The 123,701-nt window shown below is 38.4% G+C and overlaps 3 protein-coding genes across 3 annotated transcripts; 1 reads left to right on the forward strand and 2 right to left on the reverse strand.

Annotated features, from left to right (window-relative positions):
• Positions 1–3,218: 3,218 nt before the first annotated feature.
• NPNT (nephronectin) lies at positions 3,219–42,308 on the reverse strand. The gene is made up of 13 exons (XM_088524035.1): positions 42,232–42,308; positions 41,123–41,223; positions 33,393–33,443; positions 25,724–25,816; positions 19,473–19,592; positions 18,740–18,859; positions 14,687–14,821; positions 13,730–13,852; positions 11,929–12,360; positions 7,919–8,014; positions 7,453–7,551; positions 5,565–5,821; positions 3,219–3,582 (listed from the first exon to the last, which is right to left on the reverse strand). Exons 1-13 carry the CDS (start codon positions 42,306–42,308, stop codon positions 3,487–3,489), a joined length of 1,800 nt encoding a protein of 599 aa, XP_088380161.1. The 3' UTR covers positions 3,219–3,486.
• Positions 42,309–51,658: 9,350 nt separating this feature from the next.
• GSTCD (glutathione S-transferase C-terminal domain containing) lies at positions 51,659–101,653 on the reverse strand. The gene is made up of 12 exons (XM_010223554.2): positions 101,615–101,653; positions 93,469–93,900; positions 91,789–92,250; positions 87,675–87,929; positions 86,966–87,059; positions 61,895–62,010; positions 61,654–61,698; positions 60,752–60,880; positions 58,811–58,944; positions 57,036–57,066; positions 53,369–53,438; positions 51,659–52,106 (listed from the first exon to the last, which is right to left on the reverse strand). The coding sequence occupies exons 2-12, from the start codon at positions 93,877–93,879 to the stop codon at positions 51,970–51,972; spliced, it is 1,884 nt and encodes a 627-aa protein (XP_010221856.2). The 5' UTR covers positions 93,880–93,900; positions 101,615–101,653; the 3' UTR covers positions 51,659–51,969.
• A 6,632-nt stretch (positions 101,654–108,285) lies between these two features.
• Positions 108,286–116,950, forward strand: INTS12 (integrator complex subunit 12). Its single transcript, XM_088524018.1, has 6 exons — positions 108,286–108,462; positions 109,948–110,100; positions 110,556–110,743; positions 113,703–113,862; positions 114,760–114,912; positions 116,360–116,950. Exons 1-6 carry the CDS (start codon positions 108,307–108,309, stop codon positions 116,933–116,935), a joined length of 1,386 nt encoding a protein of 461 aa, XP_088380144.1. The 5' UTR covers positions 108,286–108,306; the 3' UTR covers positions 116,936–116,950.
• The last annotated feature ends 6,751 nt before the right edge of the window (positions 116,951–123,701 follow it).

Below are 123,701 nucleotides of genomic sequence, written 5' to 3' on the forward strand. Positions count from 1 at the left end.
TGGGTATGAGAGCCCCTCACACATTCTCTAGGTCTCTGTTAACCGAGAAGAGAGTAAGGAAGTTAGTAAGAGCAAATCTAGGCTGAGATTGAATTCATTTTTGAACATGATAGCCTGAAAACCCCCATAGCACTGGTGCTTGGACACTGCAGGGGCCTCAGGTTTCACTACTAAAGTTGCCTTTATGTCTGTACCAGTGTCCCCTCATACAAGTGCTGTATAGGAACTGGCAAAATTTATTTTCTCACGTGGTGGTAGGTCTGTTTGCTAAAGCTGGCAGCACTAGGAATGCACTAATTTTCAAAACATGTTGGGATTTTTTTTTGTTTGATTTAATATTCTTTCAGACCACACCTAAAACTTATCACTAAAATGTCTCTTTTTTTTTCCCTCCTCCTCCTTTTTAAGTTGCAGGTTTACACTGAGGCTTAGTGCAGCTAGACTGTGTAGTGCTGTGGAAAAGCTGAACTGATAAAACCTTGTGGGCCTACAGCAACCACAAAAAAACTTTAACTTGGTAGGGTGTTTTTATATATATATGAATCGATAACACAACATACACATCCTTTGGTATTTAGTATATAAAAATAGACAATGTTACCTATTTTTGATACAAATACCCATATAGCTAAATATTTATATATATATATACACACACACTTGTATAATGAGAAATGAAACTTGGATAGCATTATCCTACCAAAAAAAAATCATAATTGAAGATTTAAAGACAGGTAAAATTTAGCTTGTTGAATTATATTTTTAATGTAGCATGACCAGCTTTCAGGGAGCCTCTGCGGTGGGAGGAACAAGCTGTACAGGGTGCTACGCTTGGATGCCAGAACTGTGACCACTGTCAGTGAGATAGCAGGAGCTGTAGTCTACAGAACTTTATTTTCAATCTGGAGAAAATAGTTTAAGATGTTACAAAACAGCAGAGAGGGCCATTAGGTGCTGTGTTAGCCAGAGCTGAGGCTGTATCCTAATCTGTGCCCCTTAGGCTCACCGGGAAGCGGGAGTTCCAGTGGACAGCCTCATGGCAGCAGCCAGTGAGGGTGACAACAGGGTGCCACAGCGTGAGCAGCTGGGAGGTGAGTCACTTCTTAGCACCATAACAGCCCTCTTGGGGAGCTGGACTTCAGTTATTTATAATGCTTTGTGGGTACCTGTTTGGCTGTACAGCCATTCAGCTCCATCCCATGTAGAGGGGGAAGGTAATTAGGGTAGCCTACATAGGCAGGTGACACCAGGAGTCTCTGCCTGAGTACTTAGTTACAGTATTTACCCACCTGTATTAATTAAATTTTTAGCCATTTACAAATTTGAAGTTTTGCCAAGACAGACTTCTATCTTGGACTCCCTCAAAGAACTGTAGCAGTATTTGGTAAAAGAGCTATTTCATGGGATGTTAGATGCCATAGAACACAATTTGTACAGGTTAAGTAGCAGATGGGACACTAGAAGCTACTGCCCCTTGCAAGATGGACACTTTAAATCTCTGAAACTATTAAATTACCAGCAGAACTGTTCTAGAAAAAAATAGGCTGAAAACTGTCACTTTTCTTTTTGAGTAGTCTTACATAATAGTGAAATCTATTTCTATTTTTAAAGTTGTTGTAAGTGCTTAGTTATTGGTTGAAATATGCTATTTAGTTCATTTTATTACAATACAAACAAGACTTTTGATCCAGAAAAGCAAACACAGGATTCCAATTAGTAGGAAGTACAGCTGCCTTTACTGATTATTTTAAAATAACAACAAGGCATTTCAAATATTCACAAATATTTCTGACATATTGCAAAATAACACAAAAACACCACACTATCACATGGGAAGCAAAGTAGTTTTAAAAAGAATTTACAAATGAATTATTTCTTCTATTTCAAAAAGTTTGTCAATGCACTTTGAGGATTATCTGTTTGGTCAGATGAAGTTGCTGTACACACTGTGCTTATGGTGTCCTGGAGGACAAAAATGCTTAAAACAACACTTAGAAACAGTTTTTTGGATTAGGAAATCCAGTGGTCTGGCAGTTTTATTGCTGGAGATTTTTTATAAGGCCCAATGTGTGTGTGTGTGGTTTTTTTTTGTTTTTTATATAGTTTTATAACATGGAACTGACAAATATTTTGCATGCGAGTATTGCAGAAGATCAGAGAACTATTTTTGCTTACATATGCATTTTTGATGCTTTAATGTCATGCTACTAACAACATTTTATCAATTTCTGTCCTTTTCTTCAGCATACAATTACTTTTTCAAATTTAGAACCCTAGACAGCAATGATGAAGTTTTCTCATCTAAAAATCCCCAGCCAAATCCAGAAATATTCTGCAGAACTGCACATCACATGCAAGATACATAGCTAAAGTTACAGTAGTCCAAAATTTGGCTAAATACTTAATTCCAGCCAGAGCTAATATTTCTTTTAGTTCTGAAAAATATTTACTGTATACAGAACAGCAGGCTCAGTTGCACAAGACACGGTGGGGTGCAGAGCTTCTCCAACTGCTCGGCCTCAACGCACTAGGAAGCTGCTCACAGGGTTGAGGCCTGGCACGCTCATGGCACAGCCCCATGCAGACTTGTGCCAGGGAGGATTTGTTTCTCATGCCCTCTGTGCACTGTAATGGGAAAAACTGAACCTGCATTTTGTGCAAAAGGGAATGATCGGGAAATGTTTTTCCATGAGCACCATTCAGTCACTTTGGTAACATATCTGCTGGCACAACCAGTGGGATTGGAGAGGAGAAGCAGCTCCCCATGTACAGTAAGAACACAGAGCTGCCGTCCGCCTTGCAACTACTCTAATTACTAAAAACATAAATATGTTAATAACCATACACATATACACAAAACACAGCAGGAATGCTATTACAGGATGCAGTTCCTACTCTACATAACTGCTCTTGTTAATACAGATACAATGCCAACATTAACTGCTCTCTGATATGCACCAAACCCTTCTTTACAGCCTTTGACCTTTAAGATGGCCAAAGCCATCTGGGCTCAGGCCTAGACCACAGCTCATCTGAGCTAGCCATGAAGATAGGTCAAACCCACTGTCTATCAATCTGATCAGTAGAACTACTCTTTTATTGCAGTACAGAAAATAATGTTCTTAAAACCTTATGAGTTGGATATTTCTTTTGTCAACATTTGGCATTAATTACTAATTCCCCCTCTTTCACAAGTGCTTCTTGGTATGAACAATCATCAGGCTTTGCAGGGAATAATGTTACTGATTACAAAACTTGACTAGGGCAAAGACTATTAGAAACACTGGACACAGGTTGGAGTTCCCCAGTCCCAGCTGGTGCTCTTCATTAATTTTCAGGGCAGATTTGCTGGGGTTGCACTTATCTGATCATCCAGAAATTGTCACTCTCCACACGGTTCTTTTTTATGCAGTTTCATTCTGAAGCTTGACGGGAAGAGGATGAGAAGGGCTGGAGGAGATGACTTGTGCTCAGCCCCTGTCTTTGCTAGTGTTCGTCAGAGCAGCGTCCTCTCCTCAGGACAATATCATCTAGCCCAATATCCCCAGTTCTTCCTTTCTCTTTCTCCCCCTTGAAAACAATCTGAGAAAAGAGAGAGAGAAAAATTGGAGTGCAAAAATAAAACAAAAGAAACTTTGGCTGGGAAGGCCTTGCAGAAAGAAAGCAAGAACATATAATCTTAACTGACTTACAAAAGGCCACTTGCTCTGCTCAGAATTAATACTGCTGCTTTTTTTTTTTTTCTGATTGTCTCCCTTTTTCACTTTGGCAGGATTTAGTGAAGAGACAGCAGATCACCGCTGAGCTACAGCAGATCAAGGTGCTGATTGCAGTGCTGCTTGGCTGGCAGAGCTGCCCTGAAATGAACTTCCACACAGTGCAGCCTGTGCTGCTGGAGGAACTTTCTGCATCTCTGCACTGTTCTCACTGATCCTCACAGCAAACACCCCAAACTCCCTGTATTCTGCAAAGTGTTTTCTTAAAGTTTTACAGTTGGCTGATGGCCAGACACAGCTGCAGGAACTAGAAAGACACATCCTTTATTTAATAAATTCTGGCTTCTTACAAAACAGATTTAAGCACATAGCTTGAGCAAGAGAAAAATGAACAAATTGGGAACTTGACTAGGAGTGTGCCATAAATCATGCAGAGGAGACACACAGTAGTGAGCAGACTTCTTTAAGAAAACATTCTCATAAACTAATACTGTTCCCTGTCCTATTGCTGCAGATGCACAAGCCTGAGCTGCTTTCATAGGCAGTCACTGTTTTTGTCCATGTTTTGAAAGAGTTAACACAGAGTCATAGATCAAATACAGCTGTGTAATTAAAATAATTTGGATTGCTGAGAGCAGGTTCCTGATTTAAATACCCACTAGATGCAGGGGATGTAAGAGAAATGCTGTGCTGAATATACTGAAACAGTTTTAGAAATAAGTGATTTTTAGATATGCTCTATGACTAGTTGATGCAGAGCTAATTCTTTAGAAAGTGTGATATAGGATTCTGACCTCCATTCAAACACCCTCTGAGGTTTCCATTACGTCCCCAAAATCACTAGTGTTGAATTAATTTTAGTTTTTGTCAATCTAGAAAATTAAGTTTCCTTTGTCAAACTGTCTGTGATAGGGGCTATCACAATTTGTTTAGGTCAGCACACCGGGATTCCCAAAGCAGATGGAAAAATGCCAAACTCAAGTGCTAAGTTCAGAGCAAAAGGCCTTGCTCACTAGGTATTAGCCTTCCTGACTCTGTGACATTCCCTTACATGATAGCACAATGTCTCTGCTTTATCAATCTCCTTTTTAACTTTCTGAAAACTATCTGCAATAATTCCAGCATTCTCACACAATCGATATTAATCATTTAATGCCACAATCACATGGGGCTGGCTCTCTCCATGGACATGATAACCTTTTACCAGTGTGAGACCAGCTGATAAGAGTCAGAACAAAACAGGTTTTCAGTATTACTTTGTCATCCAGTGTTTTTTTGTTGTTGTTTGTTTTGTTTTTTAAAAACTACCAGGTGTCAAAACATTTTCCATGATAATGCAGACAGCTGAACAGTTCTGTGCTACAGGCATCAGTCACCTTCCTGGCCAGATCATCTGTGGCTGCACAGCACAAACCCTGACAGACTGTGCTGGGACCCAGCTTGGGTTATCAAAAATGAACAGTTTTCAGCACCCTTGCTGTTTTAACTAGCTATTAATTCACACACACACACACACAAAAAAAAAAAAAAAAAAAAACACACACTTTTTTCCTGAGGGATGATGCTACCAGCTTTTCTGAAATGCAGGCTCAGTGTACCTTTGTCTACCAGACTGCTCTTTTCTATGTGGTAGTAAGTGGTTCTTTCAACTTGTATGATGTAGCTCAGTAGGAGCTATCTTGCACTTTCCCATGCGTGTGTTGCTGGTGGGGGTGGTGGTTATTTTCACTCTTATTAGCGTGATTCCGCTGGCAGAGATAAAGTTGGAAGTAAAACACAGACTGAAATTGGACCTAGAGAGCAAATAACCCAGGGCATGCTCAGACAGACAGTTCATGGCATACTCACACTCTTGACACCCAAGCCCTGCAGCGTGAGCTGCGTGTCTCTCCAGCCGCGGCCGCCCTTCCTTCCCCAGAGCGCGGGTCCGTGGGCGCCGCTCCTCCTCAGGAAGACGTGCAGCGCCCCGGAGTGCCGCCCTGGCAGCTTGTGTCTGAACGACAGGCACAAGTTCCCAGCCTGGGCCATGGGGCCCAGCGGCAGGACCAGGTGGGCTGCGCCTCTGTCTTGGCCTTTTGGCTCTGACAGCGTAAGGTACCGTCCCCCTGCAACAGAGAAAGATATTAATACTAGTACTGCATTTCAGGTCCAAATGCACAACAGTGGTTTAGAAAAAACAGGAGGAACAAAAGGGTCTCCAAGGCAGGATTTATAGCATTGCTCTTCTGTTCTTTGTGCTAGTACCAGGTTAGCTGTTTCCCAATTTCTTTTTTACAAATAGTCTTTTGAAAATGAAAAATTTAAATATTCCTTCACTTGTGTCAAGTGTACTGCAACCGCATGATTTGAAACCCACAGTGACACTGAAGCTGCTGTGTACGTTCATACACTGTTTGTGTGCAGCTCCCTAAGGCTTCAAATGTGCATGTGGGCCTAAAGTGGCAGCCCTTTGTCCAGGTTCCAGTTACAGCTTTTTAATGCATGATTTTTGCATTGAGATGACTTAAGTGGTAAAGAACAGCACCTGTTTGGTGTAGATACAGTTATATCAGCATAAAATTAAAGGCATTGACTGCATCTGTTTCAGGTAGTTGGAGTGGCTGAATTCAATCACCAAGAAGCAGGTTTGGTGGAGCACAAAGCTGCAGCTGGAGTGGAGCCCCTGCAGGAGGAGGTCTCTGATGAGCAGCACTCCCTGCATGCAAGATAAGCTTGCAGGGCTCCAGCAGGGCACTTTTCAAAATGCAGCTTCTGATAAACCAGTAAATACTGAACTTGTGAAAGGTGAGAGCAAACACTCAGGGCCAAGCTGGGAAGATAAATCTCTGAAGCAAGGGATTCCAGACAGGAGGGAACAGGGCAGGAGATCTCAAGGGACTAGTTTTAACAGGTTATGTCAACAGCAACAGTGTACAGGAAACAGAAGCTGAGATTGTCCCTGACAGGAAAGCAACAAAGGGAAAGAAAAGGCTGCAGTTTAAAAGGCTAATCTGAAATTTAATACATATTACCAACAAGCTGGAGTACAGATAATTAATATGCTTTGAATAACTTTCTTACAAAGTAAGTCTTTGCTTAGGCAAATTTTCCAGTGATGTAAAAGCAGGAAGAAAATTACCTGGTCCTTAAAAAATAAATAATTAATTAAAAAGGTAGTGCCACCTTTAATTCATTGCTCCAAAAAGCATGTGCAAGGTATTGCAGCAGTATTTTTAAAGCACTTGTCCGCAAGCACAACAGTTACCTTAAGTATTTTCCTAAATATAGACATAGACCAGAACAAGGACGTTGTATTTGGCAACAGACCAAAACTCTTTCCAGCTCTGCCTGTAATTTTACTAGTAATATGGAATATAGTTGTTTGCATGGTAGTTGAAAAGTAAGCTTTGCTTCTCCATAAGTAAGATAAAAGTTGTTCTCTAGTACGTATTTTTGTTTGATTCTTTTAAGACAAATAGTCTTTTACTCAGTGCATTTCCTGCTCCTTCAGAGATGCTCCTAATACAAAGATACTCGCTGTGATAAAAGTCCAGATTCTCAGCTGATACTCAGTGCTGGGAATGCTCAGTTTTGATTTTTCTACACGGAAGCAGCATGAGCATCAAATATATCCCCAACTTAAAGGGAAAACAACCTGTGTATATTTATCACAATGTAAGAACTGTCAGCAATGTCCATAGGACCAACCTTAGGTGGTTCTTCGACCACATGATGCAACTGTCTGTGTGCACCTTACCTGATGGATCTCCAACTGGCTCCCAGTGCAACTCATCATCCTCGTCCGTGATCCAGCCACAGAGTCCACTGTCAAAATCACAGCTGTGCACCAGCAGCCCTAGGCAGAGCAGGGCGAAAATGAAAACAAAACAAAGGGATCCTGACCCTTGGCTTGGGGAACAACAGCAGCTTCCCCTGTGGCTGGCTGACAAATGTGCATGTAAACATAAAATGGAGCAGGCGAAACAGTAGAAAAAAAATCTACAGAACTACTGAAGCAATCAAGGGGATGATATAATTATTATTTACAGTTCAGCCCACTAATATTGTGATATATTTGAAAAGCAACTATACAGGCTTAGGTTTGCAAAGTACAGTTTAAACAAACAGGCTCAAGATGCAAGAGCCCTGTAAAAATCTATAAATAAGATCTCTCCAGAAATCGTGACCAGCCACTGGAGCTGGGGAAAGGACATGTTCTTTACCTGGGTCATCGTTTGCTTCAAACTCATCAGCAGTAATCCCTCTTTCAATTTCAAGTATTTCAAACAGATTATTGCTCACTCCTGGCTGGCGTGGAACTGGGAAAGAAGAAAAGAATGAGGGAGAAGCAAGTAGTTAGTGACCCAGTTTCTTATCTTTAATAAAAAAATAGCTGCCTCTGAGCATTGCGCTTATCTTGGATAATTCAATATATTTAATTTGTATTTCATATGAAGATTAATAAACTTATACCTAGATGATTTAGTTTGTAACATTTATCTATGAAAGGGGATTCCAAATTCGCTAAAGACTTTTCAAATCAACATTGCCTTTTTTTATACCAAGAATAAAAACACCTTGAAGTACAGTATTACCTTCCACGGCTGTTTATAGGAGCATTTCAGACAGCTGCTTAGAGGAGATCCCACACAAATGACTGACATGCCCTGTGCTTGAAAACACAGCTAAAGCTACATCCATCTATCTGCCGAGGACTAGAATTCCCTAAACCAAAACCAGGGCTGTAATGGGAGATGAGAGGGAGTCCTGCAGCAGAAGCTGGAATTCAGCTGGAATTACACTTCTAGCTCTCCCACACAATCTGTCCTTCGGCTGCTTTTCTCAGCTGCAGAGGGAAGGGGATGCTTAAGGAAGGCTAATGGGCATCAGGGAGACATCCTGAAATTCCAGGGGTCACTGTGGGAAGCCTGGCTGCAAACAGCCCCTGGCTGCAGCAACTCCCTGTTCCTCCTGAGGGACCGAGCTTGTCTTGCTGTCCATCCTTAGAGGCAGAGCCAGGCCTGTGCCATAACAAACAGCTGTAACATGTTTCTGACAGGCCCTTAGATGTTATAGACAGCGCTCTCACCTGTGGGTATTTGTGAGGGCCTTATCAAAAACACAGTTGCCATTCAGCACTAAAATAAATATTTAAATATAGGCTTTTTAGGCAAGTGATAATGCCATTCTAACCTAAATTAAAGGACTTGTTACCTTTAAAAAAATAATAATAAACACACCTTTGGGTCAGTCTTTTTGCACTAGGATCAATATGCAAATTGTACAGTTAAAAGAACTCTTCTAAATCCACAGGATCACAGAATGCTTAAGGTTGGAAGGGACCTCTAGAGATCATCTAGTCCAACCCCCCTGCACACGCAGGGTCACCTAGAGCACGTGGCACAGGACTGCGTCCAAGCGGGTTTGGAAGATCTCCAGAGAAGGAGACTCCACAACCTCTCTGGGCAACCTGTTCCAGGGCTCTGTCAAAATACTTTAAATTATCAAGTAGCTTCCTACCCATCACAGCCTCTCTATAGGACAAAGTGCAGGAAATACTTGTAATTTATTTACCACCCTGTTTCAATTTGCTTATTAAAATACCGTTTCTACCGCACTGCTGTAAGAATTATCTGTATAGGCATACAGACTAGCTGCCTTGAATTACAGACCCATAACATCACCTTTAATTTGAAGTTCTACAAAAATGTTTCTTCAAAACTTTTTCTCCAAAGTCCTCTCCAATCTTAATATCACCTGCTAAAAGAACACACTGTAGCACTTTCAAATAGCCTGCTTAGCACTCAGACCTCATGGCAGGCAAGGACACACACATCCAGATACAAGAGATGTGGGATTCCAAATGTGATCCCCGTGTCACTGCTTTTAATAAGATGAGTAATATGTTGAGTAGAGATCATGGGAGAGAGTACTTGGCACAATTGTCAGACAGCTTTCCAAGACCTTTCTGTGCACTTTATATAGTAAGCATATCAGTGTGCTTTTCACTTAAATAGTTTGATAAAGCTTGTTAAATATAAACTTGGCTTTTCTTGGAGAATTTCATAAGCTACAGATGAGCCAATGCATGAACGCTACAACAGTCTTAAAGTTCCTCAGCCAAGTTCATGAGCATGGGGTGGCAGGGGGGAACCACATTAATAGCTGTGCAAGACAAATGGCCTTGTGGCCTTCTAAGCCTTGGGAAAGCAGGAGGCCATTCTTCATTTACTTGTTAATGACCCGGTTTGGGAGTAAAAGAGAATATTTCTATACAGCTGAGTTTAACTGCAGCATAATCACTGCCTTGCTGTTAGGAAACCTAAACATGACATTGGAGGGCAGCGTCATGTGATTATTATTACTATTAATAATTCAGTGTATGTTCTGCCTTACAACAAACATTCCTGTCTTAAGCAACTCCAGGCCCCAAAACACTCCCACATGAGCTTCTAAATTTCTGCTAAAAACAAACAACAACAAAAAAAAAACACAAGAGGAAACAGGTTTTTTGACAGAGTTGATTGAAAAGTCGCTAGAAGTATAGTAGTTATGATAAAAATTATATTCCACTTCCAAACCCTTAGGGGAGATCTCTGCAGGAGAATGAACAGCCTGGGATCTCCTGCAGAACTAGTAGTCCTGAGGTCAGTCTTAATTCCCCGTCCTGGGTGAAGGGAGGCAGCAGTGAGGTGCATCTGCATGACAGGGGAAGTTACCCTGCTGGCCTAGCACTGCTCTACAGCCCAGTGTTGCATTTTCCAGGCAGCTATAAGGCTCACTGACTTTAATCTAAATCTAACCCTTTATTACATATATTTCCAGAACATTTTTTGAAGTAACATGCCCACCTTTCTGGGAACAGCTCCTCAGGGGAGGAAAGCAACATTTCAGTTTCACTGAAACAGATGCAGTAAGTAGTTTGCAGCAGTCTAAGATCAGATTTTGGAATAAAGCTAGCTGGAAGCTAGATGGGAGGATTTGATTTATAAAAGTCTTAGATCCTATGAATTAGCTTAGGAAAAATGGATCAAGATGCCTGTCTCAAATACTTAAATATTAAAAGAAATTCATCTTAATAGATATGAGAGCAAAGACAACAAACTAAATACTATTGAAAACACTTTTCCCATAGCATGAAAAAGGAGCAACTACATTCTTTAGTTTTAGTACTTCAGTTCTTTCAAGGCTCAAATTTCTACTTCTCGGTCATTGCAAAGGGAGCAAAAGGGATCACAGTTTAATCCTATCTTTAAATTTTATTAACAGCTGATAGGAGGACTCTCTCCCAAATGCAACCTTTGTGGCCGCACTAAGAAGGACAATAGCTGAACTATGTTTTAATATAAACCAGGGGGCTTGTTTTTGCTTTGCTGATACCCAGTACTGCCCTATGCACTTAACCCTGGCTACCCAGGTAGGTGCTGATGGTGACAGAAGCGGAGTCTCACAGGGCAGTTCAGTGCATCTGTTGGAGACCTCACCCATCCTCTGAAACAAAAGAGCTTCCTCCGTACTTCGCTGCAGTTTGCATCAGTCCCCAAATAGTTAAATATTAAGCCATTGCTGCATTCCTCCTCTGCCATTCCCCCTGCATCCATATCAGGAGAAGATTATCCTTGGTGCCAGATTCCACTGTCTGCAACTGACTGCATAGTTCAAAGGGCAAGGGGAGGAATGCCATTTTTTAAAGTATTCTTTTTTTGTTGTCCGAAAAAGCAGCTTCTCAAAGTTATTACAGTAACTTTAAGAGAAGGAGGTAAAGCACCTAGGGCAAGCTCAACCACCTAATACCTTTCACAGATTCCATGGTTACTTAAACAACATCATCAGCAGAGCACTTGGCGGAGCTGCCTAACCCTGCAGTGCCTGCTGAAGCCAACAGCAGCTGCTGCACAGGACAGTCTTTAGCACCCACCTCTGCTCAAGGAAGTCTTGGAAGCCAGACAGAGATATCCCAACTTCCGCACGCAGCGGAGGACCCCATCAAGTGTTTATAAACACTCCGTAGCGATACATTTCTCTCTCAGTGTGCATGCATCAGGGTAAGCTCACCACCAGAAAACAAAAAACACTTTTACTTTCTTGTTTTCCCAACCTTTATGCATACGGCTTTACCATATGACCATTTTCAATTTCACAACTTTGTCCTTATTTATAGAATGTTCAAAAAAACTTTCACCTCACTGAACGTACAATTCTGATAAATACAAGAATATGTACATTTACTTACTGAACACGTCGCCTCGAGATTTCTGTGGATCTACCTGGATCCTGTTGTCAACTGTAGTTACTTGGGAAGATGTAGTTTCAATTGGAACATGCGAAGACTCTCCAGTTGTCATCACAGGAGTCCTCTGTGGAGGCAGCGTAGGCCTTAATGTTGGAGGCGGAGGCCTCGTCACTGGCCTTGTCGTCACGGGCATGGACCTGGTGGTTGGCCTGGGTGGAGGTCGAGTTGTTGGCCGGGCTGTAGGACGAGTCGATGGCCTGGCCACTGGCCTTCCTGTAACAACAGCAGGTACATATGGTGGTCTGGGGGGTTGACTTGTGCCTCCACTATCAGGAATCCTATTGGTTAGGCTACTGCCTCCCTTGGGAAGTGTGCTGTTGCCCTTCAACATATGATACAGACCAGGTGGTTCAATCATAACATTGGGAATAACTGCAAAGAGAATCAAAACGGTAGCAAAACAGACATCTGACTCTCTTGCTCCAGAAATGTAACAGTATCTTTCATTAGTACATGGAGAGAACCTGATGAAGTGGTTTCTCTTGTTCTGCTTGGTTCCACTGTTGAGAAACACTTCAGCACCAACCCTACTGACTTATCGCATGCTAGAATGACTGAAGGCACCCAGCACCGTCCAGCGCTGCCTCCTGCCAGGCAGCGATTCACATTCATGGGTGACAAAACTTTCCCAGAAGAGTGTTAGTAAAAAACACAGTCAGAAAGGGATGGCTTAACATGAGCTCAGAAGCTGGACAGGTTCATACTCAGGAGTAATGCTAAATGCAGTAAGAGTCTAGTGTTCTGTTTTGTTCATGGGCAGGCAGATGCCTTTGGCTAAGCAAATATTTCAGACTCTCCCCTTCTTTTAAACACTTCTCCTTATCAATAAGCATTAACCTTTTTACAGAGATTGAACCTAAGCCAACTAGCTCTCATTTAGATGCCTATCTTTGCTAAACACCAGGAAAATAAAGTAGTATTTTTAGTCTTCCCGAAAAGGACAAGGTGAACCAAGCACTGCCTAAATCTCCGACACGTATTCCAAACTGCCTACAGCACCACTTCCCCAGCATTTCATCAAGAAAAGATGACATATTTTAACTTGCATTCACAAAGGGAGTTTCTGCAGATAATAAATGCAAGAGCATGTATTTTGTTATTTACAATGTACTGTTTATTAATAAACCTTTGTATCTCATTGGAAATCTTAAACTCCAACAGGAGCTCTAGTCACAGTTTCTCTACAAGTATTTCAGGCAGAAGAGTTAAAATGAAGAACTACTGTTTGGTAAACAATGAATTGACTGGTGGTAGCAGAGAAAAAGCTTTTCCACCTGGCCATCCGCTTATTACTATTCTTTTGAATAACAGGCAGTTTTTACATTGAGATATGTTCAAATATAAGATGCTACAATTGCTTCACTCAAGAACAAGATGAGAACTCTGATCGCAGAAGGCTGGGGTTGGAAGGGACCTCTGGAGATCACCTGTATGCAGGGAGCACATAGCGAGCAGGGCACGAGTCCTGTGAACACTTTGAGGAGCCCCGGCCCTGCTTACTCAGTTGCTCTCATTCTGAAGCATCTCTAGAATGAATAGGGTTTGGTAGGTGTCTAATTATAAGAATCTCTGGGAAATATATTTTTACCAAGGCATGCTAAGACTCCCAAAACTCTGAAGACATTAAGCACAACCACCTTAATAATAGTTAAGGGAAACTGATCCTGACATCGCTATAGCTCAATATTTACAGTGTGGGATTCATGACCACATTTAGTATCAGAAAAGGAGCATTACGTACGTATACAGTTTGTTCCACTGTCTATGTAGCCTTCTTTACATTTGCATTGGTAGGATCCATGTGTGTTGTAACATCGTGAAAAAGTACCACACTGATGCTGGCCAAGAGAACATTCATCTATATCTGCAACAAAAAGGTATATAAAAATCAGTAATATCTAGGAAAAAAACTGTCCTCACCCTATGCCCACAAAAACAGTACATATTATTGTTAGGAAAAAAAAAATCCTAACTCAAAAAAAAAATCAATAAAATGGAATTGCCAGCAGAAAAAGACAGACAGGTAGTCATAAATTAATGTGGCAATACAGGTGTCAGGGTAAAAGGGATTGGTGGGTAATTCTTGTGTTGCTTGTCTTATAGCTTAGCATCAGCCTGGTGATTTGCTGTGGTAGATCACAGCTAAAATGATCAAGATTATAACTTGAGGCACTGAGAAACTTAGCAGTACCTGTAAACACCCTTTTCTCTGCTGAAAGGCATTCCAGCCTCACGTCTGGACGAAGACTGGAGGTATTTCCCAGCCCTCATCTTTTCAGGGGAGGAAAAGTTGCACGATGCAGGCAGGAAGGAGCTGGGATGTGCTTGGGCCACCCTTCATCAGCTCAGGACAAGCTGTGAAGCACTCCTGTGTGACAGCGCAGACAGAACTACACTTGTACACAGTGCCAAGCCTGCAACTACTAATCCCAAGTTAAATCTGCAGGGACAAAGGCTTTGGAATGGACTTCCTGAGGTCACCAGCTCCTAGGAGGAGCCAGTTACCAGAAAGGGGCCCAATCCATGCTTCCAGTTATTTCTATCATCCGCCCCTTCCTAAAATATTGATGCAGAGCAACCTAAAACAACCTGCTTGACTGTGCCAGCTGTAGTAAGTGAACGTTCTTTAAACCATTAATTCCCATTCAGAGTATGCAGCTGTATGCCACAAGCACGGGAAACGTGCCGTTGTCCTTACCATGGCATTGCTGTTTGCCTCCGATGTACATTAGATTAAAGCCTTTATGGCATCTGCAAATGTAGCTTCCAAAAGTATTGCTGCAGTGCCCAAAGCGGGGGCAGATAGCTCTCCCAGTAGCACATTCATTGATATCTGCAAAAAGAAAGGAATAGTATCATTCTTCCTAACAGATAAAGTGCTGTCCGTTTTAAAGGGGTTTCACAGAAGAAAAAGATTATAGAATGACCAAAGTATTTTGGAAAAGCTTTTTTTGGTGCCAGTTGCTTGGCCAGCAATAACACCCATGCTGTGGCTCCTCAGTTCAGCTCTTGATCACATACACATACGTCTGTCTCCTGTGCCAAAAATAAACACCCTGAGCGACAAGAGATGCATGGATATAACATGTATCACTACTGGCTTCTGAGTGCTTGCCATACAGTCTTGCAGCCTTGGGACCCTTCTCCTGGATTCAAGGGTATTCCTCAAAGCACTCATCCTTAAAATGTTAACTTCTTTTTGCCTGAAGAAAAGCTGTTTCATATCATTTGAATAACTTCCTTTTCCACTATTGAGCCCAAGCTTACAAAGATAGCATCTCAACTTACAGCCAAGGAATTGCCAAAAATACCCCAGTAATCCCTTTTAAAATACTCTCAAAATGTCTGAGCAAAGACCAGGCTAAAGCTGGGGTTTCAGGGGCATTATTTCTAGGGCTCCTAACTGTTTGCTACCACAGGCCAAATGGTTTTTGAGGGGTAACTGCCCCATTGCAAGCTCTTCCTTGCAGTATGCGTGTGCTGCAGCTGCCCCCTTGCAAGAGGGCTTGGTACCTACGTGACCTAGGAGGCACGTGGCTCCCGCGCGCTCACAGCGGGACCCTGCAGCCCTGTTTGCCAGGCAGGGCTGGGGCAGACCCAGGTGCCTCTCCTGCAGCTGCTGCTGCACAAGCCCTGGCAGGAGAGCAGGCAGATACAGCAAAGCCACTTGCACTCGCTTTGCAGCCCTTGGGGCTGAGCTGAAGCCCGCTGAGCACTCGAGCCCTAACTCACTGAGGTGAGGCAGGGACGTGCCACACAGCCACTCTGAGACACGGTGCTTCTCACGAGTGCTGCTTATCTCCAGGGCACGGTTCAAGCCTTCCCTCTCCACCTCTAGCAAGCTCTCGACCTCCAGGAAAGCAAGATTTTGCTCTCCAAGCTAAAAGGAGCACTTCAGCTGCAGGTGGCAGGAGGGCAAAGCCCAGACTGCTGCTTGGGAGAGGTCCCACAGAGCACAGAGAGGAGCAGAGCCCGAGTCTTGCAAGCTTGGAGGAAACGCTACTGCCGGCCACCACAGCTGCTCTCAGACACAAATATTCTTGACCACTGAACAAAGTCCAAATAGGGAACTAAAGGAAACAAAACTGCTGACTAAGGCAGCTCCCCAAGAAGGGGGATGTAGCTCTAACCTCTCCCAGCTGTGTTTCCCACAGCCACAAGGAATAACCTGGAATGAGGAGCTCCTGGCTGCCCGGGCTCTCCCAGTAGCTCCTGCTGGCACCGGCCCAGAGTGCGACCGGCCGACCTCAAACCCGGCCTCCCTCGCGCTCTGCCCGTCACGCTCCTCCAACACGAGCGGCCTCCCTCGCGCTGACACCAGAGCACTCCCGAGAATGAGAGTCAATGACAACAACCTCAACCAGAACAAACAAGAGACCCAAACTGGGCACGGGGCCATGTCCCTGCACGCCCACTTCTTCCTATAAATCAGCCTCTTGCTTTGAATACATGTGCCTTTAAAAAAAAAAATCTGCTGCTATAGCCTGTAACATCATTCAATTTATAAGCCATAATTTTCTACCTTTTCTTAAAATAGCATTTTGACACTGCCTACTTCAGGCTGTTGATCACTGAGGTTTTGTTTTTGTTTTTAATCTTAACTTCATAAGCAATTCAGCAAGAATACATCAGCCACAGAATGTCTTTCATCATGGCATGAAATACATTCTTTAAAACCTAGAGTAGCTTGCTCTGTCTTTCCTGCTGTGCTCATGCTATTGCACACGCACCTAGGGGAAGAGGGGAGCTCAGGAACCAGAGGATTATAGTGATATCATTTATCTATCTGTGCAGTTACACATGCTAAACATATAGGGATGATCAACACCCCTGTTAAAACTGACATAAAAGTTAAGCAAAAAATGATGTAAAGTCTATTGCCTACCTTTAGCGTGGCATGTGGATGCTCCCTGCTAGTGGAAAACTGCTTTTTGATCATTGGCTAGGACATGGCAAGCAAGGGCTTCTGCTTAGCTTGCTAGGGTGCCAGACATATAATGAGAGTGGATTCTTTCAAGCCCGTGAGCCTGTGCCAATTTCAGACTTTTTAAAGCCAAAGAGATGTGCAAATTACCAATTTCACAGAATGACAAATCCAATTGAAAAAACTGGTAACACTGCTTCATCAGTTATTTTTTGTCTCTGGAGACATTTATAATCCTGATCTTTACTGAATACTTTGCTGAATTCCGTTTTAATTCCTTGTTATTTAGTTTATACAATTTACCTTTGTAGCTGAATTATTTGGTTGTTCTTTGCTGATTGGATGAAGCATTTTTAAAAAGAGAATGATCAACACAGAATAACAAACTAAAAATAGAGTAATTTCTAAGGGAATTTCCACCTGGTAAAAACAATCATTGCGTTCCCAGCTGTCTTTGGAACCCTCCTCAAACTAGCATTTCACAAGCTAGAGGCAACACCCATTTCAATTTTCTCACCATCATCAACTAAATTGAACAGGATTCATATAACAGGTCTAAGTGCTAGTCTTCTGAATATTTAAAAACACCACCAAATGTCCACTTCAGTTATTTCAAAACACATATGAAGTTTGCTTGAACTTTTTATAAAAAAGTGCAGTAGGAGGATCTTGTATTTTTCTAGAAATTTTCTACTTTAGGAAGTAGAAATTCCACTTCCTGGAATTTGTACCAAAACTCACTCGGCTCACAATGTCATTAATCTCCTCCAAAAACCTCTCTGTCAGGTCTACAGCTAAATTAATCATAATTCAACCCCTTCAGCTTCCAACAATCGTAATTTTTGCCGCAGTTGAACCCACTCCTCTGCGTGCACACGTGTGCCAATGACACACTGGAGAAGCCTCCACCAAGGGCCTGCTCCTTATATCAGGGCTAGTTTCTGCCCCTTGCTCCACCACAGAGTTCCTGGTCTGCATGGGTAAGTCACTTCAAGAAGCCATTGTCCCCACTGCGCAGATGTGATACCCATGTGTGCATGATTAGGGTCATCCACATCACCTTGACATCTTTCAGTGCAAGTATGCACAATTCTTAGAGGTTGTAAAACTGCAGATCTGCATATGGTCTCAATCATAAATGTATAGTTAATGACTAATGAAATCACATGTCACACTGTTCTTCAGACCATTGAGGTATGTGGCACGATACAGTCTGATTAAGCAGGAGCTCCTAACCACAATCAAGAAGGAGAGAAGAAAACATTTTACTTTTATGCTGCCTGAATTTCTGAGTTTATTTTAACTAGGAGTTTTCAATGCTATCCAAGAAAAATGGGAGCCTAAATCCCATTAATATTGGAATTGTGCACAAACCTTCAGCCTACCCCGAAGAAATTTGGCAATTTGTATAAATTAGCTCTGCATTCCCAGAACCAAGGCAGCACCTTACTCTATAAGTGTATGACAGAGACCTGCCCTCCCCATGCCTTTCTGATATAGGCAAGTACTTGGGAGTCCCTACCAGCAGCATGTAAAATTAGCCAGTAAGAGGAGAGATTGATATGGACCAAAAGCTTTTGGGCCAAGCAGCCCTTGCAGGCTTTAAGCAGAGAGTCAACAAAACTTGCAGGAGTGGAAGAAAACATTAGGGATCTCTGACATATGCCACTTTGAACACCATTCCAGCAGCACTTTCACATTGCATGTATGATGCATTCTAAATACAGCTGATACACTTAACAGCTTGAGAGGGTTTAAGGATGAAAATGTGGGGTTTTTTTTAGGGAAAAGGGAACAGGGAAAGGGATCATGCATCTTATCACATACCTATGCAGGTCCTCCCATCAGGCCCCAGCTGCAGGCCTGGAGAAGGACAGCGGCAGCGCGCTTGCCCTTTCACCACATCACAGCCATACTGACAGTTGGCCATGGAACACGTCTGGGCATCTACAAAAAAATAAAAATCAATTGTAGCAAGTTGTGTTATGAAATGCAATCCCCCTGGAGAAAATAAATCCCAGTATGTGCTACAAGTCCTCCAGGGCAGTACTGCCATTTTAAAAATAACACCTTTAATAAGGGTCATTTCTCTCCCCTCTGTCCAGACACTGAAAATAGACGCTTTTACACAAGAGAGAAGGAACCTGATCTCCACAAAGATCACAATACAGTTTTATACCAGTTAAGCAACCAACATCTGCAGCTTTAATGACTTTACATTTACACAGACATACTGCTGCAGAACTGCAGGTGTCTTGCTGCAATGCAACTGCAAGCCCCACTCCCTGAAGGCAAATTACCAGTGATTTACAGCACTGGAGAATGTGTCTGAAGAGACTAGTAATGAAACTAATAAATCAAAATATTTGTTTATTGTGTTTAGCCTAATTTCATTAGAACAAAGCACCTCATTTTGTGCAATTGCATGATTTCCAGTGGGATTCACTTTTCCTTTAGGAAAAATCTTAATTTCAGACAAGTTTCCCAGTGAATCCTGAGCCCTGTCACAGGGATATTGAAGAGGAGGTTTGAGAAAAGCAAGCAACAAGCCTTGCCCTACTAGAGCACGTTCCGTCTGGCATGGGCATGTAGCCATTCAGGCAGAAGCACTTGTAGCTGCCGTAGGTATTCATGCATCGGTGTTTGCATGGCCGGGGCTTCAGTCCACACTCATTTAGATCTGAAAAGAAAGATAGAAAAGAAAGGGGGTGGGAGGAGAAAATACACAAAGTATTGCTAGCAGTTAGAGTTCCTGAAGAAAGGAGGAAAAATTGGCAATCAGATTTTATACGCAGTCCAGCTCATCAGCAAGTGTCCAGAACATCCCGCATAAAGTCCTCCTGCAAGTTGAGTATTTTCTTCTATCACAGACATCCTTTCAGAAACAACACCACTAGCATTAGCTCACATAATGGTAGAAGTTTTGTTAGGGACTACAGGAGATCAGACTGCTCACCTCTTGCCACTGTCACAGCACCCTGTGACCAGCATCAACCTGAACAGTAGAGAGGAGATGGAAAGCTCACATTGCTACAAATGCTATCAATGGATTTTGCTGCACATTACGTTCAGTAACAGATTATTCTGGTTTATCCTGATAAAATCAGTCATTTCCCGCCATTATGCAGCAAAGATGACAATAATAAAGTTAAAAATAAATAAATCTATTCACAAATCCTGTCAGTAGGTAGTTTTACAAGTAAATTACTAACACGTACTTCTAATATTGCACAATGCGCTGTGGAGTTTTGTTAAAGAGTGACTTATTTCCAGGAACTTTTCAAAGAACCATCACTCCCTAAGCAACACCCCAGTAAGGTCAGCCTTGGCACCAGGCATTTAGCAGGCACACAAACACAGCACCTGCTCCGTATCTGCAGTATATCTGTAACTCCCCGTTCCTAGTATTTGAAATTTAAATGCATCTTGAAACAGTTAGAGAGCAACATTCTTCATCCTTCCTTTTTTTTCAGGACAAAGCTTTTAACTGCTGTTCTAGAAGTTGCAAGTATTTCCCCTTTCGTTATGACTGACACAACGTAGGGCAATTGGGAGCAAAATAAATTGTGTGCTATCTTTGCCAAAATACTAGTGACAAGACATTCAAGTTTTTGTTAAATAAGTCATTGTTAAATTCAACAATTTTGTTAAATTTTACTTACAAGTCATGAAAGTATCTTCACTGAGCCTGAGCTAATGACTAATTTCAGATTTAGAGGCAATAATAATTTTGAATTTAAAGAGAAAGAAAGTTTCTTAGTTTAAGTCTATGTAAATAATTTCCAGCTTCGCGCAAAACCCATTACTTCACAAAATAAACACAAAACAATTACATATCTAATATTTAACTAGAAGCAGGGCCAGAATAAGGTGCAATAAAAGTGAATTTAAGCTGATAGAGTAGGATTTTCATAGAATCACAGAATGCTTAAGGTTGGAAGGGACCTCTAGAGGTCACCTAGTCCAACCCCTCTGCATACGCAGGGTCACCTAGAGCACGTGGCACAGGACTGCGTCCAAGCGGGTTTGAAGATCTCCAGAGAAGGAGACTCCACAACCTCTCTGGGCAGCCTGTTCCAGTTAGTAGTGCCTGTGTGATCCTCCACTGCTTTAATTTATTTATGTTTAGATATTCCTAAAAACACGACCCTTAAGAACTCATTTCCGGAACTGCCACCACAGATGCAGAGAACAGATTTATGACTGTTCTCAGTTTAAAACTTCCCATCCTGTATAAAGCATAGATTACATTATGACCCTTAAATAATTGGCTTCTTCTGTAGAAAACTGAATACTACGCCACCAATTGGTACAAAATACTTTTAGTACAGAAATGAAACTTTAGTGCGTCACACCACACACTGGTGAAATGTGACTACATTTACCTGCTTCTGTTTTACTCACTTTATTCTGTTTCTGCCTGTGAATAAACACTGCTACAGCAGTTTTTGTTTTTTTGCAATTTGATTCGGGGAAGTCTAACAAAAAACCCACCACCACCACCACACACAACACTCCACACACTGCAACTGAAGTGCCCTTTTCTTTCAACAGTCATTCTTTCCTCTGAGCTGCCACAGCAGAAAGCTAAGGTCACGAGCCATCAGAAACAGGCTATTAGCACAGCTCCATTTAAATCTAGCTCATGTCACACACTTTCACTTTTGCCTTTGACATTAGCTGTTCTTAACCACACGGGGTCACAACGAATGCTACTGTTGAAGAGAACAGCAGTAACCCCGGCAGCTTAACAGCAAAGCCAGCTTCCAAAAAGGCTGGTAGCTCTTATCTACCTCCACGCTCCCGTAACGCGTAATGGTGTGCTACCATCCGGAGTGTCCGCATGTGCTGCGCATGGACTAGGAAGCGCAGGAACAGTCTTGCTATAAATATTCAGGATTTGCTTCAGTTGTGTGGGTTTTGTTCTTCAAGTAACATCTGGTTTTCCAGAACAGTTTCAAGCTAATGTTAGCAGCTACAAGTCAGCTACAGCAGCACATGCCTTGAACATACTTTTGTTTAAAAAAAGGTCAGGATACTTACCCAAAGATACCAGTTGTGCATTTCAAACCATATCTATAGAGAGATCTCAGTATAAATGCCCATGCATTTATAAAACAACACTTTACACCCTTTTTCTTTGTAACAGAGTATCAGCACTCCTTCTATTGACTTAACAGCTTACATTGGAACTACAACTATGAAGCAAAGCACTGTCAGGAATTTAACAAATGTCTATCCACTATCCTGAAACAGATAATTTCACTGCTCAATCACTTAAACTCAAATGCTGCCCATAATTATACAGTCAATGCAAAATTAGCATTCTTGCCTTCAGAAGAAGGTCAGTAGTGTATGTAAAAGCAGGCTGAAAGCTTTAGGCACCAAGTAAAGCAGGTCTGCCACATAAGCTCAGGCTGCTGAGCACAAGGGCTTTATTTTGAAAGAAAAGCAATGAAAACATGAACTAGGCTGGCAAGCCTGGATGCGGCTTCCGTGACTCCTGCGTGGCCTACCAGGATCCTGGGGAAGGCCCAATGTCTGTGGGCACCGACCGGGGACAGCCCTTCCAGGGCTGGTGCACTGCACCCTGCTGCTTTCTTTAACCAACTTCCACAAGACTCCAGCCTACTTTCCTGCCTACTAATTTGGATGAAGCAACACAGAAGTCAAACATTCAATACCAAATCGACTCAGACAGAGGTAGCAGAAAGCCACTAACCAGAAATCAAGTTAAAAATTAAACTGTTACCACTCATGCTGTACTAAGTAGATCAGCTTTCATTCTCTGAAACTATCATCACATAAGCACATCAAACTTGTTTATGGAGGAGATTTGTATCACACTATGAATTTTCTTTACAGTACTTAGGTCTGATAACTTTTGAATATGGCAGCTGTTGATTTATCGATCCTCATTTTCCTCAGCTTTCAGCTTTGCGTGAATTCTGCTTTTGTCTTCATCTGCCCTGCTAAGCAATTCCTATTGCTCCCAGTTTAGGAAGGAACCTAGAAATGCCCCTGGTCCCGCGGGCTCAGCGCGGCCCCCTGCGCTGGCGTCCCAGCCCTCGCGAGGCAGCGGTGCGGCCACCCGGGAGGACAGAGCAGCTCACCCCGTGCAGGGGCACCCGCGGCGCGGCCACGCGGGGCTGCGGGAAGAGCCCTTCACCCTCCTGACCAGGCCGACTCGAATACGAGTGAGCAGATTTAGAGGACGGGAAAAAGGCACCATAAAAAGACAAAATGACCACATCTTTCTAATATACATTGATTTATCTTAAAAAAAAAAAAAAAAAAGAGAGAGAGAAAAAAAAATCAGGTGCTCACAAGGCTGCTTTGCAAAACAACAAAGGCAAACTTCCACAAGATGCTCCTGCAGCAAGCAGGGAACAAGACAGCAAGTTACAGAAGAGAGGCTATGTATTATTTTAGGTAAAGTCAAACTTTCCCTGCCACGAAAGCAACCTGATACAGTTTAGACATTTAAAAAACACAGGTTTTACTGAAGAGCAAGTATTCATTTTCTGATAAACATATTTTGAAAGTTCCATTACAAGCAATGTAAGTTCCATTACAAGCAATACAAATTAGAGTGCTGGCAAAGAGTTTTTACTTCAGAATGCTCAGCACTTCTTTTTTTAAATCCTAGTTACAGCTGTAAACTAGGGCTCAAAAAGCTAGAAAAGAAACACTAAATCACTAGTGAGATTTGAATGCATTTGGGAAAACACACAGTCACCTCCTGTGCAAAGCCACTGCAATTTAGTTGTTGATGCTACTAATACAGTAAGAAAGATAGTGTCAGTTAATGCTGCTTACTGAGCGTAACCCGCAGCAAGATCGAGATTGTCACTGCCACTACAGTGCCCCTAGAAAAGGATTGGAAATAATTGGACATCATCACACAGTTCAAGTTTGACAGTTCAGCTGTGAGGCTGGATTGCTGCCTTGGCTTGATCCACAGAACAGGGTTTGATCCACAAAGGTAGAAAAGACCAGGGTTTGTCCATGAGCAGTGAGATGCAGAGCCTATTAACCAGAACTCATACTCAAAGAACACCTTTCACCAGGCATCCGAGCATCTTTTAGAGTCCAGGACCATTCACATAACCCAGAAACACTTCATCTGTGCAACACCATTACTTTTTGTTAATGATTATTTTAGAACAAAAGCAAGAAAGGTCAACAAGCATGTACAGAACAGGACAGCTGCTACATCAAGATACAATATAGGCTGTGTTTATCCTATCTAGTAAGCGTGCTTCACAGGTCTCCCGCTGATCTAACACGCCCCAACTCCATGGCTGGACCGTGCTGGGGCTCTCTTCCCAAACATATATTGGAATTTCCCTCCATCAAAAGCAGGGCTCCGCATGAGCTGTGAGGGCTCAGCGCTCATCTTCACATGGCATTAGGATGTGCAAGGGTGCCTGTCCTCACCCCAGGAACAGCTCGAGGGCCCCAGCATGGAAAGCAGCATAGCTGTGCTGTAGTCACTTAAACTGATACACCTTATAGTCACTGCAGTCAGCAAGTCTCTTATGCACATCTGCCATGGCAATTCTGTCACTGACACTACCCATGCAAGAACATTTGCCTACAAGGCTGCCTTTAGTCATTTTCCACCATGTTCATTTTCCTTCTTTAGTCCCTCTTGGACAGCAAATTGTTTAGTTTCAAGACACTGCAATCTCCAGCAATTTGAAAAGCATATATAAATTTTAGTAAATAATAAGAAATATAAGTTTTATATGTAATACCATGAGTTCACTGTACTATTTTCTAGAAATTTCCAGACTGATCAAAACAAGTGTAGAATAATTCATAACATCCTATCCAAGTCAGCCCAGAGGAAAGGGAGGATAAGATAATGTGAGAGATGACAGAGTGAGACAAACTAATCTGAAAAACAAAACATTTTTTCCACATAAATTTGGGATGGATTAGTCAACCTCAATAAATATTTATATTTTTTCAAAGAAATTATTTCACTTCAAAAAACAATGTGTCAAAAGAAGTTTAGGAGACATCAGAGAATACATTTCAAGACAGCATCTTAGCTCTAATTTTAGCAGATTTTTCTACCATACTTCCTCAGCATTCTCAGAAAACATTTTAAAACAGTTTTTACATTCTGGAACAACTTTATACATGAGCATGTCTTATGCATCAAAAGCTATGAAGCTTTGTATTATAATCCCATTCCAAACTGTATGTTCTTCCACTACATATTTTGGACATCAACTTTGGGGCAGGGGGAAGAAGTGCTAATTAAGAGAACACCTCATCTTTCCATCTTTTAATTACACAATCCAAGTTTTTACTAACTCATTCAGCATTAGAAACCCAGAAAGAAGAATGCAGGAATTAAATCATTTCTAAATACAAAATATACTACCTCACTATCCAGACCTGCAAATTGTTACCTTGCTGAGAAATAGTAGTCCTAACCAGAAGATCTAAATTATTTAATCCAGTTTCAGGAAAGCATGTAAATCCATACTTCACATTAACCCCACTGACTACTGAATGAAAGCAAATGTTTTCCCTGCGTCCTTCCCCTGGAGATGTCATTCTCCCTGCAAATGTACGTCTCAGGATCAGAATAGGTGAAGTAAGAAAAGACCTGGTATTGGAGCTCATTACCTAAGATTGCAGGCAACAAACATAGGCTTGTAATGAATATTACACACTCATGAAGAATTAGCAATGTAGGAAGAAAATTAACATTGCTAGGCAGGACAATTAGCACTTCTTTTTGAGTTCCAAAGTACTTCTGCAATTTCATGAAGAAGTTCTCTTTGAATTTACCTTGGCTGCAGGTTTTTCCAGTGTATCCTGGGTGGCACTTGCACTTGTTTGGTCCAATGCATTGCCCATGTTTGCATCTTGGCTGGCATATAGCTGCAAAGAGGGAAAAAAATTATTGCTGAGGGCACATTACTTTTAAAAAGTGACAGCCTAACACACAGTACTGTTCATGTTCCTCCCTTAGGCATCATTACTTGCTTCCAAAGCCTCTGTTCAAGCTACAGGTACTCTCTCATAGACAGCCAGTGCCCCAACACGCATGGGAAAAAGGAGCCATCGGTCAGTATATCCTGTTTGTGTAGCAGTGCACCGCGCTGTCGCTGGGATATTAAAGGCTTTTAGTACCTGAGCAGCACTCAGACCGCAGGCCTTCCCTAACCCTAGCTAGGCATGCGCTATGATCCACGTCATTCGGAGCGGTGTACCTGGAAGGTGCCCAGCTCTATAGGCAATGCCTACATCAGCGTCACTGTTAACAAAGGAGCAAAGCCACGCTTCTAATACTGATAAACAGCATCACAAGTACATTACAATTTCCTCCATGACTGCTTAGGATAATTACTGGTTTTTTTAATCCTCTGAATCTATCCCTTTCAGCTATTGGGATTCTGTCCCAGGAACAGCAGTTATTTTTCTTTAGGTGGAAAAAAGGAGTGTGAGAAAGCAAAAGCAGTATGACAAAATGCTACTGCATACACCCGAGTCACTGTTATTCAGAACATTTCAAGCACACATCAAAACTGCTGTACAAATACAGTTGAAGAATAGGATGTTCTATTCTGCTTCCAGAATCAAACTTGCCAAGTAATTTCTAATTCCCCAACTGGAGTAAAAATATAGCCCTCCAAGAAATAATAGCCATTAAGCCATTTTTGGTGATATTCGTCAAACACAAATGAAATGCATAAAGAAGCTTATAAAACTTTAACAACAATGCTTTTGAATAAACAGAAATCCAAGTCCAAAAGCTTAGTAGTAAAAAATACTGTTTTTGAAGCAATATAAGTTCAAGAATTTATTCCTACTAACCTATGATTACCTAACGGGAATATTTTCAGAATCCTACAGAACTCGAAAATATTTCACAGCAGAAAAATTTACACAGACATTGCCAAGTATTTTTATTGTGTCTTCCTATCATTAAACATTGTTTCAGCCTACTGAAAGACTGAAATATTTACTTTGCCCTAAAATGATATTTATCATGATACATGCCCAAAAGCAGATGTAAAAGGCTGCTAAGCATACTATTTAGGCAAGACAGACACAAACTAGGGAGAAACCAGAGTTGCAGAATTAGAATGCCTTGCAGTTAAGATGTATTATTTAACCTTGCTTTTAGTTCACTTTGTAGAATAATGTTATCATTTGGAACTTAAGTAACTAACTACAACCAACTATAATTTTAATTAATCTGACAGCAGTCTATATCATCAAATAGGATGTATTAAGGATCTAATTTAACCAAAATCTGTCAGAAGGCACACCAGACGTAGTCTGTACTCTAGCCCAAGCTGTTCTACAGGGCTGAAGTAAACAAAATTAAAATCCAAACAAGAGATTCATTTTTATTTTGCTTGTAAAAAAAAAATATGCAAACAGCTATCAGATGTTTTAAAAATCTTTTCCATAAGATCCAAAAAACCTAGAATTAGCAATTCCCACAACCGCATCCACAGAAGGATCTACAGCACAGAAGGAGGCTACTGCGCGTAAGTTCTAGCATCGGCTTTGCCCTCTACTACCAGGGCATCCTTCTGTATGTATATGTGTGTACATTGTATGCATGCAGCCTATGATACTCCCTGAAAGTATGAGACCTTCTTTTGAAGGCATGGCACTGCTGCTGACAGCTTTTCCTAACAAATTCCTGCTGTCTCTTCCCTAAATCTTTCTTAAGGGGTACTTAAAATACTGCCCATTGCCTTTTAAAGTTAATGCAATTTTCCCCCCCTTTAAACATTGCCCAGAAACAGAGGAACAGTATTCAGAATCACAGAAACATCTTTCCTTTAAATAGTTCGGGGAAGGGGCTGCTCAGACTACTAAAAAGAATGTTTCAAAGTACATCCTTGGGCAGTGCTTGGGCAGATTTGACTGCAAAGCAGCTAGTGCCTCATGCAGAGCTTCTGGAGTGTTCTACTTGGAAATGCTTATTGCCTCTTTTTTAATCACTATGGTCACAAACAGAAAAAAAAATCTTGGTTAAATAGGACCTTATTGCACACTGTAACTCTTAATTTTATAGGCCCAGCTCCAACTTAGGGTTGTTGGTGGCAAAATAAAAATGATTGAACCAACATAATGATGTTGAATTGGAGAGAAAAAAAAAGATGTCATCTAAACCACAGTAGAACAAAAGCAACTACTAACAAGTTTGTGAAAGTTTCCATGAAATTTCAGCTGTCTTTCAAAGATCTGCATTGAGAAGCAGGATAAAGTTAGACAATAACAACATATCTTTAGAAAACACCATGGGTTAATTAGCAGAAAAAAAAATCCTTCTTCCCTCATCTCCCTCTTACTTATGTTGAATGAAAAGCAGCTCAGATGAAGAATAGGAGCAGCTCAGATGAAGAAAACAGATCTAAGACTTGAAGATGACAAGGCTTATAGCAATGGAAATTTTATATTTAAATAAGAAATTGCAATTATTTTGCCATTAGGAATGAGATTTGTTTATCTGCAAGCTTGCTTTAATTCTGTCAGTCAACCAAGTAGGTCAGATACCACACTATAATAAAAATTATGCACTAGCATTAGGAAATAAACAGCTTAAAACAAGTGATATACAACAGGCTACAGAGAAAAATCAGGGAATGCAGGTTGTAGGACAACAACAGGAACTCAGGGATGCTCAAGCAACGATCTAGTCCATCTCCATCACCTCAGCCCCATACTACCCGCACCATCATTTCTTGTCTTGTATGGCATACAGGTAATGGTTAGCAGAAAGGCTTTTGGACTGGAGAAAGTCATTTTAAAAGTCTGTCAAGTACCAAGAAATAATTAAGTGTGCTTAAATGGCATGACAGCTGAGACTTTGAAAACAGACAAAAGACCTAAGTGAAGGAAACTTCAGAGTTTTAGAGTCTACTAGTTAGGAATCCCTGTTATTATGATTTATAAACTTTCTGTTAAAGTTCTAACAAACCACCGCCCATTAAGTCAAAGTCAATATAAAATGCCATTCTGCAAGTTGCTTTTTTTTTTTTTTTTTTTTTTTTTGGAAATCCATTTTTTTCTGCCAAACACTGTCCTTGGAAAAAAGTATTTATATATAGCTTGTGTATCTCAGCTACTTAAACATTCTCTATTTTATTTTGAACAGCTGAAATTCAATACAGTATTATGACTGCAAATTAATATATAAAAGGAGAAGCATTTTGTGGTAAGCTTCACAGCAGCTATAATTCTGCCAACACTACCAACACATTTCATATCAATTCCTATCAGGAGCCAAGCCACTCAACAAGCAGCAAGTATATCCTCCCATTAATTTTGATGAATTTTTGCATGGTGCTGGGGATTTTTAAGAAATAAGCCACACTTGCCCAGGTCTGTGCACATGGCCTGGGCTCCACCGGCTACTTTTATATCTCCTTTTCCATAGCAACTCCACCAGGCCTAGAAAGAGCCTAGATCACACTGCCATCCCTAGGATGCAAATAACCCTTTTGGTCACATGGCTGTCCTTGCTGAAGGCACTAGTAGATTCCCTGCATGCTGGAGCTCCAGGAGTGACCTAACACACATGGTGTGGATAATCAAGAGACAAAAGCCGTGCAGAACCCAAGCTGCACTAGAGATACATTCCTGACTTCTAAAGAGTTCCGTGTGAGTAAGGTCACCAAAGACATCTGGGTATAAAAATAAACTTTAGCCTGACTTTCAGTCTTTCTTTTAATAGCGGGCAGTTATTTTACTTGCTGGGCGTGCCTCAGCTGCCTCCTTACCACTCAGTTTGTTTTCTTAATACAAAACTCCAGACTCTCCTGCTTACGCAGGAACACACTAAGCATATTCGCTTCTTAATACAAATAGACTCATAAGTAGTGAAAGAAAATCTCCGAACTACTATTCTCTGTAACCTGACAACACAATATTATCCCCAACCAACTGCAGTAAAACAAATGAATTAACAATTCCCTCAGATCAACTCAAATTCACAATGACTGCTTAAAAATGACCAAAATAAATCTCATTTGTGTATGGACTTGGAACTACTACGTACTATTCATCTCCCTACTAGGCAAGGTAAAAATGCAGGTGTCGAGAATCACACCAGACTGACAAAGCTACCCTCTTACAAACTTACAACATCATAAGACAATGAAGCTAAAAACCCAAAAGTCTGGGAAAGAAACAAAACAAACAAACTTTCTGCTCTTTATGAGAGTTTTTTTTTTTCCTCCCCCCCGACAAAAGAGCACCTAAGTACACCTTTTCTATAGACTAGCTGGCCACTAAACAGAAGAATACTGATTTACTGTTGTATTAACATGAAAAAAGCCATAATTTCCCCCAGGAATCCTTTCTGAAAGCACTGAAACTGAAGTGGATTTAGCTGTACTTAAAATTTCCTTCTGTCTGTCTATCCTGCTAATTAGTCAACTGCTGCCTATTTAAGCCATTAAATAAATTACAGCTAAGCTTTCCATTTCACAGGATGCCCAGTTCATTCTTGAGTTGTTAGAAAATAAACACTGACCTCCTGTCTGCTTATTTTAAATAGTTTGGGGACAGATGCAAAGAGTTGCTCCCTCTCTTAAATTTCCCATTGCCTTCAATGAGATTTTAGGAGGCATTCTACAGCCTTTTATTTAGCCACAAATACAATAGAGCACTTCTAAAAGATTGTCAAGAACTCACTTTTCTCCCCAAATAAAAGGTGGTATTTATCACCTTAATTTGCCCTGAAATTTAACTGAAGTTTAAGTTTCCTGTAAAAATAATACAGGGAATTTAAACATGAGAAAGTGTGATTTGGGTCCAGATTATTTTCAAATGTGGAAGAAGAGAAGTTGTAGTAACATACACATACTGCCAGCCTATCTTAACCTTGGGTGAAAGCTAAAGGCCACCTATCCCATAAATACTGACAGATGATGCTGCCTAAGCATGACTAAATTGTCCTACGTTATTGTTGTTTAGTCACTGCATAAGTTCAAGAAATGAAAAATCTTAACCGCAACCATTTATTGCTTGCTTACCAGGCACTGGTTAGTAGAGTCCCAGGTAGCTGGCCACACTGCCTGTGCACCTAACTGCTCTTTTTATTTCGGGCCAATGACCAAAATTCCGCAATTGGCTAGTGTAGTATTTCTATTGACACAATTCTTACTTGGTTCTCCAACATTTCTAGCTACTCCTTCAATCAACTCAGCCTTGAGGATAATTCTTTGAGGACATACCCACATCTTGAATCTTTTACTCTGTTTGGTCTCTTCTCTCAGTTTCTACTTTTTAATGAAGTTGTTTCTTATTCCATTTTCCTCCTTTCCTTATATGATGTCCACAAAGGGTTTCACTGAAAAAAAAAAACTGCCTTTGAAGTATTTAGTTGCTCCTTCTGCAACCCCTACTCAAATCCACATCAACTGACAGACTGCAGATGTTCAATCTGCCCTTGGACTCTATTTTCACCTCTCTGAAATCTGAAAATATCCAAAGAACACCTGCATCAAAAACTGCTGACTGCCCACCAAAACCACTTTGCTTCCATCTTTTCTTCTTAAGAAATGTATAGCCACTCATTTATCCTGTCTCTAAGTCATGGCTCAAACTCAGTTTGCTCATATGCAGAAATTCGTGCATCAGCACAGAGACTGTTACATATTATTCAGCTTCACAAACCTTTATTGGATCCTTTATACTGCAGTGCCAAATTTACTAGATAGACTCGCTCGTTGGTGAAGCAAGATCTCTTATTCTGCCTCCTTCACCTCAGTCTTTTTCCTGCAACCAAACAGACCATGACCTTTTATCTGCAAAGACAAGTTGGCTTTGAAATACCTGCCTATTTCTCTATATATTTGGCAATTCTACAGAAGTAACCAGATGCCATAACAACACACTTAGTAAAATAACAAAAAAAAAAAATCTACCTTATTTAGAACTACTTTTATCTAGAGATTTTCCCAGGAACTAACTAACAAAATACATTGCTGCATGTCTTTCAAAGATAAATTTCTTTTTCCTCAGCCGCATACAAATGCAATATCATGCATGGAGTTGAACCTACCACATAGTGATCAATAGGTGGTAAATGCATGCCATAGTTCATTCACATTACAGAATTACTTGTGAAAAAACACCTTTGCTTCCCAAATAAGTATCAGAAGACACTGTAAACTTCAGTCAACCTGGTTAAGGAAACTGAGTATTTATTTTGAAATAATTTGCTATGCAAAACTCCTTTATTTTTGAAAGACAAATGTTCTTCATCAACTTCTATTGCTAAAGGCCAATAATATTCTCAGATAAAATGGTAGTATCTAGCAACTAAGTCTTTTCTCAGAAATGATTTGCACTTCCATGTAATATTCATGATAACAAATGATGCCAAAGTGCATGTACAAGCTTCTTCCTTAAATCTACAGAACCACCAAGCAAGCAGCTCCCAATTTCACATGCACAAGTAACACATTTGCCTGGGTAAATCAGTTACTAAATTTGCACATATGAATGTGGTAATAGGACATTAACATGATAAATAGCAACCGGGGGGCTATTCTTTGCAGTAAATTCTTTGCTTGCCTATAACTGCTGTCAAATGTGTTCCTAAACTGCATATACAAATCCAAATACTGGTTCAAGAATGCCCTGCTATTCAGACAGAACCCCTCCACACAAATCAATAGGATTTAATGAAGTCAGTGAAAAGTAATCAGATACTTATGCACTTAAACACTCTTTTTAAGAATCACTGACCAAAGCATCCAACACATACGCCAAGTTAGAATTACTCTCTGGAAAAGCAAGAACAATTTCATATTCTGTCAAGCTTTTCATATTTGCAGTTTGAGCGATTCATGATAATCGCTTAAAGACAGGATCTTTATCAGCTCAAGTACATGCTTGCTACCTGCATCTCTGTGTGTCTACTGAATAGCAGCTGGTAAAAGCAGGCTAACATGAGTGTCACTAGGTGCGATGACAGAACAGAAATAGGGCCCTATTATTAGCTTCTCTGTAGCATGTAATACCCACTGACTTCAGTGAAATAAAATTCTGCATCACAGTCATAAAGTTGACTTTAAAGTATAGCTGAATAACTGATCGCTTTTCACCCCTTCTGAATAACTGACTGCATTTCTCCCCTTTCTTCCTCACCACACACAATTCGATACCCCAAAAACTAAATCAGGCCTCTTAAGTCAGATTGTAAATGTGATGCTGGCAGCATAAACAATTTGCAGGAAGGAAAAATACTCCCTAGGGCTTGAGGGAGAGGGAAAAAAGATAAGGGGATAACAGATAGGTGAATGGAATACAACAGTGCAGTAAATTTCTTCCCATCTTATCATCCCCAAACCAGATAATTAAGAAAAAAGAGAGAACATCATCTTGCCATGTATTATAGTTTTCAAGTAAACTTGTGACTTAAAGGTCATAGCTCCAAACCATAATCTTGCCAAAATTATTTCAAGAAATATGTTCAGCTAACCTTTGGGCTGGCACCTTAGGCTGGCTATTCTCTGCCTTAAGACGTAGAAAGCTGCAAAACAAATATCCAAAAAAAGAAATTCCAACTTTTTTTTTTCCTCCTCTCCTCCTTTCTCCTGTAAAGAGGACGGACTTGGCTGGAGTTTTTATCAACTTGTTACATTCCTGGAGACTTACACATATTCAACATTCAAGAGCTTTTCTGAAATAAAAAAAATTCTGATGCACATTCACGACACCTTACAATAGTATTTCTTTATGAGCTTTAATAAACATTCTGATATATAAGAGTAATTAAATATAATGATGCAATGCTATTCTTATTCAATCAACTAAGGAGCTACTTGGTCATGTTTCACATGGGTACATAGTTGCAAAAATTCTCATGTTTCATGGCTTAGGTTCAATGTTTCCAATAGAAAAAAAGAGGTTTTTCTTAAAGACACAGTATCTTTTCATTTAAATAAGTATACACATTTAAATAAGTGTACATATTTTTAATGCTGCATCTCTATAAAACAAACCTAAATGATTAGCATCTTGATGCTAATTTAAGAGTAACTAAAATAATATGCATTGTTAAGTATCTGAACATCTGCAATCAATAAAGATGTTGGCATATAAATTTAATGGTCATTTTTATAATGTTTAAATTTTCAATGTCATCTAAACTAAGACTAATACTTAGAGACCTTTTAAGCTCTTACTAACACATGAAACTAAAAACACTAAGAAAATAAAACAAGATGCAAACACAGATCTATGTTTTGGGCTCATATTAAATCAATTTATTTGCCAATAAAATGGATGTTAGCAGCATAGGCTGTTTAGCTACATAACTTATTGTAAAAGACTGGAACTTTGGCTAAAACAGTTCTTCATATTTCAGGCATCAAATGACCAACATTTAAGGATCTGTTTTGATTGCAACTTACCCTAGTTAAAACTGATTTAAACTGGTAAGGCCCTTATGGGCTGTTCCAAAAGCTCACTACAGGGACTCTCCCCATGTTCTTGCTGGGCTTTGAGCAAATACTACAGTTGTAAACAGTCAAATCATGTTAGATTTTTATGTTAGATGCAACATCTGCAACGGAAAAACTGGACCGCAAAACTACGTATGAGGTGCACAAGGAGTACGATGGGGGAGTAGGAAGGATATTGTGTCTTTAATACAATGAAGTCATATTTCCATATCTACTTTAGAAAGGTAAGGGTTCAGAATAAAACAACAGTAACTGAATAAAAATAGCAAAACCTCATTGTCTTTCTTGCATAGCAATATTAAAGCGGTATTGCAATTCTGTATAAAGTGTCTTTTCTTTGAAGAACACATGAAAATGCACAAAGATATTTGTCATTTTTAAACAGCCAGATACATTGCATATCAATATTCGTTATCATTGTCAATACAAGGCATTCATGCTAGGTTCTATTCTTGCAAGGACAAATTTACTAGCAAAATTATTACTGACTTTAAAGAGGTTTCTGACAGTGGGCCAAACTCCCAGAAGCCAGTATTTTCATGGCTCATTGAGAAAATCATGTTTTTAATTTGCTAAAGATTTGTGTGTCTTAGACTATACAGAATTGCCATTTCCATTTAAAGCATCATTATACACAAGGAACAGGCATCTTAAGCTATACACAGCCTCTTTTCCCATTGATGTGTGGGACATTAACTATCTGGGTAAACTCCCACCAAGCATTGGGAGTTGGATAAAAAAAAAAAAAAAAAAAAACCCTTCCAGGCATCAACAAGAGCACAACCATCCCTCCCCGCTCCCACCACCGTGCATATCTGTAAAGGGATCACACAGCAGGGATGCACAGCCTTTAAGCTCACAAGCACAGAAGGAGCAGCACAGACTGCACGAGACTCCTCATAGCTCTTGCAAGAAGGCAGCAGCATGCACCGTTTCCAGCAAAGCATTTGGTTATGCCTGCACCTGCTATGTCAGGTACATTGTCTAACAGCCTCCCAAAATAGTATGCATTTTACTAGGCTTAGATAAGTCTAAATCCTAACCAGGCAGCCTTAACTTTTTTTTTTTTTTTTTTAACTGATTCAAAACAAAGACAAGGTGTGAAGTGATCACTTTAGTTATGCTTTTACTACTGTGCTCTCATACTGCATAATTTCTTGATTGCTCTGTCCCTATGCTTTAAAAACTAATTCATCATGATTTTAGTGTGATAGTGGGAAACTACTTTGTTGACCTACTCCGGCTTTGTTTCTTAGGTAGAGTGCTCAGACATCTCAGCATGTGGAAATTACAAGAGCAAGTTACCCTACAGATGCCCTTAGAGTGCACCCTTTTCTTTATCCCTCCTCAAGATATACCTTACAGATTTTGTTATAACTTAAAGAGAATTAAACATTTAGACAAGTATTCAAGTAACATAACTACTTATAAAATCCAGTGGGATTTTATTCCTATCTTACTGATCTAACTTTCTGCCCACTGGACAAACTCTGAGTGCTTAAACAGGCTCTGCCAACTTTGACAGTCATGCAGACCCATCCCAACAGCGGATCCAACAGTAGATCAGCATCAATTTACAGGTGAGGCAGATCCAACCTTCCATTTTGCACATATGAATGCAGCAAACTACTGCTGCCAAAGCCTCTAGCAAAGGAGTTGTCCAAACTGTAATCCAGAAGGAAAATTCAGGCAGCTTTTATCACTCTTCTTTAAAAAAAAAAAAAAAAAAAAAAAAAAGTGCCAGATGGAATACGGGCAAATACTACTACAAAACAAGAAAAGAGTATTTTTCAAATAACCCCTAACATAACTCGCCAGAAGGAAAAAGGAAATTGGCACTTTCATACAGAAGGTTAAAGTACATCACAGAACATGTAAGTCTCTGCATGAAATTAATCTCTTATCCTGCAGTTTAGCTCCCTGAGCTAAGCTTGCTCAGCTGAGCAAAGCCAGCTTGCAGACCTTGCTGTGCAAGTATTCGTCACATCTGATTTCTGTACTCTAGTTTGTCAGCCGGTGTCAGTCAGCAATAGCTCAGTAGGCTTGCACATGGTTTGATCTACCTCTGGCCTGACAGACACACTTGGACAAGGCCTGGGGTATCCTTACCTTAAGGAAATCTTAGGGAGAGAGTCCTCATAGACTATTCTCACAGACATTTCTTTAAGGGATGACATGGCCTACAGCTGGAAGATAAGTCCATCTCATTTGATAGCCTAGACTGAAGCTACAGTACAGGAATGGACATGAGTGTTTTATATCCTGGAATTGTCATTTCTTATTTAGTTCACAGAGAACTGCACTCCAGCCCTACCTCTGCTTTGAATTCTATTCCCACAAATATTATTGATAAATACAACACTTAATTTTTAAAAAAACTTGAATTAACTTTCCAAGGCAAAATTTCTTTACCAGTGCCTGAAAAAGTGCACCTGTGAGATACAGGAAATTATGCATGCCCAACTCAGTTTTGCCAGATGGATTTGTGTACTTTAAAATGCACAAAATGGGTTCCGGGCCAGGAAAACACTGCCAGTACCTCAGCTGCAGTGCCTCACAATGCAGAAGTTTATGAATTAAAAGTATAGTGTGCATATTTGCTCTATAATTTTGCTGTATGCACAGCAGTAATGCATTAAAAAATGCCCTCTTCCCCTCCCTCCGTTTTTTTAATCCCTCATCAGGCACTTTTATTAGTTTTTTTTTCCATAGAAGTAGGCTTTGGGGCAATTCCTCCTACTAACTGTTATTAAAACATAAATAAATTGTGATATAAAATACAATAAAAAACATAAAGAAGGCAACAATTTGGGATTTTCAGCTTAATCTCCATTGGGAAATTTAGCAACATCTAGCTTTACAGCCCTAACCTATGAGTTCACCAGCATGACAAATCAGCTGTATTGATGATTATGTTTGAGCAGTAGGTCTTAGTTCATGTGAACTACAAAAGTCTCTGTTGCTTCCAAATTAGGCTTTTTACACACCAATAAAACTAGTTTACATACACCAGATGCAAATCTGAGAAAGGCTACTTGATCATACTAGTGGTAGACTCTACCCACCCTTTATAAGTAAGAGTAGGTCACTAAACGAAATAGCTGGATTTTCAGTTTACAATAACTTAGAAATGCCAGTGCATTTATTTGCAGTTATATTTGTTTGAATCCTTTGAAAATATAGCTATTTTTATATTATTCTCAAAATGGATTTAGCTGCCCAACCTTAGAGCTCACTTTGGCATCCATGGCCCATTAAGAACTTCAGAAGAATCCAACCTGCTTCAAAATTGTTGGGATTCCTGCAGAGGAAAGGACGCGTTCTCAGTGCATTTTCTGGAACTGAGAAGAGCAGTCAGGAGACAATTTTAGGCAGAGGGCATACTTCTGTCAGATGAAATGTTAAAGCCTCATACTGAAGGCTTCAAAAATCAGTCTACCATTACTGTAATTTAACAAAAGGAGGCATATTATGTTTCAAAGGAAGAGTGTAAGTTAAAGAGGCGGCCCAATTTTAGCTTCTTCCTACATATTTAACCAGTGGAAAAGACAGCTGAGCTATGCTGATTTATGTTACTAAGCAGCAGCAAGCAGTTATGCTGCAGATATGCTATGTTACTCAAGGTGACAAAATTAATTACTTTGCACTTCGCAAAAGAAAGTTTAGCTAACCCAGTCCGGCTTTCATTTGCAACAGATTATGGATCATGAGAATGGAGTTACCACATCTTAATGAGTTACCACATGTCATGAGTGACATTCCTACCCTGTTAGAGCTGGCAAGTACTCACTTTGCTCCCCTTCAGAGTTAAACCTTTACCTTAAGCCATACAGTTAAAGGTAACACATTTCCTTCTCAGTAGCAGCAGCAGGAGGCACATCCCCACGTATATGGGGAGCAGATAGCTAGACAGCAGGAAACATGCCCAAGTGCATTTGCAGCCACTTGTCTGTGGCTCATCACAGCTCAGAAGACAGGCAGTAATTCTGTAAACTGGGGCAACTCTGCCATGTAGCAGAGCTTACATCTTCACTCCTAGCTGGCCCATGCCACCTCATGCTTGTCCTCAGTAAGCTAAATTCAGAGGTGATCAGAACACTATTGAGAGGTGATCAGAACACTCACAGTAAATTACACACAGCTAAATAGGAGAGCCCAAAAGTGCTGGAGATCTCACATACATAGCAAGGATGGCTTAAACTACTTCGTTTGAGTATAGCAGTTCGAGTCTGCTAATACAGAGCTCACAGTCTTATTGCTTGAATATTTTAAAGCTACTTTTCAAACTCATTTCTAAGCTGGGTCCTCACTACTAATTTTGACTCTATACTTATTTTCTGCATAATATATAATGCACAATAATCTAAACTCGCTTTGACTAGATAAAGATAAGATGCTAGAAATGGCAAAGAAAACACACATTTAGAAAAGAAAGCCTGGCCTCCGTATGTGTCATTCATTGCAGGGAAAAGATGAAGTTTGTCTTTTGACACAGAGCAGGAAAAACAATTGTGCACTTGTATTTTCAGAGATTTTTCAGTGATATCCCTTTGTATAGTAAAATACTCAAGGCCTCCTCTGAGGCCAGGAATGCTGCCTTCTATGCCAGGTTATTCTTCATACTGAAGGCCATATTCCCAAGGTGCCAAGCTGACTATAGATTTGCTGTTTGGCTGACAAGACAAGAAAAATTCACTCTCATTAAGTGTAATCTCCCACTATATATGACATGACTGGAATTTTCACCATGCACAGCAGTGGCAGATTTTCTTGTTTAATTTTTCTAAAAATACTTTGGCTACAGTCTCAAAAATAGAACTACCTGCTAAGCTAAAAAAAGTCTTCATTCAAACAACAGTCTTCTAAACCAGATGTTCAGAAATTCTGAACACCTAATTGGAAAATTGGAAAAAGTGTACAGTGAATGCAGTGCAAACTGCATAGATGCCTAATACTAGAAATGATCTCAAAAAATCCACCTCCGCACTAGAATGTGAATGTAAAACAAACTATGAGAAACAGACTTAAAAGAAATGGAAAGAGATGAGATTTTACCTAGCTTTTGTCTTAAAAAAAGAAAAAAAAAAAAAGAATGCTAATGGTATGTGAACGAAATGTCTACACCATTCCAAATGGCCTCACTCACAAAACTAAAAGACTAGAAAAAAAAAATTTACTTTTTGATTGTTTTCTCTTGATTTCTATTTTTAGTTATCATTTTTTGCTGATTTCACTTTATCCTATTAGCTTCTCCTCAGACTATAAAGCTGTCAAATAGCACACCCAAATCAAAATTGGTAGTAGAGGGAAATCAAAGGACAGATAGACTGTCCTTTGACTGCAATTGACTTCAGTCTAAACACTGTTCATGAGCTGAAACTTACAAGCACAACATAGGAGACAACTTTGCTAAAAGGGATAAAAAACATTTTTCACAATAAAAATTAGTGATGTTTGTCCGTTAAAGCCTCTGTAGCCTTAAACATTTGAATGCTCAAAATATTTTCAGGCAAAACTGTGTTATGAAAGACAGACACGGATTCTATCGCCCCTGGACTGGCCTCAAATCAACCTACTCCACATCTTCCTTCTTTAAAAACATGCATCTCTGGGAAACGACTGCTTCTGTAATGTACAAAAGCCATAATATCAACCTGATCCATGGTACGGGCTAAGAGATACCAACCTGAGAACTGTTAATCTAGAAAGAGTAGCCAAGATACGTCCTACAAGTACTACAAATCGCTTACCATGTACATGCACCAGTTATTTTATATACTTATTGAACACAGTGTGCCATTAACAATCTTGGGAAGGAGGAGACAGTTCTGCTGTTTACAGATTTGAACAAAACCTTTGCTTAGAGTCTACAGTCACACCTGCAATACTCACTCTTTCTCTCTCTCTCTCTCTCTCTCCTGCTTTCCAGACTAAGCAAGTAACAGCATTCAATACCTGCTTTGCTTAATTTTTTTGCTAAGCTGTTTTTAATCTAGTTTGTAGACACTCGCATCTAAAACAAAATGCTGAGATTGAGTAATTAGAGGTTTGTTTCCAAAAAAACTTACAGGAAATCACTCATGTATGTACTGTTAAGCACACAAGCAATAGTTTCCAGAAACTAAGTGTATAATTAAGATGCTGAGATACGACTCTCCTAACTACTCTAACTTCTACAGTCCTGGCTGCCAGCAGAGAATGAAGCTAATGATGATTATTCCACAATTGTATCAAAGACCCTAAAAAGATGTAAGAATCTCAGAAGTTTCTCTTGATGAGTAACTTAATAAAAGGATGATGTGTCATTTATACCCTTATATTTGGATTACTGAAAGAATGTTTAATCTTAGTAACAACTGAAATATTTCCACTGACTTTAAGTGAAATGTCAACAATTTGGGTTTCCTTCTCAGACATAAATATTTTGTCCTGCAGTGCCTGTAATATTACACTCTGCAGTATTTTGTCAGGCTGTTACACCAGACCATGAAACAACACAGAAACAAAACAAATTAACAAATTATCCTTGTCTTAACCAAATCTTACCTTATTCAGTTACTATCATTTAGGATACTGTTAATAAAAGACAGAATTGTAATCTGACGACATCCTTTTAACAAGTCAGACTCACACGTGCAAAAGCCTAAGCCCTGTAAGAATGTGTGTGACTACGTGAAAGATTTAGCTAGGTGTGTGCAAGCCTTTTCCAAGTGACTAGAAGCTCCAGCAGCAATGAAATACTCACGTTGGCATTGCCCCGACAATAAGCGGGCCCAGCCCCAGCAGCAGTCGATTCTACTTCCAAACCGGCACAGCCCCGTGGAGGAGATTGTGTGTCTGGGCCACCTGAACAAGACAAGCCAAAGAAGTCCAATAAGACATTTCAAAATTATTCTGCATTAGGAGATACAAAAATCAAAAAGTCTGAGGAAAGAAGAAAGCAAAAATGCTGAGTATGTAATAGTTCTGTTGGTAATACAGTGTATATCTCAGAAAATGCAAATGACTACAGAGAAAGAAGGGGAAAAGTTCATTTGAATTATTTTTTTAAAGCCTGAAATAAGCGACATAATTTGCAGTGTGCTCACGACTGCCACTCTCAGGTTCACACCGAGTTACTGCACAAGTTGTAACAACAGAATTTATAACCACCACCCAATAAACCACCATCATAAAGTTTCAGCACTCATGTAGCTCATGATACACAGCCAAGTTCTCACTGAAACTTTAAAAGAAGAAAAACAGACCAGAACCTTCCTATCCTATCGGACTACCAATACAAAAGGAGAACTGCAACCAAGCTCTTGTCCCAAAGAAAACAGACACCGCGGCTTGAAACATGACAACATAACACCAGAATTACTTTAAAAAAACAAGGTAAAGTAATCACCACACATGAACAAGTTCCACGGGGAAGGGGACCCTTTTGGGGAGGGTCCCACCAGCTACGCCGTGCACGCAGCACAGTGGCCTGCCCAGCTCGCAGGGCCGCTGCACCTGCCGCACTCGCCTCGGCGCGCTCTCCCCGCGTGCCTCCCCACGCTGCTCCACGGTGAAACTCGAGCCACGACCCTCATCACGGCATGTTTCGAGTGCCCCTGCGCCACAAGAAACTCATTTATTGTTTTAAGCACGTGAGGCGCTTTGTGTTTGGAAGAACTCCTGACAGCCGAGAAACCCTCCCGCCACCTAGGAGCCGCCGGGAGGGAGCCGCGGCCCCGGCACCTTCCTAGGGAGGCTGGGAAAGAGGAGCGCGAAGCCTCTGCGGGCTCTCTCTCCTCCGGCACCACGAGGGGCGGCCGTTAACGGCTCCCCGGGGCGGCGCGGCGGCCCGTGCCGTGCCTTCCCCCCTACCTTCTGTCAAAGTCGGCGGCCGCCGCCAGGCAGAGGCAGGAGGCGAGCAGCAGGCGCAGCGGGAGGCAGCGCCGCATGGCCGGCAGAGCAGGGCAGGACTCGGGGCTGGCGGAGGCGCCGCCGAACCCCAGCCCGGCGAGAAGAGCGGCGCGGCGGCGGCTGCCGAGCCCCTCGCTGCCCAGCGCCGCCCTCCTTCCCTCCTTCCCCGGGCGGAGCGGGCGCAGCTGCGCTCCACGGAGGGCGGCGTCACGCGCGGCCGCCCCGCCCCGCCCCCGCGTTCCGGCTGCAACACGGCTTTCACGTGGGGGATCCCCACGCGGCCCCCCGCAGCCATTGCAAGGCGTTAGGGCCCAGCGGGGGGACATCCCAGTGAGACCTACAAGGATTGCTCTGCAGCACCTGTGGCTGCATCACTGCAAGGTGTGGAGAGGAAAGGCCTGCAAGTAACACTGCTGGATGGTGGCTAGCCAGCTCTCCAAGAGGTGCCAAAAGCAACACTCCACTGTGGGGAAAAAAGGGCCAGGGCAACCTGATATTTCCCCTTGATGCCTGCAAGGAAACGTCATAAACACACTATAGCAGGAATGAGGATCGTAACTCAGGTACACACTCACTCCAAAGCAGGACACTCTCAAAGCACGCACACTCCCAAAAGTAAAGCTGTTCATCTCACACTGTGCTCAGAATGCAAGATTTTCCTAGCATGTTGTTTGGCACTCTAGCACATTACATACAGACCACTATTAACACACACTAGTGTGCGAGACAGGATATCAAGACTGTTAATTTTTCCTGCCTTGGCAACCCATTTTGATATATCAGTGTGGAGAGAGAGAAAAAAAAAGTTAACCAGTCACTTAATCACATATCAGACCTCCATACCCATCAGTGGGATTGAACATACACAGCCCCTTTGGGGGGTAATTTTTCATATCTAGGACACTGGAAGGATTAGTACATCACTAACAGTAACCAGGTCACTAATAGGTGAAAGATGTATAAAGCTATCTTCCCTACTCCACTGATACATGGATGTGCACCACAAGATGCAGAGGAGAAGGAAAAGCTGCTGGAGAAATATTGCTGTAAGAGGTGTTATCTTACAAAAGTACAAGTAGTACAAAAGCCTGGCAAAGAGGCAGTGTGTGGAGAAATACTCTGAAGAGCTGTTCCTGCTGCTTCTGGGACAGTTAGTATGGCAGAGTGGCATTTGGCACAGTAAATTACATAAAGCTTCCTCCACAAATGTGTTCAATATACCATTATGTACAACAGCTGGCATTTTTCCAGAAAAACATTGCCACACAGTCTTTAACTCTGCTAAACTGTTGTGAGCAATACACATAGCTGCCATTCTATGTAATATCTGTTAACATATAAACAACAGAAAAACAAGATCTGCTTAAATAATGCTTACTTACAGTTCTTGGAGCACTTTCACTTCAGCTGAGGTGGTTGAATTATACCCAGACTATCTGCCTTAGTACTGTCAAGATGGGTGCAGTGAATAACTTCAACTACAATCCTCATTATAGGTCTCTTAAGATATTCTTTGTAGATGCAACTATTTCTGAGAAAAAAAGTCAAAAACAGTTTCTGGAATACTCTCTCATCGACTAGACAGGCAGTACTAAGAAAAGGAGAGCTAAAAACAAGCAAGTGGTAAATAAATACAATATCACACCACAACTCATCTTAAAGTTATTTTCTTGCTGCAAATAGCTGCAAATTAGACAGCTATTACCTGGAGGCAATCTATTGCTAGGTTAACCTTTCTTTGAGAGCAAAGAGGAATTTAATACTAAAATAGATTTGCAAGAGTAAGAGCTAATTTAATGCCTCCACCAAAGTACATTAAAAATATTAATGAATTAAGCCTTCTCTCTAGCTGAATTGGACAATACTTACTGTGAATTCCCTATTGTATGCAGAAATTAAAGAAAGTGATTTTTGCCACAAATAAATCTGTCATCAAATTGGAAAAGAGGAGATCCATTTCCAATTTAATACTTAACCACAAATCCATCCTTCTTTCTGACTACATATTTCACCCCCATTGGGACTAAGCAACATAACCACAAATACCACAGTATCCCAAGTCACTAAAGCACACCATAATATGTGTAAAAATACATTTCACTTATTCACAATTAATGATGTGCATGATCACGTTCTGTACTTGTAGTGCTAGTCTAACATGAATACTCCTTGCAAAATGGAACAGAAGAAATTAATCCAGGTCTTTACTATCTATGAATCATTCAAGGTCATTTCATCCCTTTTGGTGCTATGCAATGCCAATTTTCAGCCAAATCAACACGTCATATTTAATATTTATTAACTACTACTGTAATCTCAGCTCTACAATAGGCAACTATTTCTGTCACTCCCACAGTAGCAAAACAACTGCAAGGAATCAGGAAGGAGTAGCAACTGCAGCTAAATCAAACATATTTCATCCCTTTCTTAGTAACCTTATCACAACAGATAAGAAAGTCAGTGGGACTATCAGGCTCTGTACTACCAAATTATTTTCAGTATACAGATAGCTGCCACACTTTGAAAATACTAACTCAAAAAGCTTCCAAATGACTTTTTTGGTGAATCATATCTTATTAATTTGCTGCCTTTGCAGCAGGCTTCTTTCAAATGGACTTAATTCTTCTTTAAATCTGTGAGTGATATCCTTACTGAAGTTTGCTGGATTTCATTAGTGTGAAGTATTTTTCTCCCCTGCAAGTTTCAACTCCAAATCCCACATACATGATTTTGTTTCATTTTCATAGTGTACAGCTCAAACATATTTCTAACTGGCCATGTGATCAAATCTTTACTTTATACTTTGCATGGAGAACCAGAGCGATAATCTACCAAGTTTACCGCATCCTTTTTCATCAGGGATTTGACCTGCTCGGACTCAGTTAGCATCATTGCTGTCCACAGAATCCCACAGCAGATGGAAGCCTGACTGCTCTTCTCACCCGTCACGCAGTGGCAGCCCAATCAAGGGGCTGGAGTACAGCACAGAATTAAAAGCAGCAAATGCAATGAGGTGCTATTTAGCCATTTCATTCTATTCCACTTCATGGCAGTCAACTTGAGCTTTGAATGTCTTGGTAAAACTAAAATATTATTAATATAAGAAGTATTTTATACCCTTTCCCTAGATGTGGAAGATGCATACACCTAGGTGAGATGGATAGCACTTACAGAAAACTTTGATGTGCTTCATGTAAGGTACCAATCTCCAATTTGATCCCCAGCCACAAAGTACTACTGTCTTAAAATCACTTGACAGTAATAATCACAAATTTTGTCCCACAGTTTTTGCACCATGTCAACTCTTTTCTGTAGATGGAGCTAATATTAAGTCATAGCAGTTTAGGGCATTTGGACACACAACCTTCAAAAAGAATCACAGAATGGTTGAGGTTGGAAGGGACATCTAGAGATCATCTAGTCCAACCTCCCCTGCTCCAGCAGGGACACCCAGAGCACGTGACACAGGGTGGCATCCAGGAGGGTTTGGAGATCTTCAGAGAAGGAGACTCCACAACCTCTCTGGACAGCCAGTTCCAGGGCTCTGTCACCCTCACAATAAAGTTGCTCTTCCTCACATGGAGGTGGAACTTCCTGTGTTTCAACTTACACCCATTACCCCTCGTCCTGTCACTGGCCACCACAGAGAAGAGCTTGGCCCCATCCTCCCTACAATCACCCCTAAGATACTCATACCTGTTGAACAGATCTCCTCTGTCTTCTCTAAACAGGCCCAGTTCATTTAGTCTTTCCTCATACGATAGATGCTCCAGTCCCTTAATCATCTTTGTGGCTCTCTGCTGGACCCTCTCGAGAAGCTCAATGTCCTTCTTGTATTGGGGAGCTCTGAACTGCACCCAGTATTCCAGGTGCGGCCTCACCAGAGGTGAGCAGAGGGACAGAATCCCCTCCATTGACTGGCTGGCAACGCTCCTCCTGGTGGAGAATCCCATTGGCCTTCATGGCACATTGCTGCCTCATGGTTAACCTGTTGTCAACTAGGACTCCCAAATCCCTCTCTGCGGAGCTGCTTTCCTTGAAACAAACAGGGAAAATCAGCAAGTTACATTTGTAAATGATCTCCTGATGGACAGTATACAGATCAATAGCATTTATTTATTCTTGTAACAGTAGCTATTGGATGTACTAATTGTCTACAGATATCTTGCTAACATAAGACGGTCAAATGCTAAAAAGAGCTGCAGTTGCAAGTTCCCTCAGTAAGGATTCTTCAGCTGGAACATGTTTTACTTTAGATAGTTTTCTGGTACTTATTAGAGAGCATATAAAAGTAATCCAATTGTAAGAAAGATTCATGAACTAACTGAAGTTTCAAATTGCATAACTGCTTTAAATCACTTAAAATAGGATTTTCTTTTCCACATTCTAATTTTGAACATGAAATAGTATTGCAAAGAGGATGATGCACCTATTTTTAACCAAATGTTTGCGTGTGATAGTCAAATGCAAAGAGGAATTACATGTTTATTTTAGACTTGATTATCATCCAGTACTCTGGGTAACTTATCCTGCAGTCCTAATTATATCCCACTATTTAAGCACTGCAAACATGAAAACTAGGAGAAAATCTGTTTGCTAGGGCTTCTTTTTCTTTCCTCTTCTTTTTCTCAAGTAAAGAGATGCCTGCGGTCAAATTACTTAATGAAAAGAATTCAGTGTGTCAGCAATCAACCCAACAAAGAAAACATGTCCATTTACAGTATTGTTTAACTATTTCTATAGTTGGTGATCACATTAAATGGGTATTTGAATGAGAACATGCCAGATGAATAAAAAATAACCCTCACAGGTGCCAAGTATCAGCTATTTTTACAAAATTAGCTAAAAACATGTTAAAGCAACATGCAAAACTACACATATACTAGTGTATAGTCTCTCGGGCTTTTTGGGTTGTCTGCTTTATTCTAAGAGTTTTTGTTTAAGAAAACAATGTTAATAAGATACATCAGGAGTTACCAATCTATTATGCAATCCAAGCTTATATTGAACCACAACAATCACAGCCCAGGGACTATAACACAGCAGGTATATGAAAAATAGTATCTATTCATGAATGAAATCTCCAGTTTATACTGAGGTACATGAAAAATAATATTAGCTGTTAAAAATTGCAATAACCACAAGTTGCACAGTTCAATAACCTTGCAGTAACTTCAGAATAAACTGAATAAAAGGTAATTTTGAGAAGTCAGCCACTGTTGACCTCAGTTTGAAGAGCCTTGACAAATAAACACACCTGGGATTTGCAACAGTGAATCAAAACTTTAATTTTTCTGGTTTCCAACAGCAGGCAAGATAGGAAGCTTCAGAGGAAGCAGCTGTGATCTTTTCAGCCACCAGCAATTGGCTGAAAGGTGCAGCTGAAGTTCTAAAACAGGCCTCCATCTCCCACAATTATTTCCTACTGGCTGCTGTAATCACGGATAATGTCTTTCTCCTTGTTTAAAAAGAAAGAAAATGTTTAACAGTTTGTTTTTAACCTTGGCTCAGTGGTAGCTTGTCACCAGGAATTCCACTGGCTAAATGCATATGCCACAAAAACATGCATGTTAGAAATATGATCACTTAAGTCTGCACTTAACTTAGTGGTACACCAGAGTTCTAAGTCATTAAGTCCTAAATTGGTTTTGCTGCCCCCAACCACCATTTTATAATTGCTTTGCAAAATTCTTGGTATATATGCTGCTAAAATGGCTTATGTGATTTTCTTGACTGCTATAAGCTTTTAGGATACTTTTTTAATAGACCAAATGCAAACAAATAGCAGGTCAGCTTGTTACAGAGACCACATCAGCAACCCCTTCATCTCTCAATTCAAACAGCCACAAGTAGCCTAGACATGATCCACAGTCCAGGAAATGCCAGATGAAAAACCTCTCTCCAAAGATGTTCTGTGAGTAGAGGGAAGAAGGGAAAGGAAACTGCTAGAGGGAAGGAGCTCTGCAGCTGGAGCATCTCAGACAACCATCCTTCATTCGACTCTCCCTTCTGCATTGACATCCCATTGTTCCACTCACCATCCCTGCACCAAAAGTACCTCAGTTGTCCAGAAAATAATAGTCTGTGTTATAAAAATCAGTTATTTAGTGGAGTAGCTACTCCATTACTTCCTCCCTGCCCCCCTTTTAATCAGTAATTTAACACAGTACTATAGACTTTATGTTTATTTCATAATTGAAATTATAATTGAAGGTATTTTAGCTCCAGAGAGTGATGTTGGTAACAGTTTAGAGCAGGATTACTTACTCTCAATAAGTTTGTGAATAATTCCTTCTAAAACCTTCAAATTCAAATTCTAATGACAAATGAGAAAATAGAATACTAAATACAGCAATCAAAAGCAAACCAAACTTTTAAAAACATTCAAAATGACAAAAATGACATATCAGAATAAGGTGCACTAAGTGCACTAGTCTGTTATTTTCAAATTGACACTTTATACGCAGAAAGGCTATTCATAATTAAAAACATGCTTGGAATGCTATTCCAGCACACCCAAAGTAATAATCTGAGCACCGAGAAGAAAAAAATGGGAGCTATAATTACACATTAGAAAAATAGAATAACAATTACTTAAAATCTTATACTTTCATCAGTCCTAAGATGAATCAACTTTTTAGATGGATTAAAGTGTGTCGAAATACTATGGACTAATTTCTTAATTAGACCTTGATTATGGCAAAGGAAGTTTAGAACTAAGCAGCAGTGTTTCCTTAGAGGCTTAAAGACCTTTTACTCTTCTGGATGATAAATTTATTTCTAATGCTTTTGCAATTAGCAAACCATAAATTTTCCACATTTCATGGTAACATATATTGCTAGCATGATTATTCAAATCACTTTAGTTCTCACATAATAAAGGTTCTCCAATCTGGCTTCACTATTCATCTACTTGCACTCTGATTTTAAGAGCAGACAAAATAGAGAACTTTTTTTCCTAAGCTTAAAAAAAAAAAAATGTAACCGAATCCTCACCAATTTGCAAAAACCACACAGAGTGCTAGTGTTGATGAATGGGTATTGAATTCAGTGACACACATCGAAATAAAGGGATGAGAAGGAAGGAAAAAAAAAAAAAAAAGAGAGAAAGGCAAGACGAGCAGTAACATGATGAGTAATAACTTATTTCTACAGTCCAATATACTTGCTGCTAACTAAACATAAACCATGACTGGCAGAGGAATCCTTAGCCATGAGAAGGGTTCTATTTTCTTGAAAAGAAAGAGCAGCCCATTGATACCAAATAGGTCCAAAGGCTGTTACAAATGAGATGCAGTCTCACCATCCCATAAAGTTTCAGGGGGATGGATACAACAAAGTGTCATCAGAACACCCACAACCTATAAAGCAACCTGTCACAAAACTTACTTTCCATAGTTTGGATCATTCAAGAAAACCAAATGCCATGGCACATATAAATACCTCACTAAGTCTGCTGTTTCTTTCCACTGCTTCTGTAAATTGCCTTCTTCCTGGGAAGTCTAATTCTATGCTGGGTAGCAGTTTTTTGCTGCATCTGTAGGATTTTGTATGTCTGCATTCAGAAAATAAACTATTTTAAGTCATAAATAGGCATACCTGTGTGAAACTTTACATTAACATGAGAACAAGTACATAAAAAATTAGCCTCCTGCATGCCCAAAACCAGAGAAGTTGGTACTAGGATTCTTGTGGGACTTAAGCTGTTTTCCTTCATTGCGACAAGTATCTAAAGATCTGCTGGACACTTGTCCAAGTGAGGTTTCACCTGCTTACAAGAAAGACTTCCTTCCTATTCAGAACCCCTAGCATTCCTCACTTAGTCATTGACACTTAGCCATGCTTCCCAGGACCCATCTCAAATGGACTCCCCCTTCCATTCTCTGCTACATTCAAGAACTATAAACTAGTCAAATGTTGTTGAATTATTCAAGTACACAATAGTACAGACTTTTGGCCTACTTAAAGGATAATTAATTTCATATTATGTATTGGAACATGTAAAATATTCACCACTATCATATTTAAAATCAACATATTATTCCTTGCTTGGAGCAGAACCTTGTGAAAATCCCTTCCATGAACAAAGAAAACTACAGCAGGTGCCTTACCTTGAGCTCTTCAATCCCAAAAGGCTGATATTTTCTCTTCCAGATATAGTACCTAGAGTCCTAACTAAATTAATTGGAATAATGTTCAGACTTGAGACATAGCTATCTTAAATTTTGTAAGAACTTGAAGTTCTCTTTGGGAGAGCATGAGAGAAACTCTGGAAGCAATTGGTGCTGTCACATATTTTAATCTTGATCTCTATCCTTCCAACCTCCAACTTCTGTGATCATAAAAAGTTTCAGAAAAAGTACCACAACATTATCTACTCAAGAACTGAGGCTAAAAGTCTGAAATCATACCTACTTGCATCTCTCTGTGCTTCCATATAGAACAGTATGCAGATTTCTTCAGACTTCATATAAAAAATTCAAAACAAATTTACAGCTTTTAGAAATATAGCTTCTATAAGGAATAGAATATTTCAAGGTCCCTTTCAAGGTCCCTGCATCTTCTGCTGCCTATTTGCAACACTCACTGAAGATACTATGCTCACACTAGTGAGATTTTTGAATATACTTAAACTAATCCATGGAATAATTCACAGATGTCCTGAACTTGTAACCATGCAGGAAGAGTTTCATTTTTCCATTGTGATAATGTCTACCAATGATTTTAAATTGGAGTAGTTCTCTAATCAGAGCAGGGAACATATTTTCTCATTTTATAGTAGCAGATCTGAGGTTGGCCTTTTCATATAATTCGACAATTGCGACTTTTTTCTTTTTTTTTTTTTTTCCCCCCTCTCCAAATTCACCAAATGGGAAAATAAACAAGACAGATGTATACAGACAAATTATCCATTCTTAAGCATTGCTTTTATCAAGCTCTAAAGACTGGGAAACAATATACTTCAACTAGCAGAGATGGTCACAAAGTAGCAATTTGCTGATGTCCATTTTCTGCTGTCTGGTCAATGGATAAGTAGGGTTCTGCTTTCCTTAACTACACACACTTTCAAATACCGTACCACAAAATTCCTGCATTGTATTTAATTTTTTTTTAAGGTTTGATAAATTAGAATATATTTTCCTGCAATCAGGATACCACCAGGAGTATTTCTGCAAACTTTATTAAAAACAGCCTGCTACAGGAGCATAGCATTCTTGAGCAAAGTCAAGTCACCACCTGTTGCACAGCTTGCTCTCAATAAAATTATACATTGGATCTTTTCAGTTCCTCTGCTGATCTGCATTATTGGCAGAAAAATGCTCTGCCTATGGGCACAAATGCTGTTTTGAACATGAATGCAATTCTGAAGCAGCCAAGATGGCTTTGGTGAAAGGAAATCACTTTCACTTCAGTGAGACCAACTCTCTCTTCTGAGCTTTTGCTGGTGGATATGATTCTATGGACAGGTGCCAGATTGAGAAACTTCCCAATCAGAGAAGCAAAAGCTGCTTAATGGCATGGTCCAAGTATGATTTGTGATGCTCTGCAGGCAGTGCACTTGTCCTGCTGCTTCCTTTTTCCAAACACAATGAGGTCAAGACACACGATGTCTGGCTCCCAGCACCACTCGTATCTGCTGGATGTCATTATGCAGCGAGGATTTACGTCCAACTTCAAATTAAATTCAAGTTTCACACTCTAAGTAGGGGTGCCCACGAGCATATTGTTCTTTGGGGAACAACTCTCTGGCTCCATAGATACCACTTGGACAGAATAATTTCGTCCTTCTGCAGCCCAGGCCCGATCCAGATCCACAAGCCCCATACACTGCTTTCCTAAAACAAGAGCAAAGAGCATAAAATGTCTCAAAACAAAAAACACTTATCAGAAACATGTGCTTCAATATTCAATATCAGAAAAGCATATCAGTAAATAACAAAGAATAACTCAACTACTTAAACTGTCAGGATCATTCCTGCTTCAAATAGAAAAAGCCAACATTTCCATCTCTTTTCTCTTTCTTGACAGCACACTTTAAAATATTTGGGTTGAGAGATGAAGGGGAGACATAGGAGTGTTCACTCTGAACATGAATATGCAAGTATTCATTCTGTTTAACACCAGGATATAGATCAGGCATTTTGAACTATTCTCTGGAATTGTCTTCTTGTCTCCCTTGAATATATAAAGAACTTGAATAGCCATCATTATGAGCTCTGGTATGAAACTGCTAGCTGCTCTACAGAGGTTTATAGGAGATGACACAAATAAGCCTAAAATCTTTGAATTTCAGTACAGCAAATAAATACAGTATTCCAGTATTACTAATACTTTTCTTTCTCTTTTTTTTTTTTTTTTTTTTGGCTTTTTGCAGTGGTTGGATACTTGGAATTCTTCAAAAAAGGTTTTTTTTTTTTTTAAAAAAAAAAAAAAAAAAAAAAAAAAAAAAAAAAAGAACATTATGATTATTTGTTCCTACAGCTTTGATAGGCTTCATAAATTTTTTTTTTTTTTTTGGAAGCCAAGAATGCACAACTACATCCAGGGGGTTTCCAGCCGCTTCTCTCTCTTTACTAACCTGGAAGCTAGTTTATAGCTTCCATCATAATATTAATATCATACAAGAGTATATTCTGCCCTTTAATAAGTCAAAGGGTATCAGAAACTTGCACACAATGAGGAAACTGCTTTGTTTCGCTTATTTCAAATTTTCTGTTCTTATGTTTTTGCTGATTTCTATGTCATTAGAACTTAAACGCTTACTGACTTAAACAAGTCAGTAAGATGGAAAGGGAATGATGGGAGAAGGGACAGGTGCAGATGTAGTAAAAAAAACATTAAAATGCAAAGTTATATTCTTGCTCATATTTCAAAATCTGAAGTAAGGAAAGTTTCAACTACCAAGTCATACAAGAGCAAGGGGGGAAAAAAAAAAAAAAAAAAAAAAAAAAAAAAGAGAGACACACATTTTTCAGTGTAATGAGAAGACAACAACTTAATGCTGTGTTGATAAATGTACTATTTCTTCCTTTATAAAAGAAGGCAGGCACATTACTACACATAGTCTACACAACAGTTGCTCTGTAGAAATCCATACCTATTAATCGGCGCTCAGGTGGAAGCTGAACAGCTGTCTGATCTGCAAATCTGCAAAGAATCATGTGCTCCTAGGGGAAAAAATAAAGAAACTTAATCCAATACCTTTCTACTTTTCCAAGCCGCATAAGAAAAAGCTGATTAAACATTTAAAATACAAAAAAAGCTCTCAGCTGAAGATGGAAAAAAATATCTGTGTGCAAATCCTTATCTGCATGCTGCTTTTGCTTCTGAAAGTGTAAATCAAGTGTTTATAATCAATCCCACATTTCTTTTCAGTGTTAGTTCCTGGCTCAAATTCCTCCAGTTCCCCACAGCAGTGGAGCTGGGTGCTAACTATAAAAGATAGCATTCCTCAGAGGCATACTGCAGACTAATTTTTCCTTCAACTACTGATGAGCAATACAGCCTTCTTTTGGCATAGTCAACACTGGGTAGTATATCCACATTAATGAGCAGTCAAGATAGATTTCTTAAATAAGAGAAACATCCAGTATTTAAAACCGCCTGAGCAGTTATCAGAATCCAGGATGAATCACCTTGTTGGGAAAAACTTCCTCTACTCTGCCAAATCAATACAGGATCAACTTCCTCTATTGTGCCAAATCAATACAGGATCAACCTGAAGGTGAAGTAAAACGTATCTGGCTGTGCATGGAAACATTTCCTGCCTCAGAACAAACATAAATCACTTCAAAATTACCCTCTCCTTGACTTTAAGCTTGTGTGAGGCTTCCAAAACACACTGTTGATTTCTTCCTTCCCTGCTGCCCAGGAACCCGCTGCAGTGAAGCTTTAGCACTCCCCTCCTTTCCTGCCTGGACCACTGCAGAAGCAGCCCAGAACATCATCCTCATTTGCCTTCAAAAACATCTGCCTACACTATCCAAATGATTTCTTAAAGATAATCACTACGGCAGGTGAGTTAACCAGATGGTGAGAGAAAAAGCCATTAAGACATAGCAAAGAAGATGATGCTCTAATGACAACTGTGCTATTTGGGACAGCTGCAATATTAAGCATGAAGACTGATATTCAGAACCTTTTGAGAAGAGTGCAACCTCCCCAGATCTCCCATAAGGAGCAAAGAGAAATAGATAACAACAGAGAACCTCTGCGATGCAAAGCCAAAAGCTTCGAGAACTAGTTTTGAAAAATCAGTTTGTGTCTCACGTCAAGAGAAAATGTTCTTTGATTCTTGTCTAATAGACAGTGATGATTTTAAAGGTTTGGTTTTTGTAATAAATGTAGAGACAGCAACTTCAACTAACAACACTTAAATTCCAAGTTTATTTCCTGTGGAATCAAAGATTTAAAAGTCTGCATTTCACAAAAACAACTGAAAGAAATACTATCTTTATTAAATCAAGATAGCTCCTTCTACAGTATGCACCATCCCCATACATACATTTTCTAGTCACCCAATTGCAAAAAGGGTTGCTCATATTTTACCTTTTGTATTAAAAACAAAACATTTTTGCTCTTTGAAACTTAAAGATTACTTTATGTTTTTAATCATTTTGATTTTAATGACAACACCTTGAGACAAGAAAGTTTCTTCCCTAGTACAGCTGATTTACACAAGGGTTTTTGGCTCACAGCTTTTTAGCAAATATATAAGACAAGAACATGCTACAACATATTTGGACTTAGCAAATGTTTTGCTCAGTGTAATTTAAGAATAGATATTTGTGTAGCACAGAAGGCCCAAAAACATTAAACCAAAGCAACTACTGCAAGAGGGAAAGACAGAAGCAGTGTGGCTGCTGTGAGACAGGTGTGGAGAAAAAGGGGCTGTGACAAACTGACTTTGGAGAGGAGAAAGAGAAGTCAGCACAGAGCTAACGGCCCACCCAGCTCTTTGCACCCCCAAGCTGCTGCTGGCTTAATGTACACCAGAGTCAAGGGGAGCCTCACCCCTCAACCTGAAAATCTGGAATAATTCTCAAGCATGCAAAAAAGCCTTCACTTTCATAAAGTTAATCTGAGCTGTTAAAGTTTGAGTTACAACCACATCATTTTCCCATAACACGATCGGTAAATTGTCACACACTGTTGGCAGATACGAGGAGAATAACATTTCTAAAGCAGCAAAGGTTATAATTATAAACTGCCAAGCTATGCATGGATAAACAGTTAATTTGCTTTCTCCAACACCATCAAGTTCTATTAAACTTTCAAAATTGTAGTTCAGATGTAATTGATTTCTACTTTCCAATTCTCCTACAGAGAGCAAAGCAAATAGAGTCTTCTAGCGTATTATAGTAAAAATCTACAACTATTGCCTTAGATTTTGCCTTATTCTTTGCAGCTATAAACTAATGAATTGCAGCATAATGTTCTCAAAAAAGTTTGGGATTTGCCAGGCTTCTACATGTCTTTTTCGATCTCACTAAAATGGAAGATAAGAGAAATAAATTTTAAATAGGAACTTGGAAGGGAGAGGAAGGGAACAGGGGGAGAACACAGACAGTGTCTGGATAACACATGGCACCTTTGGCTACTGGCCAATAACCTTTAACAATTCATTAATATGAAATATTAAAAAAATGCATATTGCTAGGAGTATGTGAGTTATTTATAGCTAGGATTATCAGAGGCACCATCCAGCCTAGGGTCTATTGGTATATTGTCTTTTTTTGGCCCCCTAGCCACTTCTGTTAAACAAAAGGCACTGTAACTTCTATTGTGGTGGTAAGTGCTGTGATTTAAATCACCATGGATTAACAGATATTAAGGAAAAAAAAATTGCTAACTTTTAGTACTATTTCACACTCTATCCTAAGCTAGATTTCCTTGATTTTGTACACAGGTGAGAAACACTGGTTTCTCAAATACCAAATGAGTTTTAGGATTAAGGTCTGTGGAGTATTATGTCACTTAAAATTAGGATGATGAATTTAAGAGAACAAAAGCAAAAATGATGGCATTTCTACTTCAAATCTCTAAACACAAAACCACAGATATCTTTATAGAAGACATAAGCACTATCCCAAGAATCACATAAAAAGTATTTTAAGACAATAAAAACTTTCTTTCTCCATGTGAACTAGCTATTTAACAAAAGCTGTTAATAAAAATTGATTAGAGTATAAGCATGTGTTGGTTTAATCTTATGCTAGAGCAAGCACATCTGAATATATTTAATATCAATTTGGCTTAAGTTATAAAAACTACACTAACATTCTTGCTGAAGAGTATTCTCTTCCTACTCATAATGTCCCATCTTTAACCATAACTTCTCAGAGGGAGAAATCTGGTGTTTATCAGAAAATGAGATCCCTAAAAGCAATAACACCACATTAAAAGTTATTGTACATTTATACAGCATAAAACAAGAGTTAATTGAAAAGATCGTATTGGTAACCTGAAATTGTTAACTTATACTTGTTGAAATAACACCTAATAGCAGTAGCTCATGTATACTTTCTGATAAAGAAAGTTCTTATATGGAAAAATTATTTCATTTTATTGAAGAAAAAAGCCTTAAAAAAGGATGGTGGAGAGAAAGAAGCACAAGGACATCTGCAGTAATTATCATCACATGAAACACATGCTGTCTCCCATACTTAAAAGACAAACACTGATATTTAATTTGATAAGACTCAGTGAAAGGCAGGAAAAGGCATATAACCCCCTTTTAACCCACAGCAGTAAGTTTTACATACCTTGTAGGATAAAATTGCTTTGAATTGATAGCTGGAAAAGAAAAAAGGCCAATTTAATTAACATTTAAGAAAAAAAAAGGCAGATAAATAGAAGCAGTCCTTACATATTTGACCACATTTTGAACAAAACAGAAATATCTGTAGTCTACAGAAAAGTATTCAAAAAGCTACAACACTTTCAGTTTACTAGAATACAAAGTCATAGTAGGTGTCATTGTTTTTTCTACTTCATTTTTCATTCTATTTAAACCATAATAAATGTTGTAGAAATTTACCTTTTTTCACATTTCACATAAACACTTCATCTTGCATGTATACAACCTCTAGACATGCATGTATCTTACATGTTTCTTATCACAAAAGCAAGTTATCTTTAGGATGGAAATGAGTATGAGTCTGGCAATATACAGGGGCAGGCTATTATGTTTCCTAACCCTATAAACTTAGGAAGAAAGGAAAACCGTAAATTGTAACTCAAGCCTGGGTTGATGTGCTATGAACCACATATTTCCACAAGGACTAAGGCTTAGACTCTAAATGTTAGAAGACACAAAACAACAACAGTTTATATTATCATCCTCATCAACAAAAGATTCCTAACAGGAAAGGCAGTCTTCTCAACATAAAGATGTGGCTGGCCAAAAGTTAAACAGCATCTAGGCAGTTTTAAAACAAGTCAGTGAATAAGAGTTATATGCCCAATAAATTTAGAAGGATTAGTTGTTTTTTCCACCTCTTCCTTAAGAGAGATTTTATACTGTGTTAGAGGAAAAACAAACAAAGGGAACACAAACAGATGAAAGAATCCAATTGATTAAGAAAACACAGTTAAATCTAAAATTTATTCAATTGAAAAATATAAATATTTATTCCTCAAGTGCTTTTACAATAGCACACTTCAATGTGATGGAACAGTATGAAAAATATTTAATACCAGTTTTCTTTAAAAAAAATAAAAAAAGATTTGTTGATACCTTGTGAGGCAGAATGTTTCCATTTCTAATTCTAGCAAATACACCTACGAAAATGTTGTAATTCCTACTAGAATTAAATCCAGTCTATTTTAGATACCCAAAACACAAAGCTCAGCTTTAGAAAAATAATCCTCTCCCCCACCTAACTCTGCGTGGGAAAGATGTTATCTTCTGCCAATTTATGTCTGTCTTTTACATTATATTTACATCAGAAACATTAAAATTCTTAAGCCTAAGAAACAAAAGCATCTGCAAAATGGCCGATTTGGAGAAGACAAAGTATCCACACAGTGCATTGAAGAAGTATTAAAAATAAAAACAGAAATACAGGTGAGCGTGTCTACTTGAGAATAAATTAGAAGAGCTTCACAAGCAGTAAACTGTGGTATAAAGCAGACCCATTTCTTTAAGTTAATGGCTTACATCTTTCCCTAACATAAAGCTGTCAATTCCCCTTCTCACAGTACCTCTCATGCACTTTTTATTAACAATGTGATTTCAAGATAAGAGGGCTGCATATTACACATATTTCCAAGCCCCATATCTACAGTATTGATGCTATAAAGTCCTTGTGAACTGCTGTGAACAGATAAATCCAGAAGAACTATTCCAGGAATTAATAATGCATCTCCCTTTCCGGAATACATCTGCAAAGGGCCAGAGGAAGAGACAGTTTTATTAAATGTGAACCTATCTAGCCTGGACACGTACAGATATTTTCAACTGAGTATTTGTAATCTTAGTAATGTCTTCCTTCTTTTTATTGGCATTTTAAGATTTATTTTGCCAGCTTTAGCTTACCTTTGTGGATAAGAAAACTTCACTGTGTTTTGAATGAAGCCATAACAACATGGGCAGATGACAAAGGCTGCCCGAGCCTTGATGCAGTGCTCAATCACCATGTCCGTGGCCACTCCGCAGGCATGCAGAGCTACCTGCAGCACAGAAGAAAAAACAGGGGGAGGGAAGACAGAATTTATAGCAACATTGTATATAAAATCCGACTGCACCATATTCTTGACCAAGTTACTTAAACATCCACAGGAGAGTCTGCAGTGAAAGATATTAAGGCAAAGATTTAGTCCTTACCTCCTCTGCTTTTCATTTCTTTTATTTCTATGTTAAAGGAACTTCATGACCCCTCCACTTAAGGAGCTGTCAACATTGAAAAAGGTCACTCATTAAAAGCACTTAAGACAGGTGAACCGCATCATCCTATCAAGTCAAATGAAAACATAGCTCCAGAAAAATGTTAAAGTATAAGCAACAAGTGATTAGTCAAGTTGCATTTCAAACAAAAAACCCTAAAAAGTTCAAAGACACTTCAAACTTGGATTTCAGCAAGAAAAAACAAAGCTCTGCAAAAACACTAGGAGAAGCAAGCACTGAACTTTTCTGACATGCACGCACTTAACATTTCTTGCCATACAGCTTAAGCAAGAGCATAATATGTCCTTATTTAATAAAGACTCCAAAGAAATACTTAACTTAATATTAACTTTAAAAAGACACAAAAAAGACAAAAATGAGCACAAAACTGGAAACAGATTTTATTGATAAACTAGAGTTACGTGGTTTGTACAAAGAATTTAGTAAATTATTCATGAGACTGATCTTTCTGAAACAGAGCTAGAGCTCATCCACTGTGAGACTTATGTGACAATATAGTAGAGAAAAAGGAAGAGAACTGGAAATTTAACACTCAGAAGAACTGGAATATGATTCTCTCTTTTCCATACCATATTTCACTTCCTTTTTTAAAAAAGGAAACCAAACAACTAAACAACACTAATGTATTTTTGCCCATCTGTATCATCAACCTTCACATTTGTGAAGCCTAAGCTACAGCCATAGCAGGTCCTTAAATAGATGATTTATGGAAAAGCCAGACCACTAAAACTAGGGACTTGCTGTAAAAGCTCACATTCTGTTAACAGAACATCAACCTGGAAGACAGGAGTCTTCATGGAGATACAAGACTGGTTATGCCTTAACCTCCGCTAGGGCTGGAGAAATGCAGACAGTCACGATTGACCTCTGGGAGCTGGGATGGATGCCCTGAAGCAGCATTAAAACCACCTGCAGAACTGCAGAAATCAGGTCCCTGCAGAACTCAGGTTCCTGTTGTGATCTGCTCATTTACAATAATGACAAAACACCTAAAACAGAGTCAGAGTAAAACCTGTTGACTGAGGAGCGCTCAACACAAACCTTACAAAATTAGGCTATCAATCTGCCTTTATAAATCTGGCTTGAGCATACCTTTCACAATGAATATACTTATACAGTTAACATAATCATCTCCCCTGCGTGATAATTAGCTCTCAGCTTTGCACTGTTTAGTCTGGTTTGCTTTCCTTTAAAATGCATTTACTATCACCTAAAATATACTGTTTTAAACAAAGTGGTATAACTGTTTTAAAACAGTATGACTAACCCAAGAATCTACTACACTATTTTTCTTCAACATGGCAGGCAACACTTATCTATTTTGTACAGGACTGGAAAAGACCCTTCTTTCTTTCCTCTTCACATAATAAAAGTGATGCTATTTGTTATTTGTTGCAAAGTGGCAAGTTTATTCAATACTATTTATAACAAGAGTGCTTTGTATAGCATCAGAAATATCTGTCTGTAAGAACATATGTAATTTTTTTTCTCCAATATTTTAGTTTTTTTAAGAGTAACTGACCAAAATGGAGGCGGGGCGGGGGGGGGGGGGGAAGCACACCTTTCACTTACCCCAACATTAAAAGTTCCATTAAAATAATCCAAATTTGCTTGAATGAACCAAACGTTGTTTAAACCTAGTTCATCACTTCTCTCTTTAGCACGGATCAGTGACAATTCCTTATTTTCTATGAGCACCACCTAGGTTTCACAGAAATGGCAGTAAAGCAAAAGTACAGACAAATCAAAGATTACTAATAAGCACATAATTTTGTAGTTCAGTTAAGAAAACTTCCCCAAAATGTTTGTGGCAGAACTTGAGATCTCTTCCAAAATGATCTATCAGGGAACCCAACAGAGAGCAAAGGCATTTAAGACATATACCTGGTAAATATTTCAGGTCTTCCTATAGGCACACCTGCCAGCATTTGGGATTAGGCTGAAAAAAAAGCTGCAGAGATTTTGCATTTAAATCTCCTCTGCTGCCAGATATTTGCTTTTGTAGGTTTGATTGAACATTGGATGATTCAACTCCACAGCTACTTTCTTGACTTTTGTATCACATTTGTTACTAGGATGAAGAAACATTTTCCTCCAAGTTAGTGACTAGAATTAGAGTAGAGCTTTCAATGATGATTTTGTGAAAAAAACATTAGTGATGAGACCTCATGCTGGTCACAGCTTTGAGGTACCTGTTTCCAAACAAATTTGAATTGCTTCCTAATTTACACTCAAAAGGGTATACCTTTTTTTACAAAGTACTTTTTTTCTACATTTGCCTTCTCAGGGATGACATCTCTTTTGCCAAATAATGCACTGTGATAAATACCTCTACACATGCCAATGAAGAATTTTTCACTAGATCATAAACCTAAAAATTGGCAGTTATGTTTTTATGTTTACATGTCCTGGATGCATTATGGTTATCAGAGATCAAAAGCTCACATCATCCGTACTTCTTTCTTAGAACTTACCTGACAGGATGGCATTGTGTGAGCAAGAACAATTCCAACATGGCCCTGGGAAAACAAAAACACTTTTCAATAAGCCTGTTCTTGACCCATTTCAGGCTGAGCATCCCATAACCAGTAACAGAACCTCTGAGACCAGCTAAAATTTCAGAGTTCATACTTTTGCTTTGTGGATACATCCTTCGGTAACCTTCAAAGAGGAAAGCCAAAAGAAATTGCAACTCATGAAGAAAATATACATTACCCCGCCACTGCAAAAATCCACAATTACATCTCCAGGCTTAGCAAGCTTCTTCACCACCGCTACCAAATTATTCAATTGCTGCTGTTTCCTCAGAGCCCGGTCTCTGGACATCTTTCCTGGGGATGACAGAGAAAATGCCTGATTAGTAATCAGGAAGTCTCAATATTGGTAATTTTAAGTGACTCACAGCTAAGGATGGGAAAAATCTCCAAATTTATGGGGGGGCAGGGGAGCAGGGAAGGTTAGCTTTTCTAAATTGAAAGCAATATTAATATAATGAAATTTGTATACGTCCTAACATATACATGTATCAAAACAAGGAATCATATCCAAAAATACTCACAGTTAAATTGCCAAAATAGATCCCTATGACTGCCCTTAAGCATCTTGTTTTATGAAGTTGTACTCCTCCTCCCATCAATTTTTACATTTTATAATAAGCAGCCCTCTATCTGAAGGACTATCTGTGCAATAAATGCTTCTCAAGTTGACTAAGAAACCTGTGTAGTGAAGTCTGGCTTCTCATCACACATAATGCAATCAGAAACAACTCATTTCTTTCAAATGTGCTTGATAAAGTCTAAATTGCAGCTAACAGTGCTGGCAGATCTATTTAATAACCTTGTTTGTTCAGGAAGCAAATTTTGATGTATATTGTTAGTAGAAACACATCCTTTGCAAGCTCATCTTTACAATGGTAACAAAAAAGGGTGCTGAGAAGTATTTTAAATGAAGTTTTTGAAGGAGATTTAGGTGCATTGAATAAGACTAACATTGTACTTTCTCTGAAATATAAATGTAGTCCCTACTTCAAGCCACACTATATTTGAGATTGGTAGAGAAATGCTGGAGCCAGAATGAATCCACTGCTCCAGTCTTCTATGAGTTTCTGCATTCACTTTGTCCATTAAAACTACTTTATTCAGTACTAATAGGACTAGTGTAGATCTAAAATCAGTGAATTTCCCTGATTACTACAAAAGCAGTTCTTTTTAACCCATAATAAATTTCATTCATTGTACAGCTTATGTAAACAACTATCCTGAAATTTTATTTATTTTGTATCATTTTATTATAAGCTATACTTAATTTTACATATAATCAACTAAATCATCACTATGTGGAACAAAAGAAGATTTGCTCTTCCAGATCTTGCATTCTACTCTGCAAGGCAAAGGAAACAAAAGCTACATCAGGATGTAGAAGTACTAATGTAGAACAGTCTCTGCAGTAACTGCAGACAGATACTCAGAGCAAGGAGTAACTTAAAACATTCTCAGGTGACAGCATTGCATGGTGATTTATTGAAATGTTTACTACGTCTTAATGGCATTTAGGATTTTGGTAATGTTTGGAGCTTGTGCCCAATCTCTTATTTCCCACATTACTTATCACCATTGTAAATCTGAAACAATTACTTTATAGAAGTAGAGCCACTGTTGACGCTTCTGAAATGATCATTTCTACTGCTTGTGAAAGATGCTACAAGAGTCTCTGTAGTCCTACAAGAAAATTACGCCTTCTAATGACAAAAACACCAAAAGTTCTGTGGACATGAAACCTTTCCTCCACTATGCAATACAATATATTCCTTGCTATGGACTCACCTCCTTTACCAAGAGTACATGCTAGGAAAATGTTTTATTCAAGTTTCTCTACCGGAAACCACAGCTCCTCTTGTGCATCAAATTTCTGTGAACTACTCCATAGATTGCCTCAATTTTCATGCCTGTGTGATATGCTGACATTCAAATGCTCCCAGCATCTATAATTTTAACCGAGTCAATGGAAGATGGAGCCTTTCCAGCATGTGTGAAATGAAGTGCTGTCAAGGTATTTGACAAGGAGCAGTTTGTGAGATCAAACCCATAATTTGAGGTAGACAAGTATTGCAACACTAATGCCTGCAGAAAATCTGATATTTCACATGCACTGCAACAGAAATGCATACAGTGGGTGCATTTATATGCATATGCACATGCATACATGCACATGTGCCACAGTGGATTCTTTGTGTTTAAAAAATTAGCTGTTGACATGTCCATAGGTTTAATTCCCACCAAAACTAACAGTGTCAAAAAAAAAAGAAAAGAAAACCAAAATCTGATTCACATTCATTAGCTACACCTCAACATGCTGCAGTGCATCTATGGTACAGGGGTGTGTTTATCTTCATAATACAGGCTGGGGTCACATCTTGCAGTTGTTGCTTCAATTTCAACTACAACTGATAAAGTGCTTAATAAAAAGAGCTGCTGTTCCAAAATAAAAAAAGGAATACCTTCCCCTTTCATGAAGGTATTAAGGCATGTTTGCACTTCATCTGATAAGCAAAGGAGCAACCAAACAAGTATAGACCTCTCAACTTACACTGCTTTCCTAGAAGCCCACTAGAAGCTGCCCATGCACAATATCTTGGTATGGCTGATTACACAGCAGGAAGAGGCTGACAAATCCGAGCTTGTTCTTAATCACTGAGTTTGGACAGTGATGGCAGCACAGCTAGGACTGCTCTGCAGCCAGGGCAGGGCAAACTTGGGTGGCTCCTGGATGCATTTTACAGCACCCGAGCTGCTGCTGGAGCAACACTACTTCCCATACTCACACTATGAACTACAGGCACACTGCAGTATCACCTCTTCTTCTGATAATGCAAGTCCAGACAGCAGCAGCAACTGCAGACACAAATACTAAAAAAGAACAACAGGGATCTATCTCCTGATCAATACTGAACCAAGTTTCAGGTGCATCTAGAATAGAAAAACAGGCTTTCTAAAGCAAAATAAAAGCATCAGAGTTTTTGTTCAACAGAGCATGGGCTTGTCCTTCCAAGCTTAAGACAGTCAAAGTATATCCCTTGATGAGGAAAGCAAAATAAAAGTTATGTAAACATACACCAAAGTGGGTTTGAACATAGCCAAATTAGCCCTCATAAGCTTTTTTATTTTCTTTTTTAACAACTTCTTTTTTTTTTTTTTTTTTTTTTTTTTAATAAAGTCAAGGATAGTTCTCACGAACACCATCTTAAGAAAACTATGATTTTACTTCAACCTTAACAAGTTTTATTTTTCTTTCTTTCAATTCAGTGAAAACAAATCCTGAACGTTTTTAAACTTCTTTCACAGGATAAAGTTGTAAGCTTCCCTGGTAATAGCCTTCACTAATTCAAGACATCCTGAGCTAAAGTAACTCTGCAATTAATTTAATGGGATTTGTTGCAAATGCCTTTTTTCTCTAGTGACTTTTGTATCACCCTCCTCTTCAATTTTCTTAATTGTAAAAGTGAACAGGCATACAACTGTTTCCAGTTCCACCATCTCGACACAGCAATACAAATGTTCTTCTGAACAACTTTTCCTGCGTGGCAGCAAGGGCCAAACCACACCTGTCAACAACAACTGGCACAAAAATTCAAGCATACACATGCTCTTACTTCCCTATCTGGCTTCCTTGTTCTTATCATCCAACCCTAAGTCTTTCCTGAGAGGTCTGAGTTTTAATATAATCAAGTTAACCCCTTAAAAAACAACACCAAATCTTCCTACTATGCAAAGCCACAAAATAGGTTCAAGAATCTATAAAGTCTGAAGGCATTAACAAGATCTACTCCTTACTCTTCAAAACTAGTAGGAACATAAAAAATAGCCTATCAGGCTAAAGGAGGCTTCAACGTGCTTTAATGCAAAGATAAGTAGCAGCACACATTTCCTTAAAAGACAGAGAAAACTAAGCTCAAATCAATAAGTCTTTTGTCTGTTCCTGTATTTTGAGGCTGATAGGTAGGATTACAGAAACACAGAGCCCTGTGACACAGCCTGTAGGCAGCATTAGCATGGCTGGACATTCAGCAAGAGAAAGAAATGTGACTATATCACCCATGTCTCAATACACTACAGCTCACTCCACGTTTCTCGGGACCTGTGAAGGTAAACAATGCTAGGTTTTGTCTTCAATAACAATATGAAAGTACCTTGAAACTTCAGCCCTACAGGACAAAACCTTGAGAAATGTGATCTTTTCCTAGTAGTCTCAAAGGCCACTATAAAATGCTTTGCTCCGTAAGAGCTCAGCTGACATACTGCCACACATTCCCAGAAAGATTTACTTTTTATTTTTTACTAATAGGTACAATAAAATATAATTCTTCTGTATTCATAAACCCAGGACAGAGTTTCTAAGTCTCTGGGGCAATATAGCAGTAATGTTCAGGATCTTTTATTTTTATTGTCCTCCCCACTCCCCTTTTCAAACCTTCTCCATTCATGCTTGGAGAAAATAAATATCAGCTAAAAGATTCAGGAAAAACATAATTTTATATTTCTGATTGCAAGTGGGACAGTAACTTTATCTTCCCCAGTATTTAACTATCACTTTAACATGCAACATGCCTGTTTCAAGCAGACAGAAAGCTAACACGGTGCCCCAAGAATACTTTTATCAACAGAAGCAATCAGCAGCCAAATCAGTGCTAGCAGTTCTGAGGAAGGCTTTTTCTGACTGGATCTTTATTACAACATATTCTGGAACTCTCAAGTTTGGAAAAACCACAAAGGCTTGCATGCCTTTACTTGTTGGTAACAGGGTATATCAACACTTACTTTTTAAAACATGCAAATAACAGGCACATACCCCAACGTCTAGTTTTACAGGCTCCTGAAAGTGGCAGTCCCTTTTTAAGTGAAGAAATTGTCATTAGCTTTGTCTTGCAGCCTATTTATCTTTTGTTATCAGATCACTGGGCATTTTCATTGTTACTTTGTTTCTATTTTTATGCAGTTCATCACAACAGTAATTAGATTCTAGTAGAGTGTTTTTAAACCTCTGATGAGGATTGTACTAATGAAGGGTTGACAAAACCCAGCATTTGTTGCCTGGAGTCTTGTATAGTTAAGAATGTATAGCTGGGCTGTGTTTTACAATTGAGAATGCATTCTATGAATGCCAGTAAGTTTACATACTTGAAAATTCCTGGCAAGTGTAAGAGAACCTGTAGCACCCATGAAGTTATAATATGCATATATGCAGAAGGGCCTACACAGTCAAAGTATACTTAAATCCTTTTCTTAAAGCAAGTAAATGAAATAGGTCTGAAATAAATATAAAGATTTAATAACAAGTTTGAAGGCTTGAAGGGCAATATATTTTTTGATGTTGTTTGTATTTAACTCTTCTAAAAGAGCAAGTTAAAAGCATTGGCATACAGTAACAAGTTGCCACTTTCAAGGATGGTGCACTAGAATGCTGTTTTCCAAATGCAACCAGAGATAGATGATTCTGCATCTCAAAGATCAGTGTGATGCTGATCAGATGACTAGCATTTTGTTCTTCTAAAAGTCTGTATTTGATAGATGCAATATATTTAATCCTCAATTTTAAGGAAATACATCAGGTTGCACATAAAACCAAAGCACTAGGATGGCCTGCTGAAATCCTCACACTTTCATATTACTAAGGTGAACGTACCCCAAATTTAACTTTTTTTTCCTCCCTCCTTAAATGTAAACTGCTTTCTGACAAGGCTGGGAATATTAACACTTGATTTTTCACTCAGGAAGCCTCCCCCTCACAGCTGTTCAGCAGGATCTTGCCTCCAGGGAACCTGCATGGTCTGGAAGAGGCACCACATTCCCAGGGCACTCAAACACTGCGGGTGTCCCTTTGAGCACCATATGCTAAATACATAAAACATCAGCTAAGAAAAAGAGCTAAGTAGCTCTGTGCAATAAGGACTAACAGCTCACAAGTAAATGAAGCAGAGACTTAAAAGACATGTTATGACCTGTGTCATCTCATTATTCCACTCCCCCCTCCAAGCTTTAAATAAGCACCAAAAAAAGCCACTTAATATTATGCATAAATTCTTCAGATATATTGAGAGGTAAACTAGAGAGAAGAATTAAGTAATCCTGTTCAAATTATTCAGAAACAAGAGAATTCAGTAGGGGCCACGTCTAAGAATCCCCCCCAAACACTTTTCCTGATCAGTGCAAGCACCTTTGCATTTCAGCCATTACAAATTAAAACCCAAACTGCAAAGGTAATTGGAATGCTTTTAAGTTAACTAAAAGATTAGTAATTCATTGATTACTAAATATCTACATCTTTTCAATCGGTCTGCATGTGACTTCTAAATAAGGACATACAGTTAAACATAAAAAGGTCAAATTTACAAACTTCTCTTCTGCCCAGGTTACACTGCAGTTAGCTTGTATATTATAGCTTGATCCCGTATAAATTTGAGATTTATGAGAATGTCAGTACTTGTATAAAATGAGCCCCTCTGGTATTCATATGGCTTGTGTTACTTAAAAGTATTCAAGATCTCGCAGAAAATATTCTGGAATTACATCCATCATAAGGTTTTAATTCAATATTAATAAAACTCTTTGACTACTTGCTGCTTTCCTTTCCTCCCTGCCTCCCCCACTCTCCTCTTTAGTCCAGTTTGGGGGTTGGGAATGAGAAATCAAAGAAAACTGCAAGTTAAACATTAAACAGTGTTAAATCCTATGAATATCTAGCTACCTAGGATGTTTTCTATAGAGTCTTAAAGCAGGTCACCACTTTTTGAGTCTCTGCTTTTTTCTGATCACAGGTCCACTGCTGAAAATTTTGATCATCAGTATTCACGTTCCTATAACCTCCAGACAGACTTTTTTCTTAAGACATATACATGACAAACTGAAAAAGTGATTTTCATTTACCACTTCTCCTTTCACAGGCCTTTCCTACTCACTCCTTACCCATCCTTCATATTACAAATGCAAGGACAAAAATGAGAAAGCCAGAACCTGCTGACCTATCAGTTCTTTCTCCATAAAGGAGTTCTGTTTAATGCTAGGTATGCAGCTTTGCAGATGGCACAGCACAGCTAAGGGTGGTTACCAAGTATTCCTTAGACATCTGTGGTTTTTTTTGGGTAAACTAAGTTGTGTCACAAACAACATGTACTCTGCTTTTCTTCTGAAGAACTTTGTATGGTATTTCTCCTTAAATGTACAAACTGAAGTTGCTTAGCAAGCAGTCAGGCATTTACTGTTATGAGAATAAAATAGGCTTGGTAAGCAATGGTCTCACAAGGAGTGTACTGGTACCACTGCAGCCTTTAGAGTTATAACTGATGTATTATCCACATTAACACAGTAAGGCATTTGGCAGAATGCTTCTGTCAGAAAGGACTTGCTCCTTTTCACAGTCATCAGTATGCCAGCCTACCCCTTTCAAATCCTTTCCACCTTGGGTAGAGCACAAATTGATTGCAATACTGACTATAATGCTATAAAAACAGACCAATTAAATAAACATAATAAATATCTCCTCCTACTTTGCAGCAATCAGTGGTTGATTACTAACAAACACTACTTCACTGATGGCTTTCCAAAAGGAGAACTGAAAACCCTGTCTCTTGCACACAAAGATTGGTTTTTCTTGAGCGGCCAAAACAGTGCAAGCATGCAGAAAAGAATTTTTTTTTTTAGAAGTTAAGAAAGTTTGGGAAAAGAAAATATAATACATTTCAAAAACATTAAAATTTGATGAAGGACTAGGTAGGTATAAGGGAAAATGTTTCCCAAATAATACAAAAGTTAGCAGATTATGCTATATAGGATTTACTTGCCAAGCCTGCATTTTAGGATTTTTTTTTTTTAAGCACAAATAAAAAATATCAATTAAACAGCAAGACAGAAAAAAATATTAATTCCTGCTCATCCAGTATTAACAATGTTAGGAATATTTTTGAAAAGCTAGTTGTGCCTACAGTACTCTAAAAGCAGAAGTAAAAATCATTCTGTGTTTCCAAAATGGTGAACAAATCCCGCAGGTACTTTGTGCCTAATCAAGGCGCTAATAACAAAGTGCCTCTTTCACTTGTATTAAGCTACTTTTGGCAGGGTGGCCTTTTGTATTATTTTTACACAGCTTATGAAAGCAAATAACCAGGAAAACCCATAAACCCTCTTTCATTAACCTTTGAGAGAGAGACCAGGATTTAAATGGGGGGGAAAAAAGGCCAACAAAACTGTGGGCACCAGCCCAGAACACCCCTAAACATGCAGCAAAGAAACAGGACTTGCTTAACTCGTACATAGGGAGCAACCCTGAGCAGCTGTTTGATAGACAAACAGCAGCACTTTCAGCTTAACTTTGCACTTTGTGTCCTTTTACTGTAACAAGCCCTCACTTACAGCCATCTAACTAAATACTAGAGTCATTCTTAAACTTTTCTCCAGCATGGAAACTTTGCATTAAGAGAACTCTATAATATTGTCCTGCTCTTCTGTTAACACCATGTTATTTGCAGGAGGGAAGACATTAGTGACCTTTCTTTCCATAATCTCACCAATATGTTTTAATTACTTTATTATACTTGACCCAAAGGGAACAAGTAGCTTTGGGAAGATAACGAAAAACAGAAAAACTGGGCACCATGAACCTAGAACATTCAGGCTTGAATTCCTCTAAGTACTTCAGAAACCGATTGGAAGCCAACAGATAGGCAGGGCTCCAAACTCCCTTAAAGCCGAAACAAATCAGCTCCCACAAACTTCAGTCAGCTAAACACAGGCTTAGGCTAAAGAAACATCTGCCTTCAGAAAGTTAAAAACAAAAGTGTATCTGCTAGAGGGCAGGTTCACCAGAACAGCTGCCTTTAGGAAATACACCTGTTTCTCGAATAAAATAACACTACAAAACAGTAAAAGCATGAGGCAGTTCTCAAACAGTACACAGCCTGAAACTAAGATTATTAAACAACAGCCAATTCTTTGCAGGAAGCTGTGCAGCAAATGGTCCACTGACCTACAGACTATGCATGACCATAGGAGTATCCACAACCGAATATTCAGTAATTTTATGGGGTACTGTTAGTTAAAACATCTAAGAGAACTTAAGCTGTGATAGTGAATAAAGGGACTAAAATGTCCCTTTGCCTTCAAGTACAGAATAAACATTGTATTCAGAATCCAGCTAACCAAGGCTCAGAGATATATGAAGTAATGAAAATATTTATGAAATAATATCTTTAGTTGATATTCAATAATATATATTTTTGATATTTAACAAGAACAAACACTTACAAAGTAAGATTTAATGAATTGTAAGCCATTTAATGGCTTTTAATAAACTTCTGCAGTGATAATCTAAACCTATTTATTCTGTGCCTTTAAATTATTTCTAGTAAATATAGTAAATATGGCATAAGTTAACTACACTTTACTGATAAACTTGCTGAAATAGTCTTTTAAGTTATACTCATTACTTGAAAAGTGTCAAAAAGCAAAATCAGTTGAAACAGACAAAACAAATACAAAACAAACCTTTAAAAAAACCCTTCAAACCTATACAAGTAATTCAAAAGCTTAATCCAGGGATAAGGTCTATGAAATGCAAATACAAAACAGACTTTCAAAGCTATGTTGCACAGAGATGCATAAGTTTAAAACAACCTTAAACCAAGCGGTACTGTTTTGGTTTACCTTATTGTAATTTTAGTTTTCATCTTAGATAACAACCTCTGCACTCAAATCTGAGCCTGTTAGGTAGCACATGCTTTTATGCAAGAGACATTTGGTTTCAATGCACAGTTTTGCATAATAAATGAAAAACACCTCACATTTTTTCAGTATTGATTTATTTTTCCTGGTTTTTCAGAACTGAGAGCACTTCAGGAAGTAATACTTTTAAAATGATTTTGCTCTCATTAGGCATCAAAACCACCTCAGACCTTCTTAAACTACATTGAGCATCTATATTAAAAATACTATTCACACCTTTATCTCCACTTATAGTTAGATACCAAAACTCTTGGAGCCTTTTGACAATTGTTTTTTTTTTTTTTTTTTTTTTTTTTCTCTCCCTTAAGAATTTGAGTGGACCAGGGTTTTTAGTCTTTGTTTTCTGCTCACTTCCTTTTTTCAATTTTTAATATTGTCCTGCTCTCTGATATGTTTAAACAAGAGATGCAATCATCTGACTTTCATTATTTTTCAATTTCCTTTTTCTATCATTCTGCAAATCATCTTCTGTGTATCCAGAATAAATTTCTCTTCGTATTCTTCAGGGCTAGTTATTTTTGTAGTGCTTTACTATGAAACAGTCCAAGATATATAGTATTTCCCCAGATCCACTGATGATAATAAAAAGGTCATTACTAACCTAGAAAGACAGATAACTCCACTTTCCTTTTCCTGGAGTATTATTTTCAAAGTATTATTTTCAAAGTTTGTTAAAAATTCAATCAAGCAACCAATAGCGATAAAAGTGGATTCCATAAAAAATGTGAATCTACAGAGTGCCTTCTATAACATCAACTTTACCTCTGGCTTTGTGATTCTATGCACTTGCTTGGAGTACAAGCTGATTTCTAACACTAGAGGAAAGCTTCAAGAACCCTTGTAATTCTCTCGGCATCTCTTTCCTGCCTAGTGTGCTGTTCAGTTATTTCATTGAAAACAAGAACTTCATTTTAAGACTAAGAAATCTCAGTTCCTAGCAATTGTCTCCAATGTTTCTAGAGAACTGCCTTTGCTTCCCCAAAAGTTAAATGATGGAGATTTCTAGGACATGATTACATTACTTCTATTTATTATCCAACAAGTGCTTAACAGGACTCATCTCAGTTACTGACCAGACATCTACAATGCCTAATTTACAACAAGGACAAGATTCCTCAAAGAATTCCTCAAAGGTTGTAACCCTGACAATAATCTTTCAGTAAAACTTCTGGAATCAGAATGTCACTAACTATGATACGAAACAAAATTATGGCTTTTCTACTGCAGTTGCTACAGGCCCCAACCTCCAGCTTGTGGCTGGCGCAAAGAAAAACATCGCAAGCGGAAAACAGCAGGGACAGCAGAGCATGGGCCCAGTGCAGCAGGTTAGACAGTAACAGGCAGACACTGACCATGAAATGCCAAGGAAAGCCCTGAAAATGCTTCGTAGTCTAATATGACTTAGACTACTTAGTCTAATGAGGTTTATTTACGCCATTGTAAAATGGATCCTATTTAATCTCTGCCTTATTTTTTTCTCCACTCCTGATCTATTTAAGCCTATTTCTAGGAACAACATTGTAATACCTGGGGAAAAATCTATGCATTTTAAGGAGGAGAGGAGAAAAAAAAAAAAAAAAAAAAATTTACACGATCAGTATAAAGAGAATGTAAAAAAGCCTTTACATAATTCGCATTAAAAATTATGACTCTTTCCCCTCTCCTCTACCCCCAAAAACCACAACTTACATGCAGGAAGGCTTTTTTTGGTGAAAATTCTGAGCAACTATCTGTGAGAAATTCAATCCATCATTTGCTTTTAAACAGGAGAAAAGAGTAAACTACACACATCCAGCTAAAACCAGCTAAGCACCTGCAATCAGTACCTTAATGTACAGAAATTTCTTCAAAAAGTTAGGCAAAATAACTCTAATTTCTAAAACCAGCAAGGCTTAGTACTTGTAGCACTTTGATTTATTTAATCTCATCTTTGCATTGTAGATAAATGCTTGAGACATAAATTAAAGCCTGTTATGCCGTTGTTCATCCTCCCCCATGCTCCCATTGTCCCTGCCAAAGAAAGGAATAACAGGAAATAAGTGTGCATTTTACTACCATGAGCTTTTGTTAAAAATATAGTCATAAAATATGCTTTTAATTTTATTCATGCAGCAGCAGCTAGATGTGTTATGAATGGGCTAGAAACCATACTGCAACAGGCTTGATTTTACTTCAAGCTGTTTTGAGTTAATGACCAAGCAATTACAGGGCCATTTTCTTTTTTTAATTAATGAATTATTACTGAATAGAAAATACTTCAGAAAAATTGACAAAACTTAATTGAGCACTGTCTTCTATCCCTCTGACACACAGGGAGATTAAGTCAAATGGGAAATGAATACAGTAGGGGTCACTGGTACAGAGCCCATTTGTCACACTAAACAGAAACAATCTGTTTAACAAAAAGATAGCATTAAAGTTTATTTCACTGACTTTATGTATATTAACACAGTAGCACATCCCATTGAATCACCTTAATGAACAACATAAAATTAGAGCTGTGATTCTGCTAAAGTTCTTATTGCTCAGCCATTACACATGACCACAGCAGGACTATTCAGACATTTTAATAAACTACATGCATAGTTGCAGCAGGGTAGAATAAGCTCCAAAAGTTATTCTGAAGATAAAATTTGCTAAAAAAGTTTCCTTATTTTAAAAGCAATTTAAGAAAACACTTTTTTTAGCAAGTAGTTCCCTCTGATATTTTTTAAAATTATGAACAACTTGTGGAAAAATAAACAGCTCCATGTTCACAAAATACTTGATATTAATATATACTTACAGGATCTTTAGGAAAAAGCAGAGAATCTGCTTACCTCCCAGACAACAAAAAACAAAGCAATATATTTGTACAGACACAAAGCCACGTACTAGCACAAGGTACTGCCATAATTTGAAGCCCAGACAGTGCCAATGTCCAATACTGAAACGGCTACAAACCAATCTTTGAACAAATTTTCTGACATTAGGGCTCAAATTAACAAATGCTGTACTCTTATCTCAGCCATGTTTTGCTTCTTCCCTATAAGCAGAATTTAATTCTTACTATGATCTTCATACCAAAGTTAAAAATAGAGATGCACAAGATGATGAAAAGATTTTGAAGATACAGAGAAAGACTAGAACCTTTGTTTATGAAGCCATTAAGACTAAAAATCTCATGAAAACTTGCCTGAGGGTATGAGTCATCCTCTGTACCACATTTTACTTAACATCATCCAAAATAATTTACAGAAAACTTATATTCATCAAGTGGAATTATGACTGGGCCAAAGAGTCTGGTGACAAGCATAAAATGAGGAATGTCAGATACGTGCTAAAGATGAGATGGAAAGTAAAACATTTGGACAGATAGTTTTCAAATATCATGGAACACAGACATAAGAATTGTGCCATGTCAGCACAAATTAGTTTTACTCTCTTTTTAAAAAAAAGAAGTAACAGACTATTTTAATTATAAAATCACTTCTAGTCTTTCAAAAAAGAGAGTACAGTTAAGAACATGTGCTATGTAAAATTATGTTTCATATGACAATGTGCTACACAAGTCTTCACAAAAGTTATTATCTACAGTAGAATGCTGTAGATGAACACTCATAAGTGTCTTTGAAAATACAGGGACATAAGCAATTTTTGAATGTCAGCCATATGGCCCATATATATATATATATATATATATATATATATATATCAGCTTTTAGACTTTATATCAGATCAACTGAAAAGAACACAACCAACCTTAATTTTTTTAGTCAAAATTCCTCAGGACTGACACATGCCAGCAGGCAGTGGTTACTTCACAGGAATCTGAATTATACTTTAGGGAAGACAAACATGAACTTCATAGACTTTTGGATGATCACCCCCCAGTACGATCATCTGCAATTGCCCGTTTCTCCTTTCCTTACACTTTAAAGGTGAAGGGAATGAGAAGAATATAGATGAAACATTATTCTGAAAATAGTTTAGTTCTCTGCAACCCAGGCTCAAAATACAGCATCCAGCATGATTCATGTTTGCAGTACTACAGGTAACACCTGAAGTTCCAACTTTATTTGAGGGGGAAAAGACAAGTTACTGCCTGGGATACTAATGTGGAAAACCAAGCTCAGGTTCTAGCTCTTTCCTGAGCAAACTCCTTAGGCACAAGGGGTGACCTCAGAACCTGAGCAGTGCATTGCTACTGCCCCATGGCACAAGTCACCCCAGAATTTAGACAGCTGAAAAGCTTTAAGCTAGGTATCACATCAAGAGTAGCGACATAAATACTTAACACGAAATAATACAATTCAGACTGATTCCATTTCTGGGGAAAACTTTTGCAAGAGTTATGTTTAAAACCAACATAGCCAAGAAATAACTGAGTGCACTGCAACAGCCTGTTCATCAGAAAAGATTTTAAGGAAGAGGCAATTCAGTGTTTCAGAAATACACAAAAAAGAGGAAGATCAATTTGATTCCACAAAGCAAAAGAAATGACAATGAATGTTACAAGCATTTTCTTCACGTGTTTTTTTTTTAGTGTTCGCTAAAAATTAAACACACATTAATCCATCTAACCTTCCACAAAAATCACTAGGTAGTGTTAGGCCAAATTTAACCAAGATCTTCTGTGAAAAGCAAAGGTAACATCAAAAAAGGACATCCCAGCCATCACGTTAAATTATTAGGTGCAGTCGTATCTATATCATTGTCTTGTAAACATTTGCAGCTCCCTGGATAAAGACATAATGAAGACTACTACAACACAAACTTCATCCAAAAAACCTTGTTCCTAAGCCTTCGTATTTGCAAAGATCAGATACAGTCATCTAAACCAAATTACTTCAGATAGGGTCCTGCTGATGAATTAACATCAAAAGAAATAAATCACTATACTGTTTCAACATGAGTTCTGAGTTGGGCTTCCTTATATTGCAATACATCGACATGGTATCACCCTATGGACTCAAAGGATTTTTTGCTTTGTTTATTTCCCCCTGCTGCCGACGCTTTTGCCATTTAGTTTACACTGGAAAACTTTAAGCTAGATAACACAATCCCCAACCGTAACACCAGGCTTTCAAGCCAAGTCAGGTTTCGGGTGTCCTTTCATAGCTATCATAGCAGTACTTAGACACAAAATCCAAACTGTGGCAATTTGTCACAGCTCTAGTAGTGTGCCAAGGTCTAATTCAGATCAGATTTGTACTGCAAAGAGATCTGACAGGAAACCCCCAGCTTCTGTTGACAAACTTTAAGTATTACATTAACACACAAAACAAAATCCGTGGCCTTAGAGCTCTGCAGGCCAACAGACAATATTCACAGATTGGATTTGTAGTAACTCACACCAAGATCTCCCACAACAAGGGTTAGGGCACTATGACCAAGGCAGTCTCTTACACTTACTGACCTGGATTTCTGCACAGCACTGTGCTGCAGAAGTGCATGGCAGAGTTCTTTGAACAGAAGACACTTCAAAGTCATGCCTTCAAGCAGACACATAGCACAAGAACAAACAGCAGGCTTCTCAAGAACAAGAAAGCTTCGACTTTGCACGTGCAGCAAAATCTTTGCATCTAAGAGCTCTGTGAAACACAACACAGAACTAAAAGAATATAGTCAAATCTTTTCTGAGGGGGCTTCAGCGTTGTTGCTTCATCTCTTTCAATATCACAAAACATAAAAGTAACCTTTTTCAAGGTCTGGTAATCCTACTCCATACAGATTGCTAATGAAAAGAACAGTTAAACTTCTCATGGCAGAATGAACTAGCTTTTTCCTCTCATTAAGAAAAACAGAAATTGCTGTTTTCAGTCAAAAGAACTCATTTCCAGTCAAATCTGCAAGCTCAATGTCTGTGAGCAGCCATCACTGGTGAACAACAGACTTCAAGCAAACTGATCTTCTGCATTAGAAATTAAAAATTCTTCACAGTACCAAGGGTACCTGTTTTTTAAACGTCCACTGAAATACTTGTTTAGAGGACTTGAAAATGTACTTATCCAAGACAAACATGTTGAGAGATTCTGTGGAGAAATTGGACAAATAGAGATACTGCAGCCTCTGAAAAGTAGCACATAAATTCCATTCAGAGGTACGTACCAGTAACCTGCAGTTTCTCAAAAGTAAAATTAACATCAAAAGTGCCATTAAAGTCTGTAAAGTGTATCTTGTGTAGCAAGTCTGGTTTGTCAAGCTTCCTTATGCATATTTGATATCCTAGCTCATTCTTCTAGCTACTACTTCTGAACAGAGATATAATTATACTAATTTTCTACATGCTATAAATTGCGAATTCCCTTACATATTATTGAGGCATTCACTTTGAGAACAGAAAGCCACAAATGTAATTATTTCTATCTTTTTAAATAACAAAATCACCTAATTAGGTCATACCTAATAAGCTGGACTCTTAGTTATATTGCTGTAATATACATAAGCAAGTGTGCCTCAGACTCATCCAGATTTATCAGCATACCTAAAATGATGATGATAAAAATCAGATAACCCAGAGATTATGCTGGTGAGGAATGGGGTGGACAGTTCCTGCAGGTCAATAACTCTTTCACCTTTCCTGCAAAATCACCAAGACTGGGTGCCTCTCAGAAGTGCCTGTGTGCAGAGACAACCAGCAAGAGGGATTTGAGGTCTGCAGGCAGCTGCAGGGCTACAGCCACACGGGGATTCTGCAGAGCCCATGGGACCGCTCGGCTGCCTGCAGTGCAAACACACGCTCTCTTCAACCCAGCTAGTACTCCTAACACATTCACAGTGAGAAAAATACAGCTACCTCCCCTCAAGCTTTAAACTATTCAGGTTTCTTAAATTCTATTTTCAAACAAGAGAAAAAGAAATCTGTAAGAACATATTCTGCCTAGATACTTAGGTTAAAAAAATAACATGAGTGGTCAAATTTTTATTGTTTACATTAGATGTGACTGATTTTAATATTGGGATTTTTTTTCCTGTTGTTCGTAACATTACCGTGAGTGTAAAAAAAAATCATGAGTGTAGAACTACCTATCTGCCTTGGCTATTCAATACTTCACAAAATTTTAAAGGATATTAATTCCTTCTGATCTTGTGATAAGATGTCAGAAATTTGATGAGAGACATTCACAAAAAATTAACTTTCAGAAGCTATTCCAGACCATCTGGAGAAAACGCATTTCAAATGCAAAATAATTAATACCACCTTCTCTACAAAAGAAAGCATGCAGTAGTCCAGCCTTTAATTCAAATAATTAAAAGTTTTTGAAGTATCAGATTATTCAGAAGAGATTATGAATCAGTCAAATTACTTCTACATTGATTTTCTCTACTATTAGGATTTTGTTGTTGTTGTTTTATCTTTCTCAAAACTGTTGGTTAGAATTCTACATGCGCAAACATAGCCAGAAACCACAATTTCAGGAAGAGCTAAAATGAAACTTCTGACCTTATCCAATGTGGGATTATTACCAGTTCAAGCAATATATTCATGGTTCTTAAACTGGAAATCTAAAAATACTGAAACTGCATATGGAAACAATAAGCAACTTCCACAAACAAATTTATCCTCATCTCATATCTTGTCACAATTGATTTACTAACTGGAAACAAAGCCTGTACCTGAATCCTGCAGCAGATATTGAAGGGTGGGTAATCTAATCACATTATGTCAATTAACTTATTCAATACATGAAAATCCAAGTGTCCTGAATTTGTAACAGGACAGCATCTGTTTATATCAGTATAAACACTGTTTCAGAAACTCTAAAAGCATTCAGGTTCAGAATAGGCATTCACATTTACCATCTCACCCTACACATTCAAATGAAACTTTCTCCCAGCTTTCAAGATACTCCCTACATTTCAGAGATCAGATATGTACATTCCTAATCCACCCTTAAGTAAGACTTTAAAAGAAGAAAGCAAAACAGCTGGAAGCTTTGTTTGCTAGCTGCAGCCCTCACAGCTATGCTGGAATTATAAACCAAAAATGCTTTTAAAGCCACCTAACAAAAGCATGAATACTATTAAGAGTGCCTACTATCCATGACACCATCTGATCTGTTTCTGTTACTGACCTCAAGAGAAGGCAAAGCTGCAAACTGAGAAGAGCTGCTGTATTATTTTTCTCCATTAGCAATATAGCAGGTTTTCCAAGAATAATTGGAAAACAGATCATGTAAACACTCTACAAAATGCTTCAACAAATCCTCTTTCTTTCCTGACAAATTAGTAGCAAATAATGTTTTTAAAGAAGCTATCCCTAAAAGTGAACATGAGTTAATGAATTAGAGTGAGACCAATGTATGGACTATTTCGACATGTTTGCACTATTTAATAAGTAATAATTTTTACTGACAGGCTACTTTAAAATTCATCTCTCTACATCCTTCATCTGCCTACTTTTTTCTTCCACTACCTACTACCACTAAACCACTCCCTTTTCCCTGAATTCTAGTTGTAACCTAACCTTGTAACCTACCATCCTTTATCAATTACTGAAATTCTGGCCATTGACTATGACAGCATTTTTTCAAAAATTTTCAGGAAAATTTTCAAGATACATCTCATTTTATTATACACACACTGAAGAAAAATTCCCAGAAATATCCATTAAACTACTCACTGTCTTCCAGTTACCTACCCGGCATTCTTTATTGCTAAGGGTACAAAGCTCCAGGAGAAGACACTGAGCTGATCAGCTTTAGTCTAACATACTCCTGCTTAATTGTTACCTCTTCTTAGACTTGAAACCCCCTCATTGCAGATGGCACTGTTCTGTTATGTGTTTATCCTTCACAGTGGATTCTGCATCATAATTATTGCTTTAGGATCTACTGCAACACACACAATACTTTAGTGTAAATTAACACAAACAATAATTTGAAGACAAAATGTTTAAAGCACCTTTTCCAGCAAGTAGTCAAGCTTTGAGATTGCTGGTGGCTGTGCAGAGAACTGCCACATAAAAAGCATTTTTCTTGGGAGAGTCCTCAGTCTTATGGGACAGTCCCGTCCACCTGATGAGCCTTTAAAAACAATCCAAACAGACCGTGCTGTCCTCTAGTGGTCCACAGGGATGTTACACCTCTCACCCTACAGTACATGAGAAATGGTAAGAAAAACTGACCAAGCTGGCCATTTCACATTTTTCTTTTCAAAGTTAGATTTGCCCAGCTTATAAGAAAGAAGCAGGAGAATGCTGTTGCAGAGGCTGGAAAGGCACCTTGATGCATCTGCTCAAGAGGACCGCTGTCAGTGGAAACAGAGGCCAGTTACACTTAGCTGGCAGCTAATTGATAAATTTAAAACTCAGCTATGCCTCAGTTATAATGGGGAGAGAAGAACAATGTAAATCTCTAAATACTGAAAAGAAATGGAGTAAACTGACTTTAAAGGCTTATACTAGCAGTCTATAAAGTAAGAGTTCCCATTACCTCAGACATTTCAAACAAAACACGAAGTTCTGGTCAAGGGACACATGCAATACAAATGGATACATCTGATAGCATGCAGCTGAGATTTAGGTCTAATGAGAAACTCTAGAGAACAAGCTTCAAAAATGCTATGAAGATATTTTAGAGCAAAAAGTATCAGAACACTGAAGCAAATGAATTCTCATTTAAACACAATACTGATAGTCTAAAAATTAAATCATACAGCAACTAGAATAAGCTATTATATTTTATAAGAACATTATGAAGACTAACATCATGAACAATTTTACTTTTTATCCAATATCATAATCAGAACACTCGGATAAAAAGAAAAGCACTAATTTCATCTCCCCACAAGTTTTTGTCATTAGGGGAAAGAAAAAGGGAAAGCGTGGTTGCAATATGAAAGTTTATTCTAAGTAGTTAAAACCATATTTTAATTCAACTATCAAAACTGAGGCTACTATGAATTTACAAAAACAATTTTAAAGTGTTTTCAGTTCTCAAAAAAAGCCCCAAACAGTTATGTGTCTTATCTTTATATTCATAAAAGATCTATTTGTAGTAGCACATTCCCTCTCCCCTTAAACAACTAGGTAACCACAACAAACAAAAAAATAAAAATGAAAGGAGAACACAGTAATAGCAGGAATGATCTAAACTGCTATAGACAGTTATCTGATGTGTTATGCACAATTCATAATCTCCAACTACACAAAAGGGAAACAGTTTTCTAATGTCTAAAAATTAATGTTTTCAAGCTCTCAAGACTGACCTCAGGCCTAACATGGAATGCAGTATCCCTGAAAGATCAAAAGGCCCCCAAAGCATCAAATGTGAAGCCTACAGTTTTGCAAGAATGCGCTTCGTAAGGTGAGCCACATAAAGCGATAGAGGTGACCTGCTTCTTTTCCTTATGTTCTTTCTTATTGCCACAAATATCAAATGTTAGGTATATTCAAGCCATGAGCATTTCCCTTTCACTCTGTTATGGAAAATTATTAATTTCTCAAGTTTCTTAGGAAGAGGAGGTAACTTAGCTTTGTTGCCATCTTGTATTTTTGAGATTCTGAATTACAAAATATAATAAAGACATAAGTGGGTTTAAATTTTTAAATGAGCGCAGCTGAAGTGTGACTGTAAGGAGAGGTTAATGAGAAACAGCTTCAGTTGGATTGTTACCCATGTGGCTTGCAGGCAAAGAGCTGTCTGATATGGAAAAATCAGTTGAAGGATGAGTTCCTGCTTCAGGATGCTTAAGATACTGAAAAGCGCTACAAAAACTATAAAAAAGAAATCTTCAAAGACTTTCAAAAAGTTCTGACAGGCTTGGAAGGGAAATAGAGAACTTTAAAGTGCTGCTTTTAACTCTTTGTTTTACAGAATAAATGATTGCCTGGATTTCATTTTAGAAGCACTGTTGCTTTCTGTTTAAAAAACACAGCATTTGCATGTCTTGATCAGCAAGAGTTTTTTAAAAAAATAACAGATTCCCTAACACAGCTTTTATTTTTTTAAGCATTATATATTCTCAAGTCAGAAAACCTCTCTTGGGTCTAAACTGTTCTAAAAGAAATGCCAATATAGAAGGCAGGACAGAATGAAATAACTAGGTGACCCATCTTCACAAAAGCAGCACGGATGTCTCAAAGCAATCTGGTCAACAGCCCAAAACAAATAACTCTGTAGTCAGGCAAATCTTGTGAACAATTACAAACAAATTTAATATGAACCCAGAGTCACAGTCACAAACAGGTTAGAAGATCATTTAATAATTTAATGCTATTTTTCCTCAATATAGTAAATTTCAGATATGATTAGAATAATAATCTCAGTTGAAGTTAAAAACTGTTATTGGGGCATGGGGGAAAAGGGAAGTTTCTGTTTAGGAAAGATCATTTTATAAAATAACAGCCTAGCAAATCCTAACACACACAAAGAAGCATGGCAACTACTCACTACAATTTTTATAGAAACGACAGAGGTTTTATCTCATCTGAAGATACCAATATAGCTGATGTGTTAAGTTATGAGTTAGATCACTGGAAATATTCTCCTTTGTCATTAAATGAAGGGACTGCAGCTCCTAAACCACACTACATTTGCTTTATTATTTTGCAATAGTTCCTTCTAAATGAAAAAAGAAAAAAGTTGTCTCACAGAAATTAGATGAGGAAATAAGCTATTGAAATGATTTTCTCTGCATACCTTGTTTTCAAATACTTCCCTCAAAGCCTAATGCAAATTCTTATAAAGCATCCTAAGAAATTAGTATGTATGGACAGAGAAGGAAGAGAAGGGGCAAGAGCATTCAAAGTAGCAAATTCTGACCTGGTACTCAGCACTTGCAAAGCACTCAAGGTATTCAATCAACTCGGTCTTTAGAGCTGATCCTGGAGGCCAAACCACAGTACTTCAGAATATATGAATGGAAACTCCAAGATTTATGGTTGTCCAGCTACAAACATCTGTGAGGTTCATATCCCAAAGCACCTTAATAGATTATTTCAAATGAAGGAAGTAACCCTTACTTTTGGAAAATATTTTTAAAAATTCAACACAACAAGATGTCAGCCAAACATTTGTAATTCATTTTCCTTTGTGTCAGAAAGATTTTTATGACAGTACCTGTAAGTTCTGATGAACAATAGGTTAAAAACAAAACATGGTCTGCAAATAATTAGCGGCACCAGGAAACACAAGCATTAGCTCTGTTCAACCATTATGGAATATACGTCTTGCTTCTTAAAGAAAGCCAGTATCACTATTTTGCCATTTCATTTAAAGAGGGTAAGACCTTGTGACAAATTGAACAATCCATCCAAGTTGTATTCTTAATTCATAAACAGTTTATGTAAAAGTAGGTGGAGAAAACTTTACGCTTCTTTTAGTCATGAATATTGTAATATTATTTCACAAAGCACGATAATAATTTTACTCAATTTCTCACCATACTCAAATCACTTTAGAAAATCTATCATCAGAAATTATCATCAGAAAAAGTTTCACTTATGTTTTTGCTATATAAAAATATTCCAAACCACAAAGGTGAGATCAGCAATTCCTTCTGGGGAAAATTATCAACTCTACTAAATATAAAGAGGAGTTGCACACTAAGGAGGATTTCTTATGAAAATATACATAGTACACTAATTCTTTATCAGATTCAGAACAGCTATTTCTAAGTGCATATTCTGTACTCAATATGTACAAAAATAACTAAATGGAACCTTCAATAACCTTTGTATTAATGTAAATATCAAAATATGCCTGTTAACAAAAACAGGTCTCCTTCCCAAAAAAAGGGAAGAAACAGATTCAAAGCAGTAGCAGATACAAAGACAGTGTAAAAGCACCCTCGTAGATCATAGAATCATGGAATGCTTAAGGTTGGAAGGGACCTCTAGGGGTCATCTAGTCCAACCCCCCTGCATACGCAGGGACACCTAGAGCACGTGGCACAGGACTGCGTCCAAGCGGGTTTGGAAGATCTCCAGCAGCATTGCTCTGGTCTCAAGAGGTAGCATCTCTTTCTCTTGGCACTCTCATTGAGCAAGCACATCTTTCCATCGCATATACTTCCAAAATTGAACAGAGAACTAATTTGGGGTGCTGATGTCATTAGTGTAACTATTTCAGCAAAATTGAAAAGAGAGCAAGAGAGAGGGCTTGTGTGCATGCAAGAAGCAGGAGCTGATTTCCCTTCCAATCATAGAATCATAGAATGCTTAAGGTTGGAAGGGACCTCTAGAGATCATCTAGTCCAACCCCCCTGCACACACAGGGACACCTAGAGCACGTGGCACAGGACTGCGTCCAAGCAGGTTTTGAGGATCTCCAGAGAAGGAGACTCCACAACCTCTCTGGGCAGCCTGTTCCAGTGCTCTGTCACCCTCACTGTTAAGAAATTTTTCCTTAAGTTCCTATGGAATTTTTGATGTTTCAGTTTCCGGCCATTTCCTCTAGTCCTATCAGTGGCCACCACTGAAAAGAGACCATCCCCGTTCTCTGCACTCCCTCCCTTGAGGTATTTATATACACTGATTAGATCCCCTCTCAGCCTTCTCTTCTCCAGGCTGAACAGGCCCAGCTCCCTCAGCCTCTCCTCATAGGGCAGATGTTCCAGGCCCCTGATCATCCTTGTAGCCCTGTGCTGGACTCTCTCCAGCAGCTCCACATCCCTCTTGTACTGTGGAGCCCAGAACTGGACACAATACTCCAGATGCGGCCTCACCAGGGCTGAGTAGAGGGGCAGGATCACCTCCCTCGACCTGCTAGAGATGCTCTTCTTAATGCACCCCAGGATCCCATTGGCCTTCTTGGCCACGAGGGCACACTGCTGCCTCATGGTCAACTTGTCATCCACCATGACACCCAGGTCTTTCTCCGCAGAGCTGCTCTCCACAAGGTCAGTCCCCAGCCTGTACTGGTGTCTGGGGTTATTCCTCCCCAGGTGCAGGACCTGGCACTTGGCCTTGTTGAATTGCATGAGGTTTCTCACTGCCCAGTTGTCCAGTCTGTCCAGGTCCCTCTGGATGGCAGCACAGCCCTCTGGGGTATCGGCTACTCCTCCCAGTTTGGTATCATCAGCAAACTTGCTGAGGGAGCACTCTGTGCCTTCATCCAGGTCATTGATGAATAAATTGAACAGGACTGGACCAAGGACTGACCCCTGGGGGACCCCACTAGCCACAGGCCTCCAACTAGACTCTGCAATCAAGCTGAGAAGTTTCCAAGAGATTCCTCCGTACACAAAATTCCCAAATACACATTTGTTATGTTTCCTGCATGTTATATATCTCACTATTTTCTTTCAAACAGAAAGATAACAAAAGTGTGAGCCAAAAATATGAAGATTGGAAGCTAAAAGGTTTATTTACTTGCCATAGAAGTCTGAAACTTTTCACAGAAATTCAACACATCATCCTCTCAGAGCATTTTATCAGACTGCAAACATATTTTAAGTATCCAGAATATTAATGTAAACTCTAAAGAAGCATGATGCGATTCTAACAGATAAACACACAAGTGTTTTTTTTCCTTCCATGTTAAAGGAAACAAAGCATCAATAACTAAAGCAGGTGGTACAACTTCTCACCAAAGACTTTTCTCAGGAGAAAAAGAGGGGGAAAAAAATCATTTTATAAATCTATTAATGAAGCATGAGAATTTTGCTATAGCTTTGCAAATTACATGTAAATCCAAATATGAATGGACCAATTTCATTTTTGATCTCACTCTTTTACAGCCTGTTTTGTGAAAACAAGTATGTGTTCTACCTACAGGGTTAGTTTAAAATAAATATATATATATACATGCTTTATATGAGCCCTTGTAGCTCTTCAATGATTCCTAATAAATTCTATGAGAATTCCCCATTGGCTGTTCAGCTGGCCTTAAAGAGCACATATAGATTTAACGTGCATTTCTGTATTTCCTCAAAACAGAAGTCCTGTGTCTTTAAGGCAAGACTGATTCCAGTACTTAAGTTCTCATTTACACACAAGAACACAGGCTCTCTTTCCTGAAGAAAGGCATTACTGCCCAGCAACTACTCAGACTTCTTACTATCCAGCAGTATGTACAAAACCTTTTAGAGAAAATCCTATTGTGTGGAAGAGGTATTCAGTATTTATAACACTGATGAAAAAGCATCTTGCGGTAAATCACCTACTTTCTTTATAGAACTACAGCCACTCCACCACTTTGCAATCCAGGAAAGCAAACCAGCCACATAGAGCAAGGAAGGCTACCACAGAATGGAAAAACTAATATATAGCTCCAAAACTTACCTCATAATCCAAATTTACTGTCCTAGATATGAAGAGAGATTCAGGAAAGCAGCACAGTGGGAAAAGTACAGCACTGAATAGCTCAATGTTATATTCCCAGCTTGGCCATTGGCCACTGATGACCTCAGGCATGACACCTAACCATGCATCCCAGACTGCCTGTATTTAAAAGCATTTAAACTGTATGTCTGTTTTAACAAACCTTGAAATATATTGACAAAAAGTAACATTTTCCTATGAAACAGCTATTTAATCAGAAAAGGTCATTGTTAAAGAAAAAGAAAAGTAACAAAACAGAAACAAACTTACCTTCTCCCGGACTGACCGCAGCTGGCAGATTGTTCCAGTCTAGGGTCCAGTCAGGGCATGGATGAGGAAAAAACTTTGCTTCAATACCATTTTCCTACATGAAAGAGGGAAAATAATAATGAAAGCTCTGCTCATGTGTCACCACTCACAGTGACTTATCAAAACTATATTCAGCACACTGTCTCAACAGGCAGCTTACTCAGCATTATATGAGATTTGAATTATCTGTTTCTTTCACAAGAAATCACTGGATTTAGAGAATGCTGTCAATCTGTATACAAAAAACATATGGAGAGTTATGGAACATAAGTCATCTTTAACCAAAAGTCACTGCTCAGAGCTCTAATGAAATAAAAACAAAACTATGGAATATTTAAAGAAAAATCGTGTTGCATCATTTTTATAAATATCTATCTTTAATAAAGGAATATAATAGTACAGTTTAACCAAAGGGTTATTTTGATTATTCAAAACCAAGTATTAGAGCTTCGAGCAGTTTTATCTTTGCTTAATTCCTAAATCAGAATTCATAACAGAACAAAAAGAAAAAGAAAATCACTTTAAGTCAATGTGTGACAAAGGAAACAAAAATATTTTAAACTGTTGAAGACTACCAAAAACTTAACTTCTGAAACTGTAATGGAACTCATCTATTTCTATTCAAGCAGAATATTACCAACAAAGACAACACATTAAAATATTAAGTTACCATTAATTTAGTCATAGTGGGCCTTGGACCACCTATAAAATGACTGTCTTCCTCCTCCTGTAATCCACCAGGAGTCAAAAAGCAGCTTTGTAGCTGCTCCTCCACTGCTCCTGACTGCAACTCCAGAAGCTGAAGAAGCTGCATATTGCATTTGTCAGCAGCTTTCTTTACTCCAGGTACTTCTTGAACTCTTTGATACCAACCAGATATCAGAGGCAGATTTAACAGATTTATGCCTTGATTTTTGCTGAAAACCTAGAAAATAAAAATGGAAAGATTACTTGCTACTGTAATTTTCTTCTTTAAAGTCACAAAGAAAACATGTGAGGTACAGAAGGGAGTTTGGCTCTGCACTGTCCCTCGACATGGGCACTCAGTGCACTGCTAAGGCACAATGCTAGTTAACAGTTCAGGACTACAACATCTGCAAGTAAAGAGTAGGGTATTGTCATGGCATGCCAATATTTCCAAAATATAATTTGTTCCAACAGAAGATTACCAAGATGATTAAGAGACCAAAACACCTGACATTCAAGGAAAGATTCAAGGAAAGGCTTGGAGACATGCAAGACACAATGGGACATATTCCGAGGCAGCCTGCTGTATGCAGCTGACCCTGCTTGAGGACTGTACAGTCACCAGAGATCCTTCCCAACCTTGACTATTCTGTCATTCTGTGCCTGTTTTAAACAAAATTACAAATCATGATCATATTAAAAGACAGAAAAGGCTATATAAAAAAGTGCTCTTGCACATAACTATCCAATGTGGAAACAAACTGATAAAGAACACTTGAAATGACAATTTCAAGCAGCTTTCTTGCATGTTGTGTTTTATAATGTTCTTAGCATAATCATGAATAATTAGTAAGAGTTAAAGGAGCAAAAATAGGATGAATTAAATGTACATGTAATTTGAATATTGAATTCAATATATTTTTGTCTGTTAATATTAGGATACTAATGCTGTTAAGGAAGAAGTCCTTTGGAAGGCAATTCTGACAGATGCTGTTCCACTTGATAACAAGTGTTCTAAATTATATTTTAAAAAGTGAATAGTGGTTACTCCCAGACTGAGAACAGGGTTTTTGTTACTCTTCTATTAATTTTAAATAGTTACAACTAACAGAGCATATAGCAAGGCTAACTTCAGAAAGATAACACAAATGGAATGAGATAATGAAAAACAACTCTTCAGCTTTATTAGTTTACTTTTGGTAATTATAATTATGATCAGCTGGTCTACTCTTACTTATTGTATGATTCCAGACAAATGCCTATTGAAGATTTTGTTACTATTTGTACCCTTTAAAGTGAAATATAATGATTTTTTAATCCTGGGAGTCAAGGTAAGATACACCATCAAATCTAGTGCTTCTATCAACACTGGTAGAATCACTGTTTTCAGCCACTTAGCTACCAGAAGCTTGGAAATTTAGGCTTTCAAATTTGGATAACTGTAGAAATTAAGATGTAACTGCTCAGAAAGCTGATCACCAGAGTATAAAGAGATAACTTTACTGGAGAGCTCTTTAAATTAGACAAAGATCAAAGTGAAAGCAAAATCCCTAAATGATTTTAGGGATCATTTCTTTGAACTTAAATGACAGCATGTTCTCCAAATTTCTTGTGTTTCCAAATACCATAAGGCAAATCTGGAAAAAGAACTCATATTACAATGTAAATACTAATTTCACTGGGAACTTCGCTTGGTAACAGATACCAGTTTAGCTATCACTCTTTAGAGCAAGGGCAAGAATGGTTATAGGTAACTCTGCTGTATCATTTTATTTTTAACTGGTAGGTGAAGAATAGATACTTCCCTAATTCTTTTCCATGTATACATCCTCATAAACTTAACTACACAGATATGCTGAGTTTGAGCCTCAAGGTAGGAGAGTTTCTACCATTGCAAAATAGGTCCTGAAGCTGAGCTCAAGCAATTTGTACTACTCAGCCCTACCTCTCTTTCTAAAGGTGAGAAAATGAAAGATGTCCAGATGTAGGTCCAGTGCTGTTGAACAAATGTCTTAATATGTCCAGGATCTGCAAAACTGACATTTACCAGATGAGCACTCTAAGCAACAAAATGCAAATGGACTTGATACACTAGAAAAGACTCAATAATTAAGCAACAAAGACTCTCACTCCAAGACAGTATATGATCTTTTTAACAGACCATCCAACTAGAAGGTATAGAAACAGGAATATTTTACTGATCCAAATTATAGTTTAGTTGATACTACCAAGAGGCTGATAAACTGCATAGTGCAGGAACTTCTTAAATCAGCTTTGTCATTTGCTGCAAAAGCATTTAGATAATGTCTAGGAGCAAAGGTTTACTCCCCAGTTTTCCACATTCCATGTGGCACCCAGACTGCTAGCGATGTTAGTGTTTTTCATTTCTTATAGAATCACAGAATGCTTAACATTGGAAGGGACCTCTAGAGATCATCCAGTCCAACCCCCCTGCACACACAGGGTCACCTAGAGCACGTGGCACAGGACTGCGTCCAAGCGGGTTTTGAGGATCTCCAGAGAAGGAGACTCCACAACCTCTCTGGGCAGCCTGTTCCAGGGCTCTGTCACCCTCACTGTTAAGAAATTCTTCCTTAAGTGCCTGTGGAACTTTTGATGCTTCAGTTTCTGGCCATTTCCCCTAGTTCTATCAGTGGCCACCACTATAGAAGTGAAGAAGTCCTTTTTTTGATTAATTCCTTCGAATTTTTGAAATTTTCATGCATATAGATGGAGAAACCTTTTGAAGTCTCTCCACACTTCACAAGGCAGGAAATACTCCTACAAGGATATGTGACCATATTACATAGGTAAACATAATCTTGTCCTCCTATTCTGTTTTGCAAATGACAATGCACTTAAAGAATCTATTTAAAAACTCTCATGGCAGATCTCTTCTATGTTCAAACTATTCTACCACTCACATTCCCCCCCTTCTGAATATAGTAATTTATGATAGAAACAAAATTCCAGATCTCAAAAAACTCCTCACACATTAAACAATGTCATTTTAGTAAATTTCTATTGAGTCATGACTATTGTTTATATACTAAATTTCAGCAAGAAGGATATATTCTTGGTATGTATCTACACATACCAAGAAAACAAAAACAAAAAAAAAAAATGTAATTAGACCATAATTGGTTACCACAACTAAATTAAACTATTTAGCTGGTATAAGCATTCACAATAAAAATGCTTCTGAGATTCAGAATTCAAAAATTGCATATATGATGGTTTTGAATAAGTTTTCTGTCCTTGAAGATATAACTACTGGTCTGCAACAAGGTCTGAATTTGAAGACAACCACCAATAACTTTAAGAACACCCTTAATTGCTAACTCAGAACAATGAACAACTGCAGCTTTTTTTCTTTTTTCTTTGTACCCTGAAATAATTAATATTTATCAGTGAGACTTTGCATTTTTAGTTGAAACTAAAAACAATTGCTTTCAAACTCTTCCAAAAAGGACTAAATCCATCATAGCAGTCTCTGGTTAAACCCACTCCTCTACACGCGGTTTAGTAATCCTTAAGGAAGCCTTCCTCCACTCACCATATAAATCTTAGTGTGCAGTGTTATTTGTCTCACTTACCACAACACAGTCTGAACGAGACTACAACTGACTTTCTGCTTTCTTCTTTTTAAGATGTTGTTTCAGATATAACAGGTTATTTACCTTGGATGTTGTGCCTCTCCTCACGCATTTCAAACAGCAAAAGTGATGGAAGCAAAACAGTGTTTTGTATTATCACTAATAGCCACACGTCAACAAACATAAAAGCACAGAAATAAACAGTTACTGTATGGAAGGAGGAAATAATGTTCAGAAGAACAATTTTCTGGACAGTTTTGTGACCAAAAATATTTCAGCATACTAGTTTAAAAGCAAAGAGCCTTTACTGCATATTTACACAGTGTGCATTTAAAAGTAATTTCGTGATCTCACCAATCCCTACCAAGGGCAAAAATAAAATGACTTGTCTTCTGTTTCAGGTTAAGTTCATATAGCAAATGCTGCAATATAATTTACATGAACATATTTCAGAAAGATATATATTACACTATTTAATACCTGCATAAGTTTTTGTCTTACCAAGAACTGGTGGATGCATGGCAAAAGCACTATATCTGCCAAGGTGAAATAAAGCCCTTCTGCAAAAACATGGTCCAAAGGTGGCAGGTCAGAGGTTTTTGTTTTCCTGATGTGAGAGGGCTCCCGGTTGACTGTAGCTGATACTTCGTGGACAAGCAGTTTGGAGAAAGCTATGCTCAGTTCCAAACTTGGAAGTGGATGTTCATGCATTTCTACCGGTTTCTCTCCTGCTGCTGAGGCTTTAGCAAGCACAGGCAGTGCAGCCTTAGCATCTGCCTTCTGCTGTTGAAGTTTCTGCCTTCGAATTTTGTCATCATTATGCACTCGCACAGGTTCTCCAAGCTTCCTTTCAAGCTCTAATATGTCAGCAGGAATAGCCTGACAGTGCTCAGGAGATCCCGTCAAAAATCTTTCAACAGCCAGAGGTATGCTGATCTCACAAAGTCGGGTCCATCCACTAACCTGTCAGATAAATTTATAGAATTAATATATTTCCTACCTATAAAGAGGAAAAAAAAAAAGTAATAGTTACTGCCAGAATCTTCTTGCTTTTCAGAGTTTTTTCCAAACAATTCTAGCTCAGTCAAACCCCATTTCCCTTCTGCAAAAAAGAGTAGGCATTGACTAAAAAGCATATTATTGAAAAAGTGACAGCCATAATTAGCATTATTTAAAATTAGAAAGTACAAACATTAGTATTCTAGCCAGAAATACATTCTTTGGACAATTCCATTTCTTTGAAGAACAACTTATACTGCACAAATCCTTCCAGTAAAGTTTAACTTGACCTTTAGTTAAGGACCTTTACTTCTAGAAAAACAATTTGTTCTGGTCTCCGAAGTGGCCACTTAAAAGCTCAAAATAATTCAATGACACACAATTAGCGCCTGTGTTGACTGATTTAAAAGATGTACATAAACACACAACCTGTCGTCATCCTATGCAACTCTGTCCCAGCAAAAGAGGATGAAACCACACATTAGTCTGCTGGAATATAATTGGAAAGATTTTTATTTAAGATGTGAAACCAGGGTAGGAAAGTGGTAAGTACAGCAGTGACTGTATGATGAAACAATTTCCTGTTTGTCAGACTATAACAAAGCTGACATCCATAACCTAGTTTTCAGAAAAGCTCAACTAGTTTAAACTCTTAATTGTCTACATGACTTCTGATAGTTAAGTCCTTTGAAAATTTTACTCCTAACTTTGCAGATTTGCAATCCAATTCTACATTCTCTGTAAACTCAGAACTACCACTTGCTTATTACATATATGACTCCACACATGCAGCATACTACTTTTGGGAATCTGGATTCAGCACATTTAGTAGTATTTGATTTGCTGTTTATTTTGATTTCAGAATGCTGGATTCTGTTTACTCTAAATAGTCACAGTTGTACTCTATAGCTTGCTGAAAAATATACTGCTTAAAATGAAACAGCAAAAATTTGACCCTTTTTTGAATTTTAAGGGTGGTTCTTGTGCTAAATATTTATGTTCCTAAAAATTATTACTTTCCACTCTTATGTCAAAAATGTTCTTGTGACTACCTTCCATTTTCTAAGTAAGAAGTTTTTTTTATTAAGAAATCTGTTTACATCAATATTAAAAGCCTACTTAAGAGTATTCCATCCTACTAAAAAAAACTACTCATATCTAACAGAAAAAAAATGTACTCACTTCAGCACAGGCTTTTAAGCAGGTCTTCTTGAAGCCTAGAAGTGCCAAAACATCCTTTTTGGATGTATCCGCTTCATATGTTTTCTGTATTATATGCCTTAAGACAACAGACAGGCCAGCTCGACAGAATTTGCCATCTTTCCCAACAACAGCAGGTAAACAGCAGCTCTGCACCACCATAGGAAGCTGATGTCTGGAGATCAAGCAGACCTCAAGCTTGTGAGGTAGAATGTTTGTTACAAGCTGATCATCTGCATTTTCACCAGCTGGAACTAAGAAAACTTTGAATAATTTGCAATCACAGTAGGACAGCAAAAACAGCGAGATAGATGTATGAAGCGGAAAGATGCTGTCTCCATAGTGATGAGAAAAACCCAAATACAGATGTTCTTCAGGAATGCTATCTTTCATGTTCCTCCTGAGCTTAAGTTCCTGAAATAGAAATCAGAACACAATCCTATAAAATACAGAATTTTTACATAAAGGGGCAGAGGGAAGCATAGCATTTGAAAAAGTGGTTATTTCACTATTTGCTAAAACAGGTTTTAACATAAGGCACTATTAAAGAGATCCTGACAGAATAAGTGGACTGCAATTCTTTCTCAAGACAACAGAGGTTTTAAGCATACACTATCACTTGGCATGTAAAACACTAAAAGAAATGATTTGTGTAAACTTTTCTCATTTTTTCTTATTTCTGACATTAAACAATACACAAAATCAAAAGAAAAGATTTCCTTTCGTGTATAAATATCTTATATAAAACAAGTTTTTTTTAAAAAAAAAATCCAAAATCTCTACAACATTAACCATGCATTACTCAAAAGATAACAAAAACCAAAAATAAACTCCTAAACACATATTTATAGTAATTTACGAGGCATACTTGTCTCTAAGTTAGAAGTCCTGTATGGCTCTACTTTCTACTGCTTATAGAAAGTAATACTGCTTTCTAGATTCTATACATGTTTTCAATCTGGTGATACATTAAATGACAGCTAAGAGGCTAAGACAACAGAAAAAAAGTTAATTCAAGAACACTGCATGAACACCTCAAACACATAAGATTAAAGTAGCTGAGTACAATAATATAGCTGGAATTAATAGTCTTGACATTATATTAAAAAAAAATAAATTCCTTACTTCACTTTCCTTACACTTGGTTGAAAAATCACATTTCTACTATTAAACTGTTCCACAGCAGTTTAATATAAAGTAATGATGTAATAATTATTCTGCACCATCACCTCAAAATTCTCCATTAACTTCTAAATCACAATTCCTATTGAAAATCTCTAGACACTAGATGGCACTCTTAAAACAATCATTAGAGAAGTAGGCTTTATTATAATTAGAGAAAAAAATCAGAACACTGCTAAGAATCATCAGTATATTTTTATATATGTATTAAGCACAATTGACATCAGAGCAGGATTAGTCTTTTAAATAACTGTCTAGATTAATAAGGTCTCAGTAGAGTTACATTAATATGATAATTATTTACACAGTAAAAAGATTTTATATATGATACCTCCAAGATACTGTTTTTCATAAATGCATAAATCAATTTTATTGCTTTATAACCAAAACACTTGTCCAAAAAGAGGCAGTGGAGGATAAAGTCAAGTCTACCAGACATTAAATAATAATAATTCATTGTTATATAAAAATATTTTTCAACCCATTCCACTACATGACTTTGTCTTGAAACAACAGTGGCTCAACATAAAAGCACTGCAGCTTTTCTTTAATTAATGTATCTGCCACACAAAGAATAGTACAATAAATAATTAAATATCTACCTTCCTAAAAGCTATTATACTTGGATAAACCTTGACAGTATGTGAGTCAAGGTGGATTCAACATTAAATATAGCTCTGTGGAAGACATGATACAGTTGGGACCATCGCTGAACAGAAAATTAATTGAGAAGAGCTAGTCTTAACTACTATTTACATCACTACCAGCATTTAAACACATATCTTGACTTGAAAACATCTTCCAATATTCAGTGGTACTCTTTGTGAGTATTTGGATTGTTTCCACCTGCACTGGTGACCTGAAAAGAAACACAATAAAACCCCTTCTCTTCCCTGTCACTCTAGCCACACAAACATACACATGCACCTTACAAATCATACAACCATTTAATTTTCTGGTTATTGCATAGCATTTCTCTATGAACTGTTAGATAAGTAGGGAGTGGGTTCTGCCACCATCACCCTGTTTAGAACTGCTAAATAGTTTGGTAAATTCTCATGAAGTTTGTGTCCAAACAAAATCTGTAAATTAACTACTCTTATAGAACTGGTATTCCAAATCCATCATTCAGGATTATACAAGAAATACGTTAACCTTTTCATCACACAGTATCTCTCAAAAGATACACAAATCAAGTCCCTTGCTCATTTTTCTCAGAAACAGAAGATATTGTTCAGAGCTACTCACTCTCTTGAAACCCCTACGGTAACATCAGAATAGGAACTTGCACTCCACCCACCTACTTTAGTCCATAGCACCTTACTTTAAAGTCATCTTCCTCAACAATTTATGTAAGGCTCTGGATTTTGCACTGAAATATTTTCATGCATCCTCATGAAAGTGCCATTCTTCTGAATGCCATGAATAGAGAACCTCTGGGAAACAGCTGGACCAGAAAACCCAGTGGCATTAACAGTCTTATTAAAAAAATCCCTGGAAATAGCTTTCTGCAAGCATGCACAATAACTTAGTTCACTGTGTCACAGCTGAATGGTGTTAAGTCAGGCACACTGAATTATTTCTCTGACCCTAAATGAACTTCTATAAAGATAGATCACAGAAACAGTGACACTTCACAATCAATTTACACAGCAGCACAAGGTTCATGCATTAAAATCAGATCAGCTTGCTGATCTGTCAGTGTAAAGGAGATTGCAGAAATTTGCAACTGCAGGTGACAAAGAGCTCAAGAAGCTATATGATTCGGTAGTGCCTCAGTCCTAAGTAGCTTCAGCTGAACTAGGCTTCACACACTGAATCAGGGTACTTCTCTCTAGTCCCATTACACATCAGCAGTATCTTCTCCACAGCACCAACTCAAACTAAACTCCTATTTGGCTACTCCTGCATTTTCTTTCCCCAGATAAATCTTTCTTGTACAATTTTGGGAGCGCTTAAAATTTAGAGGGCTTATTAGAGACACCCTCACTTCAACAGGCAAGAACAACAAAAGTTACCATACTTTATCATGTTAGCAATCCTCCAGTATCTGTCTGCAATTATCTGCTCACAGTCCCAGAAGGGAAGACAAATTCTGCAGCAACTTTGAACAGATCACACATCTCAGTTCATGAAGCAAAGATCATGACTTTGACCATCTTCACGATTCAAAGGAAACAAGTCTAGAGAGGAACATAACCCACAAATGCATGTACATCCGCAGGAACTCTGAAATACAAGATGAGCATTCAGTGCTGACTGGCAAAAACCTTAGGCATCTTACTTAGCAAAGTCATAATATATGCTCCTGCTGTTTATATTCTGAAAATAAAAGTTATTTTTACATTTTCTTCTAGTTGAAGATAATGACAGTTTTTCCAAAAGCTAGCTTCTCCTTTAGTTAGGTTTTGTGCATCCATTTTCATTGTATTTATCTTGGGAAACAACAGTTTTACATTATAAAACCTTCATTAGTTATTCTATTGTTTAAAAAAATTATGTTCTCATATGTAGTATTTTTAATCCAAGACAGGTGTTTTAATTAGACTCTCCCAACACAAAATGGGGAAAAAGAAATCCAAAGATGAACATGAAAAATATTGAGAGCTTCCTTTCAAGGATTTGAATGAACAAAACACAACAGTAATGCAACAACAGTTAAACATTCTAGTCAGTAATTCTGAACTAACTAAAAACCCATAGTAAATTGCTAATTTATTAAAAAATATAAACAACTGTAATACTTTTTGCTTAAAGCACAATAAGCTCCTGAGCAAGAGGTAACTCTAGCTCTCATCATAATAGGTACAAATGTCCCATTCCTTTTGTCTTCAACATGAGTTAAGAACATTGATCATTTTACAAGATCAGGCCCCCAAAAGTAGAAATTAGGACTTGCACACTTGGGTAATTTTCAGCTTGTCTCAAACTAGCTTGTCATTTCATCATTTATACAATACTGTTTCATTTTGATTCTTATAGACAATCAGATCTCTCTCAACTAAAAGGCCCTGATCCTGCAAGTACTTGAGATGTCTGACTTGGAGGCATAATTGCAATATAGTGTTCTCTTACTTTCAGCTATAGCCCCAGCTCCATCAGGTACAGCACACTACTGCTTCTCCCATGAAAGTCTCTTTCTCTTCTCAGATTAGTAATACTACAATTAAAGCCATTTCTTAGAACTGCACACTCTGTTCTGCCACTGAGATAGTTAATTTAAAACTGAATTATTAAACCTATCCTGTGGAGTGGAACAAATTATGTTCTTAATTAGGGCCCATTTAGGACAATAGCACTTTCTTGTTTCTGCAGCTAACCTCCCAGGGATGAAGTGATGAACTTTACTTAACAAGGAAACAGAAAATATTGGGCTCAAAGCTTCTGTTTGCACCCTCCAACTCTTTCCCTACTGCTTTGTTCTTCCCAGCATGGTGGTCTAGGAACGCGTCTTTACAGATGCCAAAGAATTTGCATATAAGTTCAAAGGAAACCCAAACAAAAATATTCAAATGTATATCTTTGAATTCATAAGAACTCAGACTGAAATATCAAATTAAGTCTTTTTAAATTCTACCTATTGAGTGTTAATGAGTGTTAAGATTCACTATTTCTTAAGGGTTGTTCCACCTCTCCCCCCTTAAAACTCATAGTTAACTCTTCACTGCTTTGTTTCACACAACTGAAAACTTTTAAAAAATATATTTTACTGCTGAAGGTATTTATCTACAGAGCATACCCTTCAGCAGAAAAAGATTAGACTGGATAGTGATTAAGACAGCTGTTTTTCTGTGACTCAGTCTCTCAACTCTGTACCTGAAAAGGTTCAAAGACAGTGAAAACTAAGAAATAAAGAAACTACAACTGCAGGCACAGCCTAAAGCAACTCTCTGCTTCCCATTCTACTTCAGGTCTAGAGATTTGCTGAAATAGGTGGAAGGAGTCTTAAGTTTGAACATCCATTCCATGGAAAATTTCCTGAGATAACGATTACTTCATTCTTACACTGTTATAATCACAGCTAATTCCTGCATTTTACCATTTCAAGGTACACAAAAGCCACATACACATTATTGCACCCATAGCACATTGCACATCTAAAATTACTTATTTCATTCTCATATTTCACTCCTGTGGTTTTGCTTTTTTCTTATAAGTACAATCACCTTGGGGGGAAGGGGATGGTTATTTTTAAAAAATGTAATCCCAAGGTTAATGCCATGCATTTAACGCTTATTCTCCCATCTCTTGAACTGATTCTGAATTTACAAGCAGTGAGCTCATCATCTAGAGTTTTTCCTCCATTTTCCTAGAGCTGCATCAACTATAGCTGATGATTTCCTTCCCTTTTCTTCCATACATGCAGCTTCTTTAACAAACTCCATTTTGCCCCTTGCTTTTTCTCCGGGTGCATTTACATCTCATGAACTCTCCAGGTGTTACTCCATGAAAAGTAAATAGAAACCTGAACTCAACTGAAGGAAAAAAAAAAAAAAAAGAAAAGAAAAAAAAAAAAAGAAAAGGCGAAAACAACAAAAAAACCACTTTTGCCAGTTACCTGCATTTAGAAATTGGAGATGGGTAAAAGGTATCCCTCCCTAATACAATTTCAACTTCAGAAAGCAGCAACAAAAGTTTCCTGCCTTTATTTTGCACAAAGTAGTTACCTTGAGATGGGCAGTATAATTTCTGACCTCAAAGTTTCATGATCTATGAAATTGTCAAATTATATGTCTATCATAGTAACTTTTTTGTTTTAAATAATCTTTTCAGTTAGGGGACAGGCTTAGACTAATCCAGCAAGTTTCTCTTGCTCTTATTCTCCTAGACATCAAAAATATTTAGGCACACACACAAAAGATAATTTACTAACATTACCTCAAAATTTAATCTAAGAAATTTTCTTTTCCTGCCTCAGATCAATGCAAAGCCACCTGCTACATTCAAAGAACCACTGTCTTTTATTGCTGATAACTTTTCAAACAAGATATTTTCTTTGGTCTTTAATCATTTCAGTTTCTAGAATTACTAAAATAAAGACACCATTACTGAAACATTACAAAATAATACAAAAAAAATATTTCAGAGATCGCAAAACTTTTCATCATTCACATTAGCTAATACCAGAAACATGGCTTTTGTCCCAGCAACAAGTTCTGCTGCATATGGTTACACTTCAAGGTCACCATTGTCCAAAAAGCCCGAATTTTAAAGTCTGTCCTAGTCCATACACACAAATTAACTCTGCATCAATACTACTGACATCTATTCACTCAGTCACAAATAGATCATAGTGGTATCTTCACTAGCTACCACAGGAAGCACTGAATCTTCACTTTTTGCAATAGTATTCCAAAATTGATTAATCAAGTGTGATTTTAACGAGCATTTTTTCCTTAAATTCTGTCTCAGATTAAATGATTTATTTCACTGCTTTGGAGATAAAACATGCTGTTCTTTTTCAGGTTGTTAAGAAACTGCAGACTTAAATTATATACTTTTCAGTCCAAGACCAAGAAAACAGGCAAGCTTTTTCAGACTACAAGACAGAGAGGGGCTAGTAGCAGAAAATGCCACCCTATTTTCTGCACTGAAAAACTGACATTATGACTTTGCTATTTCTACTCACCCTAAAATTTCTAAAAAGAAGCATTTTAAAAAATTACATTTTCCTGCCATGACTGAGGCTGATTATATAAGATACTTATTTCAATAAAGCAGCAAAACATTTGATTTGAACTTATATAGTTAGTTGCTGTAAGGCATTTATGCTCCCTCATCACAACATCAGAACTCTAGAGAAATATATCACTAATGAAATATGTATACACACACACTCCATCATCATTGGGACTTGCTAATAAATAAAATGTTCTGAAATCTCTATTATAAAATTGAAAAAGCTGAAACACAAAGGGACACATTAACTCAGCCACACAGGAGGTCTCTGTCCTAGAGCAATCTGCAATACTTAAGGGATTCCTTTGTGGATTTTGAGGTTCAGTCTACAAAAATGGTGTAAAACTAGTTAGGCTAATTTGTTCCAAACGAGCCCAGCACAGAAAAAAAAGCAGAACTCAGAGTTTTTGTTATAAATGACATACTTGCGTTTCTTTAAATTGCACCTTGGGCAAACACACTCAAGTCCTTCTTGCATAACCATTCAACTACCTGTATACACCTGCACCGTCACACATCAGGCCACTCACATCTTTCAGTTGGGACCCAAACAGCACAGTCTTTTATAAAACCCCATTTCCTACCTCTTTCCACCTGGCTTTCCATTCTTCAAAGTTAGCTCACTTGTTTTGGCTCCTTTGCATACATGTTACTTCAGTGTTTTGCACCACCTTTCCTTTGAAAGGCTTAGTATTCTACCAGGCTACGTGTTCTTATGTAAGCATTTTCATGACTATCATCCTTGTGTTAAAGTTGGTTAATTTAAGAATCTGCTTAAATTGCAACTTACTGAGAGAGGAAACACCAAGACACATGCAATAAACCAAAACATGACACTAAAGAAACCTTACAAGATATCAGAGCCTTCACTGTCTTGGTGGTAATGCCCTTCCTGCCCATTTCTAACTACAGAAATTTATTAGCCTTATATAGAGGAGTTGCTATTGTTAGATTAGAAATGAAGAAGTCAGGTGGACACAAATAGCAAGCATCACAATATCTGCAACATAATTATAAGGAAAAAAAAAAAAAGTCTACTTTCAGTATAACAATCATGTTACACTGTTTAATAAATACCAAGCTTACTTTCCACTAGCTACATCATCACCTTTTCTGCTTTTTTCTCAACAGGTGCTGAGTGTTTTTAAATGCCCAAACAACAGTTAAATGAGTTTTAATAACATATGATGCTAGCCACACTATAAAGTGTTTTAAAATAAGTATTTCCAGGATAGTTAAATGAAAATACAATAAAAAGAACACAAACCTTCCCTTCCTTTTAGTTCCTGAGAAAGGCTTCATTTATTTGTTGATTATTCTAGGAGAAAACAAAACTTGATTTTAAAAGAGAGAAGGGAATGTACAGCAAATACCTAACACAGCAAAAAAACAGTATTTATTGTTTAAGAGAGACAGCTTTGAGAAGTTGAGCCATATTTCTATTCACAGGGTCAATTGGTATAACAACTTTAGGGCTATCATTATATCCTCAGGTAAATCTTAAGAATGATACAACTTTGAGATTTTCAAAACAAAGCCTATCACAGTAAAATTAAAAAAATAAAAATACAAAAAAACCCAAACAACACTGTTTCAATGAACAAAAGCATAAGCAATGAAGAACACGAGACAAGCTTTGAAAGGCAGCCCCCTAAAACCAAGTCACAGCAGTCACCACTGAGAGACGCTTTCCTTGCGGGATAGTCACGAGATGCCAGGATTCTGCAGTAATTTTCTTTTGGCGAGGGACAGGGGAAGGAGAAGACCGTTAAGGAGACTCCAGCCTCGCTAGGCGATGTCTGGGAGCGCCGTTCCCCCGGAGAGTTCCCCGTGCTCTTCCCCCGCCAACCTCTCGGCCACGAGCCTCCCACCAGCCCCCGCGACACGAAGCCGGCAGCACCGGGAGAGCCCAGCGGGGCGGCGGCAGCGGCAAACACAGGGCTTCCCCCGCCTGCCCAGAGCGGCAGCAGGTCCCGAGGCCCCCGGGCGCCCACGCCGCTAACGGTCACGGACGGGACGGGCCGCCGCCGCCAACGGCCACTCATCCCGCCCTGCTCCCTCAACGGCGCCTCCGCCCCAGCCCCGCCCCTTCCTGCGCGACGGCGCGCCGCGCTTTTATACACCCCGCCTCTCCCGCGCGCATGCGCACCCGCGACGGGAACTCGGCTCGCCGTGGCCCTGGTTGCGCGGCGGGCCCTGAAGAGCGGCGCACACGGTGGCGCTTCTCGTACGGCTGCGCGCGCTCGTTCCGGCCGCGCTCCTCTGTGGGGGACGTTACCCCCGTTGGGCCGCGTTTGGGAGTAGCGGTTTGAAAGCGGTTGGGAACTGTTGGGGAGCTGCTCTCCTCTCATTCGGCGTCCTGAGCTGTGTGCTTTTCGGCTACTGTGTAAGTCTTGTGTGTTTCTTTTGTATATGTTTATTAAGGCATGAAAGTATGGAAGGCTTTTTATTTATTTCATTTTCTAAGAATTTTTTTTTTTTCTCAAGAAAGAGGTGTCTTCTTATCCTTAAAGGAAAATCTAGGAGGAGCTTGTCAGGAGTGTGTTGTAGAGTGTGAGGTTGTGGCTTTGGTCTAGCTTATCAAGAAATTCAGTTTTAATTAAAACTTGGAGTCTACATATAGAAATCCCCAGGTAAATGTTGTTTAGGGGGTCTGCACAGCTGCTAATTTAAGTAAGCAAGTTGTGTTAATGAAGTGCAAAAAGGGAGAGTCAATTTGTTAATGACCTAAATAGCACCACCTGCTTAAGAAGTGTTTTCAGGTCCACTTCTGTAGAGCTCTGAATCCTGGTGGTGGTAGGGGCTAGTGAAGTGGTGTGTGTATGACTTCTATTTACTTGGTTTTAGCAAAAAACAGCTTTTTTGGCAATGTAAGTTCATTGAAATAAAGATGCTTTGCGGGAAGATAACTTCTTATTAAACAAAATGTGTGAAATGTTATTCTGTTTTTATATGCTTTCATTTAATAATGTATTAATTTGCTTTTGACTTTAATCACTTATTGGAATGTGCATTTAAATTATATGTATATGTGTGTAATATAAGCAGGAAACAACATGAAGCGTATTTTCTATCCCAAGTGAATTCTGTAGAAATACTTGCTTTATGTTTGTTTTTAATTGCTTGTTTTTGTGTGTGTTTGATCAAGCAATAGCTAAACAGACTCTAAGTGCTCAGTTTTATATGTAGCTCTTGTCGTTAACTTTTCTTTATAAATACTTTAGTGTAAAAGATTGTTACTAGAACAGGCTGTCCAAAGTATCAAGCTTGTTTCCTGTTAGGTGCTTTATTTGAGATGACCATGGAGAAAGAAAAGTAGTAGCTCATAGGAAATGAATGTAAACAAAAATCACAAGTGATACGAAAGAGGGTTAGGATTATACGAGAGCAGTAGCTAGTTGGATAAAAAAAGCAAATATGGTAGTGTACCAAAGATAGGTAGGTGGCAAGAGAGATGTTGACTTGCCAGTCTAATAAGATGAGCAGGCAGCAAGTTGGGAAGTCAAGGTAATGAGGAAAAAGGAGATTATTTTTATTTTATTATTTTGTAGATTATATAAGTGTTAGAAAAGGATAAGGAGATGCGTGCTTCAGACTTACATGTTAAAGGATAAGTAAGTGTTGGGATGCTCAGATTAGAAAAGAAAAACATAAATTTCTGAAATAACATCTACTAGGCTGAAATCAATTTGTCCAAATTCTAAAATAACTTAAGAGTAAGCTCCTAACAAAATTATAAAATTACTGAAATATTCTCTTTTGCCAGAGACTTTCATTTGCCTAATAGGTAGAGCCACCTAATAGCTGAGAGGAAGCGATTTGATGGTCACAGGCAACTTCAGAGCCTGGATCAGGTTTAGAGGGGCAAGGAAGTGAGCAGGAGGAGCTAGCGTGTTGTGAGCTGTTGGAGAACTATGAACTGCTTCAGTTACTGGTGTGTGATGGGGTAGCTTATGTGGTCAGAGTTTGGTGATTGAGGAGCTGGACTCCCTGGAAAATAGGATATGGGGGGTAGGTGCTGTGAAAGCTTGTGGGGCAGGAGCAGAGGAGACTCTCGGGGCTGTAGCAAGGCAAATCTTGCCTTTGCCTTCATAAAGGGCAAGAAGGGCGACCCAGGGAACTACAGTCTAGTCAGCCTCACTGCCTCATCTTACTGGGAAGATAATGGGGAAAGTCCTCTGGCAAGCTGTTTCTGGGCATAAGAAAGGGAAAGTGGTAACCAGGAATAGCCAGCTTGGAATATCAAGGATAAATTGTGCCTGGCCAAGTGGATTGTAGTCTGTGACAAAATATAGCTAGATGTGAAGATGGGGAGAGTGGTGGGTATCATCTATCACAGGCTCTGAGGGAGCCGACTGCAGCCTTTGCATATCCAGGAGCAGATGACTGAGAGGATGGAGCTGTCCTCCTTGCTCAGGTGCCCTGCAGGGGGAAGACTGCAGACACGAATTGAGCCAGGGAAGGCTCTGATCTGAAATAAGGGAGAAATTCCTCCCAGTGAGGGCAGTCAGGCAGTGGTTGCACAGAAAGGCTGTGCTTCACTCTATTTGGAGATTTTCAAGATCCAGCTGAACAAGGTCCTTAGCAAGCTGGTCGTATCCTCAGTTGACCCTGCTTGGACCATGGAGCTGCACTAGATGATCTCCTGAGGTCCCTCCCATTCTGAATGATACTGTGGTTCCAAATGCCTTGTTTGTGGGGTTTAGAAAGCAGACAATATCAAGCAATTACATAAACTTAGTAATTTCAGGCAAGTGGGTTACTGTGATATTGATTGAAGTATTAAATTAGAAGTATAGGATAAAATATGCTGGTGGCAGAATAGATTATAAAGTAAATCCAGTCAGTAACTCCCAAAAAGAAGATTTTCAGTCCAGTCCTTCTAAAATTCTTTAGACAATGTTTTTGGAGAAGTGAGAACTTATTCATAAAATCAGTCTGACTGTTGCAATTGCCTGGATTATTGCAGCCTTTTGATTTTGAAATATCCAATATGGGAGCTAACTGAGAAATTGTCACATGTCAAAAGCTCATTAAGAAACTAAAACAATCTGAAGTTGCAAGTTCAATTTTCAGTTATTAGTCGGGAGGAAAGAAAATGCTGAGGAATCTAAAAGGGGGTGAAATATGATGTTAAATGAAATTGTTTTTTTGATAAACACCGTGTAGCACTTCAGAAGGAGCAGTTTGTGCTACTGATTCACATTATGCAGTTTTAGCTGCTGCAGAAGATGATGAGGGTAGCTATAAAGGAGATAGGAAAGTCTTCCTTTTGTAATCAGTATCAGGGAGGAATGTAGGTATTGCAAAGTTCACAAAGAATGGGTTTTATTTGTAGCATTGCAATATGAATTGAAGGTATGCACTTGGTTAGAAAGGAAATGTTCAGTTGTACCCCTGTCTCAGAAAATCACGTGAATGAGCTCGAAGCTAATTTGGAGCTGCATTTTCAGAGATGTTCATGTATTCTCATATTTTCAGTGTCATTAGACACAGCATTGAAATACCACCATGCATGTCTAAACTGCTATACAACAGTGTCATACTTTTTCACTTTATTTTTTTCTAAAAATGTTTGGTTTATTTTCTGAACAAGCATGTCAAGGTGTCCCCTTGCTCAGAATAGCCTGTGGCTTCATGGTTAACACCCTGTACTAGTTCTTTCTCCAGAACTCTGCAGTTGTTAAATATATGTAGACTTTGCCAGTAGAGGATCAGTTTATGAATGAATGTAATTAGATCTTAGTTTTCTAAGTACCAAACCAGTCATCTATCTGTGAACTCCTGGAAGAGGCCACTATCAAAATCATGTTATTGGACCCAGCAAATTATTTGGCCTGTTTTGTCAGTTGTCGTTTTGGTCCATCAAGAGAGTGTGTCTATCAATTTAATTTTCATTGGGAGTATACAGAGATAGTAATTGGTCTGTTCATATTCTTATCACACTTTAATTAAAAATAGACTTAATCTGAAAATATGTGCCTCAACTGAGCTTACATATACCAAGTTTCAAGTTAGAGCGTACTTCAGCTGTTTAAGTCTGGATGCCCATTGTCAGGAGAAACTTCTGATGCTTTTGTAGCAACTATAATGTTGTTATAACTTACCCTTGAGACTAGAGTGGGTTGCTGCAATTTCATACATAAAATAAACAGAAGGCTGCTTTGCAGACCTTTTTATGGTTGCTTTTCAGTAAGTGTCTCTTAAATCTGACATCTGATACCTTCAGAAAGGCTTGCAGTTGCCTTGTGAGTTCTCTTAATTCTGTCTTAAATTGGTTATCAGTAACTACCTGTTCCTTGTGTACACAGTAATAAAGGTTTTCTAGTGGTGATAGTGATTTTTAAACGGGACATTATTCCAAATTTCTGCAATTGGTATTTTAACTCTCCCATTTCTCCATAATAGAAGTTCTATCAGGGTCCTAATTTAAAATGATGTGTTATTGAAACTTGGAAGCCATAAACATAGAACAAAAAGTAGAACAGATGAGAACCGAGCTAGATGCTTAAATGAAAAGGCTATGTGCTTTCTGTATGCACCAAATTGACTTTTTCTGAACATGAGAAAGGTTGAGGTGCCCTGGATGGGGCTTGCACTGTGGTCTCTGCTTGATCAGAGAAAGTTCCTGTGTTCAGTACTTTCTTGAGAATGAGTTGATGAGTAGCAAAGATTATGGAGTAGAGAAAATGTTGTTGAAAAGGGGTTGCTAGCTCTCTACTGGGTTGGCTGATAAAATCTGTTTGAAGTCTATGGGATTTTGAACTCCTTGGTGAGCCTGATAGTGATTTTCTGGCTTCTTGTAAAAAGCCCAGAAGGAAGGTAGAGGTTCCTGGGCCATTTTGGGAGCTGAGGCAGCATCCTGTCCCAGCTGGTGTGTGGGCTGGGATGGGAAGTTGGCTGCCTTCAGTGCCAGTGCCTTGGAAGCTCCCCCTGAAGAAAAGCTATCCAAGCAGCCCTTTTGAGCTGAAGCAATGAATGCTCCTCAGGGTCTCTTCTAGCTTGTTGCAGAAAACCTAAAATGTGCTGGTGTATTTGAAATGAGGTTTGAAGGGTTTAAGAACATCCTTCTGCTGCTCTGTTTTGGAAAAGCACAGGAGTATTCCTTTCCTGTGTCTGTTTTTAGTAATTGTTAATTGCTGATTAAGTTGCAAGTTACAGTCTTGTTTTGCAGGGAGAATTTCTGCTATAACTGCAGTTCCCTAGAGCTGTTACAGAAATTCTCAGAAGCCTCCAGAGTGCCAAAAACTAATGCTGTCAAGCAAAGATATTTTACTAGTTCATTCTATTCTTTTCTTCGCTTTATCCCATTTGCATGGATACTCTGGCATTTAGAAGCTCTGAATTGTTTTTACTTGATGTGAAAAATCAATTGACTGTTGAAAGGGGGCTTGGATAAAGTTTGAGTTGTAGATCTTCTTGCAGTTTCAGCTAAACTAAATAAACAAATATTCCTTTAGATTTTGTTATAATAGGTAGTTCAGTCTTATATATTAATATCCTAACATAGGGCATATTGCAATGAGCTGTTCTTTTCAAAAGTAACAAAAGTCTGTAAATTTTTCTTCCTGAAGTTTGCACTTCTCCTGCATATGCTTCAGTATTGTGTTGATATCAAGATTAAGCAATATTTGTCTCCTTTATGAAAGTGCAAGTTTAGTTTCTGAACATCAGATACACTTGAAATGTTAGACTCTTTGGGGTAAAGCTAAATTGAAGTCCTGTGTTTAAATTCACAGTCATCTTCTAATGCTGGTTAGAAGTCAGTTTTCATGGTTATGGTGTTCATTTCGTCATCTTTATCTTGTTTTAAATTTGTGTATTGCCCAAGTTGTGATTTCATGTAGTGTCCTTCTGTGAAAAGTTTTCTGTGAGATAGTTAACCTGTGCTGTTTGAGTTATGCCCCACAAGAATACAAGTCTGTTTGTTTTTTCTGCTCTTCCTTCAGAGGTACTGCTATGGCTACTACAGTGAACTTGGAACTTGATCCCATATTTCTGAAAGCTCTAGGCTTCTTGCATTCAAAGAGCAAGGATTCTGCTGAAAAGCTAAAAGCACTTCTTGATGAGTCTTTGGCCAGAGGAACAGATTCAAGCTATCGTCCTTCCCAGAAGGTATTGGAAATTAAGAGGGCATGGATCCTTTTGTATCCTGTATGCTTCATTAAAGCTCTAGCTCTTTCTAGTTTGACTTTTGTAGCTGAAGTGTTAAAGCAGAGTCAGAAATGGAGGGGAGAAAAGTAATTGTAGAGTGTTCACATGGATCATTCTCCTTTTATGCAGTATACTTCATTCTGTTGATTGAAGTTAATAAATCTTTTCACCTTGTTCAGGCCTGTAAGAGCTGTTCTGCACTCTATTGCAAATGTTAGAAGTCTGTAAAAATCAAATGAAATATGATTACTATTGACTCTAGCATTTTTGTTAGTTATCATATAGACTGTTCAGGGTGAACTGAAATGATGTTTTTTAAAATTGCACATAAACATGCAGATTATTTTTGTCAAGGATAAATATTAAACAAAAAGCTATATACTCATAAAATTACTCCTTTCCTGGCAGGGGGGAAAAAAATGTTGGTCTGTCTTTAAAGAAGTAGAGAAGCAGGGTATAATGCCTCAAAGAGGCTTGGGAAGCTGAATCTGATAACACTGTCCAGAAGAAAAATTCTCTTGTTCCTGTTGTCTGTCTCCAGTATCAGCTGGATAACAAAATCCAGTAACAGAAGAAAAATTAGGATGCCTTTCCTTAAATTTCTGGTCTGTGGATTAGTTTATCAACAAAATAATGTAAGAACATTTTGAGGAGCACAGGGATGCAATGGTTGGACAGGAAGAAATTTGTTTGTGAGCGTGGGCTCAGCAGGAGGTCAGTGAACTCGCAGAGCTAAAGCTCAAGGCTCAGGGCCAGTCTGAATATACAGCAGATGGGGCAATTCCCTTGCCTAGGTGGAAGGGGAAACCTTGGCTCAAACATCTTGCTGTGATTAATCACTCATTTGCAGGCCTGCTTGTTCATTATCCACTGCTGACACTAATGCATAACTAATAAGAACTATTGATTTCTGTTGAGATGTATATCTAAATGTATTAACCAGAAAGGTGAATATGGACTGAGATTAAGCACAGGTCAATATCCCTCTCCACGAGGGAATGAAGTTTTGATGTCTGATATCAGATGTCTATTTGTATTTTCAGCATCCATTGAGTTTTTGTCTTAAACCTATCTGAAAACTTGTGTTCATTCTTACTGAATTTCAAATGCAGAAAATTTTCCCTTTTAATTAATGCTTTGAAGGAAGGCTCTTTTTAGAAAAGAAATGCCTTCACTCTGGCAGATGAATGATAAAGAGGAAGTTTTAATAATTGACTGCAGCTTAAACTAATTTGTGGATGTAATATAAAAAGTTTAAAAATTTTAAATACACTTAAAATCTAATTGTATATAAGCATAGGTGAATAACTGTTTAACAACATGAAATGTTGTTCCATGTTTTCATTTATATGTTGAAGACTTCTTTTTCTAGCCTGCATCCAATAGAAAGCTAGGAGGTAACTCACATGACTTGCCTTCATTTTTTTTTTTTTTTTTTTTTTCCAGGAAGTAGAGCAACCAAAAGTATCTGTTACCAAACCTATTTCTAGTAAGCAAGAGCCTAAAGCTGCTTCTAGTTTGCCATCAGGCAACAACAATGGCAAGCCTGCTGTACCAGAGAAGGTGAAAAAAGAAACCGAAAAGAGATCTGGTGATAAAGTAAGTCTAGCCTTGGTTTTCTAATGAAAAAGCATGACTGCTGTGTTTGGAAGTGTTTATCTGCAAAAGCATTCTTCATGTGTAACTTGTGTAACTCAACTCTTGCCTAACTGCCTATAACTTATGAGCTGTTTTGTGCAATCATGTTTAGGCAATCCAACAGAGGTTTTGTTGTATTTATTCTGAATGCTTTATACTAAAATTGAAGAGGTTAAAATGTAGCAATCTGATTTGTGTATTTTCCAAGGATTTTGAGCTGATGTACAAAAAAGTCTTGAGCTTCTAGCTCTGACTTATTTTGGAGAAAATATGTATCTAAGGCAATAGTGTTGTGTGTATGCTGTGTATGGTATGCCTTCATATACTCTTAACTTAGTATTTGTAGTCACTTTATTGTTTTAATATCTAGTATCTTTCTGTTTTTTTTCCCCACGTTCTCTATCTGTGCTTAACAGATGAAAGGGGAAACTGCTGAAGGACTTGATGCTCCAAAGAAACCAAGGCTAGAGAAGCAAGAAGCTCGTTCATCTCCTATTACAGTTCAGACAAGCAAGGATTTATCCATACCTGATTTATCCAGCTTTGAGGAAACCAGTGCTGATGACTTTGCCATGGAAATGGGTTTGGCCTGTGTTGTTTGCAGGTGAGTCAACATTGCTGCATTGTAATTCTGTAGCTACCTTTTGTGTGTATCATTTAGCTTTGTTTCTTGAAGTTCTTGTTCTGGAAATGACTTAAGCACCTATCTAAAACTATTAAAAAAAAAAAAAAAGTATCCTGCATGAATGAGTGGCTTCTTGAAAACAGAGCTCTTAATGCGGGGGGAGAGGGGAATGAACAAATCTTCAGAAAAGACAGTCAAAAACAATCAAGTTAAATGAGAGAGAAATCTCAGACAACTACCAAAAGGCAAGTTCAAACACTAATGGCTAATGTTAAGTAGCACTCTAAAGCAAGTCCTTTTCTGTGGAAGTATTTTGTAGAAGTAAATGTGTTTCATCCTTCAGTCAGGCATATTCCTTTTACTTGCCAATAAAGGCTCTAAAAATGATGCTCAGTACAGAATATAGATTTACAAGAAAGTAAAATTTAAAATGTACTTTTAAATATGCACCCTGAGATCAAATGCCTTCAATGAGGATTTGGTTTCATAGTTGGTTTATGTTCCTTTGAGTTCCTGCTTCTGCTAAAAGGAACACTTTGGCTTTCCTCACTTGTACCTCCTTCCCTCTCAGGTGTTTCAGTAGGTTTAGATTTCAGTTGACTGAGTGAGATGTGCCAGTACATGGTGCTCCCCATTCCTGCATCCAGCCAGGGTAGGGAGGAAGATGGGGCTGCCTCTTCAGTGGCAGTATAAATTTGTGCTTGGCTTTAGCCAGTTGTGAATATTTCTTTAACTTTGTTTTTGTGCCATTTCTATAGTTGCTGCTGTTGCTCAGATGAGGTGACTTTATGAATTGCTGAGTCTTCGTGTCACATTCTCATGTATTAGCTTGAATGTTTGGTGTATTACACACCTTGAAAAGGGAAGAGCAGGTGAAACACTTAATGAAAAACGAGAAGTCTGTCAATTTGACCTTGTTTTCCTCCACATTCTACTTCTTCTGGCTCTTAAAAGGGCAATATATTGAAATGGTACTAAAACCAGTGTAATATTAACTCACTGAGCAAGAGAGGAAGAAAAGTTTAGTGTAGACAGTCTTGAGCTGTTGTAGTGTACTGACTGTGCATCTCCCAAGGCAAAGGAAAATGTGCACAGGCATAATGAGAAACAAGCAGTGAAGAAAAAATGAGCCATGGTGCCTACTGCAGCTAACAGCTGCTGGAGAAGTGTAGGCCAGGGATGTGCTTCCATTAGCTCTTCTGTAATCGATGCTTGACCTGCCTGCTGAAGGCATTGCTTCTAGCTAATCATTATGATCACAGCTTCGTAGTGCTCTGGCAAAAGACTTATCTATCTTGACCTACTAAACTAGGCACTTACACTGACACTGAAGGGAAGTGCATCTGGAAAAGGAGCCCGCTAGAGATGTCATCAGTCACCCAAGACTCAGGACTTTTTTTTGTTCTGTAGTATGTAGTAGTGTAGCCACCCAGGAGAGCATATTAAAATAATTTCATCTTTTCTAACATATGCATATTCCAGAAAGACAGGAGTCACTGGTATGGCTCTTCAGTTACCTGAAAAAATATCGCATGTAACTTGCAGTGACAGTGAATCCTCTGCTCCCACAAAGTTTTCCCAAGAAAATGTTTAAAAACTTGCTTGTATTTAAGGATTTTGTTTGTTTTATGAAGGTAAAACAACTATGTTTCTTGTTTAACAAATCATCTTACAATAAGGCTAGTTTAACTTTGTTAATCAGTTTTTCTATTTGGACTATGTGCTACTGCTGAAATTACTGCTGCCCTAATTTCCAGATAAGGTGATATGTCTTCTCCCCTAAGACATGTGATTGAAACACCACTGCTTGGTCCTGACCCAGGTTTTGAGGGGGGTGGGAAGTGGCATGTGAAATATTGTTAACCTAAGATAGGAGATACTGGAGTTTCTGAAAGGTTTGCTCCTTTAGGTAGCTACTTAAAAATAAAAAATAATAAAAAAATAATAAAAAAATTGCTTAGAAAAGGCTCTAGTGCCCATATGGGTGATATCTTCTGACTTCATTTTCCTGGTATAGAAAGAAATAAGGTATTCCCTCTCCCCACCCATCCACGTAGAGTTTCCATGGTTACCTGTGTACCTGCTCATCAGGGATATGAGCAAAAGCAGCTTAGCAATTAAATAACCTGATTTGTCATCTGAAAGAAATCATTAGGAAAGTGGTATTTGGCTAATTCGCAGATGTACTTCCAGTCATGTGTGTATCACTAATTTGTCATTTATACAGCATGATTGCTTTCACCAGAGGCCCACATAAGCTGGTGATGAAGACTTAATTTTATGTGTTTGCTGCAAGGCAGCACTGCACAGTTAATCCTTTCTGTTCCATCTTTCCATGATTTTTGGTTTTATCTCAAATTCCAAGTGTTTGTCTGGTTAGTAGGGACAACAGAATGGCTAATAAAACATCTATAAAGTAATATATATCTTGCATGATAATGCTTTTAAATCTCTGAACAGAAAGTGCTTTCACATGACTGTCACTGAGAAGTTATTGTATTCAGAAGCTTACAGCAAAACTATCCAAATGCAGACTAGGCCTTTGGGTGCTACTATAAGGTGAAAAATCATATTGGTGATACAGTCAATTGCCAGGTAGAGTAAGAAAAAAAAAAAAAAAAAAAAAAACACACCTCCAGGTGAAATAAAGCAGGTAAGACTTAAATTTCTACTATAAAAATCCATCAGGTAATATTGCTATATGTACCCATTTAATGTAAAATTTGTAGGTTTGAGAGCTGATGTTAAAAATGCTATTAAAATATTTTAAAAATGTATACCAGGAAAAGGGAATGTATTTTACTTCTCATAGATAGAAAACTTATGTGAGACCAAAAATATTCTTAGTTTTTATATACAACCTTATAAAATTTGCAACAATTGGATAATCCTTAAAGTACTTTCTCTCGTAATCTCTTCTTAACTATTTGCTCTGCAGGCAAATGACAGTTACTTTTGGGAATCAGTTAGTGGAGTGTCAGGAGTGCCATAATCTCTACCACCAGGATTGCCATAAACCTCAGGTGACAGACAAGGAGGTGAATGATCCTCGACTTGTTTGGTATTGTGCACGCTGTACCAGACAGATGAAGAGAATGGTAAGAATCATTTCTTTGTCTAGCATGAACACTGCTTGAATACAGCAGGCTATTTTTGATGCATGAGCTTTTTAAAGGTTACAGAATTTGGAAGCGTGTTCAAGAACAGTTTTTCACAGCATGTTTCTGTTGGTGCTGCTGTGCTTTACATTTCTGCTCTTTTAGATGTTAAATTAAATTTATGGGTTTTTTAGAAGCAAAAACTGAGTCAAATAGCATTCTTCCCTACTTGATAAGCAATAGTTAAACACTTCCAGGTGATGCTATCTTTCAGTGCAAATCTACCATATTGCTCTATATTTTTAACTTCTTGCTTGTGGAAATGGATTTTTGTCTCTAAGACTACCAATTTTGGTCCAGATCCGAAGTGCTGGGTGTTCTGAAGCTCTAGTAGCATGTTGCTCATCACTTGCTGAAGAACTCGATTATTCTCATGAACATGGGCCTTTGAACTAAGAGGGCTTGTTTGCATTAACTGATGGGATAGGCCTTGTAGCAATTCAGCTTTTCCCTTGAGGATGCTAAGCTCATTTGGCCTGAACTCTACCTTCCCTGCTGTCTTTTAGCAGATGCCCACAACCTCGGCCACTACTGCTGGTGACTGTCTATACCTTCAAGTTCACTTTTCTTCTTGTAGAGGCCCTGTGCTTTTCTGTTCTCTGTGTGACCCCTCTTCTCATGCTGGAGTACCTATCCAGTATGCTTTTTGGCTGAACTTTCCTCAGTACCATACTCAGAACTACTGCTACAGCCCTAGTCTTGACATGTTTCTCAAGCATAATTCAGCTTGAAATTAAGTATTATAGAAGCTGGACTGCGGTCTGATAATACTCATGTTTTTGTTCAAGCTGTTAATGTTGTGGGGGCCATAACTAATCTGTGTTTTGTCTTATGCAGGCTCAAAAGACCCAAAAAACACCTCAGAAACCAGCTCCTGCTGTGGTTTCAGTTGCACCAGCTGTGAAAGATCCATTGGTCAAGAAGCCAGAAATTAAGTTAAAACTTGATACCCCACCAGCTTTTCTGGCATTCAAGAGAACAGAAGTCAAGGTAATGTTGTTTAAATTTTCTGGAGGAAGAGTTTACATTTCACTGCACAGATATGATAATCTTAATTAGGACAGTTTTCTCTTAAGAACCATAACTGAAAATAGTCTACTATTCCATGTGTATGAAGTAATATAATACAGTGATTTTGCATTAGCACTAAGTTTAAAAAATCTCAATTCAATTATGAGTCTGTAAAGCATCCAGCTCTTGAATGTTTTTTATAGAGGAGAAAGGAGTATTTACTCGGTTTTAATGATATTTTTTATGAGCACGGCCCCTTATAATTGTGTAAAAGATGCAATTTGCTCTCTGTAGCCAAATAATATATCTTATAGTTTAGTAGTTGGAAGACTTCTCATAGTAAGAAGGGAACCCAGCTAACCTCTAATTTAGGAGGCTTCTCAGACATCTTGCCACGTGTTTGAGCTATTCTGTACACAGCTATGAGTTGGTTAAAGGTAGTAAGCCAGAAGCAGCACAACAAATAACAAAGTCTTAAACCATGACCCTTATCTAGGAAAGCAACTTAAAGTTATGGTGCTTTGTGTGCTCTAAGTAATGTCTGCCATTGCTTTGCTTGCATGGGAACTTGTGAATAAAGGCTACTGCTCAAGCGCTTACAAGTGTAAATAACTTCCACTGCAGTAGGGTTATGTTCCTAGTTGAGGTTGGAAGAATGCAGTCTAATCTCATCCATTTTGTTTACAACACATCTGGATGTGTTATGGAGCAGATTACTTAATATAGGATCTTAATTTTAGCTTTGATCCTACCATCTATAGATGTGAATTAATTGGCATATTATCCCGAACTGAAAACTGGGAATAGAGACTATTGAGGAAACATAGTTAATGGCTGCAGAAAGTTTTTTTTTTTTTTTTCCATTCCATTGCCTGAACTGGAAGACAAAAGGTTTTTAATTATGCATTGTTGTGAGAAACAAGAGGGGAAGTAGAAGGAGAGTTTAGACACCCCTCTTCTGTGCAAAAGACTAAGATCTGCAGTACTTAATTGCTCAGGCCCTGACTTTTTTGTCTGAGCATCTGTCAGCTTGTTAAAAAGCAATGCCAGGTAACCACAATACACAAAAGCAAGGCAATTGCCTCTGCCTATACTTAGCAAGTTTGGGCTCTCTGTAATTATTTGAGTTAAACCCTTTTTTGTAGTTTTATGATTATGATGCCATATGGTAGCCTGTTAGCTGTATAGAATGTGGTCGGTAACACAGAAGAAGGGAAAGAAAAGGTTACATGGGATTTATTTGATTGGGAAATTAAGTTAGCTGTATGTGTGTCGTTTTTGTTGTTAGTGCTGCTACCTGTAGTGGCCAGATGAAATACTGTGATGGGTGTTTCTAGGGCAAAAACAGAAGTGGAAGCTTGATCTATTTGGCCACAATGTGTTATATAAATAAATGTTACTGTCATAGTGGTTTGCTTCTTTTTAGACCTCGGCAGCAGTTTCAGGGAACTCAACCAGTACAAGTGTTTCCTCTTCAGCAACCAGTGGCCTTACAGGATGGGCTGCTTTTGCAGTCAAAACCTCCTCTGCCACTCCATCAACTACCAAACTGGGATCAACAGCACAGAGCACCAGTGGGAAACCTGCAGCCTCCTCTAATAACCAGAAACCCGTGGGTTTGTCGGGGTTGGCAGCTTCCAAACCAGGACAAGGGTCAAAAGCAGCTTCAAACAGCAGCACAAACCCTGCCCAGCTGAAGCCACCGCCGCCTCTGACGTTGGGCAAAACCCCTCTGAGCCGCTCGGTGAGCAGCGACAACGTGAGCAAGGCAGGTCTCCCCAGCCCCAGCAGCGTGGCGCCTGGCAGCGGCGGCAGCCAGGCGCCCAGCGGCAACGGCAGCGGCGGCAGCACCGCCGGCAGCAACGCGAGCAAAGCGGCCGGGGACGCCGGGAGTCCGTCGGCCTCCCTCAAAGGCCCCACTTCTCAGGAGTCTCAGCTCAATGCCATGAAAAGGCTGCAGATGGTCAAGAAGAAAGCTGCTCAAAAGAAACTCAAGAAGTAATCCTGCTGCATGGTGGTGGTCTGTAAAACAGTGGCCGTCTCTTCCTTAAAGAAAATTCCAGAGTTACCACACTGAAATGTTAGTTAATTCAGGGAAGACAAAAAGATGCTCTACAGGAGGTCACTAAATGAACCTAGAAGACTAGATGAACTTAGCAGTTCTCGACTTCAAATCCAAGAACTGAATACAGTAGAAGAATATTCATTTTAACATGCCTCCTGTTTTATAGCTGAAAGCTTTGAAACATGGTATTGTTAAACTTGGATTTTTTTCTATATAGAAAGAAAATATTTATGTGCATCCTTAAATTGGACTTTTAGAACCTGTCATTCTTAAACAGCACTGTTAATAAAAGTGTTATTAATCTGGGACATTGCTACTTTTTTCATACTCCATTTTCCAGTCCTTAAACTGAGAAATGCTTCTGCTGTTCAGGGTTGTCTATTATGCAGATTTAATGACGTTAATCCTAAATTATACAATTCCTTGGCGGGGGGGGAGATTTATTTCTTGATTCTGAATTAACAATGGAAAATATTCTACTTGAAGTGAGTATTTTAAGTGGTCTCTTATTTTTTATATACTGAGAACCTTCAGTGGTCACTTGTGCTGTAATCCTCTGTAGAAGGCAGAGCATTGGCAGAAGGTGAATGGCCCCTAACCTGTAAGGGTGAAAGAGCTAATGCTGTATTATCAAGCTCTTCTAGGTGAAGAAACCTAGAACTGTCCTATTGTAATACAAATGGAAAATAAGTGGAAGATGGTATGCATTAGAATTAAATAATCTAGTTGAAGCACATCTAAAATCTATTGAATTGATTTCTAATGTTTTGGTGTGGGGGAGGAAAAAAAAGAGAAGGAAATGAAAGGAAATAATTTTGGGAGCCTGTGCATTAGCCTCCTTCCTGACACCTGAAACATGGGAGACCTTTGAATCTTGTAAGTATTCTGTGCTCTAAGTACTGCTGTAAAACTCAAGTCTTGAATGAGTTTAAGTAGAAATGCCTTCCAACCTATCTGGGAAAATGTAGTTTCCAATCTAAATTGTTGCACTTGTAGCCTTTATCATTTTTAAAATACAAGGGAGGAGAAAGGCCAGGGACCTCTTTAATCTGGTATAGTTAGTGACAATGATGACTGAAGTCTATATAAAGTGTTAGATAAAATGTGGAGGTTTTGTTGTAATCTGCTCTTAAAGGAAATCTACTAGAATTTTCAAATTAGTAGGAAAAATCTTTCTAGCAGTTTAGTGGGAGGTGGTAGAGATGGAAGTAAATGTACACAAACGCCTGCCTGCCTTTATTTTGCTCAAACTTTTGTAGCCTAGAGGTTCTGGTCCTGTCTCCTCCCCTTGATTTGTCTTGTAAATTGTAATTGGAAGAAAAACTGGAGAGAGGAAGAATAAAACTTGTACTGGTCTGGAGTTTCAGGAGTCAAATATTTAACGTCTGTGTAACCTGGGTTGGGGATCCTAATGTGCCCTTAGAATTATATAGACTACAAATGTGACCATGTTGACATGATCTGAATTGAGGTGTTTATCCTGCTGTGACATTCAGTGAAGAAGATTGTTTTTTGTCGCCTTTCTGAATGGGAGCAGGGATAGTCAGAAACAAGATTGTTTGTAAGTGCCAGAAATATCAGGTATGTTAGATGCTAAAATAAAAACTTGTAGTCTCAGATTTTTTCAAATCTAAATGTTTAGAGACCTTGTTTCTTCATGGAAACTATAGTTTCAGATTTTGCATTCACAAGGGTTAATAAAAAGCTTAATTTTAACCTTGCATTTCTTGTTGTTCCCAGTGGGATACTCCAAGACTTGTATGGGAGCTGTCATACCTGTTCCCCTCGTTATTGCTGAGCGTGTCGGTTCCAGGAGGAAGCGAAGCAGCTGCTGTGGGATGACAGAGGGAGAAGCTGTGCTGGGGCAGGGCTGCCTCCAAGCGTGTTCCAGCACAACGGCAGTGTCCAGGTAACTCTTTGCTAGCAGCGTTCTAGGTTCTCTGCCTAACTGCTAGTACTGATAATAACTCGAAAGAGGCTTTGGGGAGAGGCATTCATCTATGGGCACAGGGAGTGTTCAAGCTCAATACGCTAAATTCCCAGCTCGAAAGGGTCAGTAGCTTGGTTTCTTTGTGGCCCTGGGGCCTCCTCAGTGCTGGTGCAGGCTTGTGCTTTGCATGGTTGCTGTTAGAAGGAAGCATGTATATACTGCAGCTGCCTGGCAGAGGCATGGAAAAAAGGGTTTTGCCTTCCTATGTTGCCTGTGTCTTCAAGGATGATTTAAAAATATCAGCAAAAAAGAGGAATTCAGAATCTTTTATTGCCTCTGGATCAAGCTCTCTTTCCTGTTCTCTAGTACAGAAGATGTTTTTAGTGTTGGTATGGTAGAAAAAGACATCACTTGCAAATGGATGGTATTTTTGCCTCCTAACTGTTAATCTGAAGAATATTGCCTACACTCTGAAGTGGAACATGCAGATAAATTTTTTTTCAGGGCTAGAATGTCAAGGTATTTGCTCCAGTATTAAATCTGCTTCTCCTAAGGAGGTTCAAGATGCAAAAGTGCCTCAGTTGCACCTCAGCATATGGATAGTTTTGTCTGGGAGCTCCTGGGAGCTTATGTTTGAACTCTGCAGGTATTGGGTCCGGAGAGAACAAAGCAGGGTACAAATAGTTTTTTCCTTTTCAGATTGTGGTAGCTATCCCACTTAAAATTTCTTTGAGACCTGGTTCAAGACTATCTAGATGTTTTACCTCTAGAAATCTGGTAGAAATTAACTGTAGGTATCCCCTACTCATTTTAGGATGAAATACCTTGTGCTATACTGCTTAGGCAAACTTGTCTTTTCCCTCCAATAAGGTGGAATTGAGAGAGTGTTTGCTGATACTGTTATTAGCAACATCTGTAGTAGAGCTGCAATTTATACGAACAAAAGACTTTCTCTACTGTACCTTCACTGACTTACTGAAATACAAAGTCTCCTTGTTTTGGTATAAAAATGTCAGTTAGGATTGCTGTTCTTTGAAGTGTTATATCGGCAAGGATTTAAAGCATAGACCTAGTCTTTTAAACAGTGTTTTGCTTGAATAGATTGAAGGGAATGGGTGTTTTCTGCTTTGAAGTTACAGTTAGGGTAGAATTAACAACTGTTTTTGTGGGAGGCAGCCTGTTTTACAGTATTCAGCTGAATTCATGTTTGAGACTGAGGAATCCAGCATAGGGCAGAAAGAATGAAGGCATTAGAATGAAGTTTGTAACTTTTTATGTAGGAAAGATGACTAGGAAATAGTCTTCTGGCTTTCTGTCATCAATTTGGGTTGTTCTGTGACTTACTATAAAAGTAGTCACCTAATGTTCCTTATCCTTTTTGTAAATTGATGGGGTAATATTTTCCTTCCACTTAAATATGATGTTTTTATCCATGTGCAAATTCTGATACCCTTAGTGTTGTGGATATAATCCTTGTGTTCCATTAAAAGCTCCTTCTAGGATTAGGGGTTCCTGATGGTGTCTGGATATAACAAGGAAGAGCTGGAATCTAGCCCAAAGTTCTGCAATAAAGTGTAGTAAGAAGCTTTATTACAAATCACACCAAAACAGATTGGACACAGCAGTAATAAGTTACAGCTACAGGAGCAGCTAGGAAAGAGCAGAGCTGACCTGCTGTGTGGAAACTTGAAGTGCATTTTCAAGCTTGTTCAGTATTTTGATAACAAGTTCCAGTATTTTAATATGTAAGCTAGGTTGTAAACTCGGCCCTGTTCTGAGGCAACTGTCCATTTTCCTTGCTCTGCTTATTTTGTAATGACTTTTTACAGTTGATAACAGAAGTGTTCAATAGCATATAAACCTTTATGCATCTCTTCAGGAAAAAGACAACAAAACTTTACAAAACAATTTATTATTGCAATAACTTAAAAGATTTTTCATAATTTCTGAACAAAAAATTATAAGAGGAATTATCAGTAATAGAGCCCCAGGTATCAGCTTTGTCATGACCAGATTTGTAATTGAAGGTATGAGGTCTGTTTCATATACCTGCCTCTTTAAAAGGTATTTCAGAGTAACAATGAGAGGCCTCTAATATTTGAAGTAACTACTCAGTGAAGCCTCCTAAGATGCAATGTCAAAAGGATCAGTCCTCAGTCTGTGCTGAAAAGGTGGGTCCTTGGTAACGGTTTTTGGGTACCCTCCAAGCAGAGGGAACGTGGTGCAGCACAGAAGGCTGCCAAAGATTGCAGCCAGAAACTGGGCTGTGCTTTGGCTCAGACACTGAATTCCAGGTTATTGCACAGAAATCAATGGCAACACTAAATAGATCCCCTGAAGGAAGAAATACTTCAGTTTAAATGGAGCCCATCTTGGAAATGTTTTTGAAAGCTTACTGCCTCCATGGTTCAAGTCAATAAAATTAACATTTGAATATATCCATGATTGGTCTATTAAACCTTAGCCTGTCCTAGTTTCAATCAAAATAAATCAGTTTTGTCATTAACAGGAAGAAAACTTAGTGCTGTAATCTTCTCTACATTAAAGAAACAATCATGAAAACATTGCATAGTTTTTAAGTTTCTGAATCCTAACAGAGGAGCTTCTAGCATTTAAAGCATTGAGTGATGTGTCTGAGCAGGTCTAATCTGAATTTCTGTAAATCTCCTTAATGTAGGCAGGCTTTAGATTCCAAGAGCTTCCCTTCATTTTTATAAATTATAGTTTTCATTCATGTGTTTCACAGATAAAAGCTTGCAATATATGTCATCTCATCAAATTATAACAGCTGAAATTTTAGATTTCTGAAACGATTAATCTAAGCGTAACCAAGTATTCTTTGACTCACAAGTTAGAGAACATAAGAAAAGATAAAATGGTTGTGTACCTTTTTCAAAAGTATAAATTATGGGTCTTATCCACAGACTGGAAATTTGCATCCTCTTAGTCTGCAAATTTCACAGAAATTCTATGGAATTTTAGCGGCTGGCTCCTTTGTTTTATCCTTCATTCTCAGTTGTATCAGGACAGCAGCATTTGAATACTGAGATACCTTCATAAAGCCCGAGTTTTCATAGGGAACATGTACAGTGCTCTGTCAAAATCAGGGCCCTCTATATGACTCAAGATGAGCACTCAGAGCTAAGACTTAGGATTTTTGGCTCTAGCTCTTTCATTGCCGTATCTTAATTACAGTATCTGCATCAAGCCTATTCAATTCAGTCTTTTAAAAACTTTCAGTTAATACAAAGTATGGATTGCATCCAAATAAAATATTCTGAAATGTTAAAGACACGTTGGAAAATCTTATGTTCGTTCTTCCCTGAATTTTCAGGTATAAAAGTCAAAGTAGTGCAAACTGTAGTAGGGTAGGATCAGTTCTATTCTTTCAGTCCCTTCATCTGAGCTGATTACCCAACCCCGGTGGCTTTTCTTCATTTAACCTACAGGCAAAGTTATTTGTAATAACAATTTAAGTCATGAATATAAGGGATGGGGATTTGTTTGCTCATCAGGGAAATGGCAAGGTTTAAGTGCCTGAGCTGGTGTACAGTTAGACAAAACAGTGTGGTAGCTATTAGGACTGCTCATTGGATTGCAGTACCTCAGATTCAAACACCAATCTCTGGATGGCTATCTCAGTTTTAAAAGCTTCTCTCATATGATTTAATCCAGCACAAATGTCAGGATTGCATCTCTGATTCACTGCATTCATCATCTGAGCAAACTCGGGAACATTCCCTACCTTTTTAGCATGGTCAGATGAAAATATGGGACACTTAAGAAAATGAAATTGGATTCACAAGTGTAGCAAAATGCTATTTGCATCAGCTTCTTAACTCCTCTCATCTTTGGCCAGTTAGTTTTTACTACATCTTGGTAAAGATTTAAATCATTTTATTATCATACCCCACACTTGAGCAACATGAGGAAGAAATTTACCAGCCAACAGCTTTAGTGCATACCCTTGCCCTTGATGAGCAACCTTTCCCCATACACATCTATTAGTATTGTCACTTTAATGGTCAGCTGGTAATTAGGAATTATGCAGCTATGCAGAATAACCTGTCAGAGGCTTGCATTTCACTCGCAACTGTTTCAAGCATAAACTTTTTTGCCTTTTGCACCATTTAGCACAAGGTCCTTGTTCCTCATTAGAGGTCCGGGGTGTTATTCTTAGCTAGTTTCATCACAGTTTAACAGTTTTGAAGGTACTTTAGTAAGATATATAATATACTCTGATTCCAAAGAATGTTAAATCAGCTCATCAATACATCCTTCAGTGTTCATATAATGTCAGCCACTTTGGGAATGAGAATGATGATTTTGTCTGGAAAAGAGATCTTGACGCGTCTTGAGTCTGAGCTTGTACACTAAACATGTCTGTATATGAACTAAGGAATCAGATGGGCAGTAAATATTTGTGGAATAGCACTTGACTTTTTTTCTCCTAAAGCATGGGTTATTAGACTTGGGAAACTTAAGTTCTTTCAGTAGCAGATCCTGCAATATAGAACTGCTAATATGGAAATATTTTTCAATCCTGATGCATCTTCATATTGTTACAAACTGTTTCCTGTGATATGAAATAGCTGTGTAATTTTTCAATATTAACTTCTGTATTTCACATTACTTCCTTTTGTGGCACCCCAGCATCCTCACATTTCTGTAACTTAACTTGTTCTTTCTCTGTGATTAGCCATTGCTGCCAACATAATCTATATGTTGTAAGTTATAGTCTAAAAAATGTTCCTTATAAAAATGAAATTCGTT

Source organism: Tinamus guttatus, unplaced genomic scaffold (genome assembly GCF_059628265.1).
Source record: "Tinamus guttatus ecotype Peru unplaced genomic scaffold, ASM5962826v1 Tinamus_guttatus_pri_ptg000202l, whole genome shotgun sequence".
Taxonomy (NCBI): domain Eukaryota; kingdom Metazoa; phylum Chordata; class Aves; order Tinamiformes; family Tinamidae; genus Tinamus; species Tinamus guttatus.

Coding starts and splice junctions, on each gene's coding strand:
- INTS12 (XM_088524018.1), top strand. CDS start 108,307: ATGGCTACTACAGTGAACTTGGAACTTGATCCCATATTTCTGAAAGCT. Junction 110,101..110,555: donor AAAAGAGATCTGGTGATAAA/GTAAGTCTAGCC, acceptor TGTGCTTAACAG/ATGAAAGGGGAAACTGCTGA. Junction 110,744..113,702: donor TTGGCCTGTGTTGTTTGCAG/GTGAGTCAACAT, acceptor TTTGCTCTGCAG/GCAAATGACAGTTACTTTTG.
- NPNT (XM_088524035.1), bottom strand. CDS start 42,308: ATGCGGCGCTGCCTCCCGCTGCGCCTGCTGCTCGCCTCCTGCCTCTGC. Junction 19,593..25,723: donor TGGAAAAACCTGCAGCCAAG/GTAAATTCAAAG, acceptor CTTTCTTTTCAG/ATCTAAATGAGTGTGGACTG. Junction 18,860..19,472: donor GCCAGACGGAACGTGCTCTA/GTAGGGCAAGGC, acceptor ATTTTTTTGTAG/ATGCCCAGACGTGTTCCATG.
- GSTCD (XM_010223554.2), bottom strand. CDS start 93,879: ATGAAAGATAGCATTCCTGAAGAACATCTGTATTTGGGTTTTTCTCAT. Junction 92,251..93,468: donor GCTTAAAAGCCTGTGCTGAA/GTGAGTACATTT, acceptor TTTATCTGACAG/GTTAGTGGATGGACCCGACT. Junction 60,881..61,653: donor ACACAATGCCATCCTGTCAG/GTAAGTTCTAAG, acceptor TGTGAAACCTAG/GTGGTGCTCATAGAAAATAA.